Here is a 144,179-nt window from a genome sequence, read left to right as displayed (position 1 = left end):
CGCTCGCGCCCGGCCGCCCCGCAGCGTTGCCCGACCCGCGCGCCCTGCCCTCGGGCCGGCCCGCGAGCCGCGGTCAGTGCGGTCCCGGCCTCCGCTGCCTCCGCTCGCCGCCGCGGGCCGGCCGCCCACCCGCTCGGCGGACCCTCGTTGGTCCCGGGGTGCGGGCGGAGGCGGCGCCCGGACACGGGCCGGCCAAGCCCCGGCGAGGGGCGGCGGTTGGGTGTTCGGTTTCTGCCCCCTCCCCCGAGCGTGGCCTGTTTTCTTGGCCGCGGCGGGACCTCCTCCTCTCTCTCCTCCGCCTCCTCACTCCCCTCCACTCCTCCTCCTGCCCTTCGCCGTTGAACTGGAGCTGCCCGCTCGGGACTCGGCGTCGGAGCCCCCGGCTCCGCAGGAGCGAGCGCGGCCGCCGCCCCGGGACGCATCCCCCCCGAGGCCCGCGGCTCCGCCGCTGCTCCTCCCGCAGCCCTCCCAGCGCAGGGTCGCGCTCGGCAGCGCAGCGGCTCAGTTACCCGATGACCGGCGCCCGCCGAGTGTCCGCCTGTCGGTTGCATGTTCCTTGACCCTGCTTGATCTTCCGCATCACTATTTGAGGTTGCACGTGTGGAAAGAGCAGTTTCCCTGCCCATCACAATTAAAACCCTCATCGTTTTGATCACTCGCGCTGATGGGGTGCTTCTCATGTGCCATATACTATGTGAGGACTTTACGTGCGTTATCTCAAATTGATTCCCACAATAACCCGCTGAAGTAGGCTGTATTACGCATAGGAAACCTGAGGGCCCAGAGAGATTGAGTAATTTACTCAAGACCACACAGACAGTTAAAGGGAATTGGTTTTTCTCTTCAAAAGGTTGCAGATGAATTTTACTTAGGGATTCCTTGTTTTTATTGTATTTCCTAATTATACCTGCTCATTATCTTCTATGTTAATTCCAATTTAGAGTAGATTTAGGAAGAGCTCCCCTCCCCCCTTCCATCATTCGGAAAAGAACCTTTTCTGAATACAAAGTAGTTTTGGGAAAGGGGAGTGGAAGGTGACCCATGGGATCATTGAACAGAGGTAATAATGAGGTGCCCCAAGATCTTGAAATCACTTGTTTGGTAATTGAAATATATATTTCATTGCAGATGTGAAAAGCATTAGGAAGCTTTTGCTTTTAAGTCACAGCCTCTGTAATCCTGAACTGGCAGCATAATTTTCAAAGGCTCCTGCCTGGAACCAGGACCTTACTAATTTCTATGACTAAGGTCTCGTTTGTTTTTCCATCCTGTCTTTTGTTCTTTTTTGTGCATGCTCCATCGCTTGCTCATAGTTCTCTTGGGAATGGTCCCACGTTCCAAATTTAAGGTTAACAGGCTATGAATTACCACTTACTGCTGTCTTTGTCCACTGTCATTCAGCCTTCAGAGCCAACCTGGTGGATCCTGGGGAGAATAACCCCCTAGTAGCCAGTTGAATAGGCTGGGTAGAGTGGACCAAGCAAGGACAACTTTCTTGGCTTGGTTTTAATGCAGTTTAAAATTTATTTAGAATCACTCGAATCAGCATGTTTATTTTTATAAGCTAGTGAGAGAACGATCATTTTGAGGCTGCTTTTTTGATGACGATGTGTTAATTTAGCCACTTGATATTTCAAAACTGTCAAGAAGCCACAACTGTACACATAGTTAGAAGTTAAATCATCGGTTTTTTTGTTGTTTTTTTTTTAATTTAAAATGTTGTTTTGGAGCCGCCTACTGGCGGCCAAAACCAACAGCAAAGTGCTGTTCTCTGAAGTTCGTAGAGCCAGAGTTGAGGCTGGAAGGAGCGTGAGAGATCCTGTGCTGGAGGGGTGGGGGTGGGAGGGCGGAGGGCAGGGGGGAGCAAGGCTCCTGGGACCAGACACACACTCTAATGCCGGCCCCAGCCCTGACCAGCTCTGTCGCTTTTGAGCAAGTTACTTAATTTCTGAGCCTCAGTTTCCTTTTAGTCAAATGGGACAAATAAGTACCTCAAGTCTGTCACATATAATAAGCATTCAGTACATTGTAGCTCTAATTATTATATAAACATTTTGTCGATAAAGACACTCAGACCCAAGGACGCTAAGTGACTTGCTCAGTCATACAACTGGTTTGAAGTGAACTTGTGGTTAATATTTACATGGTGCCTGCTGTGTGCCTGCTTTTAAGTGATACATACTTAATCCTCACAATGGCACTACCCTGAGAAAACTGAGGCACCGAGAAGTTACTATATATCCTAAGTACACACAAGTTCCGGGGAGCAGAATCAAGATTACAAACAAAGCCATGCGGCCTCTAGGTTGGTTGCTTGTCTCAAAAATGAGAAAATAAATCACACGAACAAGCTCTTCCAGACTAGTAACTCCTTTTCTGAGTTCTCAAACTAGAATGCTGTACCCCATAAGTATTAAACTCAGCCATCTTTCTCTGCCCACAGAGCATTTCTACTCATGAAATATGAAAACATTGATGATAAAAAAAAAAGAAAACATTGATGATAAAATGTTAGGTAATAAAGCGGGATACAAAATTGCACATGCATTAGCCTACAACTGTGATAAAAAGAAACTGTAGAAGAAAATGTACAATATGTTAACAATGATGGCAACAAAGCATGGAATAATAACTAGTTTCCTTATTTACTTTCCAAACTTTCTAAATGTGGTTTGGTTCATTTTATAATGAAAAAGACATTTTTTTAAAGGGAGGGAATGGAGGTATTTTGAGCCAAGCAGAAGAGGGACAAAGCTGCCTTCTTGAAATGCTGGGGACCAGACACTTTGTCTCTTTTCTCCACTGGGGTGAGACAGCCAGGCTTGCAGGTGCCCCAGAGAACAGCAGCGCCGCCTAACCTAGCCTTCATTCCTCTCCCTCCTTCCTAAATTGCAGAGCTGTGTTTGTAAATGTGTCCTCTTAGGACACCTGCTTTCTCTGGAATTTTTCACTTTACTTTTATCATTGTCCTAGAGTTGTGAATATGAAGAAGTCAGTGGTATGTGGTGAGGAGGAAGTCTGAAGTTCTGCTTTGCCTTTTAGCTCCACATAGAACCAGCCCCATGGAGAGCCTCCATTCCTGCGTGGGAGCCAAGGTCAAGAGTAGCAGTGCCTTGGTAGGGACAGTCTCTGGGTCATTGTGAGGATAGGCCATCAAGACATTAGAAAGATTTTTCTAAAACAGTATTGTCCAATGAAAATATATATGCATGTTTAAATGTTTAAGTAGCCACATTAAAAAGGGGCAAAGAAATAGGTGAAATTAATTTTGTTTATATATTTTATTTAACCTAATATATCCCAAATTAAATAAGATTAAAAATTTAGTTTCTCAGTCACACTAGTCACATTTCAAATGTTCATTCACCTAATGTTCCTGGCAGCCACCTCACTGGACAATTTTAGTGTATTGGGGTCTCTCCAACAGCTACTGGTGCTTTGTGACAGCTATAGAAAGCAGGGCCAAAGGAACTTTGCAAAGTTAGACCAACCTCACTTCAGGAAACCGAAAGAAGATTGACTTGTGCCGTCCCATGGAAAGCTCCTCCAGAGACACCTTTCCTGTGGCAGAGCTGCGTGTGTTCCAGGCAAAACCTGGCTTCCATGTTATGGTTTTGGAGCTGCAGCCAGAGGGTGCAGTTTGCAGTTAGGAACTTGCAGCTGCCCAACCACAGTGGCCCCAGCATGTTTTCTGCCTTGCAGCTGCTACTTAAGTGGCCTGGGCCCCAGTGACTTACCTCATGTGGCATCACATTTGGGGGATAAGGGCTCATTCAAGACGAGCAAGATTTTCCTGTGGGGTGCTCCCTCCCCACCCAGCAGCTCTCACTGGTGCAGGGGCTGAGTCCAGCCCTGTACTCTGGAGAATTGGCATTATTCTCCTAACCGGGTCAGCAGACACAGAATTGTAGTTGGGGCCAATACCTGCCTCGATAATTTAAGAGAAATGGGGAAAAGATTTTGCAAATATCTTTTTTCCCTCCTAGCATATATGCTCAAAACCTTTATTTACACATCAGCTCATCAGCTCATCAGCTGTTTACACATGGGATAGGTCATCTTTTGGGATATGTCAGGCCAATTACACAGCCCACTTTTCTTCTAAATTCTCTTACATGGAACATAAAGCTGACTTTGTGTTCTCGTACTAGAGCTCCAGACTTCTGGCCATGTTGCTTTCCAGAAGCGTTTCAGGAAGACTGGTTATGCAAGTGATACTTCCTGTTTACCCGCTTTTCATAATGAATGGCTGAGGATGACAGATTGTGACCACAGAAGTATTCCAATGCCGTTTATTTGAGCACACATTTGTAGTACTGCACATGGGCAGTAGCCTGCAGTGTGCACATAAAGAACTGAACCAGGAGCCTCATCAGCTACAGAGTCGAACTACATTTACAGCTAAAGATTGTCTTGAAAGTGAAATGTCAAGAGGCTGAAGTTAGGGATTCAAGACTGACACTCCCTGGATGGTCTCACCCACTCTTATGGTTCCTGTCATCCCCTTTGTGTTGATAACTCCCAAATCTGTGCCCCCAGCAGACACCACGCTCTTGGACTGCAGAGTCCTGTACTCAGCTGCCTTCCAGACATCCCCGGTGTGGGATTTGCAGATTTCCACAATTCCATGTGTCCAGAGTGCACAGCCTGTACCTCCACACGGTTCCTCTTCCACTGAACTATCCCACCATCCCCCCAGTTGGTCAGGCCAAAGACCTGGGGCATCCTTGACTTTTCCCTCCCCTTGACTTCTGGCTTACAAGGTCCTGCAGGATCTGGTCCCCGCTTAGCCTCCGAGCCCGCTCTCACGACCGTCCACCTGGATCTTGAGCCACGCAGAAGGCGCCACATTCTCACTCATCTGCACATGTTCAGTGTTCTTTCTCCTCCTTCCTCTATTCTTGAGCTTCTCAGCCGTTCACAATTGAAGTCATTGATTTCAGGTGTCCTTGCCTGACCTCTGCCCGTGTGGATTTGAGGAGCACCTGGTACTTCTCCTCACGTGGCACTCATCACGCCGGGTTGTTGCACTTGCCATGGGAGGGCCTTGTCCACCGCTGCCTCCGCGGCACTGAGCGCTCGGCCTGACCCGTAATAGGTGCTCAGCAAATATCTGTGACTAATAGTTGACATTGACTGAGAAGTTTGTACCAAGTGCCTTGCTGAGTAGGTTGCCTGCACTATCTCATTTGACAAGAGTAGGATCTGGGAGACTGTCTAGGAGTGGTGATTGTCAGAGTCTGGAGAGACACCAGTTGGCTTCAACCAGGGTGAGAGTGGTGGCGAGAAGTAGGGGGATTCGAGCCAAGTGTGCAGCTAGAGTCAACAGGACTTGCTGGGAGTTTGGATGAGGGGTGGGGTGCGGGGCTTAGGATCAACAGGAGTCGAGGCTGCGGGCTAGGCTTTGGGCCTGACTAACTGCTAGATGCTGCCGCCTCTCCTTCCTGAGTAGAGGGCGAAGGGCAAGTGTGCCTGAGTATGTTTGTAGGAGACAATTAAAAGATCTCTTTGTGGGCTTCCCTGGTGGCGCAGCGGTTGAGAGTCCGCCTGCCGATGCAGGGGACACGGGTTCGTGCCCCGGTCCAGGAAGATCCCACATGCCGCGGAGCGGCTGGGCCCGTGAGCCATGGCCGCTGAGCCTGCGCGTCCGGAGCCTGTGCTCCGCAGCGGGAGAGGCCACCACAGTGAGAGGCCCGCGTACCACAAAAAAAAAAAAAAAAAAAAAAAGATCTCTTTGCTATTTTGCGGGTTTGATATGCCCATCAGGTAGGCAGGCAGAAATGGATATTTAAATCTGGAACTCTGGAATAAGATCAGATGAGGCTGGAGTTCCTCACTGAGAACTCCATGAGGTAGAACCACTGCCTCCTGAAATAGTGTGACTTCCTTACGCTTAGGGCACAAGCCACAGAGCCAGCATTTGAACCCAGGCACAGTGGTCGTTTCCAGTTCTGGTGGCTGTTCACCTGAGTTTTCTACAGTGTGACTTTCTCCATGCCAGCTGTAGGAATTGTTTTGAAGGTCAAAGTACTTGCAGATTTTAAATGTAATTAGGTGTGCTTAACGATCATATACAAGAACAGAACGGAGAAAAGGTGCCAGGGAAAGGTGAGGGCCTGGCGTGGTAGTGGTCACTCACTGGCCTCTATTGCTGGCTTCATTTGGCAGCTTCTGGCCAGTTGACCATGAATACCTAGTCTTTGCTCTACTTACAGAAATGTAGTATTTCAGTTGACATACGTTGTTCAAATTTATCCCTTATTATGAAAGCACAGATGTGAAAAAAACCCAACCCCTTCTATTGCACATTTTGAGATATTTACAGGTTGTATTGGAGTACTCGATTCATAATGTTTGTAAAAAAGAGATATTGCATATCTTGTGTTTGAAAGAAGGGAAGAGCCATAGCTGTAGGCTAAGGCATGTGCTTTTTTCTAAGGGTGGGGATATGTGTGTGTATTTTAAAACCACGTACACATATTACATAAACGTGCTGATTTGAAATAACCTTCTTTTTCTGTTTTATTTTAGGAATGATGACTCTTCTTGCTTCTCGCCTAAGTTGAATAAGCAACTTGTGCACTTTAATCCCCTGTCAGTGCCATCAGGCTGACAGAAGACAGGTTTTTGAAATCTCAGCTATAAAGACATCCAGCCAAAGTCTCAATCTTGCCTTAACAATGTTTCAGAGACTGAATAAAATGTTTGTGGGTGAAGTCAATACTTCTTCCAACCAAGAACCAGAATTTAGTGAGAAAGAAGATGATGAATGGATTCTTGTTGACTTCATAGGTAAGGGTATTCTTAGCCGTTAATCATCACAGCAAAACTGGAAACTCTTGCATCTAGTTTTTGCATAAGTAAACCAGTAACTCTGAAGGTTTTTAAGCCTTAAAAGTAAATAAACAAGAATTTGTCTAAAAAAATTGCAGGAAGCGTTCTGTGCCAGATGATCAGTCGGAGATTGTTTGATGTCAGACTTTGCAGTTTTGCAGCTCTTACACCCCGATCAAATCAGAGGCACTTTAATAGAAAATCCTCATACTAGACAAGCAGTAACCCATTTGGCGCATTATGTGTTTACTCAGCAGAATAGAAACAGTCTTAAAAACTGTTCCTGCAAAACCAACATAATCCATCCCGTACAGTGATACACACACCCCCAACACACACATATGCACACACCTACTAGGTGCTGAGAAATTATAATCATTATGAGTGAATATGAATGGTTTTGTTTCTGACCTAAGTAAAAGGAGGAATGTGAGCATCAGCTAACAGCATCATCTCTTCTTTTTCTGTGCTCTGATGTGATATCAATGTGATACTCCTATCCCATGGGACTTCAACGACGTGTGTGGACTACGATCTAGACACTTGCACTGGTTTCTCAGCAGCAGAAGACGAGGAAGAAGAAGACATCAGTGAAGAGTCACCTACCGAGCACCCTTCAGTCTTTTCCTGTTTACCTGCATCTCTTGAGTGCTTAAGTGATACAAGTGATTCCTGCTTCCTCCAGTTTGAGTCCTGTCCGATGGAGGAGAGCTGGTTTATCACCCCTCCCCCATGTTTTACTGCAGGTGGATTAACCACTATCAAGGTGGAAACCAGTCCTATGGAAAACCTTCTCATCGAACACCCCAGCATGTCTGTCTATGCTGTGCATAACCCCTGCCCCAGCCTCGGTGAGGCCCACTGTGGGACTGAGGAATTTCATAACCCAAGCAGTCCCAGGTACGTTGCTCTCTCCACAGACAGTCTGTTTAGTATGCATTTTATTTATTTCTACTACAGTTCAAAGCTGAGTTTTTAGAAGATGCAAAGTAATCTTATAGAGATTCATGAAAGTGTATGCCTAGTGCACAAGGTGGTTGATGGTATGAAAAAACTTACTCATTTTAGATTTTCAAAACAGTGAGTTATAGCATGGCCCCAGTTACGTAATGGAGAGCTGTCTCGTTTATAAAATCATGCTACTGAATGGAAAGAAAAGACTGGCGTTTCTGCTGAGTATCTTAGAATATAACTCTGGCACTTTATAGACTGGATTATTTGGGGCATCAAATTCGACAAGAATAGTATATCTTAAAATAAATCTCTTATGATCTTCCAAGTAGTCCTAACTAGGTCACATCAAATGGCGCTTAACCTTAAAACCTGAGGAATCTTAAGCATGAAGCAAAATGGCAGATTTACCAAAACATTTTGCTCAGAGAGTTGTTATCTGCCTTACAGAGGAAAGATTTCATACCCAAACAATGTTTTGCTGTTATATGGGTGTCCCAAGTGGTCTGAAAGGCTCTGCTCGAATGGCAGATAGGTTGAGGGCCTGGAAAGGTTTAGGGAGGGTGCCTGGTCAGTGATATGTTCCAAAACAAACTCACAGTCTGTGGCCTTTATTCAGAGACTATACTCAAGATCGCTCCCACCCACTAAAATAAAACTCATGGCCATGTTAATTAGCTCAAAGTCCAGCTAGTTCGTGATGCATGTTAGTGGAAGGTTTCCTATGGTAATAAAGTATTTGCAGGATGCTGGTACTGACTTAGTTCCCTTAGTACCTGTCAAGGGAACAGGTGAATTGTGGTTCGTGCTGTCATCCAAAAGGCCTCTTTTTGGATTGTCCAGGCTCCAACTCTACTAACTAGACCATTGTATATATCTTCTATTTCCTGTTTGCCAAATATAAACAAAGCCCAGACAGCTCATTAATTTGTTAACTTTACCAGAGTTTGCTGCACTCTCAAGTCTCAATATTGTAGATGATCTTGAATGAGGCTAAACATACACTTGTACCAAACTGAAAAACAATTTGCTTATATAGTTACCCAGGCTTTATACTGGGTAAGATCTTTGATGGGACATGTTACGTTAACTGGCACTTTATTCCACACTATAAATTTATCAAGAGGTTAGTGTTTCAGGCATTCCAACAAAAGTTTAAAATATAACTTTTTGGAGGCGGTATTGATTTAATTGCTTTACAGTTGATGCAAATTAATTTCTTCAGTTCTTAGAAATTCTTTCCACCCTGATTTTGATCTCATCTTTGAGGAATTCCACTTGAGAATTTAGCGTGATTAATATCCCCTTTAAATTAGTAACATTTGCATATTTACGTTTCAGTGTTTTTTTTAATTGTGTGTGTATGCATATATGTATTCAGCAGCTTTGTAGACAGCTTATTATTGAAGCAGTACATGTGCACTACAGAAGATTAGAAAATGCAAAAAATTTTTAAATGACGTTCTCACTACCAAGAGATGAATACCGTTAAGACTCTAGGTCATATCCTTCCAGATTGTTCTTTCTGAATGTGCCCATGCACAGGTACATACACCATTTTAACCTAAATGGCATCAAGCTGGATGTACTATTTTATAATCTGCTTCCTTAGGCAATGATCTCTACCTTTTTTTTCCCAGTAAAATTTTACTACATCAACTACACAAACCATTCTCAGATTTGCCCGCTAGAGTCCAGAATATTTCATCTAGTTTGTCCAAACCAGCATCCAGTTCAGGACCTTGCACTGCATCTGGTTATGTTTGCAGTTTTGATGCAGTGAGAATGTTCATTTTTTTATATCTTGTTTGTTACTGTATCTTGTTATATGTTTTGATATAACACATAGGGTAGTTAAATAAAGGATCAAATGAACACAATTTTATATGAATTCTTTTTGAACATAAGAAAGTACTGCAAATGTTTATAGTTTTATAATAATTAAACATTTTTAAACATCTTTATATTTGGATTTGAAATTCTTATAAGAAAGGCCCACTACATCAAGATAGAAATAAGATGTCACCAAAATTAGGAGGATGGCTCTGTAGTAAATATTTGTATTTTCTGAGCAAGAAATAAATCATATGTCTTTCAAAAGTTAGATTGTTTCCATCCTGTCTATCCTTGAAGAGATTACCATAAAGCACATAAAAGTAAGGTGCTTCATAATTAAAGATGGGCTTCAGAGTATGTACTTTATTGCATTTTAGCCTTTATAAATATTGTTTGTGAAGGTTTATGTGCTATCATAATCTTGAATTAAGTAATACATGTGCCTTTAATGACCCATAGTAAACCAGTTATAATAAAGAAAAGTTGACCACATACTAATAGTAAAATTAAATAGCATTTTAAACCTTACTAGTGATTTAATAGTTCACCATTTAACATTTGTAGGGCCAGGAAAAGCTGCTTATAAGACTCACTGGCACAGAGTAAGTATATTCCCTTTGAGACTGTGTGATATGTGTATCAGTCTGAGCAGGGAGGCGACGGACTCAAGGCACCCACCTTTTAAAAACCGCTGTCTTTATTTTAACTGCTCTCTATTAGTTTCTTAATGTGACCTGCTTTAATTCTACCATTTAATAAAAACAATATATTAAAAGATCATTGTGTTTTCCTCTAGTGGTTATAGGCAGAATATATAACTGCCTTTCCTGTGTAAAATAACCCTTAAAAATCTTGAAGTTCTTCATTATGTGTAAATATAGTTTAGATCTATTGATTAGCTTTTAATATAGAAAACATGTAATAATTATATGGTTTGTAGCCATATTTTAAGATTGTGTTCTCCCTAAGGGTTTTTATAACATTGCTATGCAAATGCCATTACAAAATGTGCCCTGTTGTGATATAAGTTTAAAACTTAGAATTGTTTTCTGTAATAAGCAGGTAGCTTCTTACTGAGAATTTTAAATGAGTAGAATTTCCTTATGCATGTTTCTAGTAAATACAGATCTAAAGCTTGTTTCCTAGAACATTTTACTTATAGACAGAAAACACCTGTGAAGGTGCTATTGGCGCGGGGCATCAGTAGCAACCCTGCCTCATAACCATGGTCTTTGGAGTGTGACCTATGTTGGAATATTGGTCGAGTCAGTTAGTAATTGTGACCTTAACCTCTCCGAGCCTGAGTTTTCTGATCAGTAAAATCTGGGAGTTAAAATAGTTTCCTTTTAAGGTTGTAGTGAGAATTAAAACACACGTTAGTTCCCCTCCTAGGAAGCTTATATAAATGTGTTTGGTGTATAACTGAAATTCACTCAAAGTGTAAAGCATTTTTTAAAAAATACAGCCCACTTAATTAACCACCTGTGGATTCTATGGCCTATTTCGATTGGAAGTTGGCTTCTCCTTTCTACCATTATCAGTCAGTGTGGTCACAAAATATAAACTTGTCTGTCAGCCATGAGACACTAGGCTCTCATTCAACCATAACCAAATTAGTATCGCAAATTGAATTGCCAGGTAGCTTTTTCAGTCTCATTAATAACATACTCTGTTACTTAATACACCCCCATTTTTTTCTGTTTCAGAGTGGAAGCTCAGAATGAAATGGGGCAGCACATTCATTGCTATGTTGCAGCTCTTGCTGCTCATACAGCTTTTCTGGAGCAACCCAAGAGCTTTCGCCCTTCCCAGTGGATAAAAGAACACAGTGAAAGACAGTCTCTGAACAGAAATAGCCTTCGTCGCCAAAATCTTACCAGGGATTGCCACTCTCGGCAAATCAAGCACAATGGCTGGGCTGTCCATCAGCCCTGCCCACGTCAGTACAATTACTAAGAATTTCAAGTGTGTTTGGTTGGTTTCTCTTGGTTTGTGCATATGTGTGTGCATGTGTGTGTATGGACGATGAATATGCTGTCTCTTTACAGACAACTGATGACCAATCACACAGTTTTATTGGTATGTTTAGACACTATCTTGAAGACCAGATTTACATGCTGTGTATCACGTAATGCCTTGCTCTTAACATTTACTTTTTTGTAAATTTTTTCAGAATATTTTTGGAAACATATCAATACAATTACAGTGTTTAGTGTTTGGGAATGTCTTTAAGTCTATTACAGTGTACACAAGTTAGCAATTTAAAGAGATTTCTTCCCAAGTATGAGAATAGGCATCTTTCAATTTCATTTTATTTGGTATTAATCAATCTTTTGAGTAAGCAGAAATTTATTCTCAGGGTCAGCCGTACACTTTATTGACCAGTACTTGATAATCTTTTCTGTATATAGCGAATACATTTTTACACACTAACATGAGCATTAACAAGTGATGTGGTTGCCACAGATATAATGGAATTATGGCTGAACTTTCTTCTGGAAGAAAACTTGATATATTTCTGTGTGTATGGGTTTTTTATTTCCCAGATTAGCCATACAGTTCGTTTTGGAGTTCAGGTACATTAAGTGTTAGCGAACAGTACATTCAGTAATTCCGATGTGACTGTGAGACATGGTACAGACATTACAGGCATCGTGGGACAGCAGCACTCGTCTCACATGCAGAGGGATTAAATTAGACCTGTGAACTTACATTTGAAAAAACGTGTGTCCATAACTAAACCACTGGTCTGCTGTTTGTTTGGATTCTTTCCTGCCAGCTCTGCCTACTCGCCACCTCACATCAGCTGCAAATTCAGAAGTACTTGTCCTGGCACTTGAGTGACTTCCTATTTATATGTGCCGAAGGGAAGAGAGAGGCTTTATATTTCTGATGCAGTGATAGATCCTCTGCCACGGAGACTGTCCTGCCGAGTGGCAAGCAAGGGTGAAGGGGATCCCTGGTGACATCTCTTCGTAGCATCTAAATGAAGGGTGACAGGTTGGCTTCCTTGAGTTTTCATATTTTTGTTTTAACTCGGGCTTCGGGCAAAACCTTTAACCACTTTGGCCTCTGTTTCCTCCACCAGTGGGGGAGCAGTGGTGCGTACCGCCCTCACAGTTGCTGGGAGGACTGTATACTGACTTGAAGTGGGGCTGCCGAGAACTGGTCCTTGCGTGAGATTCCAGGGGCCTCCCTGCCGAGTCTGGTGATGGGGGTGGGGCTGTGGCAACTCCGCTGCCACAGCTGCTCCTCAGGCGATGCTGACGAGGCCGGGGCGGGGCTCCGTTCACACAGAGGCCAGTTCACTTGTCGCAGAGGAAATGGATTTCCTTACCTCCAGCCTCTCACTTTATTGTCTAGCGGCTGTAATGGGTTTCGCTGAGCCATCTGCACTGTCACCAGCTTCCTCTGAAATTAAGTTAAACGTATTTACAATCCAAAGCACATTCTACATAGAGCAGTACTATCACCTTCATAGTCAAATAGCTTATTTTTCCATCTCCTCTGCAACCCTAATTAAATAAGTACACGGCTATACAGTGTTGTCAAGGGCAAAAGCAGCATATAGTTATATGAAGTATTAGTATATTCTTCAGTAACCCTGTAGCAGTTGGATGCAGGCAACCATGGGAGACTTTTTTTAAGCCAAGAGCTGTGCTCTTTTCTGACTAGACTGGGGTATGTGGAGTCAGCAGAGGTTCAAATAGCTTAGTTAGGTGGTGGTGGTAGGTTGTTCGTCCACTGGCTGTGCCGAAGGGCCAGGAATGTCTCTTTAGAACAAGAGTCTAGATCCCCCTTCTCTCCTTAGTCCCCTTCCATCTCAGCTACCCCTTTATTTATTTGTCTTCTAATAAGAGGCCAAGTCTGTAAACTTTTGTCAAACTGAGCTAGAAGTTATTTTGTTACTATTTGTGTTTACCAGAGTTGGGAGATACGGTAGAGTTTTCATGAAGGTGTGTATGTTTTCTACCATGACTGTTAAAAGGGCCGTATGTTGCTAACCTGAGCATAGATGTAAGCCTCTGAATACATGGGGGTCTCTTTTTTTCATATATTAAATGCAAGTTGTTAGTACCTCATGAGTTAAAGGAGTTCAGCCATGAGAATTTGTTTGGCAGCGTGAACAGACGTGTATATAAAACTGCAATGGTCTTTTTTTACTATTATTTTTTCAGATTTCCTAATACCTTAAATACATATACATCTCTATCAGTTACTGACTTTTTGTTTGCCTTATTTGGGCCAAGTTTTTTATGCTTCGTACCTGGAAAACAAATGATTTCAGTCTTTGCGATGTTTTTTCAGTGTAAGGGTTACCGCACACCATCCGTGATATCATACTGTCGTTTCTGTATCAGTATCTAAGGTTTCTGTCCAAAATTGGCACATGTAAGTATTAAGGAAAGTGGTTATATAATGCAGTTGAAGTTCTTGGTCATTAGATGTTTGTTAGGGATCTACTATGTGCGAGACGTTAAGACCAATAGTAAGAGAGTGATGTTGACTGTTAAGTATTCTTTGAAACATGGCTGAAATGCAGCTTATTATAAGTTTATGATTTTTGCTATTGTACATATTAGTGGTTTACAATGTGCTTTAGTGCATATTCCTTAAAAATTTAAGCAGTGAGAAATAAGACCCCTTTGAATTTAGTGCGCTCTGTTCTAAACTGATAATATAGAATGTTACTTGGAAAAAGTCTGGAATATGTGGTGCACACAGCAGTGTTTCATGAATGAGTTTCTTAGTTTTTATAATGCACCATGTTTCTCAAAGTTTGTGTTTTTTGTTAATAAAACATTTTATAATGTATATCCTATGTTTATTACTTTTTCTTCTGCACTTAGTTTGATTATGTACTGCACCATAAGTTGAAGATTAACCACCCATTATTTATCTTCTGTGGCAATTTATAATATATGTTTGGGTGGGTGGGGAATTTTTTGCAGCAGGTGCAAAGTGATTGGATTTTTTACTTACTGTTCCAGGGAGCTTTTTTAACATTCATTTCCTGTGCATGTTTTCAGTTCCCATGCAAACTGTTCCTGTTTACATACCTTCCATGTTGTATCAGTACTTTGATTCTAGTGAGATGACAGTTTACTTAAAACTTGAGAGGGCCATTCAGCATTGCCTAATGTTTTTACTTCTCAGATCTGTGTAGTACACTGGTTTGTAATCTCTATGTCTTCCTTGAATCTGGGTGTCTCTGCTATTTCTCTTCCTCCTCAAGGGAATATATTGTCTTATATACTCTTTAAGAAAAGAGAGCAAAGAAGGGTATCTTTCTTATTCTCATTTTCTTTGAGTTGGAAACAAACAACCCAAAAAAATGAAGGACTCCAACCAGAAGATAGACATTTAAATTTAAATAGCTTAGTGGAGAAAGTTCAAGAGTTTCCAAATATTCGTTTTTGTTTTTAGAATCAGTTAAGAGACTGCTCCTTGTACTGGAGATACTAGCATATGTTTGTAATGTTACCTTAAAATTATGTTTTTATTTTATAAGTCCCATACATACTGGTTAAATTCTTTGAAAAGTTGGGCTACTATCATGGATAGGTTCACTGCCGTCGGCCCTGTTGGTTATTATAAATGGCATCCTTACCTACTGAATGCTTAAAGTTTTATATAAAATGCTTTATTTAGAAAACATACAGTGGTGTCAGCCTTGCCATGTACCAATTTCACTTGAAATGTGACACCAATTACAGTGATTTGGGGTGGAGAAAGAGGTCCTGGAAAGCATACAGATAAGGATATCTTTTCCTATTTGCAACAGTATCCTTTATGTGGGAGGAGAAGTTACTGTTCCAAGGAAGGCAGCTTAAGTGGATATTCTTTTGTGCGTCATTGAGAATTTTCCTTAAAACATTTTTTTTAAATTGTGTCATTGTTAAATGCCCAATTTTGCTCAGTATTTGCCTGAAGTTTTAGTACTTGTTTTCTAGGAGGGCTTCTAAAAACCAAACCAGTACTTGGGGAGGTGGGATGTGTGTGTTTCCAGGCTTGCTGTGTATGAGTGGTTTTGCTTGCTTTTTGGTTGTGTTTTCCTCCAGAGGTTTGGAACCTTAATCAGTAATTGTGTGTGTGTTTTTTAAGTGGCTTTGGTTTTTTGTTGTTGTTGTTTGTTTTTTTCTCAAGTAAAATTGTGAACACATTCGCTTTTCAAGGGCAGGGCATCAGTTCTAGAGACTGAAGAGTATTTGTAGGTTGTACTATGTGCCTTCTTGATGTGTTTCTGGACACAATTTTTTTTCGACAACTTGAAAACTCAAAAGGGACATTTGATTAGGTTATATACTGTACATCAATCTATGCACAAATGGCAGCTTGTTTTCTTGAGCCACTGTCTAAATATTTTTTTCTGTTTTTATAGAAGGTTTTTATACTGATTAGATCATAGATGGTCAGTTTTATACACAGACTAAACAATACAGCACTTTGCCAAAAATAAGTGTAGCATTGCTTAAACATTGTGTATTAACACCAGTTCTTTGTAATTGGGTTCAGTGGTGTATTTTGCACTACCTGGAGCTATGGTTTTTAATCTGTCAGTAAATAAAATGTGCTTTAACTTCACATTTGTCAAAGATTCTCTTATTTTTGTCTTTATGGTCATTAGTCTTAAAACTACGTACAACTTACTTAAAATACTTGCTTTTTAGTTTTACTTGTCCAAAAGATATATTTAATATGCACTTTAAATACTTTTTTTAAACTAATTTTTATTGGAGTATATTTGATTTACAATGTTGTGTTAGTTCCTGCTGTACAGCACTTAAAATATTTTTTAACTTGCATAAATTAGCATATTAACATTTTTCATCTAAAATGAATAATCATTTATGTGAACATGAATTTGAGGATGACCCTCAGCCAGAACCTTTTCCCTCCAGCCAATCTGTATTAAAAAACAAATGTAGAATTTAATACACTGGTTCTTAGCCTTTTTAAAGTAAGCTTGGGGCCTCCCTGGTGGCGCAAGTGGTTGAGAGTCCGCCTGCCGATGCAGGGGATACGGGTTCGTGCCCCGGTCTGGGAGGATCCCATATGCCGCGGAGCGGCTGGGCCCGTGAGCCATGGCCGCTGAGCCTGCGCGTCCGGAGCCTGTGCTCCGCAACGGGGGAGGCCACAACAGTGAGAGGCCCGCATACCGCAAAAAAAAAAAATAATAAAGTAAGCTTGGTGAATTCTTAATAGCTCCTCTTCCAGATAAATGCAGACACAATCTTACATAAACATTTCAGGACAATATGGACATCCCTGAGGTCCACTGATACCCCCTATTGTGGCACTGTAGTGTTTTTTGGGTTTTTTGTTTGTTTGATTGTTTTTGCCACACCACTCGGCTTGTGGGATCTTAGTTCCTCAACTAGGGATTGAGCCTGGGCCAGGACAGTGAAAGCGCCGAGTCCTAACCACTGGACAGCCAGGGAATTCCTGTGGCACTGTAGTTTAAATAGGCCAGTAAACATTCAGAATACTTGAATAGGAAGCACAAAGAATAACTCCTATATTAATGGATCCTTGGGGAAGATAAGGATTATAGAACTATAGCTTATTATTTCAAGACATTTTTATCATCTCTTGAGACTCTCAGCTGAGATGAAAAGATTGGGGGCAGGGGTGAAGAAGAGGGGTCACTCCAAAGATGAAAATAAGGTCATGAAAGTTGTCTTGGGATGGAGCAGCTTGAAATGAAAGAGCCTAACCTGGAGTGGCAGGTGAATGGTTGTTGCTGAGAAGAGTGTTTAAAAAGGTCCACTTACAAGGTGGCTGGAATGTCAAAGGAATCTATTAGCAGCTCCATCACATCTCAAGGGCAATGACTGCATGGAATCTAACGTAGGTGAGTCAGAAGTAACGGTGGCTTGTGGGGGATGGGTATGTCGGGGTTTCACAGTTTGACATATGGCCTAAGATTATCTGCTCCTTTGTTTGAATCTGTACTGACCAGAAGAATAGTCACTGTCTGTAAAATATAAAACATTAGGAACCACCAAATGTTTACACACAGGAGAATAGTTGAAAATACTGTGGTTCATTGCACAATGGAGGTCAGTGCACATCAATAATAATAAAAAAGAAGATCTGTGAACTGATTTGGAGTGATTTCTGAGGCTCTTAAGTGTAAAAAAGCAAAGTGCAAATGAGTATCTAGAGTAAAATACCCTCCATGAAAGAAAGAAGATGTAAGAAAACACACATGTATCTGCTCATTTGTACAAAACACAGGAAGAATAAACCAGAAACGAAATCTTCAGAGGGCAGGTAAAAAAACTGAAGAGAGGAATTGGAACAGGTTCATGGGGGTGAGGAAGGAGGAATATTTCTGAGTATCCCTTTTGTATAGCTTTGGCTTTTAGAACCATAGTGATGCTTCCAACACCTCCCAAAATAAAAAATGAAAATCAACCAGCGTGTGTGTGGGTGAAGGAGGAACCCCAAATAGGAACCAATTACAACTGGACCTATTACAAATGATAACCTAACCACACTGAAGGGAATTGGGATGAAAAGAATTAAGTAACTGGAAATTAGTATTTTGACTGGGTACTATAGGGGTAAGATGAAAAGAACTGTGCACAAATAAACTAGTAGTAATCTGTTGCTCACAGAGGTATGAGTTAATAATTGTCATTTTGTATAATGTCATTGTGTATACTAGGACTGAACACACCCCATGAGGCAGACACACCCTAAAGTGACCCCTAGTGAGTCACAGCTTCTGTAATCCCTTTTCCTTCAGTGAAGGCTGAACCAGTGCAGTGGTTGCTTCTAACCAGTAGAATATGGCAAAGGTGAAGGGACTTTGCAGGTGTAATTACAGTCCCTAATCAGCTGATTTTAAGATGAAAATAGTCTCCTGGATGGGACTGACCAATCAGGCAAGCCCTTTGCAAGACAGTCTAGAGGTCATGGACTTGAAGCTCTCTTTCCATTGCTGGGTTTGAAAAAGCAAGCTGCTAGGAATTCTATAGCCACAAAGAAATGAATCTGCCAACAACCCAAGGGACCATGGAGACAGATCCCTCCTCAGTCAAGCCTCCAGATGAGAAGGCAGCAGAGAACCTAATATGCTGTGCCAGACTTCCGACCTACAGAAACTGAAATAATAAATGGGTATTGTTCTTAGCCACTAAATTTGTGGTAACTTATTATGAAGCACAGAAAATGCATTAAACTGTTGCTAAGGAAATGGGGACGGCTAGAATGGGCTTTAATGGTGTTAAAATGGAATGGAAGGTGTCAGGGTGAACCAATTTTTAATAGATGTACAGATAAATATAGAAATAAGCACAGATGTGTATGTGTGCTAATGTACACACACACACGCACACACAAACACTTCCTTGAGAGGGCCCCTGAGAGTAGCTATTATAACACCTAGCACCCAGAACTTGGTTCCTATACTCTTTCTCCAATAAGAGAAATCAGAGCTCCTTGAAGAAGTGATTCATTCCAGGGCTGCACAAGGAATATTAAAGATGATCTTGGGGAGCCAGAAAATAAATCCTTGTAAAAGGATGAGGGTATGTAAAGAAGATGAAGGAGCCAACTGAGGCAGCTCCTAATGGTGAAAAGCTGGCACAATTTGAACAAAAATTTTTAAATATTTAATTATTACTCATAGAATGAAATAAGTATCCATGACTCTATATTGATAAAAAATAAATAAATGGGGGAGAAGAGTGAACTCTTCTATATGAAAGAATTCCAGTTCACAAATAGAGTAAGCAAAATACAAAATCATCTTTAGGCAAACACCGCAGTAATAACTGTCACAGGCAAATTATTGTGGGCAGAGATTTGAAGATTTGAAATGTGGCATCATAGTCTCAAAGTGTCTCCCCCATTATATTTATCAATCATTGTACAAAGGTAAAAATAGTAACTCAATAGCGGAGATACCCAGTAGACAACACTTAGCCAAGTGATCAAGGTTAACATCACCAGTAATAGGACATATTAACATCATTAACACCCCCTTAATGTGATACACTGAGAAGGACACATCACTTCTGTGGCAGTCTTATCAAAAAGACCTAATCTTGATCCATGAGAAAACGTCAGACAAACCCAAATTGAGAGACATTCTACAAAACACCTGAGCAGTACTCATCTCAAGTGTCAAGGACATGAAAAATAAGGAAAGAATGAGGAACTGTCACAGGTTGTCAGAGGATTAAGTAGACCCAACAATTAAATGCAATGTGGGGTCCTCGAATAGAAAAAGGACCTTAAGTGAAATTCAAATAAAGTTGTAATCCTATTTAATACGATATTAGCATTTATGTCCTGATCATGATAATTGTACTGTGATTATATGTTTTTAACATTAGGGGAAGTTAGATGAAACGTATTATTTTTGCAACTTTTCTGTAAGTCTGAAATTACTTCAAAATAAGAAATGCTCCAATGAGTGAAGAGAAAAGCCACAAAGTGGGAGAAGATTTTCACAACACATAATCAACAAAGAAATACATAAAGAATACATAAAGAAATCTGACAAAACATTAAAAAACAAAAAAGTTCAAAAATGTAATAGAAGACTTCCCTGGTGGTCCAGTGGGTAAGGCTCCACGCTCCCAATGCAGGGGGCCCGTGTTCGATCCCTGGTGGGGGAACTAGATCCTGTATGCCGCAACTAAGAGCCCGCATTCCACAGCAAAGATCCCACGTGCTGCAACTAAGACCCGGAGCAGCCTAAATAAATAAAAGTAATTTCTTCTCGGAGTGTACTAGGTATAAAACTTAGTTTAAAAAAAAGTAATAGAAAAATGGTTAAAAGCCTTGAACAGGCACTTCAAAATAGAGGAAACTCAAATGACCAACTAATTATTTGAAAAGATGCTAATTAATTATGATGGGAATGCAAACTAAAAGCATAATGAAATACCATTATATATTCATTTGATTGGCAAAAATTCAACACTGACAATACCAAGTGTAGATGGTCTACTGTTGATATGCATACCCTGTGTCCTGGCAATTCCATCCCAGGTGTAGACCATACAGAAATGTGTGCTTCTGTGCATCGACTCATGTACCAGAACTTTCATTTCAACATTTTTTTTCCAAAGCCAGAAGCTTGAAACAACCCAAATGTCCACCAGTGGTAGACTGGATAAATTGTGGTGCACTCGTGCAATAGACTACTATATAACAGTGAAAGTAAACAACCTGTAGCCGTACACATCAGCATGGATGATGCTTAAAATGTGTGAAAAAAGAAAATCACAGAAGAATGTCTGCAACATGATTTCAACAATATGAAATTCAAGAGTGAGGCTGAGCTAACAATACATCATTTGGGAGAGCATTCATAGCTGCACAAATATGAAGAGCAAGTGAGTGATTACTACCCAGATTAGGATGGTGGTTACCAGGCAGGGCAGAGGAGGTGTGTTTGACAGGGCCCAGTGTAAGATGGGCTCCCAAAACCCTGGCCCTGTCCTATTTCTTAGCCTAGGTATAAGACTGTAGTTATGTGTTATACATCGTTATACACGAATGGATGAATATCTCACAATTCTTTTTTTTTTTTTTTCTTTTTGGCTGTGTTGGGTCTTTGTTGCTGTGCGCGAGCTTTCTCTAGTTGCAGCGAGCGGGGGCTACTCTTCATTGGGGTGCACAGGCTTCTCATTGCGGTGGCTTCTCTTGTGGAGCACGGGCTCTAGGCACACGGGCTTCAGTAGTTGTGGCGCATGGGCCTAGCCACTCCGCAGCATGTGGGATCTTCCCGGACCAGGGCTTGAACCTTAGTCCCCTGCATTGGCAGGCGGATTCTTAACCACTGCGCCACCAGGCAAGTCCCCTCACAATTCTTAAAAGATATATACGCACATACTTATTTAATACCTCCCAAAGGCTAGACGTGAAACTTCCTCTAGAGAGAACTGGGGTCTAGGAGCTAGGGTTGGAGAGAGATATACTTTTCACTGTGTACATCCTTTTCTATTTAACACTACTTAAATAAAACTAAATAAAAATTTTTTCAGTTTCTTGGTTCTATTCCAGACCTACTGAATCAGAATCTTGGAGGATGCCTGGGAATCTGGGTTCTTCCAGCTCCCTGTGTGATTTTTAGGCAGCTGAGGTTGAGAACCCCTGGTGTCAGTAGAGGGAAGTCAGCTGACTGTGCTGTCAGGAATTCCTGACATGGGCTAGAATCCAGTTCTCCTCCTTCCCCGGAAGTCGAGAGCCCTAACCCTCTCCTTGGAAGAGGAAATCCCAGACACGAGTTGGCTGAGTGGAGGAAGCCACGGGGTCCGGCTCTTGAAGGCTGCTTGTTCACGTTGCTGCTCTGGACACAGGGAGGCACCGGCCCACCCACCATAAAGTTCTTTCTTGGTCTCAGGGGGCCAGCCAGAAAAGAGTGTGACTGCTCCCTGTGCTGTTTTCTGTCATATCCTTCTTTTTTTTTTTTTTTTTGCGGTACGCGGGCCTCTCACTGTTGTGGCCTCTCCCGTTGCGGAGCACAGGCTCCAGACGCACAGGCTCAGCGGCCATGGCTCACGGGCCCAGCCGCTCCGTGGCATGTGGGATCTTCCCGGACCGGGGCACGAACCCGTGTCCCCTGCATCGGCAGGCGGACTCTCAACCACTGTGCCGCCAGGGAAGCCCCACATTCTTCTTTCTTGATCTCCTTTCTTCCTTTAGTGGTACTGCCTCAGTCATCTGGCTCATTTAGCTCATGGATTATATGCAATGGAGAAGTAGTATGACTTGAGTCCTGTGTCTTTGGGTTAATTTTAGGTTTAAAACACTACAGTATCGGGGACTTCCCTGGCGGTCCAGTGGTTAAGACTGCCCTTCCACTGCAGGGGGCGTGGATTTGATCCCTGGTTGGGGAAGTAAGATCCTACATGCCACGGGGCCAAAAAAAAAGGTAAAATAAAATACTAACGTATCCTTCTTTAGCATACAAATTCATACTTCAAACAAAAACTTCTGCCTGAATTTACAATTTAGGATCCCATAATACTGCAAATCTAGACCTGGCCTGTCTAGTATGGTAGCCCCTAGCCACATGTGGCTATTTTAATTAAAATCAAATAAAATTTAAAATTCAGTTCCTCAGTCACACTAGTCATATTTCAACTGCTCAACAGCCACATGTGGCCAGGGGATACTGTATTAGACAGCTCAGATATAGAACATTTCCATCATCCATAAAGTTCTATTGGGCAGTGTTCTCTAGACCTATCAACAGTTCCACAGCTCCTACGTAGCAATCTCAGACCACTACTCTGCCATGCAGCTTTCCCCTCCACGTTACCTGCTTCAAGTTATTAGAAATATACAGGCTGTCATCCTCTTTCTTCATGGCCACCCTCCTTCCTATCCAGCCCTGACGCCATTCTGCACCATTTGGGCCATTCTCATGATCACATGCTCAACTCTGAATCTTTTCTCTTTCAGACATGCCTGCTCTGCTAATCTCCAACCTCCTGTCAATCCGAATGCAGGACTTTGTTTCTATGCCTGAGCTGCCTACGAGCTACTGGAGGAAATCACCCAACTGTGGGGATCGGGGCCATGAGACACTCAGGGGTACAAGCTCAAGTGCCACTGTTGGGCCGTCCTGTTGTGTGCCCCTCATCAACTCTATATAATTCCCCTTCTCTACTCTCCTCAAGACCCCTAACCCAGTGCTATCAAACTTTAATGTGCAAGCAAATCACTTGGGAGACCTTATTAAGAATGCAGATTCTGATCCAGTAGGTCTAGGGTGAGGCCAGAGATTCTGCATTTCTAACAAGCTCACCTTAGAGAAGTTTGTAAAGCTGAAAAATGGATTAGTAGTTAAAGAGCTGACCAGGCTTTGTCTATGATAAACGAAGCCTCTAAAGTAACAGCAACAGAGTCTGAAGTGATGTCTTCCCTGGACAGCTTTTTTCTCAACCAGCCTCCCAGGACCCACCCTGTCACTATTATCTCTGAAACCCTGGGAGGCCCCGGCCAAGGTCCCCTGCTTCAAACCAAGCCTGGGCCGCAGGAGACACGAAGAGCCCCTGGCTTTGTCTCCCTGATGAGCCCAGACTGTGTCAGTGGCACTGCTCAGGAAGGGAGTCAAACTGGTTAGTACGTTGCACTTAGAAGTTCCTGAGTTTTGGGCTTCCCTGGTGGCGCAGTGGTTGAGAGTCCGCCTGCCGATGCAGGGGACATGGGTTCGTGCCCCGGTCCGGGAAGATCCCACATGCCGCAGAGCGGCTGGGCCATGAGCCATGGCCGCTGAGCCTGTGCGTCTGGAGCCTGTGCTCCGCAACGGGAGAGGCCACAACAGTGAGGGGCCCGCGTACCGCAAAAAAACAAAACAAAACAAAAAAAGTTCTGGAGTTTTACAAGTAGGCAGTAGTTTTTCTGGGAAAAAAAAAAAAATTACAAATATCCAGAAATCCAGAGCAAGTTAGAAAGCCTTGGAACTAAGGAACAACTTACAAAAAACAGTTTTGCTGACCCAAAAATATGTTGCATTTGGCAACACATGCTGGAGAATGAATTTGCAGCCCCAGAGTTCTGCAGAAGTACCTGAGGGACTACTAACATAACAAAACTTCCGTTAATACACTTGCTCTTAAAAAGCAAACGTGATGAGACCTCCCTGGTGGCGCAGTGGTTAAGAATCCACTTGCCAATCCAGGGGACACAGGTTCGAGCCCTGGTCTGGGAGGATCCCACATGCCACGGAGCAACTAAGCCTGTGCACCACAACTACTGAGCCTGCGCTCTAGAGACTGTGTGCCACAACTACTGAGCTTGCACTCTAGAGCCCGTGAGCCACAACTACAGAGCCTGTGCCTAGAGCCCCTGCTCCACAACAAAGAGAAGCTTCAACAAGGAGAAGCCACCGCAGTGAGAAGCCCACGCACTGCAACGAAGAGTAGACCCCCCTCGCTGCAACTAGAGAAAGCCTGCGCACAGCAACAAAGACCCAACACGGCCAAAAAAATAATAATAATAAATAAATAAAATAAAAAGCAAACGTGGAGAAATTGCCATATTTTATATTCTTAAAGCAACGTGAATAAACTTAAGAATTCTTCCTTGTATACCCTGTCATAAAATTGGATTGGTAAAACATTAATGCATGAGGCCGTAACATTTAGGGGAGGACTTGACAAAGTGAGATTACATTAGTTTTAGGTTCCAACTAAAATTTTTGCCCCCCCCCCCTTTTTTTTAATAGACTCTGTACATTTATTGACATCTTCTAAAAATCTCTGTAGTGTTGTAGTTTTACAACCAGTTTTGGGGGGTGCCATTGCCATACACTTATTGGTAATTCAAATACCTGGTTATTACATAAAAATAACCCATTTCAGACCCAAAGTTTTACTGTCAATTTTGGCAGAACTTATTTTCACTTCTGTTTTTCCAATTGTTATATCGGGAGGAAATATCCTAGTCAGACACTGGGAAACGTGGGTTCTGGTTGTATCGCACAGCAACACCTGTGTTGTAGTTGAAATTCCAGTAAGTATGTGAAACTATCACAAGGATGTAAGGCTAATTTGAAGATGTTAGTAAGTGCCTCCGTAGCTGTCACACGAGGATCCTTGGGAACAGGTAGAAACCAGAGGACTGCAATCCTTAGGTTATTGTAGTTTTTTGTTTGTTTAAAAAAAATTTTTTTTTTGACTGCGCTTCACATCTCACAGGATCTTAGTTCCCCAACCAGGGATGAACCCATGCCCCCTGCAGTGGAAGCACAGAGTCCCAACGACTGGACCACTAGGGAAGTCCTGATTGTAGTATTTTTATTATAAGAACTTGTACACTGATACCACCCTTTTCAGTGGTTTGTCTTCTATCTTTTGTGGCTGTTTGTTTTGTTTTGAATAAGTAAAGTAAGCTAAAATTGGGCCTACTCTGTAGTAATTCCTTTAAATGTAAATATTAAATACACTTAAGTGGCTGACAGGATGACAATGACGGCTGGGATGTAAAAGGAACCGGGTCACTGATGAGGTGTTAAAGGCAGGGCACTGGCCTTTCCCCCTCAGATGGATGGACCAGTGGACAATGGCTCTATTAAGGAAGTTCCTTGCTGTTGCATGGTACTGAACCCCCGGGACAAGGATCTGGCTGGTCTCTGTGTTATTTGCTGTGTTGACTCAGTGTTGAACTGCTATTGAGAAACAACAGAGGGAAAGTATTGCATCAGGCTCTGAGAACTTGCACAAGGCTTTATTTCTTCTCTTTTCTATGCCATCTTGCTACTTCTCCAGCTACTTAATGACCTTCAAACTCACCACACGTTCATGTCTCACTCCCTAAGTTGTATACACCATTTCTGCTTATGTGCCACTGGCTAAAGTTCAGTCAGTGGCCTCTCCTAGCTGCAAGGGAGAATGGGAAGTTTAGCCTTTCTTTCAGCCAAATAAGATCTACTACTGATGAAGAGGGAGGGCACAGATATCAGGGTGGGGGATGTCTAGAAATCTCTCCCACTCATCCACTAAAATCCACTCATTCTACAAAGTCGAGGACAGGCAACACTTAACTCTGTTAGGTCTTCCTATTTCTTCCCTAACCTCCCTAGGCAGACTCCTCGTCACTCACTCCTCTCAAGTCCCACTTCTACTTCTGCTTGCTTTTTCGCCTTGAGTACAAGATCTATGAAACTTCTCAGCGCTCATTCTAAATTGTAAGTCCTGAGCCATGGACACCTACGGCTCAGCTTCATATGGGGGGCTCCATGTTACTCACTTTGTACTTCTAAGAACTGTACGTTTACTTTTGTGTGCAGAACTTGGGACATATGTGGCAGTTAGCAGCCTGAGACCCTTGGACTTCGAATCTATGCTATTTTCAACATATATTTAAACTACAATATATATTAAGCTAATAAATTTTATGCATAGCCTGAATTATTATACAAGTCAAAATATTTGTTGTTTCTATAAATGACATTTCAGTTTGGTTAAGCTGGTTATCCATACTGATCAGAACCTGCGTTTGGCAGTTGTATATATAGAGCTCCAAGGCTAACGGGGTCTCTGGTTAAAAACAAAAAACTGGGAGTCACTGTCCTAGGTGCTCAGGAAACATTTTTTAATGAATGTATGAGGAAACTGTTATTTCTTTCACTACATAAAAAATTTCCAAAAAATTAGGCCCATATTCCTTATTGGCAATTCTGAAGTCTGAAAGCTCTTAAAACCAAAAGTTGTTCCATAAGTTTGGCACAAAACTTATTTTGCAGCAAAACCTGGCTTGAACTGACCTAAGACTCAGTTGTGTCATAACATTCCTCCCAAAATATTTGTTGAGTGCTGGTGTTCTGTTGCTTTTTTTTTTGTTCTTTGTAACCATGAAAACGTCAGAGTCAAAGATACCCGTTGTAACAGTGAGAAGATAAACAGAAGAAGTGTCTCTCATTAACAACAGCACAGACAGTGAAGTTATTACAGAAGTTTGATCCTGGTGTCTGTGAGGCATTTTACTGAAGATTATGGAGTAGAATAATTGTTAAATATGACTTAAAGAAACAGAAGTTGTTTAAGGTATATAGTGATAATTAACAAAAATTAATAAAAAGAAAATGCTGCATAGGACAAAAATGTAAGATCTTGACCATGTTTTGGTTGAGTGGATTCCACAAGAAGGGAACATATATCTAGAATATAGGTAGACTGTGCCATGAAGAATGGAACCTGAAGGTATGTGTGAACATTTATTAGAACTGGCTACAGATATTAAAGAAGCATCATTGTGTAAAATAATCTGAAAATCAAGTGGAAAAAGCTTCTAATGATCAGAAAAATCAGGAAATTATGTGAGTAAATTTGATAAAACCATATCTGGTAAAAACCTTATTCTTGAGCAAACTGACAATGCTGATGAAACAGCTCTTTCCTGGAGATACATTCCTGGAAAGACATCAACAACTCTGAAGGGTGAGATCCACAGGTCTTGGGTGTGCCACAGCTGCTGCCCACGTTAGATAAAACTGGCAGTGACTGGAAAGAGCAGCCTCCAAGATGTCCAAAAGGTGTACATGCCTTACCTGGGCTTCACTATGCAAACAAAACATAGGTAACCAGAGAAATACAGTAAGTACCCTACATGTGAACCTTCAAGTTTTGAACTTTCAAACCGTGTTGTTAGTTCATGTGTCTGGTGTACACTGTCATGTGTGTGCATCCTCTACACGTGGCTGTGCTTTTGTGTACTTTACTGTACAGTACTGTATAGAATACAGTAGTACAGTATCTTTATTTCAAGCCCAGGATGTCTGGAAGCAAGCATAAAAGCAGCGGTGATGTAGCTGGTACTGCTAAGAAGTGCCAAGTGATAACGATGGAAACTAAAGTGAAAATAATTGAGAGAGTGGAGCGAGACGAAAAGATAGTAGACATCGCTTGTTCTAATAACATGAATTGTTCAACCATCGGCACGATTCTAAAGAACACGGACAAGATCATGGAACATGTGAAGTCTGCTGTGCCGATGATGTCGACAATAATATCGAAGCATGGAAAAGTGATGGAGGAGATGGAGAAACTTCTCGGTGTGGATGCAGGATCAGCATCCATGGTCGAGTCCCACTTAGTTTAATGCTGATTCAAGAGAAAGCTAAAAGCCTTAATGAAGACTTGAAGAAGAAACACAGTGAAGAATCAAAAGATGCATCTTTTAATGCCAGCCATGGCTAGTTTCATCTGTTCAAGGCTACAGCCAACCTTCACAATGTAAAAGTGGTGAGGCAGTGAGTGCAGATACGGTAGCTGCCCGGGACTCTCCTGCAACACTTCTAGAAATTCTTGATGAAGGCATGTATTTACCCAAGCAGGTTTTTAATGTGGATGAGACAGGACTGTACTGGAAGAGGATGCCAGACCGAAGTTACATCAGGAAGGAGGAAATGTTGATGTCAGGCTATAACTCAGCAAAGGATAGGCTAACTCTGTTGTTTGGTGGCAATGCTTCCAGCGATATGAAGCTGAAGCCTCTTTTAGTTTATCATTCAGAGAACCCAAGAGCCCTTAAAAACACAGCCAAGGGCTCGTTTCCTGTTGTGTGGAAGAGTAACCCCAAAGCCTGGGTTATACAGGCCATTTTCCAGGACTGGTTTTTCCACCACTTTATCTCAGAGGTAGAGGAATATTGCTTGAAGAAGGACATCCTATTCAAAATTATTTTGCTGCTCGACAGTGCTCTGGGCCACCCCCCATTCATGGATGACTTTCATCCCAAAGTCAAAGTAGTTCATCTACCACCAAATACTATGTCACTCATCCAACCTACGGACCAAGGAGTTATAGAGACTTTCAAGAAATATTATTCACATCACACTTTTCATCAGGCAGTAAAGGCAACTGATGAACCAGGAACAACCTTGTGACAATTTTGGAAGGACTATAACATCTACAAGGCCATAAAAAACATTGACTTTGCCTGGTGTGAGTTTACAGCCGTCACCATGAATGAGGTTTGGAAGAAACTTTGCCTGCAGTTTGTTCACGAGTTTTGTAGATTTGAGAAGGTGGATGAGGAGTCCAAAGAGGTCTTCAGCAACTGAGTGACCCTCAGCGAGAAGCTGGAGCTACATCTGCAAGAGGACAACTTCACTGAACGCCCTGCTGTGCAAAACGAGGAGCTTACTAATGAAGACCTGTTGCAATTGGAGGCCCAGAGAAAGGACGAAGGCAGACAAGACGAAGAAGTAACTGAAGAACCGAAGAGATTCACAGCATAGGAAATGGCAAGGGGATTTTCCTTGAGGAGGTACTGTTAGTTTCTGAGGCACAGGACCCAAACGTAGAATGGTACACAAAGGTTGCAGCAGCCATTCAGTATGCAATCCAGTGCTACTGGGTCATGTGTGACGAGAAAAAAAGAGCTACTACCCAGACAACACTGTATCATTTTTTGAAGAGGGTAGATAGAATTGAAACCAGCAAGGAACCAGAACCTGTGCCATAACGTCAGGCATGAGTGAAATTGCAACTTGCCCTCTGTCTCCCATTGCTGACAATCCTTCAGCTCTACCATCTCCCACCTCCTCTCCCTCCTCCAGTCAGTAACTCTTCTTGCCTGTTCATTTGATGTCAGCCCCTGTATGCCAGCTGCTGTACTGTACTAGTGTACTTTTCAAGGTACCATACTGTAAGATTAAAAAGGTTTTATTTTTTCTGTTTGTTTTTTACGTATTATTTGTGTGAAAAGTATTATAAACCTATTACAGTACTGTACTATATAGCCGATTGTGTTAGTTGGGTACCTAGGCTAACTTTGCTGGACTTACAAATTGGACTTACGAATGGTGCTCTCTGAACGGAGACTTCGTAAGTAGGGGACTTACTGTACTGTGACGGGTCAAGAAGGATTTTACCATGGCAGTGGGCGTTCACTGCAGGCAGGCTGCTCAGGAAGGGCTGTGAGGTTTTACTCTTCCTAGAGAAGTGCTCCACATGCCTACCCTGAACTTCTTGTGATGCCAATGTGAAATTTTACCCTCCGGGAAGAACAAGTAAAATCACTTAAGAAATAAGACAAAAATTGCCCTAGGTGCTTGCTTGCAGCAGTTAACGAGGGCCTCAGAATCAAAGACTTCCTGGAAAAGTTCAGTCTTCAGGATGCCATTAATACAGGTGTTAAGGCTTGCAATTACGGTGATAAGTCAATATTAAAAGTGCTTGTCATTGATATGATGCATAACCACACACTAATTATGAGAAAAATCAGACAAACTCAAATCGAGGGACATTTTACAAAATACCTGACCAGCACACCACAACAGTTTCAAGGTTATAAAAAGGAAAGACTGAGAAACTGCCACAGACTCAAGGAGACCAAGGAGACATGATGATTAAACGCAACGGGGTAACCTGGATTGGATCCTAGAACAGAAAAAAAGGTCATTAATGGGAAAATTGGTGAAATCTGATAAAGTGTGGGCATTAAGGAATAGTATGATACCACTGGTAATTTCTTAGTTTTGGCAAATGTGCCATGGTTACTTAACATTAGTGGAAGATGGGAGCAGAATATATGGGAACTCTGTAATATCTTTGCAACTTTTCTGAAAATCTAAGATTATTTCAAAATTAAAAGTCTGTGCTTGGACTTTGGTTTACAGTGGTGTTTAAAGCTAAATCCACAGATGAATACTTTGAAGGATTTCATATCACTAATGAGAAGACCACCTTTTGCTATAAGTTTATCAGCTAAAAGTATAAATTAAGTTGACATCAGTGAAACATTCCACATTGACAATGATGCTTCCATTATGCATGTCTTGAGTGGGGAAGTTGCTGAAGTGTTTTTTTTTTTTAAGATTTTGTGTGGATGTATTTTTTTTCTTGTGGTAAATACACATCATAAAATTTACCATCTTAACCATTTTTAAGTGTACAGTTCAGTGGTATTAAAATACAGTCACATTGTTGTACAACCATTGCCATCATCCATCCCCAAAACTCTTTTCATCCTGTGAAACTTAAACTCTTTTCCTTATATAAACAACTCCCCAGCCTGCCCTCCCCTCAGCCCCTGGCAACCACCATTGCAATTTCTGTCTTTATGATTTGGGCTATTCTAAGTACCTCAAATAAGTGGAATCATATAGTATTTGTCTTTTTTTGTGACTGGCTTATTTCACTTAGCATAATGTCCTCAAGGTTCATCCATCTTGTAGCATATTGCAGAATTTCTTTTTTTTAAGGTTGTATATACTACATTTTGCTTATCCATTCATCAGTGACAGACACTTGAGTTGCTTCCATGTTTTAGCTAATGTGAATAGTGCTGCCATGAAAACGGGTGTACAAATATCCCTTCGAGACCCAGTTTTAAATTCTCTTGAGTATTTAGCCAGTAGTGGAATTGCTGAATTATATAGTAATTCTATTTTTAACTTTTTGAGGAACTGCCACGTTCTTTTCCACAATGACTGTACCATTTTACATTCCCACCAACAGTGCACAAGTCTTCCAGTTTCTCCATATCCTTTCCAACACTTGTTGTTTGGGCTTCTTCTTTTTTTTTAAATGAGTTTTATACACATCAGTGTATACATGTCAATCCCCATCGCCCAATTCATCACACCACCACCTCCACCACCACCCGCTTTCCCCCCTTGATGTCAATACGTTTGTTCTCTACATCTGTGTCTCAATTTCTGCCCTGCAAACTGGTTCATCTGTACCATTTTTCTAGGTTCCACATATATGCGATAATTTTCGATATTTGTTTTTCTCTTTCTGACATACTTCACTCTGTATGACAGTCTCTAGATCCATCCACGTCTCAACAAATGACCCAATTTCATTCCTTTTTATGGCTGAGTAATATTCCATTGTATATATGTACCACATCTTCTTTATGCATTCGTCAGTCGATGGGCATTTAGGTTGCTTCCATGACCTGGCTATTGTAAACAGTGCTGTAATGAACACTGGGGTGCATGTGTCTTCTTGAATTATGGTATTCTCTGGGTATATGCCCAGTAGTGGGATTGCTGGGTCATATGGTAATTCTATTTTTAGTTCTTTAAGGAACCTCCATACTGCTCTCCATAGTGGCTGTATCAATTTACACTCCCACCAACAGTGCAAGAGTGTTCCTTTTTCTCCACATCCTCTCCAGCATTTGTTGTTTGTAGATTTTCTGATGATGCCCATTCTAACTGGTGTGAGGTGATACCTCATTGTAGTTTTGATTTGCATTTCTCTAATAATTAGTGATGTTCAGCAGCTTTTCATGTGCTTCTTGTCCATCTGTATGTCTTCTTTGGAGAAATGTCTATTTAGGTCTTCTGCCCAGTTTTGGATTGGGTTGTTTGTTTTTTTAATATTGAGCTGCATGAGCTGTTTATATATTTTGGATATTAATCCTTTGTCCACTGATTCATTTGCAAATATTTTCTCCCATTCTGAGGGTTGACTTTTGGTCTTGTTTATGGTTTCCTTTGCTGTGCAAAAGCTTTGACGTTTCATTAGGTCCCATTTGTTTATTTTTGCTTTTATTTCCATTACTCTAGGAGGTGGATCAAAAAAGATCTTGCTGTGATTTATGTCAAAGAGTGTTCTTCCTATGTTTTCCTCTAAGAGTTTTATAGTGTCCAGTCTTAAATTTAGGTCTCTAATCCATTTTGAGTTTATTTTTGTGTATGGTGTTAGGGAGTGTTCTAATTTCATTCTTTTACATGTAGCTGTACAGTTTTCCCAGCACCACTTATTGAAGAGACTGTATTTTCTCCATTGTATATCCTTGCCTCCTTTGTCATAGATTAGTTGACGATAGGTGTGTCGGTTTATCTATGGGCTTTCTATCTTGTTCCATTGACCCATGTTTCTGTTTTTGTGCCAGTACCATATTGCCTTGATTACTGTGGCTTTGTAGTATAGTCTGAAGTCAGGGAGTCTGATTCCTCCAGCTCCCTTTTTTTCCCTCAAGACTGCTTTCGCTATTCGGGGTCTTTTGTGTCTCCATACAAATTTTAAGATCTTTTGTTCTAGTTCTGTAAAAAAACTAGAACAATTGGTAATTTGTTAGGGTAATTTGATAGGGATTGGTAATTTGATAGGGATTGCACTGAATCTGTAGATTGCTTTGGGTAGTAGAGTCATTTTCACAATATTGATTCTTCCAATCCAAGAACATGGTATATCTCTCCATCTGTTGGTATCATCTTTAATTTCTTTCATCAGTGTCTTATAGTTTTCTGCATACAGGTCTTTTGTCTCCCTAGGTAGGTTTATTCCTAGGTATTTTACTCTTTTTGTTTCAATGGTAAATGGGAGTGTTTCCTTAATTTCTCTTTCAGATTTTTCATCATTAGTGTATAGGAATGCAAGAGATTTCTGTGCATTAATTTTGTATCCTGCAACTTTACCAAATTCATTGATTAGCTCTAGTAGTTTTCTGGTGGCATCTTTAGGATCCTCTAGGTATAGTATCATGTCATCTGCAAAACAGTGACAGTTTTACTTCTTTTCCAGTTTGTATTCCTTTTATTTTTCTTCTCTGATTGCCATGGTTAGGACTTCCAAAACTATGTTGAATAATAGTGGTGACAGTGGACATCCTTGTCTTGTTCCTGATCTTAGAGGAAATGCTTTCAGTTTTTCACCATTGAGAATGATGTTTGCTGTGGGTTTGTTGTATATGGCCTTTATTATGTTGAGGTAGGTTCCCTCTATGCCCACTTTCTGGAGAGTTTTTATCATAAATTGGTGTTGAATTTTGTCAAAAGCTTTTTCTGCATCTATTGAGATGATCATATCGTTTTTATTCTTCAATTTGTTAATATGGTGTATCACATTGATTGATTTGCATATATTGAAGAATCCTTGCATCCCTGGGATAAATCCCCCTTGATCATGGTGTATGATCCTTTTAATGTGTTGTTGAATTCTGTTTGCTAGTATTTTGTTGAGGATTTTTGCATCTATATTCATCAGTGATACTGGTCTGTAATTTTCTTTTTTTGTAGTATCTTTGTCTGGTTTTGGTATCAGGGTGATGGTGGCCTCATAGAATGAGTTTGGGAGTGTTCCTTCCTCTGCAATTTTTTGGAGTTTGAGAAGGATGGGTGTTAGCTCTTCTCTAAATGTTTGATAGAATTCACCTGTGAAGCCATCTGGTCCTGGACTTTTGTTTGTTGGAAGATTTTTCATCACAGTTTCAATTTCATTATTTGTGATTGGTCTGTTCATATTTTCTATTTCTTCCTGGTTCAGTCTTGGAAGGTTATACCTTTCTAAGAATTTGTCCATTTCTTCCAGGTTGTCCATTTTATTGACATACAGTTGCTTCTAGTAGTCTCTTAGGATGCTTTGCATTTCTGTGGTGTCTGTTGTAACTTCTCCTTTTTCATTTCTAATTTTATTGATTTGAGTCCTCTCCCTCTTCTTGATGAGTCTGGCTAATGGTGTATCAATTTTGTTTATCTTCTCAAAGAATCAGCTTTTACTTTTATTGATCTTTGCTATTGTTTTCTTTGTTTCTATTTCATTTATTTCTGCTCTGATCTTTATGATTTCGTTCCTTCTGCTAACCTTGGGTTTTGTTTGTTCTTTCTCTAGGTCCTTTAGGTGTAAGGTTAGATTATTTATTTGAGATTTTTCTTGTTTCTTGATGTAGGCTTGTATAGCTATAAACTTCCCTCTTAGAACTGCTTTTGCTGCATCCCATAGGTTTTGGATCATTGTGTTTTCATTGTCATTTGTCTCTAGATATTTTTGATTTCCTGATTTCTTCACCAATCTCTTGGTTATTTAGTAACGTATTGTTTAGCCTCCATGTGTTTGTGTTTACGTTTTTTTCCCTGTAATCCATTTCTAATCCCATAGCGTTGTGGTCAGAAAATATGCTTGATATGATTTCAATTTTCTTAAATTTACTGAGGCTTGATTTGTGACCCAAGATGTGATCTATCCTGGTGAATGTTCCGTGCGCACTTGAGAAGCAAGTGTAATCAGCTGTTTTTGGATGGAATGTCCTGTAAATATCAATTAAATCTATCTGGTCTATTGTGTCATTTAAAGCTTCTGTTTCCTTATTTGTTTTCATTTTGGATGATCTGTCCATTGGTGTAAGTGAGGTGTTAAAGTCCCCCACTATTATCGTGTTACTGTCGATTTCCTGTTTTAAAGCTATTAGCAGTTGCCTTATGTATTGAGGTGCTCCTATGTTGGGTGCATATATATTTATAATTGTTTTATCTTCTTCTTGGATTGATCCCTTGATCATTATGTAGTGTCCTTCCTTGTCTCTTGTAAACTTCTTTAATTTAAAGTCAATTTTATCTGATATGAGTATTGCTACTCCAGCTTTCTTTTGATTTCCATTTGCATGGAATATCTTTTTCCATCCCCTCACTTTCAGTCTGTATGTGTCCCTAGCTCTGAAGTGGGTCTCTTGTAGACAGCATATAGATGGGTCTTGTTTTTGTATCCATTCAGCAAGCCTTTGTCTTTTGGTTGGAGCATTTAATCCATTCACGTGTAAGGTAATTATCAATACGTATGTTCCTATGACCATTTTCTTAATTGCTTTGGGTTTGTCTTTGTAGGTCCTTTTCTTCTCGTGTTTCCCACTTAGAGAAGTTCATTTAGCATTTTTTGTAGAGCTGGTTTGGTGGTGCTGAATTCTCTTGGGTTTTGCTTGTCTGAAAAGCTTCTATTTCTCCATTGAATCTGAATGAGATCCTTGCTGGGTAATTTTGGTTGTAGGTTCTTCCCTTTCATCACTTCAAGTATATCATGCCACTCCCTTCTGGCTTGTAGAGTTTCTGCTGAGAAATCAGCTGTTAACCTTATGGGAGCTCCCTTGTAAGTTATCTGTCATTTTTCCCTTGCTGCTTTCAATAATTTTTCTTTGTCTTTAATTTTTGCCAGTTTGATTACTATGTGTCTCGGCGTGTTTCTCCTTGGGTTTATCCTGTATGGGACTCTGTGCACTTCCTGGACTTGGGTGGCTATTTCCTTTCCCATGTTAGGGAAGTTTTCGATTATAATCTCTTCACATATTTTCTCGGGTCCTTCCTCTCTCTCTTCTCCTTCTGGGACCCCTAAAAGGTGAATGTTGTTGCATTTAATGTTGTCCTAGAGGTCTCTTAGGCTGTCTTCATTTCTTTTCATTCTTTTTTCTTTATTCTGTTCCGCAGCAGTGAATTCCACCATTCTGTCTTCCAGGTCACTTATCCGTTCTTCTGCCTCAGTTATTCTGCTACTGATTCCTTCTAGTGTAGTTTTCATTTCAGTTATTGTATTGTTCATCTCTGTTTGTTCTTGAATTCTTCTAAGTCTTTGTTAAACATTTCTTGCATCTTCTCGATCTTTGCCTCCATTCTTTTTCTGAGGTCCTGGCTCATCTTCACTATCATTATTCTGAATTCTTTTTCTGGAAGGTTGCCTATCTCCACTTCATTTAGTTGTTTTTCTGGGGTTTTATCTTGTTGTTTCATCTGGTACATAGCCCTCTGCCTTTTCATCTTGTCTATCTTTCTGTGAATATTGTTGTTTGGTTTATTTTTTTGATAGCAGTTATCCTAATGGGTGTGTGAAATGGTTTTAAATATAGTTAATTATGAGGATAACAGTGATGATGGAGACGAATTTGTAAACACAGGTGGTAAAAAAATCCCTACATGAGATGGTGAAAATGTGTGATTAGTCAGTGGCTAGCTTTGAACCATGAACATTTATCAATAAACATGAGCTTATGGTGGTTTTCATAATTTAGGAGGGACTGCTTAGATGGAAATCTAAATTAATGAAGCATTTGACCTGGGAAAAAGTGCTTAAAATGGCCCTTAGTCCTGCTCCTGCAATCACAGGTGCCACTCCAGCTGCTGCTGGTGACAGGCACTGAGATTCCTCTAAGATGCTCAAGCAACCAGAGGAGATAGATGTTCATGGTTTGTGTATGCACCAGCACATTTAGCTGAAATTAAACCTGCATAAATTTAAAGATTTATAAAATGTTTTCTTAGAAATAAGATTACTAGAGTATTTATATTCTATATTTATCCCACTATTTCATTTAGTGGTTTGTTATTTAAATAAACTATGCACTATTTGTCCTAATAAATACTTCACTACAGAAATATTAATATGTTTGACTATCGTGTGCTGCCTCAGACCCTGTTAGGGCTACTACATTACATACTACTTCTCAAGAAATCTGAAAAATTCTGAATTCCAAAACTCTCCAGGCCCCAGGGATTCTGGATTATAGATTGTGGACCTTCTTTTAGTCAAAAAGCAAATAACACATTTGTGAGACATCATTCCACTGTTCTAGGTTAAAATCCTTTCTGAACAATTTCTAACATCTGTCACACTTGGCTGTCCAGATTTCTAACTATAGGCACCTACTCTATCTTTCCCTCATAGGATAAAGACCTCTGTTATATTCTGGCACTAATACAAAAACAAAACTTACTTTTTACACAATGAAACTGAAAAGTTTAATCATCTTTGGTGGTAATACTTCTAGACTGTATCATACTCTAATTAGGGGCCTTTAAAGATTATATGAAGCATGAATTAATTCCTCCCTAATAATCCAGCATCATTATTATGAAGATCAGTTATTAATTGTGAAAACAGGGCCTGGCCCCAGACCATCCGGCTTCCTGAGTAATTGTGTTTGCATTTTAGTCTTCCATGCACCCCTGGGCTCAGACCCTCCTGGCTTCTCTCTGGATAACTGCCACAGCATCATCACTGGAAAAGCTTGTTTGGGTTACCTAAAATAAGAATAAATGATCCAGCAGGAGCTTGAACTTCAGGCATATGTTTTGGCTATTCAGAGGCCCTCTTCCCTCCTCCCTACTTTGCAGCTGGATTACTAATAACTGAGGTACCAGGTAAATAACCCCGGAGGGCCAAGGCACCATTGTACATTATTCTTCGTCTCTATAAGGATTAAGGGGGCAAACAGAGTCACTAAATCACCCCTTTGGTAGGCCAATGCCACACTGTGCACATCAGGATAACACATACTGGTAGCACAGCGAACACATTTTGCACGTGTTTTAATATTCTACTCCAAATTGCTTGTGTAGAGGGAAAAAGAAACTAACATTTACAGATGGATTACAATGTGCTACATGCTTTGTATACTTTACTTCCTTTAATCAAACACAGTGATGCAGATATTATTCCCCTGTTACAGATGAGGACTGAGGTTAAGTACTTTACCAAACCTCTCACAACTATTAAGTGACAGAAAATAGATTATAACCCATCTATCCCTCAAACCCACTCTCTCAAAATTTTTTCACTTTATTAAAAAAAAATCACAAAATCAATGCATGCTCGTTATAACAAGACAAACAACACAGATATGTTGATGTCTGTTTCCCAATCCTAATTCTACCCTCGAGGCATATATTTTATTAGCTGTGACCAGGGATCAAACCCGGGCCTCCACAGTGAGAGTGCTGAATCCCTAACCATTAGGCCACTAGGGAACTCCCCAACTCACTATTTTTTGACTTTACTATAGTTCAAAAGTAACACGCAGTCAGTGAAACTGTACTAGAATTTTGAATGTTGATCTCTTCCCAGGTTAGCGATATGTGGTCTGATACTCTCGAAATGCTGGGCAGTGGCAGCAAACCTTAGCTGCCAGTCAGCCACACCATCACAAGGGGAAACAACCAATACGCTGACAACCATTCTGTACCCTGACAACTATTCTGATGCTCACTTTCAATAAAGTATTCAGTAAATGACATGAGATATTCAAAGTTTTATTATAAAATGGGCTTTGTGTTCAAAGACTTTGCCCAACTCTAGGCTAATAGAGTGTTCTGAGCACGTTTAAGGTAGGCAAGGCTAAGCTATGAAGTTCGGAAGGTTAGGTGTATTAAATGCATTTTCAACTTACAATGGGTTTATTGGGATGTAACCCCATCATAAGTCCAGAAAGATCTGTAATCACGTATACACACATATGAAGATTTTCTTGCTTTTTCCAAAAGTAAGATAATTCCATGAATGTTACTCTTTGACTTTATTACTATATGATATACTCTGTATTACAGATAAACCATAATTTATTCAACATTTCTGACAGAAATTCAAGGGGTTTTTAGGTTTTTGCAATTACAAACAGAGCTTTAGTAAACTCTTGAACATATAACCTTACAAACTGGAACCTTGATTTCCACAGGCTAAATGAACAAAAATGACAGTACTAAATGTAATCTGTGTATTTTTTAATAGATAGCTGGCCTCATTCCCAAAAGGTACAGCAATTCATATTTACAGCAGCAACATACGAGCGCTCGTTTTCTCACCCTCTTGCCAGCACAAAATATCAGTCTCTCTACTTTTTGCCTATTTGATGGTCAAAAGGGTATTTCATTGCATTTCTTTGATTACTGGTAAAATTTAGATTTGTGCTCTTCTGTTATCAGATTTGACTCATAAAAAAAGTGTGATGTGCAAAGCCAAACAATGGAATCTATCTTCTCTAAGGCCTGGTAGTTATTCCTATAAGACGGGCAAGATTCTGTTGGATTCTGTGCAAAGCGCACCCTCAGTTAGCCAGCAGGGTCTATACCCAGGGCATCATAGAAAGAAAGGGAAACAAAACTGGACCCTGAGGTGTAGACAGTTCAAAAACAATAAATAAATGAAGAGGTCAGTGGCATTATTTTTATTAACTTTCAAACTTGGAAACCTTTATCAAAACCAGGTCTTACAGGGGAGGGAGTAGGGAACCTTGAAGACCGGATGGCTTTTACAACTCTCGCCCCTCACCTGCTAGGTAAATAAGGAAGAGGAAAAAGAAATGACAGAAAGGGGGAGAGAGAAAAACCCTGTTTCCTTCAGCGAAGGCCAGGCTCCTGTCAGAAAGGGCCGGGTGTCCGGGGCCTCTGATGCAGGAAAGCAGAGGGGTGCTTGGTCTCCCACAAGCTCAGTCCACAATCTCCAACTGAGAGTGAGATCTGAGGACAAGCCAGAAGCAGTCAGTGGAAGAGCCAGCTTCGGTGTAATGACTTCTCAAACCGGAGGTGTGCCTTTAGACACGTCATAGAAATTCTCCAAACCTTCTTTTCCTATTTTGAAAAGTGAGAGAGGGGTTTGGAATTTGTGATGCGTAAGGCCACTTCCACCTCTAAGATTTATAATTCCAATGATACAGTGTTGACAGTGTTCTAATAATTCCACCTCATCTTCAATTGGTATCCATGAAAAAGTTGAAAGATCATACAATTTGGAGTCAAGTCTAGGGTTCAAGTCCCAATCTGCCAACTATGTAACATTAAACAAGCCCTGTAATTCCTCTGAGCCTTTTTCCTCATCTATAAAACTGACAAAATAAATCTCATAGGGTTGTTGTAAGATTCAAGTGAGGGGATATTTGTGAGGGTACTTATAAACTGTAGAGGTTAAAACAAACATAGCAGAACATTCTTACTAAGTCTGATCCCCTTCTGCACTACCCAGACAGGGGTCCATACGGTGTTGTTCTGGATTCCCATTGTAACTTAAAGGGAAACTTTCACAATGTCCGGAGCCCTTGATTTCCTGCAAATGAAGGAGGAGGATGTACTCAAATTTCTTGCAGCAGGAACCCACTTAGGTGGCACCAACCAGACTTCCAAATGGAGCAGTACATCTACAAAAGGAAAAGTGATGGCGTCTACAACATAAATCTGAAGAGAACCTGCGAGAAGCTTCTGCTGGCAGCTCGTGCCGTTGTTGCCATTGAAAACCCAGCTGATGTCAGTGTCGTATCCTCCAGGAACACTGGCCAGCGAGCTGGGCTGAAGTTTGCTGCTGCCGCTGGAGCCACTCCTATTGCTGGCCGCTTCACTCCTGGAACCTTCACGAACCAGATCCAGGCAGCCTTCCGGGAGCCAAGACTTCCGGTGGTTACTGATCCCAGGGCTGACCACCAGCCTCTCACAGAGGCCTCTAACGCTAACCTGCCTACCATTGCTCTGTGTAACACAGACTATCGTCTGTGTTATGTGGACATTGCCATCCCATGCAACAACAAGGGAACTCACTCAGGGGGTCTGATGTAGCTGATGCTCGCCCGGGAAGTTCTGTGCATGCGTGGCACCATCTCCCGCAAACACTCATGGGAGGTCACAGCTGATCTCTGCTTCTACAGAGATCCTGAAGAGATTGAAAAGGAAGAGCAGGCAGCAGCTGAGAAGGCTGTGACCATGGAGGAATTTCAGGGTGAATGGACTGCTCCAGCTCCTGAGTTCACTGCTACGCAACCTGAGGTGGCAGACTGGTCCGAAGGTGTGCAGGTGCCCTCTGTGCCTGTTCAGCAGTTCCCCACTGAAGACTGGTCTGCAGCTCCCACCACTCAGGCCACTGAGTGGGTAGAACAACCACTGAGTGGTCTTAAGCTGTTCGTCTGCAAACTCGTAAAATGGAAGTAGGTTGACAGAAAATAAACAGTTTCCAAAAAACAACCCCAAAAAGTCTGAGCCAATCATTTCCGTTTTTTCGCTCAATTTAAAATTCACTAATCAAATACTTAAATCATTCATTCCATAAGTACTGACAGAATGTCCCCTGTTTTAGGCACTAGAGATACTTTAGTGAATAAGACACTGGAGGTCACTGATATCATGGAACTTGGCGTTGAAGATGTTCTTTTTAACATCTGCATCAGAATAGGAAATCTGGACATATAAATATTTTAGCAAGATACATAAAAGGTAAACAAGCTGTGTCCAGTATTGTAGAGATATGAATTCAACAAATATGTAGGAAGCTCCTACTATGGCCCCAGACATAAGGACTAGGCACTGTTCTAGGTGTTGAGAGGCTCAGCATTGAACAAGACAGACCAAGTCCCTGGCCTTTTGGAGCTTACATTCCACCAGAAGAACTGAATCAATCAGACTATCACTAATTATATATGGAAGACACAGCCAAAAAAGAGTATGAGGCTGATGTGAGAGGTATGAACATAGTTCTGGAGCCAGAGCTTCAGGCTTCTTTTCCTAGCCACCCTCAGTTTCCCCTTATCGAAACGGAAGGCACAATAAACTCTAACTTGCCCTCCTCATGCCTCATTTCTCCTTCCAAATATTCAGCTTGGACAAGTTAACAGCCTTTACCAAGTAATGAGACGTTTGGGCGTAGAAAATAACCACGACTATTTTTCAGCTGTGGTCAGTTGTTATGGCTTAATTAGATTTTCAAACAGCATTCATGCACTCTACAAAAGTGTGATTCAGCTTTATCCTTCTTTCAGGTTCCTTTGAAGCTACCCCATGACTCACTTAACATAAGGACTCCCACAGCCAATAACAGACTACCAGTTTCCATTTAACCTCTAAAGTATTGATCATTGTGCTGTATATTCAGCTGTATATTCAACAACTGTGGATTCTTTTATATGAGGCACTGTACTAGGTCCTTGCTTCTGGCATTTACAATCACATTTGAAAACTTACGTTAGTTATAAGTCATTTGCATTTCTCTTTTAAGACAGTATGAGTAGATACCATTTGATTAAATGAGATATAGGAGCTCCCACGAAGGAGACATCACTTCTGACTCAAGCAACTAGGGACGAGGAGGATGCAACTCTGATGAGAGCCTGCTTTATCCTGGATATTTTATGTAGATTCTTCAACTTGATGTGGAATGCTTCACAAAGAACTTGGAATCTAAGACCTTGAGTGATGGGAAGAATTAGGAAAGGCAGAAATGAAGTTTCAGCTGAATACTAAATGATGGCCCAATGCTGGCCAGGCACAATGCAAGGTACCAGGCACACAAGGGTGAACAGTGTGGACCTTGTGGTAAAGGGCTTTCAGTGGGGGATACAAACAAATAAACAGGCAATTACAATCACTATATGGTGTGATGTGTGTTACAATAGGTAAAAACACCAGGGTGACGGGAGAACACAGTAAGGTGTATTTGTTAGGAGTCTTACAGTTGCATTTAATCTAAACTGTGATCGACTGGCTTATGTCAGCAGTAACCTCAGGGTGGATCCAGGACTTCAACAAGGAAACTCTCTCTCTCTCTCTCTCTCTGTATCACCATATCCTTTAATTTTGCATACGGTGTGTTCTTCCAGATGAATATTCTTTGACACAGTGACACCAGAGGCAACAGGCAGGCTTCCCAGCTCGCTCTAGTGGAAGGAAATCAGGGAGGGACTCTGGTCCTACTTGGACCATTCAGCTTTCCCTGAAACTGTTGCCCAGGGAAGGGGCACCATGATTAATAAGCTGGGTTTATGCATCTAACCCTGTTGATGGGTGGTAGAGAAAGGGAGAAATACATGCTGGGTCACCAAAAACAATGGCTACCATAAAGAAGCCCCTGAAGGGAACACTGCAACTGTGGAAAACAGCTAGAACACAGCGGAAGGAATGTGCATGGTGAGTTCCTGGGATGGTGGGAGATTAGTCTGGCTGCAGCCGTGGTCACACCTAAGAGCAGGGAGAAAAACCAAGGTCAGCCTGTGGAAGGCTTCGAATGCCTGGCTAAGGACTCTAGGTCAGCCTGATGGGTACGTGGTGACAGCTTTGTTCAGAATCTTTCCAATTTTCCTGAAAATCATTCAGAGCAATGAGAACAAAGGTATGAAACGCCTACATGCTTACATCTTCAGTAAAACAAGGAAGTGAGAAATTTCACAAACTTCATATGGTGTGTAGCATCACTGCCCCCCTCCCCGAACCAGCACAGGAAACCATACGTGCGGTTTAGCAGGTGCCCCAGGGAAGACTAGAAATGGCACAAGAGTCCAGAGGGTGGAGGTACAGCAATTCTCAGCAAAAATTCAACTCAGGAGAGTGCTCAGCCTGGGTGGGAATAGATGTGAGCAGGATTAAGAAGGAAGAGGGCATGACTACTGGGAGAGGAAGAAATTAATCCGTAAGTGCCTGGAGGACCCACAGGTGCAGCTTAGGAAAAAGAGAAGAGCAGGCTGGCAGGAAGGAGCAGAATGCCTGGAAACCAGTGGCTGGGGAGGAACCAGCGGAGCTCCAGACTAGTTGTAGGAGCTCAGCTGAGCCAGGTTAGAATCCTAAATTGAGAGGAGGTCCCGTTACAGGTAGGTGCCATAAAGTAAAGTACACACCCCCATACCGACAGAAGGAAGCCTTGAGCTGAGAAATGAGGAAAGCTCCCTTGTTCCTATCATGGGATTCTCTTGCCAATAGTTGTTTTAGAAAAATCCAACTCATTCCAAAATGATAAAGACTTATAACTCAACATCCAATCAAAGGTATTGTAAGAAAAACATCCATACAAAGGTACCGTCAGAAGAAAATCTGAAAAGGAGTAACAAAACTTCCCTGCAGACTAAGAAAACTCATCAGAGAAATGTGGCCACAAAGCAGAAGAAAATTTTAACCCAACATCCTATTATGAATTTTCAAAAATGTAACAAGGCAGCGGTGGCTATGCAGGGAGCTAACAAAGCAGAAATAACTCAAGGAAGGGATAGTCAGGTCAAGGAACGGAAGGTGACAGACAAGAGGAGGACAGGGAACAGAAATGGGTAGATTTACTAAATAAGTGTAAGAAAAATAAATACAAAACATTTCATATACAAAAACCAAATTACAAGAAACACAAGAGAGAGGAGACACCACTCTAAGGGACACCATGGAAGATAAAAAGAATAGAAATAAAAGTGAAGAAGATAAAATGGAAATGAATAAAAATCACTAGAGAGGGAGTGATAGGGAAGAGAGGCAAAGGAAATAACACAGATGTAAAGTCAGAGTTCCTGAGGAAAAAACCCCCAAACAGTGGAAGAGAACAGATATTTTAAAATAAACTCAATTTTAAGTAGGGTTTGGAACTCAGATTGGAGAGAGAGCTAGGTCCAGGTCACAGACCTAAATTTAGGAGCGAGGTGGGGAAGGCAGGTCTGGAAGTCATCTGCAAGGCTGCGGTAACCGGGAGCAGGTCAGGGTGCTGTCTGCCCGGCCATCCTACCTGGGGTCTCTGGGGAGCTTCCCCTGAACCGTGGCAGCCGCGTGAGTGAGACGGAGTGGGAGCAAGCAGCTCTGCTCCCACAGCCGGGCTCAGCCCAGGCTCCACCACCTGCAGAAGTAGAGGGCAGGGGCAGCACCTTAGATAAGGTGAACCAAAAGCTACAGAGATTAATATAAGGAACATGTATCTAGCACCCAACTTTATAAAATCTTAACCTTTTACCATATTTGCTTCATTCATCTCTCCAACCCCCACCTGAGATACCACTATCCTGAAATTGATTATTTTTGCAAAGCTTGCTTTTATGCTATTACTGCATAAGTAAGTATCCATAACTATATATAATACTTCTTTCACAAGCTTTCAAATTTTATATAAAGGTATCATACTGAATGTTTTGACCTAAAATATGCCCCCCCCAAAAAATTATGTTTTTGAAATTTATCCACGTTGATACATGTGGCTTTACTTGATTTTAACCATAGCACAGCATTCCATAATATGAATACACCACAATGTATTCATGCATTCTTTTGTTGATGGGCCTTTGGAAAAGGTCTGACAGTTATCTTATAAAACTAAAGCATATACCTACCTTAATGACCCAGCAATTCCCCTCTTAGGTATTACCCAAAAGAAATGAATATGCTTGTCCACAAAAAAGAAAGAAGCCAGACACAAAAAAGTGTATATGTGAGATTCCATTAATCCATATATATTTATATATATGTATATATATAAATATTCCCTAGTACAGAACTAGTAAAACCAATCTATGGTGGAAAAAATCAGAACAGTGGCTGCCTCTAGGAAGATGGAAATGGGAATTAACAGGGAAAGGAAACTTTCTGGAAGTGACAGTAATGTTCTATAATTTGTCAGGAGTTTGGGTTACACAAGTGTATCTATTAAGAATGTACACTTAATATTTGTACTTTTCATTGAAATTTTACCTCAAAGGAAAAAAAAACTAAACAAATACTGAACAATAGAGAAAAGACAGTCTCTTCAATAAATGGTGCTGGGGGCTTCCCTGGTGGCGCAGTGGTTGAGAGTCCGCCTGCTGATGCCGGGGACATGGGTTCGTGCCCTGGTCCGGGAGGATCCCACATGCCGCGGAGCGGCTGGGCCCGTGGGCCATGGCCGCTGGGCCTGCGCGTCCGGAGCCTGTGCTCCACGATGGGAGAGGCCACAGCAGTGAGAGGCCCGCGTACCGCAAAAAATAATAAATAAATAAATAAATGGTGCTGGGAAAACTGAACAGCCACATGTAAAAGAATGAAATTAGAACATTTTCTCACACTGTATACAAAAATAAACTCAAAATGGACTAAAGACCTACATGTAAGGCCTGAAACCGTAAAATTCCTAGAAGAGAACATAGGCAGAACACTTTGACAATAAACTGCAGCATTTTTTTTTTGATCTCTCTCTTAAGGCAAAAAAAAAAAAAAAAAGAAAAGCAAAAATAAACAAAAGAGACCTAATTAAGCTTAAAAGCTTTTGCACAGCAAAGGAAACCATCAACAAAATGAAAAGACAACCTACTGAATGGGAGAAAATATTTGCAAATGATGTGACCAATAAGGAGTTAATATCCAAAATATATAAATAGCTCTTACAACTCAGTATCAAAAAAAAATTTTTTAAATGGGCAGAAGGCTGAAAAGACACTTTTCCAAAGAAGATAGACAGATGGCCAACAGGCACATGAAAAGATGTTCAACATGGCTAATCATCAGAGAAATGCAAATCAAAATCACAATGAGATATCAACTCACACCTGTCAGAATAGCTGTCATCAAAAAGTCTACAAATAACAAGTGTTGGTGAAGATGTGGAGAAAAGGGAACCCTAGTGTACCCAACAGTGTACTGTTGGTGGGAATGTAAACTGGTACAGCCACTATGGAAAACAGCATGGAGTTTCCTTTAAAAAACTGAAAATAGAACTACCATATGATCTGGCAGTTCCACCGCTGGGTACACACCCAAAGAAAATGAAAACACTAATTCAAAAAGGTACATGCAACCCAATGTTCATAGCAGCGTTATTTACAATAGCCAAGATATGGAAGCAACCTAAGTGCCCATCAACAGATGAATGGATGAAGAAGATGTGTGTGTATGTATAGACACACACACAATGGAATACTATTCAGCCATAAAAATGAATGAAATTGTGCCATTTGCAACAATGTGGATAGACCTAGAGGGTATTATGCTTAGTGAAATAAGTCAGAGAAAGACAAATACTGTATTTTATCACTTATATGTGGAATCTAAAAAATAAAACAAATGAATATAACAAAACAGAAATGGACTCACAGATACAGAGAACAAATTAGTAGTTACCAGTGGGGAGAGGGAAGAGGAGAGGAAACTACTATGTATGAAATAAATAAGTATGGGATATATTGTACAGTACAGGGAATATAACCAAGATTTTATAATAACTTTAAATAAGCTATACAAATATTGAATCACTATGTTGTATACCTGAAACTAATATTAGAAATCAACTCTACTTCAATTAAAAAAAAAAAAAAACAAAACAAATATTGAAGTCTGTTAATGGGTAAGTGTATTGATAACCCCAACTTTTTTTTTTGGAAATGCATCAAAAAATAAAATGGAATGATGGCTGGAAGAGGGATGGACAGACGGAGAGATCAAGCATAGCAAAATGTTGATGAAATTTAGGTAGTGAGTATAAGGGTGCCCATGATAAAATCCTTTCAATTTTGCTGAACATTAAAAATTTTTATAATAAAAATTTCTCCCTACATGTTAACACTTAACTTGTCAAAAACCAACTCTTGACTTCATCCTGCCCTAAAGCCACTTTTCCCTTCATGTTCCCCATTCCAATAAGTGACAAACGTGCATCTAGGTGCTCACCTTTGGGTTGTCTCCATCCCACACATCTAATCCATCAGTACATCCTTTCAGCTCTACCTTCAACATATGTCCTGAATGCAACGCTGCAACCAGGCCCTGTTCCAAGCTACCACAGTCTTTCACCTGGACCGACTGGTTTACTAAGGGGTCTCCGTGCTTCTACTATCCCCGTTAGAACTTGCTCTCCATACAGCAGCCACGCTGATCGTTTTAAAACGCTTCCTGCTGCTGCCTCTGCTCCCACTCTGTCCCTTGCACACTCCATTCCAGCCATCCTGACCTCCTTGTTGTCCATTAACTATGCCAAGCTTCCCCTGCTTGGAATGTTCTTCCTCCTCATCCGCACGGCTTGTTCTCTCACTGCACAGCCTCTCTGCTCAGCTGTCACACCAGAGAGGTCCCTGAACATCTATCTAATATAGTACTTTGCATCACTTCCCTTACGCTGCCTGTATTTTTCCTCTGAGTTCTTATACTATCTGACATGTTTGTTTTCTATGCGCCGCCCCCCCATACTAGAATTAAGCTCCGAAGGGACAGGAATTTTTGTTTACCTTATTACATATTATGTCCTAGTGTTTGTTGAATTAAGGAATGCACTAGGTAAAACAGCACCTCCTCTTTGAGTCCATCCCATATCCCTCCCTACCCCCTACAGCTTAAGCAGTCCCCTCTCTCCTGTTAGAATATTGTACCTTTTCCATAGTGCTCATTGATAGTTATTTGTTACACATCTGTTCTCCGTCCCCGACACCAGTAGAATGTAAGCTCTTGTGGACAGTCCACGCCCTGCAGTTAACGACAACAGCGCCTGTCCCAGAGCAGGCTGAGCCAACCAGCGCCCCCCCTGCCTGTTTCAACCTCCACCCGGAGCTTCTGGATTTCCAACGCTGCCGTTTATCCCTGTTCTTTCTTCGCACGGTGGACTATCATGAATCCTAGGGGGGCTGGACCAATCGTCTTTAGGGTGCCCTCTAGCTCTCACACCCTACGATGCCTTCCTTCTCAAGGGCCTCCCTCTGAGATGGCGGCCAAGGGCAGCTGCCGCAGGGCCGGCGCTCTCGGCCTAGTCTCCTTGGTGCTTCTGCAGTCTCCGAGGCCGGGAACAGTTCCGCCTCTAGAGGGCAGAGCTCAGCCGCGGCCCGCCAAGGTGCCAGCTGCAAAGCTCTTTGAAGGCAGCGGTTACTGGAGTCTAGTTAGGAGGGCCGCCCCCAGTGAGCACACCTCTACTGCCCCCGCCATTCATCCCACAAAGGGCGCTGTGGTCAGCCAGGCCCCAGGCCGGCGTGAGGGTCCCAGCGACGGAGGCGGCCCCTGCCCCCAGGAGCTCCCAGCAGCCTGGGAAGGTCAGTGGTAGCCGCAAGAACGAGGGGAGCGCGGAGGAAAGGGTGTAGAGAAGAGCCCTCCCTCGTGCAGGGCAGGACAGCTTCTACAGAAGGCATATTTGCGTATTAACAGATACCTGGGAGTTAGCTAGGGAAGACAGTGGAGGTGGGGAGGAGAGAGAGGTACAGGTGCAAAGGCCAGAAGTGAGAAGGCAGGGATGTGCAGAACAGCACCCAGGTGGACTTCCTGGGTTCGAGAGGCTCTGTGTGTTAAGTTAGGGGTTTTGGCCTTTAACCCAAAGTGATCCATAACAGGCCGGTGGCTGCGTGGGCAGATCTGTGCTTTAGAAAGAGAGCTTGGGAGATACACTGTAAGGCAGAACTGAAGGGGCAACACACGTCAGGAAACCCAGTTAGGAGAGGACTGCACTAGTTGAGAGAATAGAGTCCTGAACTAAGGCAGAGGAAAAAAAGAGACTTTGGGAATGATGTGATGGTAACTGGGGGCAGCACAGCGAGGGGTGGGTGGGGGGCTGGAGCCAGACTCTACTATGGGACTCGGGCGAATCACGTTTGTGCCTTGGCTTCCTCATCTGTAAAGTGGAAGTGACAGTAACAGTACCTGGCTCACAGTGGTGGAGGATTACAGGAGTCAATACAGTGTAAAAGCTCAGAGTAGAGCTTCACAACATCTTACTCAGGAAGTGCTAACTGTATTATGGAGCTCAGAAAAAAGAAGAAAGGAATGACTGAGATGACTCCCAGCACTCTGGTTTGGAAACTAGGTCTGCAGTTCTCAAAGTGTGTTCCATGGATGTCTGGGGGTCTCAAAGCCCCTTTCAGGGGGATCAAAAGGTCACAACAATTTTCACAATCAAATTAAGACATTTGTGTTTTTCACTGTGTTAATGTTTGCTCTGATGATGAAAGTGCAATGGTATTTAAAACTGTTGGTGCCCTAGCACAAATCAAGGCAGTGGCACCAAACTACACTAGGAGTCATTGTACCACCACTTGCCATGTAAAAAATAAAGCCAGTTTACTGAAAAATGTTCTTGACGAGGCAATAAGGAACAACAGTCTGATGGGCAATCCAGTATTAAATTTTGGAAGGATTTTTCTCCTATAGTTGTGTTTTGGCTAATAGGGATAATAAGCAAGTCTAATCAAATGAGGGAAAAAGTTTTATTCCTCTCCTATTACGTGAGAAATACTGATTATCATTTAGCCACATTCATTTTTAACTTCAAATCAGCCCTATAACAATAAACAGGTATTACCCTGACCAAAGGTAGAACAACTTGAGCAACAAGATAAAGATATAAATAAATAATTGAATGACTTAATAAATGGGGGAGAAGTGACAAATCTCGCACACAGAAGAATTCCAAATAAATTATGTAGATATTTCACCCTAAAGGAGGGGGAACATAACATTCCACTCATTAGGAGTGGGCTGCACACAGTGACTTCCTTCCAAAGAGTAGGTATAGTATGGAAAGAGTAGGGGATGGGGGGAAACTTTACAAGGAGAAACCTGACAAACACTACCAGTTGATCGAGGTCACCATCAGCAGCCATAAACCACGATGATCGCATGTACCTTTGATATGATGTGATGAAAATGACACTTTACCTCTGTGATCTTCTTCCTCCAAACCCATAACCATCTAACCATGAGAAAAACTTCGGATAAATTCCCCTAGAAAGGTATCCTACAAAATATCAATATTTGACCATAATATTAATTTTAACTCCTCAAAACTGTCAATATCATCAAAAACAAGGAGAGTCTGAGAAACTGTCACAGCCAAGAGGAACCTTGAAGAGACATGACTTCTACATGTGATATCTGTATCCTGCTGCAGTAAAAAGACATTAGGGTAAAACTAAGGAAATCTGAATGATATATGGACTTTAATAATTATTATTAGCTTTGCATTATAATAATAATATAATGCATTGACACTGGTTCATATGGTAACAAATGCACCCCACTAATATGAGATGTCAATAATGGGGGAACTATGCGGTGGTGGGGAAGGGTAGAGGAGTACACAGAAGCTCTGTTCTACCTGCTCAATTTTTCTATAAATCTAAAACTTTTCTAAAAAACAGTTTATTAATTTAAAAATCCTAATATTAATTGGGAATAATTTTCATCCATCACTCTAACCTTACAGAATTAAAGTTCTATAATGGTTTATCCTATCCATAATTCAATTCAGTATTTACCAAGGTCCTATTATGTATGCATGCCTCTGAACTGGTGGGTACTGGCTATAAAAAAAATGAACAAAACAAGGTCCAAGGCCTAGTTGGAGATAAAAGACATTTTAATTGGTAATTATTGTCCTGGGAGGTGAGCATGACTGAAGAGCACAGAGAAAGAGGTCTGGGAAGGCTTCACAGAGGAGGTATGGCACAGAAAAGGTGCAGAAACAAGAAATAACTGGGCTGGGCCTGATTTTTTTTAAATACCTGTCCTTCCAAGAATCTTTTTTTTTCTTTTCTTTTTCCTGAAAATGAAAGCACTGTAGAGGCCAATACTTTATTTACCATGGTGTTTTAACTTTGCATCTTCAATGAAGAAAGTATACTTTAGAAAATGCCAAAGTTTCTAAAATTATTACAAGTATAAAGGAATTTTATACATTTCAAAGTAAGTGAATTTTAAAACTGGGATGAGTAGAAAAAGAGGGAGCTAAAAATGAACATATACAAAGACGAAACAAAGACAACATATTGAAAGATGATACCTAAAATAGGTACCCAGAAGGATAGCTACAAGAACAAAACTGGGAAACAGCAATTTCATAATTCGGCTTCCTGTTTTATTCAGGATCCTTAAAACTACTTCTTAATTTCTATGGGTATAAATTAGTAAGGGAGGTGGATAGGAGAGTGAAGATAGCACTTGGCATCTGCTCTATGACAGGTACACATGCAAGAGAGGGTCTCTATACACAGTATAAAATTTAATCTTTGAAACAACCCTTGAAACGAGTGTCTTCTCTCTTCTAGAGGAAACACATGCTCAGAGGGATCCAACAACTTATAGCCAGAGCAAGATGGGAAGTTCCCTCCATCTGAAAGGTAAGCACATGTTCTTTTTAGTCCCACTTGACTAAGTACTTGTAATACGGCAGAATTCACCCTGTCCGTTTCCACACAAAGCAGTCTTAGGATTGTTTTTAATTTCTTCTTTACTAGGATTGCACCCTGTTCATTTCATAGTCAACGGCATGATCCAAAGAACACTTCTAATCACGGTGTCTCAATTACAAGTAATCTACTAGTTGGCCCAGTGATGGGCATCAACACTGTAAGCTTGGTTTTCGGTTTGACTACCAAATTCACTCATGGAGGCCACCAGTTTTGCTTATGTTCAGGTCACCCGCGCTTGCTGGAAAGCCTCTCATTTCTTATTATCACGCTGTTTGCTCTCTAAGCTTTACACCGGAACAGCACGGCGTTTTGAGGTGACTACAAAAAAGGGCCAATTCACCCCTCCGAGAAAGCCATCAAAGCATCATAAATAGTATGACGTTTCTTGGGACTAACAAGATTCTGGGTCTTTTCTGATTCCATGTCGCCTTGAGCAAGACTCTTATTTCCTCATGCGTAAATTTGGGAGAAAAACAATTACTCTGCCGGCGTCTCGAGACTGCGTAGGGAAAATCTTGAAAGAGGACTTTGCCCGAAGAGCACTCGTTATTTCTAGGCTCTGAGCCCCGCACGGGCGGCGCGACACAAAAGGCGCAGGGCGGGGACCCCGGGACGGTCCCCGCCGCCGCCTCCTGGTGCATCTCGGGAAGGGCCCCCGCCTGGGCCGCAACGCCGGGTCGGCGCAGGCCGCCCGGTCTCCCCGGCCTCTCCCAGCGGCTCACTCGAGTCAGGGCAGAGAGACGAACACTGCCTGCCCGCTTCCGGCCCGAGCTGCCGCGGGTTCAAGGAAGCCTTCGCAAGGCTCCTCCGACCCGGGGGTCTTTGTTCCCGCCGGCGTCCCCCAGCCCCACTGCTCCCGCCGCAAACCCACTTTGCGGAGTATCAACGGCATGGAGATGTCCAACCTTGGTGCGCACTGGAGCGGGGCGTTAGTAGAGGCAGCGAGGGAACCCAAATTTTGGATACGGGGGAAGAGGAGGGAAACGCGTCGGACCGCCTCCTCCCATTACAGCTCGGAGGCGGTCGGTTCCCTCCCGCGCTGACGGCTCGCGCGGGCTCTGCAGGGCGCGCTGGCGGCGGCGGGGCGGGATCCAAGCCTGCACGTGGTGGAACCGTTCTCCCCGCCCGGCGTGACCCCCGGAGAGCCACTGTTCTCTTGCGGAAGGGGCAATGCCACCCTCGGCCCCGCTCCGGAGAGGTGTTTACCCTTGGGGGCCCCAGAATTGGAGGTTGAGAGGAGAGAGGGAGCACGCGGCTTGGCGAGAGCGTTTCCTGCGCTGGAACTACTGAGTGGGAAGCCGCCAGGCAGTGGCAGGGCGGCGGGGTGCGGATGACCCACCCACGGGGAGGGTAACCGGCTCGGCGGAGAAGAGAGCGGGAAAACAGGGTTGATACGTACCTCGGTCGGCGGGCTGGAGCAAAGTGCACGACAGGCATCCCTGAGCATGGCTGCCCTGGGGTGCCACAGCCGGCCAACGGTGGTCCCAGGGGACTGGGTGGCGCGCGGGAACACACGTGGCCAGCCGCGCGCCCGGCTGTGTTTACGTTCTGCAGCCGCTCCACGTTGTGCTGCAGTCCTCGCCTCCCATTCGCCAGCCAACGCTGCGCTCCTCCCGCAGGGGCGGGCCCTCTTGGTCCCCGAGTCTCTTCGGAAAACCCGGGTTCTTGGAGGCCTAGGCGGGACATCCAGGATGCGCCAAGGGATGGCCACTTCCTAGCCACGCTATGCTCGCCCGAGCCGCCTCCACCTGGCCGTACGCCGGGGCCGGGCCGCGGCCTGACACACCCGGCGTCCGAGAGTTGAGAGAGGGAGGGGACAGAAACGTACTGGCGGGAGATGAAGCCGAGCGGCGGGGAGCCGGGCTGCGGAGGAGGAGCCTCTGAGAGACTCCCTCCTGCCGCACAGGCAGGTGAAGTTCAGGTGACCGCGGACCGAGGGCTTAGGCGAGCCGGCTCTGCGGCCCCTCGAGGTGGGCGGGCGCGGACTCACTGCAGGGCGCGCCGCGCGGGCCTGCGGACGGGTGCGCGGGGGAGGGGAGCGCACTGTCCGGAGGTGTCAGTCTGAGGCGCATGCGTGCGGGGCGGGCCTGGCCCGGCCTATATATTGGGTTGGCGCCGGCGCCAGCTGAGAGCCGAGCGGTAGCGGGTCTGGCGGTGAGGAGGTGCTTGGGCGTAGGGCGGGATGCGGGAGGAGAGAAAGCCCCCCCCCCCTCAGGGCCGATCCATCCCGCGGGCGGGAGCCTAGGGGAGGAAAAGTGGGAGGGCTGAGAACTAGGCGTCTGGGGGCGATGGGTCCCCGCGTTCCGTCCCTGTCAGGACCCTTGGCAGGGGGCCTGGGAGGCGGCGGTGGATGGAGGGCTGCCCCTAAGTGGGAGGCCAAGGAAAAGCCCCTCATTCTAGGGGCTTCTCTCTGCCATCCCCATTTGGGGAGCTATCCCGCAGGAGAGAGGATGGGAGTCTGGGTCTCCTTCACGGGGAGAAAAGTTCCCCCACAAGCCCAGTTTCCCCCTTTATTAACTGAACTCCCTTTCCTTCACTCCCCATCCCCCATCTGTAGTCGGGGTCCCGGTGCCCCTCCAAGCGATGGGCAGGGTCCGGTGGGGCTGGGAAGGAGGGAAAGGAGACTGAAGGACGTGACACAAGTTCCCTCCGCCCCCTGCTTCCCCGCCACCGCCGCTCTCCAAATTGGCGCGGAACCGGCTTCTCCACAGTGTTTCGCCTCCACAACCCCCTCTCCGCGCGGCTCGGGCAGGATGGGAGGGGGGAAGTAGGGGCGCTGCCCAGGCCCCACTCGGGCTGTCCGGGGGAGAGACTGCAGGACGCAGAAGAGACCCATCTGCCTCCCTGCGCTTTCCGGGCGCTGAGGGTGGTTTGCAAATTTCTGAAGACGCTCTCATCCGGGCTGTACATTTCGCTGAGGAAATGCAGGCATGTGTCCAAAAGCATGAGTCCGAAATCATGCACTAATATACTGCAGAAATCATCGTGGTAAGACGGCTCAGGTCATCTCCTGAGGGACTTAGTTATAACCTCTGAATGGCACTTGGAGAGTATGGATGACAATGTATTTGACTCTGGTTTTTCCTCTCCCCTCCAGAGGTTTCATACACCTGAAAGAAGAGAATGTCAAGACGCAGGTAACGTTATTTGTCTTGGAGATATGTTTCAGAGTTGGCTGCTGCCTTTGAAATGCGTCACTTACTAATTAAACTTCCTTTTAAAAAACTCTATAGTAGCCGTTTACAAGCTAAACAGCAGCCCCAGCCCAGTCAGACGGATTCCCCGCAAGAAACCCAGATAATTCAGGCCAAGAAGAGAAAAACGGCCCAGGTGAGTTAAGTGGGGGAAGAGAGAGAGGAGAAAGAGAAAATTCCTTGCAGGGACCTTAGTTTAACAATGGCCTTTTCTATTTTCCAGGATGTCAAAAAAAGAAAAGAGGAGAAGGTCATCAAGAAACATCAGTATGAGATTAGGGTAATGCAGAACTGGGCTAGGTTTGGGGGAAACAAATGCAGGACAAAAAAGAATAGAATTGTGTTATTGCTTTGTGATAGGAAGGTTCCTCTGACACTATTAATGCCCCTCGAGGTCAGCAGGAAGGCGCTTGTCTTTGGGTGGTTTTTATATGCCTGAATCCTACTACAGCTACAGAGTAAGCCTTGACGCAGCTGGTTCCTCTTTGTAAATCCCTCCCTCTAGGAGCTGCCTGGTGCACCAGGGCCCGCCTAATCTGTCCAATGGACTGCTCTTTGTTCCCTCTCTGACTATAGTGGAGAGTCCTGATGGTTGCTCCTAGGGCATAAATAGGATGTGAGGTCACTGACAGACTGGCACCCAGCCCTTTGCTACCTATTCTTCCTATGTGTTGTACAGAAGACACTTTAGAAACAGTGGTTCTCTTTGAAACCAGCATTGACTGGTGAAAGAGTCCTTTAAGTATTTAAGTAATTGTTTCCACTTTTAAGGTCTTGTCTTCCTGTATTTGAAAGTAGTAGAAGAGGCCTTAACGAGTGGGGGGTGGGGGTAGCTGTCTATGAAACAAGGTGCCCTGGCCACTATTGCTAAATATAGAGGGAAAATTTTATAATCTTGAAAGTGATTAATATTTGACTACACACGTGTTTTGTTGTTGTTTCTCCTCTCCCTCAGTACCTAACGTCTTGTATTTCCAGAATTGTATTTTGTTTAAAACATCCTACCTGTTACTCTTTATGAAGATTGAAATGAGCTATATGGTTTATTTATAAAATATGTATGTCATCTTAAATTAGTCAGCAATGTTAGCTAATGACGGTGTTTGGGGAAAAATGTAGACTGTTTAGAAGTATTAGCTTTCATTTATAAAAGATCCAAGACAAAAGCTGGTTTCCTATTTCACAAAGATATTCTTTTTATTTTTTTTAAATGACAGAATTGTTGGCCACCTGTATTATCTGGGGGGATCAGTCCTTGCATTATCATTGAAACACCCCACAAAGAAATAGGAACAAGCGACTTCTCCAGATTTACAAATTACAGATTTAAAAACCTTTTCATTAATCCTTCACCTTTGCCTGATTTAAGGTAAGAAAAATTTCAGTAATTTAATGTCAAAGATTAAAATTTACTGATGTAATATATGGTGCTATTTTGAGTTATTTTTTGCCTTCATTATAAGATAGGAAAACTTGTAGAAAAACTGCTTTTTTTTTACTAGTCTTTAAGCATATATTATTTTATCTGACAGTAATGCTATTTGCAAATGACATGGGTATTTAAAACATTGATTCTATAACATTATTTTCACTTGCTTGCTGAAGACTAAGCCTTATCAGAAGAACTCAATCACCTTTTTTTTTTTTTTTTTTCTTTTTGTGGTACGCGGGCCTCTCACTGTTGTGGCCTCTCCTGTTGCGGAGCACAGGCTCCGGATGCGCAGGCCCAGCGGCCATGGCTCACGGGCCCAGCCGCTCCGCGGCATATGGGATCCTCCCAGACCGGGCCACGAACCCGTATCCCCTGCATCGGCAGGCGGACTCTCAACCACTGCGCCACCAGGGAGGCCCTCAATCACCTTTTTAATTTATTTACTTATAGATTTATTTATTTTTGGCTGCATTGGGTCTTCATTGCTGCACGCAGGCTTTCTCTAGTTGCGGTGAGCGGGGGCTACTCTTCATTGCTGTGCACGGGCTTCTCATTGCGGTGGCTTCTCTTTGTTGCGGAGCATGGGCTCTAGGGCACACAGGCTCAGTAGTTGTGGCTCACGGGCTCTAGAGCACAGGCTCAGTAATTGTGGCGCACGGGCTTAGTTGCTCCGCGGCATGTGGGATCTTCCCAGACCAGGGATCGAACCTGTGTCCCCTGCATTGGCAGGCGGATTCTTAACCACTGCGCCACCAGGGAAACCCTGAATCACCTTTTTAATGGAGTTTAAATAATTTATCTAAATTGTTAACATGGAAGTATTTTAACATGTACAGCATTTTTATTTGATAGATCAGCTATTTTTATTTCTTACCGAGCCTACTTATTAAGGTCTATACTTTTTCTAGTTAATGAATAAGAGGTACAACTTATATAAAATTTGTAGTGTAATAATTTATATTTGGCTTTAATAAGCAAATTAATTGACTCATACATTTAAACTCACCAGTCTTCCTCTTCTCCATACTGTCCCACCTTAACCCCACTGTAATGTAGTGATGATCTATTTGGAGGTGATTGAGACTGTCTCTGCTGGGATCATATGCTTTAAATATTTACTTTTTTAGTGTTGCTCTTGAGAAAACATGGTTATCATACACAGGTGCCTTTGTATAAATAGATGGGGACTAGAAAGCACTCTTGAAATCTGTCAGTTTAGATTCTCATAGTCCCAAGTTCTTGCTGTATAATTTCATGCTAAAGAAATGGTTTCTAAAAGTAGCAATTTTTCCTGATTTACTTTAAGGGGTTGTCCTTTCAAATTCTAATTCAAAGTTGGATTTCAGTGTTGGAAAGTTGAGTTTACTCTATGTGAAACAGGTAACTCGTATATTATGTAGGTCACACAATTATTTTGCCCCTTTCCATAGCTGGGGATGTTCACAGGATGTTTGGCTAAACATGTTAAAAAAAGAGACCAGATATGTTCATGACAAACATTTTGAAGTTCTGCATTCTGAATTGGAACCACAGATGAGGTCAATACTTCTAGACTGGCTTTTAGAGGTATGTTCCAGCAATACAAATTTCCTTTTTTGTCTGTATGATGGAAAAATATTTAGACATAAATATGCTTTCCCTGTGCCTTCATGGTATATTACCTGTTGCCAGGAGCCATTCTGGGGGGCTACTCACTGTAGTTGAGGATACCAAAATGGAAAATGACTGTCTGCTTGATAAGAGTAAAATCATGAGGACACAGCCACTAGGTCCCATACAACCCAAACCCAATTCAGAAATGGTGGTATCAGTATCACTGTGTACTAGGCACTGAGCCTGGTGCCAAGGATACCCAAGATGAACAGAATTTGACAAGGTTTTGAATTCTGCTATGCAATGTAAAGAACCAGGACTAGGCTTCAGGACCCTCAGAAGTCCTTTTCTTCATCACCAAAATCAAATTATGATTTGGAATCCTAATTTCTATATCCTAAATGATAAGGAGGCTTTGAATATCCAGTAGCCCTAAGCCCTCGAGGCTCCATGTAGCTTGCTTTTGTTATATCCCTCTGTTCCTTTCAGAAATGAGCTGTACCATTCATCTAAAGGAATAATAGTGATCCAGAAGTCCCTAAATATCTGTGCCTTAAATATCTGTGCCCTCTCTTGTTTAGGCCTATTCCCTTTCTCTGGATAATAATTCTGAAAGAATCTCTAAAATTATTGAAATGATTACTTATATTGATAACAAACTAATTTTCCCCCAACCCTTGGATATTTGCTCTGTAGTTTTCCTGTCTTTAATATAGATAGAGACAATGAACTCTAAGGGGGAACTACCACAGGCTTTTTGGTGGAGAAACACGGCAGAATAGATCTCAGAAGCTATCAGAAAAGTTCGTTAAGACTGCAAAATGTTGTCCTTTTGAGTCAGGTCATCTTATTCCTTATTCTGACTAGAAGGGAAGATTATGTTTCAATCATGTGTGTACAAGAATGTAGTTGGATTTTGACTTTTCTGAATGTCTAATGATCATAGATGCAACTTAAGCACAATTATGTTGATGTTATTTTATTTTGCCTTTTTATGTTACATTGATTTTTATTCAGTGGTTGTCTGTCAAATTTTTCCCTATTTTCCCTTAAATATATGATTATATATACAAAATCAAATATAATAAATCAAATCCAGCAGAGCATTAAACTCTACTTTGTCATAGTATTTCTTTCAATCTAGGAATGCAAAAATGGTCCAACATTTGAAAATCTATTAATAGTTTAAGGGAGAAAAATCATAAGGTTATATATCATAGATGTAAAAGATATTTTTTGAAATTCAGTATACATTCCTGATTTTTAAATATGCAATAAACTAGGGATAGATTTCCTTAACACATTAAGTGTTTATTAGAAACTCATGTATGTCTGTCCCTCTGTTTCCTCCCTACTTCATGAAGTTATTTTGAGAATTAAAAGCTTTCCCTATATTAAGTGTGGAAATGACAGATACTACTTATTAATAACAATAGTGAAACATTAGGGGAATCATTATAGTCAGAAACAAGGAATAAGATAAAAATTTTGTCTATTACCATTGTTATTCATTCCGTTTTCTTCTATAATTCTTAAGTGAGGTAAGAACATTGAAAGGAACAGAGTTGTCATATTGTAGTTAAATGTATATCTAGAATGATGAAGAGAATCAGTTGGAACTATTAGAGTATAAACTAAGCATAAAAACTTACTCATTTGGCATCAATAAAAATTAGATGACATATATACACTATTGACAGTATGAATAAGATAGATAACTAATGAGAACCTACTGTATAGCCAAGGGAACTCTACTCAGTGCTCTGTGGTGACCTAAATGGGAAGAAAATCCAAAAAAGAGGGGATATATGTATACGTAAAGCTGATTCACTTTGCTGTACAGTAGAAACTAACACAACATTGTAAAGCAACTATACTCCAATAAAAATTAATTTTAAAAAAATTAGAAACTTAATAGGAAAAAAGTACTCATCCATAGTCAGCAAAAGTGTAAATGTATCTGGGAATAAACACAGTAAGTCAATGTGAAAAAAACCTATAAAACTAAGAGGACTGTAATAGATTTACCCTATTAGCACATGTTAATTTTTCCCCCATTTTAGCTTTGGTATCCTAAAAAGCAAGTTGGGCTTCAGAAAGTGTTCTGAAATCTGGTATGCTAAGAGGTAACTTTCTAATTTGGAGAAATTAATGGAATAATATTTAAATGGATTCTTCTCTAGGTGTGTGAAGTATACACACTTCATAGGGAAACATTCTATCTTGCGCAAGACTTTTTTGATAGATTTATGTTGACACAAAAGGATATAAATAAAAATATGCTTCAACTCATTGGAATTACCTCATTATTCATTGCTTCCAAACTTGAGGTAAGTTCTCAAAGTTTATCCATAGATATATTTACCACAAACTTTTTTTGTCTTAACCAATGCATTAATCCCAGAGAATACTATGTACCACTTTTGATATGTTAATCCTTAGGAAAGATGAGTGAGTTTTTTCCAATACATTTTCTGAACACTATGATTTGGGTGGAAGGATAATTATCATGGTTCCCTTCAAAGTATCTGAGCCTTTTGTAAGTCTCTGGTTTGACTCTGGAACTAGTATCTAGGTGAAATGTTCCATGGCTAACTGTGCCAAACAAAGTGACCAACGCTGTCTCTCCATACCTAGTTGTGGCACTTGGATTCAATAAAATGGTCTCTGAAACCTAATTAATCAATCAAATGCAATAAATGCTATGTTAGGTTAGAATAATGGTCTATATCCAGCCTAGTATTTTTATATCTGATGATGGTTCTAGGATAGAAGGAAACACCTTTCCTGCCTGAGATTTTCCTTCACATGATCTCAATCTACTTTTCTTAAATTCAACACATAAGGATATCATTAGTACCTTCATCTGAAATTTTTGAAGCCTGTATTGTTTTGAGGGTAGAAGAGGGACTGTGAACCATGCATTAATTTCCTTAAGTGTATTTTTCTCCTTTTCCACATTTGTCTTTTGAGCCTTAAGGGCTATCCCCCACTTCTGCCAAATTTGATGAATAAGTTTGTATTCAGTATATCCTTACCTGAAATCATACTTTGTGTTTCAGATACCTTTCTAGACTGAAATCTTGATCTTTAGCCTGTTCTTGCCTGTGGCAACCTCTCTTCTACTCCTCTGATCATTCTAGTTGTTATTCTCTGAACTGTTAAGACAGACATCTCATCAACCAAACTGCACAAATTATTGTTTGAATAACCATTCTTTTGTACTAGGATAAAGTTAATGTTTTCGATTTCTAGACCTTATTTGTTGAGTATCTTGTTTTAGTCTGATATACTAGGCAATCCTAAAACAAGTTTGGCTTTTTGTTTTAACCAGTCACTGCAATGACTGGTTAAAATAGTCTAATTGTTTATTAACTAAGATTCAAAATCAGTTCTATAAAAATGTTTCAATCAATATAGTTGGCTAATTTAGATACCCAGGTATGAAAAATATCTTTAAAGGTAAGGTTGCTTTGGCTATCGTAGAATTATTTTATTAAGATTTATAACCATTTTGTCCTTTAAAAATGAAGCCTAGATTGGTTTGTATATAATTCTTCCGTTTTAATCTCACTCTCAACTGTGCTTGATATTAATTAAATCTATTTTAAAGGAAATCTACGCTCCTAAGCTGCAAGAGTTTGCTTATGTCACTGACGGTGCTTGCAGTGAAGAGGATATCTTAAGGATGGAACTCATTATATTAAAGGTAATAATATATCTTTATTATTTCTAGTTGCAATTTAATAACTGTAATTTACTAAACTCAAAGACTACAATGTTAAGTAGTCAAAACTGAGATTTTAGTATTAGGATCCAGTTCTAAGATGGGAGGGGAATTTGCTTAACCTGTAAACTCTATTTTTCTGTATCTTTCCATTTTCCTATATTGAGAATATTATTTCTTAATTTAAAAGTGTTTAACAACATTTTCAAAACTTATAGGTAGTTAGCATAGCATGTGTATATAAATGAATTCCAACAGTGATTCTCAAGTCTTAGTTCTGATTTTCCACTTCTTCCAGCAGGTGGAGAATGAGAATTATTTCACTGCCTTTTTTCTTTTCTATATGCATGGGAAGGGCTGTTAATAGAAGGGTAGAGGAAAGAAGCATTAAGATGTTTAATTGGGCCTTGAATTAGAGATTAAACGGTGAATGTTAGCTACTAGAAAGTGTGTTACGAAATTTGAGCATCTTGGTTTTATAAATAAGACACAAGAAAACACAATCAATATGACTTTCGTGTACATGATTATAAACTATATACATTATAATATAAATTTGTTATGTTTATAAACATTCAGATTGATAGCTCTGTAAGAATGGGATCTTGTTGGCATGGTGATATTGTTCTTTTTAAAAGAAATTTTTTTATTGAAATATACTTGATTTTCAATGTTGTGTTAGTTTTAGTTGTACAGCAAAGTGATTCAGTTTTATATATATATATATTTTTTCAGATTCTTTTCCATTATAGGGTATTATAAGACATTGAATATAGTTCTATGTTCTAGTATCAAAGTTATCCAGATTCAGACTTGAAGTATAGTATAAGGAGGATATATAATGGGAAGATGGAATTCACTGGGTGGTCCTACAGGCATTAAGACTCTCTGTTCTCTCCTAATTATGTTTGACTTCTTATAAATGGTAAAGTCCCAGGGCTTCATGGAGAGAAAGATATCATAAATTAGGATTTGTCTTTTTTTTAGCTTTTACATGTTGAACAGAAGCCATTATAGATCACAGAAAGAAAAAGTGTAGAATCAGTTCTTCGGAGATCTGAATGGAATTAGCTGTGGAGTTATTGAATAAAATTAAAAGGGCAGTTTCGATAAAGAATACATTTGGAAGACGAGGGGCTGCAAGAAGTGAGAAAAGTAGGAATGAAAAATAGGTCCAAGGAACTTTGTCAATAAAGATAACTAGAGAATAATAAAGGGGTCTGTATCAATAATAGACTAAAACACAAGCAGCTTTAGATTGTGAGGTATCTATAAATAGTTATGAAAATAGGAAGAAATATGCCCAAAGCAAAAAGTTTCTTAAATGACTATTTAAAGAAGTACCTATATAATGTGATATATACCTACATTTATTAACAGGCATTTTAATTTCATTAACAGGCTTTAAAATGGGAACTTTGTCCTGTAACAGTCATCTCCTGGCTAAATCTCTTCCTCCAAGTTGATGCTCTTAAAGATGCTCCTAAAGTTCTTCTACCTCAGTATTCTCAGGAAAAGTTCATTCAAATAGCTCAGGTATTGATATTTTTATTGAATATTTGCTAATGTTTTTAATTACAGGTTTTGTTTAGTGTATTTATAGTGCTAAATAGGCTACACAACAAAATGACAGCACACTGAATTAAATTCATTCCTTAATTGACTAGAACAAAACTTCCGATGCATAAAATTCTGTCCCCAGTATTTACATTGCTTACTGAAAATTCTAGAAAACAAAGTTTTAAAACTTGCATTTAAATATATTATGAGCACTTTTTACTCTTTAGGAGTATGAGGTAGAGAGGTAAATACCTCTTTTTGATGTAACACGGGGAAAGGTATTTTTCACCCAGTTGTTTTAGGTTTTATAATAGTATGAAATTATTCTGTAAAATTATCTTACTCTCTTATATTTGAATACACAGGGAACCTATTTTATGTGTTAAAATCACCTAATTTAGTTATAACATTATTTAAAAATTTAAGTTTAAATTAAACTTTCCTAGGCCAGTGTATAACAAATATTCTAAGAAAGTAATTACAGGAGGAGGGTACCAATCTTTCCTGCCTGCTTCTCATAAGTAGGATCTTAAGGCTGCTGTACCTGCCATATATAAGTGAAGAACACCCAGATTCTTACTCTGTGTAGGATGTGAAAATCTTACACATGGAATTGAAGAAACTGTGGTACTCTGGATGGGTTTTAAGTAACCTACGTTGAAATTCAACTTGTGTTTTAAATCTAGTAAACTCATTACGAACATTAAAACTGGAGAACCAGTAAATTATCAGAATTGGTTCATTTTGTAGAACTTTCTAATGAAGTCATATTAATTTTTTCCCTCAGATTTCCTAGCATCCCAGATTATCCTAGGCAGCTAAACGCTTTTGATAGGGCAAACCTTTGATAAGCTGATAAACAGTGTGGAAAGTTTCTAGAGGTATATAATAGTGATAATTCATTTCCAGCTCCTCTACTTGTGTTTCTGTCTTCTGGACCCATGGGGACAAAAATAAGTTTTTTTGTTTTCTGGGTTTTTTTGTTTTGCGGTATGCGGGCCTCTCACTGTCACGGCCTCTCCTGTTGCGGAGCACAGGCTCAGCGGCCATGGCTCATGGGCCCAGCCGCTCCACGGCATGTGGGATCTTCTCAGACTGGGGCATGAACCCATGTCCCCTGCATCAGCAGGCGGACTCTCAACCACTGCACCACCAGGGAAGCCCCAAAAATAAGTTTTATTTCACTGGACAGGTATCACCTCAGGCCTCTGAAATCTAACCTTTTTACACAATTTCACTGATCGTTGTTCAGATCTCTTATTGCCTGGATTGTACTACCTGTTAACTCATCTATTTAGAAACATGTTCCCTTCTTGTGTTTCTGCTTCACCATAGTCTAAGAGATTGTTCTTAAAATGTAATTTCCCTGATTTAAAATCTTCTAGTAATTTCAATAATCAGTCAGAACTTTGAAGTTCTGACTTCTTAAAGACCCTTTATGATCTAACCTAGGCCATGCCTCTCCAGCAACCCTCTTTTTTTAAAATAATGAAGGAAAGATATCCTTATTTCATATTTTTTACCTTATGTATTCTGAACTACTTGAGTTCCAAAGAAAAGTAATCCTTTCTCATTTATCTTTGTAAATTCTGTTTCCTATATCTAGAACATTCTCTACCTCCCAGTCTTCCTGGCTACCTTGTATTTTAAGACTCATTTAAGTAGAAGTCTTCCCTGTCTTCCCCACTCTGGATCAGGTGCACTTCCTAACAGTACACATCATGCTATATCGTAACAGTCCTTTACTTGTTTATTAACAAGACTGAACTTCCTTCAGGGTGGCAGCTTATTTCTCTTTGGATCCCTGTAGTTTTAGCAATTCTTGGCATGTGGTCCACATCATAAGCAATCTAAACCGTTAGCTGACTCATGTTTAGCGGTGACATGTAGTACTCGTCCTTCTCCTAAATTCTTATACTTTTTCCTCTGTTAGCTTTTAGATCTGTGTATTCTTGCCATCGATTCATTAGAGTTCCAGTACAGAATACTCGCTGCTGCTGCCTTGTGCCATTTTACCTCTCTTGAAGTGGTTAAGAAAGCCTCAGGTAAGACAGTATATTTTGTTCTCTTCTTACCCATTCACAAATTTTAAAGGCACTTTTTGAACTTAGCATCCTGCTAAACAAGAATTTAAAATTTTAATGGAAAAAAGTTAGCAGTTTAGCGATTATCTTCCCTTCTATTAGAAGTACTTTCTAATCCTCAATATATATCCACAAACAAAAAATAAGGTCAAATGGAATTTAAATCCAGTTGAAGTTAGTCAATGTAATTATAGCTCCGCATTAAAGAGTTCTTTGGGTTTTGACAATTTCAATTTCCCGTGTAGCAGGTACTGGCTAAGAAGCTCTAAGTCTTTTTCTCTCTCAAAATAGTCACATTATAAACATATTTGAGAGTGATAGTCTGTTTTGACTTGCTAAACTTTTTTTTAAATTTAAGTATAGTTGATTTAAAACGTTGTGCTAATCTCTGCTGTGCAGCAAAGTGACTCAGTTATACATATAGAGACATGCTTTTTTTATATTCTTTTCCATTATGGTTTATCACAGGATATTGAATACAGTTCTCTGTGCTATACAGTAGGATCTTGTTGTTTATCCATCCTATATACAGTAGTTTACATCTGCTAATCACACATAAACTTGTTGATTTTGGTTTATATTATGTGCTTGTCTTGGTTTCCTTTTTTACATGAATTTTAAATTAACTGTCTTTAAATTCTGAAGCACAAGCAAACAAGTAGGCATATGTTTCTGATGTAACCTTCACATTTTTCTAACTTTTCTTTATCTAGGTTTGGAATGGGACAACATTTCTGAATGTGTAGACTGGATGGTGCCTTTTGTCAGCACAGTAAAAAGTACTAGCCCAGTGAAGCTGAAGGTTTTTAAGAAGATTTCTATGGAAGACAGACACAATATACAGACACATACAAATTATCTGGCTATGATGGTATGTTTCTTTCTTGTAGTTTTTTGGTCTTACTATTTGGTAAGTCACTGAAACTGATAGTAAGGATACTACAGAATAATATTTCAAGCAGTTATATAAGATGGTAAGGGGACAGAAAGTTCCAATGGGCACACTGATTTCAAAATGTAGAAAAGCTAATAAAATAACTTTGAAGTCAAAGCAAGATTTATGAAGTGTCTCGAGATTAATGCCAATAGTCCAGGTAAGAGTTTTTAAAAATACAAGTTGCAGGCAGTTGAACCTCTAAAATATGACTAATCGGCTTCCCTGGTGGCGCAGTGGTTGAGAGTCCGCCTGCTGATGCAGGGGACACGGGTTCGTGCCCCGGTCCGGGAAGATCCCACATGCTGCGGAGCGGCTACGCCTGTGAGCCATGGTCGCTGAGCCTGTGTGTCCAGAGCCTGTGCTCCGCAACGGGAGAGGCCACAACAGTGAGAGCCCCGCGTACCGCAAAAAATAAATAAATAAATAAAAATATGACTCATCACAGTTGCAAACATAAAGAGACGATTATATTAGGCCTAAGTAGTCTCAAATTAGTACACAGAAGTCTTGTTTGACTTTGTTTTACCATATCAATGCTTTATCTTAGCTGTTAACCTCTGCGTGATTTCTTCACATGTACAGGATGAAGTAAATTATATAAACACCTTCAGAAAGGGGGGACAGTTGTCACCAGTTTGCAATGGAGGCATTATGACACCACCGAAGAGCACTGAAAAACCACCAGGAAAACACACTCAAGTTAACTGAGCAAACAGGCTGGAACTGATGAAGCGCTGCGCAGCATTTCACAGAGCTTAACTACTTAAGTTTTACAGGAAAATAGTGCTGTGGCTGTCCTGGCCGATTCAGAAGTTTCACTGGCATTCTCTGACTTAAAAAACCACTTAAAATTGGCACTAAGGAGGACATTTAATTCCTATGTTCGCTGTTTAAAGAAACAGCAGGACTTGTTTACAAAGATGACTTCATTCCCAACACTGACTGGAGAGAAGCCAGCCATGATTCATGACATAAGAATTTTTTTGATACGGTGTTGCTATGTTTATCTTGATAAACTAGGAATTTCATCATTGGAGTTTTTGACTAGATAAGTGCTACCTTAAAGGGTACATTAAGTGATACAGTACTTTGAATCTAGTTTTTAGATTCTCAAAATGTATAAACTCTTAACTAGTGCAATTTGGTTCTTGAAAATAAAATTTAAATTTGTTTACAAAGGTTTAGTTTTGTAATAAGGTGACTAATTTATCTATAGCTGCTGTAGCGAGCTATTATAAAACTTGAATTTTTAAAAATGGTGAACTTTAATCTATTTGACTATGTTTATTTGCCTTGCCATAACATTTTTAACCAGTAAATCTTAGATGAACATGGTGTTTAAACTGTGCTCTGAACAGTGGGAATACCAAAGAAATTATAAACAAGATAAATGCTGTGGCTCCTACATGGGGCTTTGACGTATAAGTTGCTTTATAATAACGTTTTCGTACATCGCAATTTGAGCGAAAAACTTAAGTACCCTTTCAAACTATTTATATGAGAAAGTCACTTTATTACTCTAAAAAAAAAAATCTTTAGGGTTATCTCAATTTAGTGTGACTAAGGCTTTATTTATGTTTGCAAAACTGCTAAGGTCCTTTTTAAATTCCTACATTATGAGTTAAGGACAGTGTCAAAGTGATAAAGCTTAACACTTGACCTAAACTTGTATTTTCTTAAGGCAGAAAAGCAGTAAATGTATACGACTCCTAGGAATCTATTTATTTAAAAAAAAAAAACAAAACCTTGACATAAGAACTTGCTGTATATAGCTACTTCTACATAAATATTTTAGTTTTTTAAAAATGAAATTTCAGCCTCAAAAGTGGATTTGATTAGAAAAATTATACTAGATTACTAGTTTATTCTGTTACTGGACATGTGAATCTCTTCTTCCTTTGAAGAAATTATAAATTTAAGCTATTGTTATGGTGTGAAGTCTTCTGTAGAGTTTTTGTTTTTAAACTAATATGTTTCAGTATTTTGTCTGAAAAGAAAACGCCACTAAATATGTAAATATGTATTATATAAACTTAATCTTTTAATACTGTTTATTTTTAGCCCATTGTTTAAAAAATAAAAGTTAAAAAATTTTAACTAACTGCTTAAAAGTAAAGTTTTGCCATTGCTTGAAGAAACTTTTTTTTCCTTCTCTGCGCTGCCAGCTGTAACACTTCTTCTGGGTTGCTTGCGTTCAATTCTGTCTGGCCGATGGCTTTGATCTTCCAAAACAGAAAAGTGATGTTGTTAGAGGTCTGGTCAAAAACAAAGTTTTGCTACAAAATATAAAACTACCTACTCGCTAACAATGATAAACTGAACCTCTAATTGTAGATGCTAAGAGGTGTAGAAGAAATTAACATAAAGACTGACTGGAGCCACTCAAGGAAAAGATCAATTACTGAACCATAGTTGGTGGAATTATCTTCAGTAACATTAAGTAAATTCATGTAAATTTATTTGACTAAAAATACCAGTAAAGGGACTTCCCTGGTGGTCCAGTGGCTAAGACTCCATGCTCCCAGTGCAGGGGGCCCGGGTTCAATTCCCTGGTCAGGGAACTAGATCCCATATGCTGCAACTAAAGATCCCACATGCTGCACCTAAGACCTGGTGCAGCCAAATAAATAAAATATTTTTTAAAAAACAGTAAATAAACTCTACATGTAATCTGACACATTTTTACAATTAAGACTCCTACAAAATAACTTGAAATATCAAAATTCATGTTTCAGGGCTTCACTTTTTTAATATGTAAAAAATATCTAGTTTGCTCAGCACTATAATATATAGTGACCCTTCTCTTTCATGATTAGAAATACTTGAGCCTGATAAAAATCCGTAATAGTATTCTGCCATGGAGTGTTTTGTGAGAGCATGTTTTAGGACCTTAAAATTACCTTTTGTTTAAAGAAGTTCCAATATATATATATATATTTTTTTTAAACAACAAAGACTATTCTCATAGGTAGCTTGAAGGGAGCTAAGGCTATCCAGAAATGATCATCAGTTAGGTTAGCAGGTAGGAGGAATTGCGGATGATGCCATTTCCATATGAAAGAATACATGTGGAAAAACCTAGTAGTGGGGTATAACTAAAGAGTTATTTCAGACAAAGTACCCTGAGACGACTGGCTATAAAAGTTCAAAGTGTAAGACAGAAATTGAAATAGGAGCCAGATATTTGAGAGAAATAACACATCCTAGGTGGGTAGTGGTCAAAACCATGAGTGGATGAGGTTACCTAGGAAGAATGTAGGGCAATCAGAAAATACCCAAGGACTAACTTATTGGGAAAACCAAGTTTAAGGGGTAGACAGAGGGAAATACCCACAAAGAAGAAAAGGCAGAAGAGTCAGGGAGAAGAAATGAGTAAAAATGCCAGGGAAGCCAAAGGAATAAAGAATTTCAAGAAGGAAGGAGTGTAAACAACAGGATAAAGACTGAAAAGTATTCACTGGCTTTGGCATTTGGTGACCCTTGAGAACAGTTAGAGTGGGGATGGCAGAAGTCAAATTGTATTGGATCAAAGAGCTTTAAAAAGCTAGGCAGAGAAGGGATGAGAGAGAGGTGGAGTACAGTCAAGAGAAGTTTCTATTAAGGATGAAATAGTTTATAGGTATGGGAGTGGTTGACAATATAGGAGAGGAGATAACTGAAAGGGACAATCACTGAAAGGATAGAATCAAAAGCATAAAAACTTGTCTTCATCAAGGAGTAGCATAAGCTTTTACTGACTAAAAGCGTGGACTTAACAATGAATACAGTTGTCAATTATCTTGAAGGTGGAAAACAGGGACCTGAAACAGGAATGTGAAGCTGGCACTCACGGGGCCACAACTCCCAAGACTATAACTTTCACAAGGACGGAGGCTGATCAGTCTTTTTTTCTGGTCTACTCCAAACAGACAAGGAAGTTACTGAAAATGGAAAAGGGAGAGAGGACAGGGGCTTAATAGGGTGAAAGTCTAAAATATTCCCTAAAAAAGAATGCAGACCACTGACCACTGGCAGGTAAACAAAAGAAATGAGCAGCCAGCTAAGGTTGGAGGCCATGGTTTGGTAGTGGCACAAGTTTATACAGTTGTAGGATTTTTTCCAACAGAACTCAGTGGCTCAGGGGAAAAAAGCATAAATTTTTGAACTGATTCAGGGTTGGGACTTTTCCAGATGAAGCAAAAGACAAAAAAGCAAAGATGCTGAAAATATTAATCAGAGTCGTCCTGACAGTCAACCATAGGTAGAAGGGGTTCCCAAATCTGGTTTATAATCAGAACTACCTGGGAAAACTAAAAAACTGGATCCCAGGGTCTCATCTCAGATCAAATGAATCAGTATCTCTGAGAGTACACAGGCCAGTATTTGCTGTACTCAAGGTCAGTAGGGAAGGAACGGAAGTTGGAAAAGGGCTGACAGACTGGGGAAAACTTGGTCATGAACTTGAACATCTCACTGATCATGAGGATCATGGGAGCCCAGAAGTAAGAAAGGGATAGATTACTGGCACAGAGATCTTACGTAAAGCAATTCTGACAAAAAGGCCTGGCCATGGGTGGCTGATGAAGAGTAAAGGTGATAATGGAAGTGCCAGGGGTGTTGGATAAGTTGATCACATGTCATTTGATGCATGCAGAGGAACAGCCAGGTAGTTGTTTAGATGAGCTAGTAAGGAGGTAGGTGTAAGCTTCCAAGGAGAAAGGGCTTAAAAAATGATACAAGTAGAGATAGCCTAGAAATGCCATCAGGGAACTGGGAAATTTTCAGCATTGCCTTCCAGCCCTGGATAAGTTGGAAATGGGAGAATGAGTAGTCTCCAATTAAGTGGAACTGGCACCATATTCTTTTTCCTCTTTTTTTTTTTTGAAAGATGCTGTTGTTATTCTGTTTCCTCTAAATAATGGCCATACAATTTAGTCCAAGTACAAAGCTTTAAAGGACACTTAATAAATGGCATATTCTTTTATTAATGAGTGAAAGAGCAAAGAGAAAACATATATGGTAACAGTGACACAGCAAATGTTAGGCTTGTAAAAATGACCATGAATTTGTAATGTTTTGGTTTACAAGTCCAATTTAAATAAATAATTCATCCATCAAGTAACTACTGAGCATCTATTATTTGCCAGACACCATTCTAGGTATCAACTGTGACACAACCAATTCCTACCCTCATGGGGAAACAGCCAATAAATAAGTAAATATACAGTATGTCAGTCGTAGATAAGTGCTACGGAGAAAAGTTTTAAAAGGGAAATGAGAATAAGAGTGTTGGAGGGAAAGGGGGAGAGATACTGCTATTTTATAAGATGGTCAGGAAAGGACAATTACTTCTTAAGAAGGTGACATGTGAGAAGAGACCTGAGGGAAGTTAAAAGAATGTTCCTGAAAGAGAAAATTTCACAGGCCATTCGGTAGTGAATGTTCTTGGCATGTTCAAAGAACAGTAGGGGTATTGGTGTCGAAGTTAGCAAGGGAGAGTCGAATGAATTGCTAGAGGTCAAGTCACGTGCGGCCTTGCAGGCCATTATAAGGACTCTGATGCTGTATGAAACAGGAAATAGTTTAGTATTAGGGAAATTAAGCACATCATCGAAGAATCAAGGCATAAAATAACTTACCGCAATTTGTCTTTTATCTGTTTCTCCTCTTTTGTGATGAAGATCTAAATGAATTAGTTAAGAATAATAAATTTGATACTATTAGATATCACGATAGATTCTCAACTGTTCTTTGTTTTTTATTTAGAAAATACACAATATTAAATACTTCTTTAATTTACAGAAATGAATTGTTCTAACATCACACACATGTTGATGAAGGATACAAGTCAAGTATTCCAAAATGGTAACATCCCATATGTAGTCATAGTAGGAGTCCATAGCATCATGACTGAAAAACAGAACTCAGTTACTTCCTCTTTCTAAGCAGAAAAATTTCAACTTCATTTTATTTCAAAAACCATTCATACCTGTTTTGTTCCTGCAGTGATTTAAAGGCTGTTTTATAGTCAATCTCTCTGAGGAACTGACATAAAATTGCCACCTACATAAAAAAAGAATTGAAAATGGTTTCATGTAACTAGTATCAACAATGACTACTGGTCTTGGAGCAGTAATTTTTAGTGATTCTCATGTCAAGAGTATATTATTTAATTTAAGAGGCCTCGCAGATCAGGCTGAGCGGATCAGCTGATATGTATGGAATCCATCCAATTTTAATTGTAAAAAACCCTTACACAAGTGTCTGTCTGCCCAACATTTTCTTCCCCTGTGACCTAAATCATAAATTTTTTGAGCTTTATCTGAATGAGAAGCTGGCAAAAAGCCAGTTTAGAAAACTGAAGGGAATGGAAAACTGCCAAACAAAAGTGTCAAACATTCAAGGACATAGAGAAGATCCAATTAAACCTTTCACAGCTGGCAAGTACAGAAGCTTATTTTGGCAAAATGTAGGCCAGCCTGCTTAACACTGAAAACAGATCCATTTCAGTCATGTATGTAGGTCATAATGCTGATCTCTTTTTTAAGTATTTAAAGATTTCTAAATTGATTATTATTCACATACCATAATGTAAACACTTTCAGAGTATAAAATACAGTGGTTTTTAGATTATTCACAAAATTGTACAACCATCACCGCTTATAAGTCTAAAACATTTCATTACTCACCCCCTGCAAAAAAAACAAAAAGCTCCATACCCATTAGTAGTCAGTCTCCATTCCTCCCCTACCTCTCCACCCCGCCGTCTCTGGCAACCACTAATCTACATTCTGACTCTATAGATTTGCCTATTCTGGACATTCCAAATGAATGAAATCATACAATACAAAGCCTTTTGTATCTGGCTTTTTTTTTTTTTTTTGCGGTACGCGGGCCTCTCACTGTTGTGGCCTCTCCCATTGCGGAGCACAGGCTCCGGACGCGCAGGCTCAGTGGCCACGGCTCACGGGCCCAGCCGCTCTGCGGCATGTGAGATCTTCCCGGACCGGGGCACGAACCCGTGTCCCCTGCATCGGCAGGCGGACTCTCAACCACTGCGCCACCAGGGAAGCCCGGTATCTGGCTTTTTTTTACTCAACATAAACTTCCAGGATTCGTCCCTGTTGTAGCATATATCAGTACTTCACTCCTTTTTATGGCTGAATAATATTCCATTGTGTGTGTGTGTATGTGTGTGTATATATACATACACACACACCAAATCTTGTTTATCTATTCATCAGCTGATGAACATTTGGGTTGTTTCCACTTTTTGGCTATTATGAATAATGCTGCTATAAACATCTCACGTACAAATTCTTCTGTGGACATACATTTTCAGTTTTCTTGGTTATATACCCAGGAGTGAAACTGCTGGGTCATATGGTAGGTAATGTTTAACTTCTTGAACAAGCACCAAATTGTTTTCCAAAGAGGTTGCCCCATTTTATATTCCAACCAGCAACACATGAGGGTTCTAATTTCTCCACATCTTCACCAATACTTGTTACTATCTTTCAGTTACAGCCTCCTTGTGAGTGTGAAGTGATATCTCATTGTGGTGCTTACATTTCCCTAATGATTAATGTACATATCTACTTTTAAATATAAGAAAACATACTTGAGAATGCTTTTTCTATTTATAAGGTTCAAAGACCAATGTCTTCTAACCCATACTTTCATTTTAGTTAAAATTCTGTAAACTACTTAAAAAAATTTAAAGAACATGCAAATTCTTAAATACCATAAATTTAAGCAATTATGATATGGAAAATAAAAGCTACTTCCCAGTCCAATGCCTTATATGTATGATAAACTCTAATATTCATGAAAACAGACCAGCATCATAATATTATATACTAACCTGTGTGTGGCAATTCAGCAAAGAACAGCACTTTATCATTCGTTTTATTACCTACAAAAACAAAATTCTGGTTACTTTCAAAAACTAGTTAATGTCAATTGTAACAAATGTACCACTCTGATGTGGGATGTCAATCGTGAGGTAGGTTGTACATGTATGGGGACAGGAGGTACATGAAAACTCTGTATTTTTCACTCAGTTTTGCTATGAATCTAAAACTGCTCCAAAAAATAGAACTTTTAAGTTAAAAAAATCTAGTTATTAAAAAATTTTAAATCTTATTTCAAAAGCCACCATTGTAAATATTTTAAAATGCCATTTATTAAATTATGATATTGGTGGCCTAAACCAGAGGAAAGGGTAATGCATACTGAGAGAAAGTTAACAAAATTTGAGATTTAGGAGGCAGAATCAATATGCCTTGAAGGCTGAATGGATGTTGGTGGGAGGGTTAGTAAAGAAAAGAGGATGACACTCAGGATTTATGCTTGGTCAACTCAAAGGGCTAAACAAAGGTGACTGTTATTTCGGTGGGGTCTTCTGTTTTTGTTTTTGTTTTGGTGTGGGAAGGTCATCAGGAGGAGAGACTGGTAGAGTAAGACGCTGAATCAGAGGACTTCCCTGGTGGTTCAGTGGGTAAGACTCCGTGCTCCCAATGCAGGGGGCCCGGGTTCGATTCCTGGTCAGGGAACTATATCCCACATGCATGCTGCCAACTAAGAAGAAGTTCTCATGCCTCAACTAAGAGTCTTTATGCTGCAGCGAAGAGCCTGCAAGCCGTAACTAAGACCTGGAGCAGCCTAAATAAATAAATAAATAAATACTGAAAAAAAAAAGATGCTGAATCAGTTTTGGACAGGTTGAGTTTGAGGTGTTTTGGGGAAATCAAAGCAGCAATAGCCGTGGGCACTGGAAATATGGAGAGCAATCTGGTCTAAAGCAATCAATTTGGGAGTTACCACCACATACATGGAAATGAATAAGCTCATGCAAAAAGAGGCCCAGGAAGAAGAACATTTAAAGACAGACAAGAAGCAAGCAAGCCCGCAAAAACAACCTACCTGGTCTGTATAAACATCTGGGGGCACAGCCTTATTAAAGAAATCAGAACACACAGCTCCTGCCTGGAGGTAATAGTGAAGAGCTGCCGAATACTGATTTGTTGCTTGAAATAGAAAACAGAGATAAAGAATTACCTGCCATTAAATACACAGCTGGAAAAATAGGGCCTCTTTTGTGAAGAGTCAGGTATTACTTCATGTTTGACAAAAGCAGATTCAAACCACAGACCTAGGGATAACACTTAGCCAGACCAACAATGAGAAAAATTGGCTTTATTTTTTCAACCACTTTAAAGTAGTTGTATAATAGAGTCTTTCCTTCTAAAACTGATTTGCCAAATATTTAGCTCAGATTCCTTGTCAAACTTACTGGTACAGAATTTAGTATTTGGAGGTATTTATTTCCCAAATGACTATACTAGAAACAGACCTTATTTTTCTGAGGCAGTTTAGAATCAGAAAATCTATTCTGAATAAAGATATTAAGAACCTGATAATAAATTCTTTGCAGGGCTGGGGTAAAAATGAGCATTAAAGTTGGCAAGTATTTATTTCAGAAATAATCCAGGAGAGAGCAGGATGATGTAGGTGAGGGTACAGGTGAAATGAGACCGACCGTGAGTTAATTACTGTTAAAGCTGGGTGGCAACAAACTATTATCTATAAAATAAATAAGCTACAAGGACATTGTACAACACAAGGAATAGAGCCAGTATTTTGTAGTGACTATCAATGGAATATAACCTTTAAAAACTGTGAACCACTATGTTGTAAACCTGTAACTTATGTAATTTTGCACATCAACTATACTTCAATTTAAAAAATGAAAAAAATAAAAATGACTTAAGGCTGCTTGCAATAAGTCACTTAAAAAAAAAAAAGCTGGGTGGCAGACACAGGAGATACATGGGGATTCATTACACTATTCTCTCTACTCTTACATTTTGAACTTTCTCTTTAAAAAAATCAACGCCTAAAAAAATGATCCAGAAATGACACCAGTCAGAACTTTAATTTGATCTGTATAGTAATAGAAATATTAGAAATTCCCTATCAAGTTGGAAAATCTATCACATACAACCTGTGGGTGGGGGGGAATTAGGAATCTATTTTCAAGAACACAAATAATTATCAAGAGTGCCTGGACATATTTTAGAACCTTTAAAGAGCAAGTTTATAAACTAAACTTTAACCTCTTTCCTTAAGAATGTCTTACCAATTTTTTAGATGACCATTTACTATTAAAAAAAAAAACAAGACAGAAAAAAAGTAGTCAACATAAAACTGAAAGCATCTGAATCAAAGGTTCAGAAAAATGCATACATATAACAATAATAGTTACTTTCAATTTTATCTAGGAAGAAGAGTTAGAGAATGTCAAAAACAAGACTTAAGTTTAATAAAGTATTGTAATGACAAGTGTAATATATTCATTTTCACTTCTAAAATCGCTATGAAAACAAAACACAAAGCAACCATACATCTCACTTACCAAAATAAATGTCTGCCTGAATAATTAACCAGGAATGGTTGTTTGGGTTTATGCTGAGGGCATACCGAACTAGCTCTTTCACTGTGATAGCCACGGCTTCAAAGTCCACGGACTGGAGGCTATATGAAAGACAATAAACATAATCTCTATTTTAAGAGTCAACTTCAAATTCCATACACACATTTATTAAAAACAAAAAGACTTAGTCTAAATTTAGGTGATCATAAATACAATGCTAAATATTACTAGGAGTAAATATTTTAAAACTATCAAAACAACTAAATCTGAGGAAGTGTGATCAGCTAACTTTTTATAAGGGGCTGAAAACAATCTGATTTTTGTTTCCTTTATTTTCCCAAAATGCCAAAGAAGGCCACTCTAAAAAGTATCTTTAAATATTCGACAATATAAAGCACAAAAAAGGTCATAGGATAAAACCCTGTCTTCACTTTTTATGCACAATTTACAGGCAACAAAATTATAAAGAGACAGACTCATAAAAATTTTCCAAATGAAAATTCTGTTAAGTTCTTAAATTCTTTTAAGTTCTGTTATCTAGAGGAAGCTACAGAAGACAAGGGCTCAAACCCTAACAATACTGCTACATGGCCTTAAATTCACCTTGTGGCTTCTTGTAAGGGTTAACTAACTCCTCTGGATTAGATGTTTCACCGGGTTGGGGCGAGCCGTGGCAAGGGTATCACTGCAGCTCATTTGCAAGCAATGAAGAATCCAAAAAAGAGTACGGAAGGGGGCCAGCTGCTCTGAGCCTAGTTAAGCCTGGAAGTTCTGAGATGCAGAATTAGGAGGTGGAACTGTGAGAATAAAGCCAAGCCAGCACCCAAGAAACACGCTGACAGCCCCTACAGTGAGACCCAGCGGGGGAGAACAAGCTTCGGCTTCAGAAACACACGGAGGTTCAAGTCCTGGCTCTATCATCTAACAAGGTTGGACAAAGTACTCCTGTTGCCCTGAGGGGATAGATTTTACCATAACTCACCACTGTTCCCAGTACAGTGGGAAAGTATTGTGGTGCCATCAGTAAATACCCAACTGTTGATTTACAACTAATTTATTTACAATTACTTAAATGAGTTACACTGGTTTATGTTTCCTAGAAATTATAAAATGTTAAGTCTAAGAATTCTATCTACATATCAAACCATCAATTTTAAAATAGTAACACTTAATCCATGCCATCCTCACACTATTCTTGGAGTCAATAAAGACTCCTCCTCTGCTCAAGAGAAATATCTTTTCTGGTCAAACATTTAGTCACATTTTATTTTCTCTGGGTTAACTTACATTAAAGTAATTTTATCATGAAAGTAAAAGTAATAGTTAAGCCTACTACGTGGCAGCCCTTATTCTAAACACCTAGCTTAGAAAGTTTATTATTTAATCCTCACAAGGTAGGTACTATTCTTATACCCGTTTTACAGATGAGGAAACTGGCACAGAAAGCAACTAACCCAAGGTCATATACCTGAGAAGTGGAGAGGCTGGGACTCAATTTCTCTGAGTCTGGCTCAGAACCTCTATGATAAACCATTCTTTTGCCCCATTTATAAACACACACTGAAAAAAATCAATCATTAGTTTACAGTCTAAACTTAGGCCAAAGAAGTAACACCAAAGAGGTATTACAACCATCAATTAAAAAGGCAAAATGACCTCTACCTGATTCTTGGATTGCTATCTAATATACCAAATTTTATGTAAAAATCTGCAGTTATTTGCTTCAGGAAGCATAGTGCTTCTGTGGGAACTAAGGCTCATAAGCGGAGGGAAGGGTCACTCACCCAACTTTAGACTCTCCGAATCCCTGTCAGAGAGAGAACGGCTTCCAATCTCTAAGACTGAGACGGAAGCAAATTGCTCTCATTCTACTGCCTGCTTACCTACCTACTACAATCTTTTCTTCTTCAAAAATGCCACTAAAAGCAATAAAATAAGGCCTAGATCTGCCCTTCAGGCACAAAGAAGATGATTGGCGGGGAAGGGAGAAAAGGAAAAGTAACTTTTGAGAGGAAACAAATGGACTCTCCTGAATGAGAAGTTGCTATGTGTGGGAAGAGAAAAATATAAATGGTTGCTTCTTCCAGAAAAGGAACCTTTTCTTCTTCCCCCCACAAAATTCCCCTATCCTCTTACTGTGATTCTCAGGTGATGAAAGTTAAGAAAGAAGATTTCTTAAATTACTTAAAGAACTTCTTAAAGCAACTAAAAAGGTTGGGAACCTCTGACAATCACTGTTAGAAAAACCTGATAGAAAGTCATTCTTTCATTAGCCTCAATTTTCTAATTCTACCACTGACAAGGAATCAGGACTACTGAGAGACTGTCTACACTCTACTTAAGGCTAGTATACCTTAGATCTTACTTAGTTATGCCTTATCCATAATTTTTAGGAAGATTATTACTTTTAATAGAGAAACATGAAGTTGGCTATAGAGTCCTAACAAATTGCAGCCTTTTAATCAAATTATTCAAGGTTATCTATATCAGTCAGGATGGTTTCTAAATATATAAACAATTTAATAAAATGTAAGCTATAATACTTCTTACTTGGGGATGGAGGATGGCCAGATAGAAATGTGTTCAGCTGTAATATCATTCACAATGTCCTCCTTATTTAAAAAAAAAAAAAAAAAAAGCATGATTTAAAAGGAAATTTCTTCCAAAGATTTTTTAGATGAAATTATAAAATACTTACCCGAACATTGTGAAGTTTCACAAAGAGTGATAAAATAATAGTCAAAACCAACGGTTCCTATGAGAAAGAAAACATAGAATCCTTAAATATTATATATATTTTAGTATTTCTCCCATCAACCTCAAGGATACCAAGTATTTTCCTTCAAAAGGTTCTTACGGGTTTGAAAATTACCACCTGCTTTAGTTTACAGCACACTAAAGATCAACTTTATTTTTAATCTCATGAGAGAAATGACAACACACAATTTACACAGAAATGACCAAATTTAGGTGTCTGTCCTCACGTCTTTTGAAATTGAGTAAGCAGACCTCTTTCCAACTAGTACTTCCAGCTACCTCTAGAAAAAATTGACTTTTTATTCCTTAAAATAATAAAGGATGGAATTTAAAGAGTGGAATCTATGTCCAATAAATAAATATGACGTTAATCCTATCAAGAAAAATTAAAGTTAGGCTTCACCCATCTAGCCCTATTATGAAGAATTCTTTACAGTTTAAAAAACACCCGTTCTATTCACTAAAACATGGTAAGGTAAATGCAAAACAAACTTCTCCATTCAGACTATCCCATCCTCAAAAAAGTGATCACTGAAGATAAAAAGCACATTAACAGATTACTTAAATAATCAGCATTTAAACACTCAATATTTTTTTGTCATATGCTACAGAAATCAGCAATAGTAATTAGATCAATTTTTATAAAGCTTACCCGTAATTTTTTGATAAAAGAAAGCAGTTCACTCCTACAAAAAACACAAATTATGTATATGCATTTAATATCAGAAATTAAAAATAAAAACAAGAAAGTAAATTATACGTGAAGGTTTATTCCTAACTTTGCAGTCCTGCATGTATAAAAGAGTATAATATTCTACTGTCGTACTAACCTAATAAAACATCTTTCCTGTTTTAATCACATGTGACATCTTCAGTACCATCCAACCAAAACTGCTGACTTTGAACTCAGGTTTGATTATATTAAATGATTAATAAGTAGTCTCTTAAAGTAACATATAAACAAGGTATTTCCTAAGGTGGCCATATCAGACAAGTCCACTGGAGATCAGCACCACAGAATTCTTACACCGCCCATCTTTATGATACACAAGGATTCTGTTCTTACAACAGTACAAATAGTATAAATAAATAACTAAAAAAACAAACTGATAGAAACATACCGATACATTATACCTAATGTAGACTCCCTCTGCTTTATTAAACTAATTCTGCCATCATTTCCTCGTTTGTGTTGACTGGACACACTACAGATCTGAACAACAACTTCCCAAAGGTCTTTAGCAGTCCGTCTACTTTCTTTAGGGCCTGGAAGTTCTTTGCATGTAGCCGCTAAAAGCTGTCCAAGCTATAACATGAAAAACACACAGAAAATACACAAAAGATAATCTGTAATGTCATACATGCTATTTCTATTACTGAGGAACATTTGAAGAAAGATAAATAACTGCCCACACACACGAGGTACAGGTATCTTATGCTGTGCTTTCTATTCAACCACTGAGGAATTGAGAGCTCACTGTCTACTGACAGATCTGAATCCGATCTGGGAAGGGAATCCTCTGGTCCCACCACATTATAAACCTCCTTGTTTCTAAACAATTATAGTCTAATGAGAAGAAAATGAGACAATGCAAAGAGGTATATGATCTATTAAGTGGGAAAAAACAAAACTGCTAAATACACATAGTATGATCCCACCTTAAAAAAAAAAAAAAAAAGCCCGTAATGGAACATATACACTACAACGTTAACTGTAAAAGCCCAGAGATGAGACTAAAATAGGGGCTAAATTTCACTCACACACACAATTTTTTTTAATTTTAATGAAAAAAATGAGGAAAAAATATGGACATTGAAGTTGGCAGAATCAAGGAACAAGGTCTAGAGCAACTTTTCTCTAAGAAAAATGATAGCAACTGGGGATGGAGCTACTGCTGTGTGAGGAGGTAGAATTAAGGAAGGACAGACTACTGATCTTAATAAAGGGAGCCTTCAGGACCAAGGGTGTAGGAAGGACCCAGAAATAAAGAATGGAAGGGCTGAAAGCAAAAGGCACAGAAAAGACAGGCCCAAAATGTAGAGAAAGAAATAGGCTTATATGCCAAATCCAGCACGTCTTTCTCTCTATAATTTAAGCAAGAGAGAGCCCCTCTACCCTTTGTTTTTAGTAATTCTTATACATCATTTCTCCTTAGAGGGTAAAGTAGCCAGGGATAATTCACGTCCATCAGGAATCCCCAGTTTCCTGACTGGACCTAGAAAAGGTTCATAGTGGGGTCCCACTGCTTAAAGAAAGAGGCAGGATTATGACAAAGGTGAAAATAGTGCTTTTCCCCCAAATTTCAAACATAGAAAAGTTGAAAGTACAGTTCAATAAATACCTGAACAGTTGACTTAATTTACAAGAATTCTGGTGCTTCCTAAAGCTAGTGAAAATGGTGTTAAAAACCTAGCTATAGGGGCTTCCCTGGTGGCGCAGTGGTTGAGAGTCCGCCTGCCGATGCAGGGGACACAGGTTCGTGCCCCGGTCCAGGAAGATCCCACATGCCGTGGAGCGGCTAGGCCCATGAGCCATGGCTGCTGAGCCTGCGTGTCCAGAGCCTGTGCTCCGCAACCGGAGAGGCCACAACAGTGAGAGGCCCGCGTACGCGTAACGCAAAAAAAAAAAAAACCCTAGCTATGCTATGTGAATGGAAATCAAGGGTCTCTGATCTAGGAGAACATTTCATCCTGCATGCCTACTGCACATACTCTTCTCCAACAACTAGGATCACAATATACACAAGTTATTTACTGCAGTTCTCAATTTCATTTTCTGTTGTCAGAGATCACATGCTTGGCTGAAGGTTACTACATTAAGCAAGTAAATTCACTTAAAAATAAGAATTTTCAGAGGTATTAGGCCCCAAGTCAATTGAATTCCACAAACATTCTTGAGCATCTCCTATGTGCTGGGTATCAAGCAAAGCACTGAAAATATGAAAATTAACTGTCCTCAAGAAGCTCACTGTTTTACAGGGAAGACAGACAGGTGAACAAATAATTTACCATACGGTGTAAGTGCAACAAAAGAAATATGTCCACAGTACAGCAGTACAGAAGTAACAAGAACAGCAAGTTTGTGAAGAAAAGAATTATGGAAAGCTTCAAAGAAACTACACAAACAGGCAAAAGTGGGAAGAGCATCTCGGCCAAATGAAGACACAGAAGTGCAGAAGTGCGGAAGCCTGAGAAAGCACTGTGTGTACAAGGGCTGTGAGCGCTCCGGTACCACAGACAGAGCTGGCATGACAGGGAAGGGGGAGAGGCTCCCACACCTTCAAAGGCCTTGCAGGCCATGGCAAAAGCCATGGTCTTTGTCTTATACCAGCATGACTGTTAGCGCCAACCTCTCCTCCTCCCACTAGCTAGTCTCTTATAATCCAAGCGCCCATAAATGCTGTACATTTTCCAATATACTACACTACCTCCCATACTGATCCAAGGGAGAGGCTGGACTGTTATTCTTATTTCAGAAGGTCATATTTAGTCACATGCGTAAGATTTTTCCCTTTCCTTTTTCCATTCCTAAGAGAATGGAAAATAAAATTGATTAAAAATCACTTAATATTTCACTACCCAGGGATAATGAGTATTAATATCCTTCCAGACTCTTCCTTATGCATCTGTATATATATATTCCATACCAAATTCAAAGTTTGAAAGCTGCTCTAAATTGTCTAATTTTTAATACCTGATCCCTTAACTCTAGACTTCTTAATCTCATTACTTTCTCCTCTACATTAACAAGGGAACAAGGGGCCAACTAGGGAAGGAGACACACAAAACCCTAATCCAGATGAGATGATGAGATGCCTCAGTGGCCCCTGCAGCAAGGTCACCTCATACCCTTCCTCCTCTGTGGCCAGATCAAGGGGAAGTGCAGGAAGCAGTGAACTAACCTAGTCCAAGGTTAGGCAACCTACAACACAATACCCCGTGCCCTGCCACACTGCAGGCCCTCAAACAGGAGCCCAGCCTTCCTGGTGCACAGCTCCACAGAATTCACAGCTAAGAGAAGCAAAGAGAAAAGCCACTGCACTGTCACAATACTAAGCAACGAGCTACCGTTCTAAGTGGAAATGATAATCTTGAAACGAAACGGTCGTCTCATCTGAGAGTTTACTAAAGACAAGAGACTGCTGGGCATAATCAGACAAATACCCTAGATATTAGGAACTCCTATCTCAGAAAGTTCACTAAAAAAACAGATGTAATCCAATGTCTGAAATTCCAAAGGAAAGGATGACTCAAGCATGACAATAAACTTTTATGAATGACCATAAAGAAAACAAAAAGGAGGAAAAAAACAAAAGAAATCAGTAAGTCTTCAAAGGGTTGAAGTGAAATGAGCTCAGTTTTTTAAAGGCCATACATGAAATAAGGAGGAAGAAACAAATAACCAAAGGCAAATGTAAAAACTGGTACAGTGTTGCAAGGTTGCCAGATAACCATCCATTTAAGGGACTGTGTACTGAAGATGAGATGACGGCAGGTAAGAACAATAGGTAACACAAGCATTAAGAAAAGAGTAAGGAAATCTGAAGGACCAAACATATATAAAAAAAGTGGCAAATCATGAAATGTTTTTTTTTTTTTTTTAACTACAAGCCCAGAAAGGGAGAAAAGTTCACTGCTTATTCAGGGTAAACATAATATTAACACATGAAAGAAAGAATCTTAGAGAAGACCTCCTGTCTCTCTTTATTTTTGATGTTTTCTTCACCCAGAAGCATTTTCAGTCGTGCAGGACAGGTGTAATTAAGAAAGGAGAATAAACAAACAACATACCATCAATTCACTGAATGAACTGTTTCATATGGAAATAATCACTAATAACAAACATGTACCCTAATAAGAATCAGGTATCAACTTAGAGAGTTTAATAGGCTTTGAAGAAGGGTAAGGTGCTCAAATGGAAAATGGGTGCAGCTCATCCCTAACGGCCCCCCCAGTTCAACCCAGCTAGACCCGAGTATTCCAGAGCTGAAACCGGGGTTTGACTATATCAATCAAAGCAAGAAAAGCTGACTAACTTCTCACTAGTTTAGGATTATACCAAAATGTTGTCTATTAACGAAATAATTTTTGCTTGCATTCTCATAACTATAGGGTAGAAGAAAAAAATATTAGAGAGGGCAAACTCAAGTGCCTGAATTATCAAAAACTATATTTTTACCTACAAACCAACAAGCATTTGTCCAAACTTAGACGGAATCTTAAAAACTGGACAAGCTCCCTAAGTAGTACAGATCTAAAGAAACTGCACTGTCACAATACTAAGCAACGAGCTACCCACAATAATCCCACTCTAATAATCCTTTTATTTAGATTAAACATGAATTACCTTTACATATGGATTACTCTGAAGCAGAAATGCAGGAACTTGCAGGGTAAGGTATTCATTTTCCCTCCAGTTTAACATAAAAGCAACACACTCCTCGGCAATAACTTGACGAAGAGGAATATCTGAAAAACAAAGAAGAAAGTAGTTGGAGTTGCCAACATAACATTAAAAGAACAAAGCATGGGACTTCCCTGGCAGTCCAGTGGTTACGATCCTGTGCTATCACTGCAGAGGGTGCAGGTTTGATCCCTGGTAAGGGAACTGAGATCGTGCAAGCCGTGCAGCGTGCTGTGGCAATCAATCAATCAATAAATAACAAAGCAAATAGTTGCTCAGATTCCAGCTGAACAAATTAAAAACAATAGTTACAGATGAAAAAATAGAAAAACACTAATATTTTATACTTTTCTCTAGAAAGTTTAAGGTTCCCCAATAATAGGTTGCCACAGTCCCCACTATTAATCAACAAAATTCTCTACTAAGAACACCTTAAGATGCCTAATACTCTACTGTGGACGTCTAGGAGTTGGTACCCAGCCTCTACAAATTTATAATTTAAATGAGCAGAGAGGGACTTCCCTGGTGGTCCAGTGGTTAAGAATCTGCCTTCCAATACAGGGGACGCGGGTTCGATCCCTGGTCAGGGAACTAAGGTCCCACATGCCACGGGGGCAACTAAGCCCACATGCTGCTACTACTGAGCATGTGGGCCACAACTAGAGAGCCTGCGTGCTGCAACTACAGTGTCCACGAGCTGTGGAGCTCACACGCCGCAACTAGAGAGAAGCCTACGGGCTGCAACTAAGACCCGACGCAGCCAAAAATAAATAAATAAATGAGCAGAGAAGAACCATACAAACAAAACAAACATATAATGGTATGGTATACACTTCTAGCTATTTAGAGCACAGAAATAGGTAAACCACGTTTAAAGCTGTAATAAATCCATGTTCATATGTTTTTCATTTTTAAATAATTTTTCCTGATTAAAACATGATAAATATTCATAAGAGACAAATCATTCACTCATTCAAAAAATACATACTATACCTGTAACAATTTTAAATAAAAAGATATGAGGGAAAAAAATTACTCAGAATTGTTTGACCACTATTTCCTTTGAAATAAATAATTATTAAATATACCTTAATATTCAATACATTGTGAATTTTTGTAGCTCAAAGTATATAATACTCAGGTTTTAATGTATTTCAAGAAAGAGGAAAAGAAACCCAATGAATACTAAATAACAATGCTAAAACTTAAAATGGGGGGGAGCTATTAAACTTCTTTGTCTTTTTTTTTTTTTTCTTTTTGTGGTATGCGGGCCTCTCACTGTTGGGGCCTCTCCCGTTGCGGAGCACAGGCTCCGGATGCGCAGGCCCAGCGGCCATGGCTCACGGGCCCAGCCGCTCCGCGGCATATGGGATCCTCCCAGACCGGGGCACGAACCCGTATCCCCTGCATCGGCAGGCGGACTCTCAACCACTGCGCCACCAGGGAGGCCCTAAACTTCTTTAGTACCTATATTTTTCAGTCTTTCTAAAAAGTCTTTGCCTGTGGCTATTTGTTTGTATCTTACTTTATCCCAAAAAGCGACTGGAGACGACAAAAAAGAGGCACAGGAACACACCAAAATTAAGTAAAAATACATTATTTGCATCATCTTCTTAAAGATGGAGTGAAGATAGAAGTAAATTTAATATCCCAGTATACAACATGTCACTGTGCATTGTGCACCATACACTTTGCCAAAGGAAGCCCAGACAGCGTTTGGCTCCAAGGCATCCTTTATTCACTGGGCATCTCTCATTAGTGAGTCCACAACGGTTCTTAAAGAAGAATCAGCATCTAGAGAGTGGGGTTCAAACGTTTTCTTTCTTGTTCTTCCTAACAGTACATCCTTTCCTTCTCATTTCAAACACTGCTTATAACACAAACTATGGGACAAATAGATGAACATTCAGTAAGTTAGGGGAGAGAAGGAAGAATGGAGGGAGGGAGGGAGGGAGGGAGGGAGGGAGAGAGGGAGGAAAAAGTGAAATGAACTCCAAACTACTCAAATGCCAAAAAGGTAGTACAAAGAGACTATAATTATTTGAAGGCATTTCCAACCATTTCAAAGAGTAAAAGCACAGGCTTAAGTTGGCCTGATGAGTTCAAAACACAGTTCCGTCTCTTACTTCATGACTTCAGCCAAATCCTTTAACCTTAGTTTCTTGATTTACAAAACGAGGATAATTAAATAAGAAGCTACTTCATGAAGCTGCTGCGAGGACTAAATCAGTTATGCACCTAAGCTCTCAGAAAAATGTCTGACATGTAGTTAGCACTCAATAAATGTTAGGGTTTTTTAAATTCTTTTTGCTTTTCATTTTAGAGAACCAATCTTCAACCTTTAAAAAGAAAGCACTGGGATTCCCTGGTGGTGCTGTGGTTGAGAGTCTGCCTGCCGATGCAGGGGACACGGGTTCGTGCCCCGGTCTGGGAAGATCCCACATGTCACGGAGTGGCTGGGCCTGTGAGCTATGGCCGCTGAGCCTGGGCATCCGGAGCCCGTGCTCCGCAATGGGAGAGGCCACAACAGTGAGAGGCCCGCGTACCGCAAAAAAAAAAAAAAAAAAAAAAAAAAAAAGAAAACACTCTGGGGAATTCCCTGGCAGTCCAATGGTTAGGACTCTGCGCTTTTGCTGCTGAGGGCCCAGGTTCGATCCCTGGTAGGGGAACTAAGATCCCACAAGCCACACAGCAAGGCCCGAAAAGAAAAAGGAAAGAAAAAGAGTTTTAGAAAACACTCTGTTGACAATTAGTATATATTAATTAGATCAATTTTTATTGTGATACTGAAGGGCACTGATGCATTAAAACTCAAAGGTATTCTATCTATAGAGTGCTAAAAAGTTGTAATTTCTTCAAGAAATCACAATGTTATAACAATTAAATTAATTCAAAAGACCCGAGAGGGCCAGCAGCCATTTGTTTGGGCACATTATTAGGACCTTGCTTTACACTTCAATTTTACTATTTACAGTATTAAATGTGTACAGTATGACTGAAATGCTCTAAATATTATTAAAACATGTAAAAGTAAGAAACTGCTTTAACTAAGCAAGATTATATGTAACAGATGATAATTCTTATGATAAAAAAAATTCTTATGATAAGCTTCTTTTCATAGTAAGATCTTTACATTTAGACCTGGACAGTCAAAATCTGTTCCTAAAGTGACCACAAGTGACTTCCTGACCCACAGGCAATCATGCTGAGGGCTGTCTATGGCAGCTATGAGGAAATAAGCCTTCAACATGCAGCTTCAAGGACATTTTGAATCTTTTAACATAATATCTTAAAATTGCAATATAGTTTTTATAGTGTGTTGAATGCTGTCCCCTAAAAATTCATGTACACCTGAAACCTCAGAAGGTGATCTCACTTGGAAACAGGGTCTTTGCAGATGTGGTTAGTTAAAATGACGTCATACTGAATTAGGGTAGACCCTAAATCCAAGGACTTGTGCCCTTACAAGAGGAGAGGATATGGACGGACGGGGGCGGGGGGAGGACGGACACACACACACACACGGACACACACACACACACACACACACACACACACACACACACGAAACAGGGAAAGACTGGAGTGATGCAGCTGCAAGCCCAGGAACACCAAAGGCTGCTGGGAGCCACCAGAGGCAAGGGAGAAGCAAGGAAGGATCTTTCTCTAGAGCCTTCAAAGGGAGTGTAGCCCTGCAGACCCCTTGATTTCAGACATCTCATCTCCAAAACCATGAAAAAATTAATTTCTGCAGCAATAAAGATCCAAAGCAGCCAAAAATAAATAAATAAATTTTAAATAAATAAATTTCTGTTACTTATTTATGGCAATCCTAGGAAATTAATAATTTCCTACATTTTCCCCAATGTTTTCAAGTGAACTCCACATCTGAATTCTATTTTAAAAGACAAATACCTTTTTCATAGATGGTAAAAAGTCCCGTAAATATTCTTTTAGAATATTCCCCAGTTACTTGAGTACTAAATTTCTGAAATTTGGCTTTGTGAAAAAGTCTTACCAGGAAGCCTCATTTCCAGATATCCTCGCACCCTACTAATAAGATCAGAAGGCGGTCTCTCTCCAGACTGCCCTGTTCCAGCTTCATGTGTATGAATATCCAAAAGCAGCATCTCATTCAGCATGACCTGACGAAGTTTTGGTGAGAATTCTGTCACCAACTCCAAACAAGCAGCAAATAGCTGTTTAGCATGGGAAAAGTCCTATAAAAAGAAACAGCAGAATAGCCTGGATCACCTTTCCTCTGGAGTCAAAAAATAACGTCTTTATAAGTACAGAACAAAGAGGAGAAGAATTAATTTAAATGGTTAACACTGGTTATCTTTGGGAGTGAGGCTAGACTATCATCTTTTTATCATCTCTGCATTGTTGATTTATTCCAATAAATACTTAATTCTTTCGTAAATTTTTTTTTTTTTTGGCTGCACCACACGGCATGCAGGATCTTAGTTCCTCAACCAGGGATTGAACCCGTGCCCCCTGCAGTGGAAGCACAGAGTCCTGACCACTGAACTGCCAGGGAATTACCTGTAATTTTTAAAAAACAACCAATAATCAATATAATATACATGCTACATTACTAAACAAGTTTTACATAAATTATAAAATAACAAAACTAGGGGACTTCCTTGGCAGTCTAGGGGTTAAGACCCCACGCTTCCACTGCAGGGGGCACAGGTTCGATCCCTGGTCTGAGAACTAAGATCCCACATGCCACACAGAGTGCCCCCAAAAAATAAAATAACAAAACTAGAAGTTTTATATAAATATTACATACATATATCATACAGGTATAAAATTCCACGATTAAATAAGCTTCTCCCCCTAAGATAGTCAGAATTAGACCTTACCCCCTTCAACAAGGTTCCACATTCTAAAATTTTGCACACAACCCTATTAGCCTATATAATTGACTAATAAATAAATCAAGTCAGCTATGATCCAAGCCCTTTCCTACACATCTCTTTCGAATTTTTCCAAAGAGCAGCCTTCGCTTACTCTCTCCACATGATTCTTTCACTCGTACAATGTGGATTCTATCCCCCACATCGTGAAGAAGAAACAGCTCTTACTAAACAAAGATCTTCTAATGGCACAATCTACTCAATACCTTTCAGTTACCTTACTGGACTTAGGAGCTGCAACCCAGTGCTGTCCATCCCCTTTTCTTGACATCCTCTATCCCCTTAGCTATTATGACCCCACAAGTCTGGTCTTCATACCACACTCTTTCTCACGCCACTCTTTTTGGACCCTGTGCTGGATCCCCTAGGTTCTGAATATTCTCCCAGGTTGATCTTTGATGATTCCCAAATCTGTATTTCCATCCCAGACTACTTCGTAAATAGATCCTTATGTAAAATCTACAAAAGTAATTTTAAGGATTTTTGTTTTTGTTTTCTTTAGCTTGGAATACAATCTTTACTAACTGAACCCTAAATACAAATAAGAACTATTCATGTTCTCTAATTTTTTAAAAGACATAGAGTAGCAGCCATATGTCCAAGACCATTTTCGCATAGCTATGAGGGTAAAAGGAAAAAGAATAAACCAAAACGCCTTTTCAAATTATATCCTCCTAGGCCTACGACTATGATTTTAAGATCAGGAAAATACAACTGATTCTGATTCCTGGCTTCATGCTACATTTACAAAGCATATTCTTTTTTTTTTTTTTTTTTTTTTTTTTCTTTTTGCGGTACGCGGGCCTCTCACTGTTGTGGCCTCTCCCGTTGCGGAGCACAGGCTCCGGACGCGCAGGCCCAGCGGCCATGGCTCACGGGCCCAGCCGCTCCGCGGCATATGGGATCCTCCCGGACCGGGGCACGAACCCGTATCCCCTGCATCGGCAGGCGGACTCTCAACCACTGCGCCACCAGGGAGGCCCAAAGCATATTCTTAACCAGATGTCAATGTATGCTTTTACTCACCTTAACAGTACTGCAGTGTAAACCTTTGGCCATCAGAATGTAAACCAAATCTCTTGTTAAATTGTCTTTGATTCCCAGGATAACACCACTATAGACAGAAGGTATTTCCCACTAGAAGAAATAAAAATCCACAAATACACACACATGAAGCCAAATCTAGATAAGAATCTTTCAGTAATAGTCAACCCCATTTAAAAAATCATTCAAAAGTCATTTTTGAAAGAGAAAGGAAAATGACAGCTGTATTGAAATGCTAATCAAAATGAACATAATCACTATAATGAGCTAGTAATAAATAATTAAATGGATTGGAACTTTCTGAAGGATAGCCTATAGAAATAAAGGAAAAAAAATTCTAGGAGTTTAATACGTATTAACTCATATGATCCTCACAACAGTATTACATAGGTACTATTATCTGCATTTCACAGATGAGAAAACGGAGACACACAGAAGTCAAATAACTTGCCGAAGACTATACAGCTAGTTAAATAGAGAGCTGGCATTCAAACTCAGGCAGTTAGTACCAGAACTCCCGCTCTTAACTATTATGCTATATACTTCCTCTCTATATAAATGAACACAAATAACATTGTCAATGCTAAGAAGCCCAACTAAGGTTCAGACCAATTTTTCATTTCACTGCACTTTTACATTCCAGCCCCACAAAATATACAGCAATTTCTTGCTGCTTTTTATTACATATTCAGCAGAGGAGGAGTATGCAGTTAAATTAGAAGCACTACCATAGTACTTTAATTTCACCTGTATCTGTGGACTGCTTCCCTTGTATCTCAAGCTACATTCCACTGAAATGTTTAAAAAGCTATTTTCATTTGCACTTTCCACACAGGAAAACTTAAATAGACAACTTCAGAAACATTAGCTTGGCATTTTAAAAAGAATATCTAAAGCAAAAATGTTCTAAAAGAAGTTTTAATGAAGTGGTTCTAAACTGTAGGCTTTAGACTTCAAGAAGATAAGAAAAACTAAACTAAAACTACTCTGTAAGCACACATCAAGTATTAGCTCCAGACTGCACAAATATTATACCTTACACACATATTAACAGCTATACTGAAAATGCATGTAGGTGTTATGACAACAAATGAAATATAAACTCATTTTTTATTGTTACTGATTTAATAGTATCTTTTTTGGATATTTCATATTTTCTCTGTCAATGGATGTTCAAAGTGCAATTACTCTCATGTGCAGGTCCTTCACATTGTTGATGAATTGTTGACAAATAAAAAGGGTCCTTATTCCCAAAAAGGTCAGGGAACAGCTCTTCTATGAAATTACATCAGAAAACAAGGGTAATTTTCTTATCGTTTTTTTTTTTTTTCCTGGCTGCGTTGGGTCTTCTTGCTGCACGCAGGCTTTCTCTAGTTGTGGTGAGCGGGGGCTACTCTTCGTTGTGGTATGTGGGCTTCTCATTGCGGTGGCTTCTCTTGTTACAGAGCACGGGCTCTAGGCACGCAGGCTTCAGTAGTTGTGGCACGCAGGCTCAGAAGTTGTGGCTCGCGGGCTCTAGAGCACAGGCTCAGTAGTTGTGGCGCACGGGCTTAGCTGCTCTGCGGCATGTGGGATCTTCCCAGACCAGGGATCAAACCCATGTCCCCTGAATTGGCGGGTGGATTCTTAACCACTGCACCACCAGGGAAGTCCCTTCTTATCTGCACTGAAGAGAGGGTTCTCTTACCTTATTAGACACTGTCCAGAATTGGCGCTCTGAAGTCATACCATGTAATTCAATTAAAATCTGTCGAATCCTCCAGGGATCTACTGACAATATCAGCTGATGCTCCAATTGGCCAATGTTGACACTTGCTGAGGCTAAGAAAGGAAGGAGAGGTTTCCACTTAAATAACGATTTGATTCAAAGGTATACATAATCCTATAAATATGAGAATGGTAATTTACTGAGAGAAATTGTGCATGTTTATAAGTATTGTAAGTTAAAAGCATCTCTCATCTTGAAAACTGATTTATTCAACTTAATGCAAATTGTTTTAACTTCACTCTCATATAGAAAGCCTAACACAATTTTTATTATGTCTTCATTTAATAAATGAATGCATTTAATAAAGATAATAAAAATAAAAACATAAATATCAGTAGCTGGTACATGGAAAGAATTATGTGGGATATATGGAAAAATTTAACTTATATAGACAGTCTCCTACTTTGGAACATACTGTGTTATTTAAAAGCACATATAAAATGTTTTCAGCAATAAACATGAAGGGGGGAATGAGGAGGTGGAGGTACTGCCTTCCCCAGAAAACCAAGAATGGATCATTAAAATCCCTCACTACAACTCGGCTTTCAGATATAGTCTTCAGTAATGCATTTCCAGCATTTTATCTGTGTTAATATTATTCTTTCCCTTTACACCTGGACTGTCAAAGCAGTTTAAATCTAATGAGGGTCAAAGCAGCTAAAAGTTCGTTCAGCCAACTGAATTCTCTGTCTCCCCTATATGAAGTGTTGAAGCTTGTATTTCTTATTAATGAGCAGCACTATATTTTCTACTTATATTTATAAAAGAAGAGAAAAAAATGAAGAAGATCATCAAATAAATGAGGCAAAAATGGCAATGGTGCCAAAGCTGAATGTTTAGCCAGAAGACAGTATCACGATGACATACAGGCTGAAACGCATGCAAGCCTGCACCTTTCATTGTTCTCAAGTGCTCTCCCCACCTCCTGTTTTTTACCTCCAAGAACACAGCAGCAGAGTTACGTGGGTCTACTCCCCCAGCTAAAATCTTTTATGTATCTAGGCCTATATCTCCATGAATCAGAGACTCAGCAGAGTCCCAAGACTTAGCTGCTGAGACAGAAATATGACTACAAGAGACAGGTAAATGTCTATTAATTACCAGCATTCGTGTAATCTGAAACAAATTAAGAGGATATCCTCAAATATACTGAGGGGCAGAATGTGCCAACATTTTAGCTAGCAGAGCTAACCTGGGATATCATAAAATGAAGTTACTGGTTTAATGCACAGATTTACTCTAGGGGATCTCTTCCTCATCTGATCAACAAGTAGCTTTCGTTCTTCATCTTTCAACAATGTAATGAAAAGCTCATGTGAAGAAATCATGAAAACATACTGCAGGTCTTCCAACCCCAGACACACATTCCTAGATCAGTAAGAAATATTATAAAACAAAAAAGTGTATAATTTTAGTTTGGGGAAAACAATCATATTAACCAATTTTTATTAATAAACTGTTTTAAAAACCACCATTCAATAACTGCACAACAATCATTTGAAACAGCTTTTAAAACTTCTTTTTGGTCCTTATTTAAAATTTGTGATTTCAATGCTACAATATACAAAGGAGTAACTGACAGAATCCTAAGTTTTATGTGGCTACACAAATCCAAACCATAACTGTTCTTAAATACCAATTCTTGCCTGGCTATAAGATAGGCAGGGCAAATCCAAAACGATAAGGAATAAAAGATATTTTTCTCACAGGACTAAGTTCAAAATTAAGAAAAAGAAAAGAAAGGCACTTACTTTAGAAAAGCAGCCATGTTTCCTTTCAAAGAATCTGAAGCTTTTTCTAAATTTATTGATCTTGAACATACCTAGGAATTTGAGTAATTTTTATTTGAATATGGGTACTTTAAAATAATTACACTACAGTCTGAAAACTTTAGATTTAAAAACAACTGAATTTTCCTTTCAAACATTATCAGTCACAGATCTGGTTAAGAAATTTAAGAGATGAGACCAAAGAATATGCAGTAAAGAATAATCTATATAGCATACGAACAAGACCTGCCGAAATTTACAAAGTACGCTGCCAAATTAAATGGAGTGATAACTTTAAGAATCAGTAGTTCCTGTCAGAAAAGCGAGAAAAGGGTCATCTTAGTTGAAAAGAATGATCGGTAATAGTTAAAGTATATAGAACCAACGGTTAAGAAGATAACCAAGGTTTAAAAACTAAACAATGAAAATAAAGAGTAACAGAAACCAGCTATGAAAATATTAGTTATCTAAAAATAATATCCTTATTCTGAGTTTATTATTATTCTGAGTTTATTCTGAGTTTATTAGATTAGGCTTCCTTCCCACACGTTATTTACAAGAAGTCAAAAAGAATATATTAGTGTAAAAGCTCCCTAACCTTAAGAAATTGTCAAATATTCTCTAATATGTTGACACAAAAATTAAATTATATAATGTTTATAGCAGCATTATTCATAAGAGCTAAAAAGTGTAAACAACCCTAAAGCCCATCAACTGATGAATGAACACTCAAAATACACATTGAAGAGCATATCCAGTCAATGGGATACTATTCAGCTATAAAAAAGAATGAAGTACTGATACACACTCCAACATGGACCAAATTTTTCAGGTTTTCAACATTAAGTGAAAGAAGTCAGTTATTTATATGACATGTCCAGAACAGGCAAATCTATAGAGACAAAAAGTAGATTAACAGTTGCCTAGGGTTGAAGGGATTGAGGGAAAATGGGAGATGACCGCTAATGGATAAGAAGTTTTGTTGCAGATGGGCAGAGAGGAATGATATGTTGTCAAACTGGCTGAGGTGATGGCTGCACAACTCTATGAACATACTAAAAATCACTGATTGTACATTTTAAATGGGTGAATTGTATGGTATGCAAATTACATCCCAATGAAGCTATGAAAAGAAAAAAAGGAATAATAGTATTTTTAATTACCATGCTCAGAAACAGTATCTTAAAGGTACTTTGCTCAGATGAATAGGTTATGCTATCAGTACATAACACATCTGAGCATCTTGGAGTATGTACAATATATTTACATTCTAATAATTTTGCCCCACTGTATAAATAAATTAAGTTTGCTATCATATGTAGGATCTTATGATAAATAATATTTTAGTGTTCTTTCATGAGATTGTTTATTCAAATACAGAGATGCATTGTACATGTGTCCTCATGTGTTTGGGAATATGTGGTAACTCTTGATAAGCAACATAACAGAGATGTTATGTGAATTCACCTCAACTTTTTAAAAATGAAAAATATGAAATAGGTGACATCTCTACAAATGCTATAAACACTGAAAAGATAACTAAAAACATTAATATTAATCAACTTTAGAATTTAGATAAAGTGGACAAATTCTTAGAAAAGAACTTCTCAAAACTAATCAAGAAAAAAGAACAGCAGATGAAATCACTGAAATTGAATCAATGCCAAAGATCTTCCCACAAAAAAAATCTCCAGGCCCAAATACATCATTGGTAAATTTTACCAAACACTGAAAAAAAGCAATGAGTCCATTTTCTTTTCCAGGCAAAAAGAAATGATCCATACCTCCATTTATTTATGAGGCACATGACCTTAGTAACAAAATCAAAGACAGGACAAGAAAGAAAAAAAACAGATGCATCAATCTCACACACGAATGTAAAAAAATCTTAAAGTATTAGCAAGCCAAATCCAGCAATATATATTAAAAACAATCATAACATGACCTAAAACTAATACAATGTTACATGTCAGTTATATCTCAGTTTAAAAAAAAGATCACAACCTAGTTGGGTTTATCCAGACAAGGTACTTCAACACTTAAAAATTAATATACTTCACTACATTAACCAATTAGAAGAGAAAAATTACGTGCTTATCATAATAGACATAGAAAAAGCATTTAATAAAATTAAAAATAATTCATGATTTTTTTAAAATAAGAGCCTTCCGTGAATTAAGGATAAACAGAAACTTCCTTAATCAGATATGGAGTAACTATAAGAAAAACCCATAATAAACATCATTCTAAACAGTGAAAGAGTACAAGCTTTTGAGACTAAGAATGAGACCAGGAAGCCCATCAGAGCCCTTTCTACCAAACATTGTACTGGAGATCATTGTCAGCACAGTAAGAACAAGTACACAGAAATAAAAATGAAAAGGCTAGAAAATGAAAAAACCAAAATGCATTATTTACAGATAAAGATAAATATTTAGAAAAACAAATGAACCTACAGATAAACAGAATTTTTAAGTTTAGCAAAGTAGCTGGAAACAAAATCATTATACGGAGTTCAACCATACCTCTATACCAATGCATAAACTATTTTCAAGTTCATAAAAAAAATATGGAAAAATTATAAAGCTTTAAAGGGCATTAAAGAACGCCTAAATAAATCAAAACCTATACCAGTTCACAGATTAGAATACTCAATATTGTAAAGATACTAATTTTTCACAAATTGGCTTTTAAAGGTAATGTAGTTCCAAACAAAAATCCAACAGGCTTATTTGTGAAACGACAATCTGAGTCAACTGTCTACAAGAAAACGCAAAAAGACAAGCATAACCAACACAACTTTGAAAAACAAGGTAGGTACTTCAGATGATATCAAGACAGGGATACAGATGTATGGGTAAACAAACAGAAAAGTGGTACAGAACACAGCCCAGAGACAGGCGCACACACATATGGATACTTGGCATTCAAGAGAGGTAGCACTGGAGATTGGTAAAAAAAGATGGAACTTTCAATAAATGGTACTGGAACAAGTGAGGAGAAAAAGGACATCAGACCCCCTACTTCATGTTAATACACAAAAATCAATCATAGGTGGGGTAAAGACCTAAATGTGAAAAGAAGGCTAAGCTCTAGAGCTTTTAGAAGGTAAAATATAGGACAATTTTCACGACTACAGGATATGAAAAGCTTTCTTAAACAAGACACAGAAATCCACTAATCTTTTCCTTTATGGAAAAGATGGATAAATTTTATTATATTAAAATTAAGAACTTTCAAAATAATAAAAAGTTAAAAGAGAAGTGAAATGCAGAAAAGATACCTGCAGTATTTAAAACTAGTAAAGGACAGAATATATTAAAAATTCCTGCAAAAGAAAAAAAAAAAGACAATTCAACAGAAAAATGAGGCATACCACTTGGAATGGGTACCTCAAAAGACAAAATCTAGGGCTTCCCTGATGGCGCAGTGGTTGAGAGTCCACCTGCCGATGCAGGGGACACGGGTTCGTGCCCCGGTCCGGGAGGATCCCACATGCCGTGGAGTGGCTGGGCCCGTGAGCCATGGCCGCTGAGCCTGCGCGTCCGGAGCCTGTGCTCCGCAACGGGAGAGGCCACAATGGTGAGAGGCCCGCGTACCGCAAAAAAAAAAAAAAAAAAAAAAAGACAAAATCTATATGTGCAAAAAATAAATGAAAAGCTGCTAAATTCCTCAGTAATAAAGGAAATGGATGTTAAAACCTCAACGAGATACCATTATACCATGACAGGAAATCTGACAATACCAAGTGGTGACAAAGATCCTGACCAACGAGAACTCTCATGCATGCTAGTGGCAAAAACATTTGGAAATTATATAGTAATATTGCAGATAAACCTTCTCCAGGAATGTAACAGATAAATCGTTATGTGGGTGCACCAGGATATATGTACAGTACGTCCTAAGAAGCACAATAGCCACAAATTGTAAATAACACAAATGTCCATCATCTTAAAAATAAATAAATAAATTGTGACATGGTCATATAATGTTGTAACACCTTACAGCAATGGAAAAAAAAAAAAAAACTGTACCTGCATACAACTTGAAAAAACATCTCAAGTATGTTCACTGAGAGACAAAGAATTTATTTTGTATGATTTCATTTATGTAAAGTTCAAAACAGGCAAATTAAAGAATATTCTTTAAGGGTACATACAAAGGTGATACAACTGTAATGAAAAGCAAGGAAATGATTATCACAAAACACAGGACAGTGGTTTCCACAAGGAGAGGCAGAGAGGGTTTGGTAAGGAGCATAAGAAGGACTTCCACAGCATTGGCAGTGTTGTATGTTTAGAACTAAATGGTATTAATTGCACTCTATGTACTCCTCTCAAGGTCTATTACATTAAGACTATTAAAGAAAGAGAAAGATCCAGTAGAAACACAGATTCTGGAGCTCACATGAGAGGCAAGAAGTATGATTCAAGGGTTTTTAGTGAGCAGGTGACTGAGGTTTTGGATGAGAATAAAAAGTGATATGAGAAGTTGAGTGAGCCAAGGACAAAACTTTTGTAAATAAAAACATTAACGGGAGAGCAAAAGAGAAGTCAGTGGAGGACTAAGGAAAACCCAGTGATGGAGGAGAACCAGAAAAGAGCTCCAGCAGAAGACAGGGTTGGAGATCATGGTCTATCAGTAGTAACAACTATCAGCCAGAGAGGCAAGTCAGACGAAGACAGAAAAGAGGGCACTGGATTTGGTAGCCAAGAGATCATTGGTAAACTTAAAGCAAAATTATAAATCAAAAGGGGAAAAAATGTCTTACCTCAAGAAGAAAGTCTATTTTCTCTTTATTAGGTCTAAGAAATAGCTGGTTAAATTGAACACCAATCGCTCTACCTTCCAATATATCACGGACTGTGTTACAGGCACAGACTTTAAAACAGATTTCATCTAGAGCTTCATTTCTGTAGAATACAAAAGCAGATACACTAATTTTTTTTTAATAAAAAGGAATATATTGCAAAACTAAAATCACAATAAGCCATTTATTCTTGAGAGGTAAGATCTTACAATATTCAGGCACGTTAGTAAATACTAAAGTCATGGGAAGGTCTTGAATTTATCAAGGGACAATTTAGCTATACAGATGAGGTAACAGAATCAAATTCTGCTATGTAAATTTTTTTCCCCAAGCACTTTTAAAATGGATTAGATGAACATTAAAGTGGCTCCTCTGGCCACGTTAACTTCCCATATACTAAAAAAAAGTGAAAGTATTGTGTCAGACATACAGGTAGTTTGGAGGGATGTTTTTGATAAATCTGAAATGCACACTTACCCTTTTATTCAAAAATCAAAAAGTAATTCACTTCCTTACCCCTGTTGAGATTTCTGAAAGAGCTCTCTCAGGACTGACTGCCGGAACTGCACAGGTAAACTGAAGGTTAAATTGTCTTCAGCGAAAATCTTTGTTACCTCCTAGAACACAGACACAAAATTGCATCCATTTCAAAAATCATGAAAGAATCTTTCCAAAAAAAAATTTTTTAATAAAATTTAAAGTCTTTCTATAATAGAAATTACATAGTGAAGAAAATCATTCAAACATCTTGCTAGGTAAAAAAAAAAAAATCTTGCTAGGAAAATCTTCTCCTTCTAAAATTTTAAAATTACGTTACAGATACAAATAGCACCCCCTCACCCTTTTTGAAAATTGAAGATCAAAAGTGAGAGGTGAGCGAAGAATCAATGAATAAGAAGTAATTCAGCTATGTTATTAGAGAGAAAGTTTTTAAATTCTTCTCATCCACTTTAAATAGGGGTTCAGGGACTTCCCTGGCGGTCCAGCGGTTAAGACTCTGCACTTCCACTGCAGGGGGACTAGAATCCCACAGGCCGCGCAGTGCAGCCAAAAAAATGGGGAAGGGTTCATACAACAAACTTTTTTTTTTTTTTTAAGATGTTGGGGGTAGGCATTTATTTATTTATTTATTTATTTAGGGCTGTGTTGGATCTTCGTTTCTGTGCGAGGGCTTTCTCTAGCTGTGGCAAGCGGGGGCCACTCCTCATCGCGGTGCGCGGGCCTCTCACTATCGCGGCCTCTCTTGTTGCGGAGCACAGGCTCCAGACGCGCAGGCTCAGTCGTTGTGGCTCACGGGCCCAGTCGCTCCGCGGCATGTAGGATCCTCCCAGACCAGGGCTCAAACCCGTGTCCCCTGCATTAGCAGGCAGATTCTCAACCCCTGCGCCACCAGGGAAGCCCCCCATACAACAAACTTTTTAAAACACTAAAATAATTCATTAAAAATAATCCATCTAAATATAACATGTTAAAAAACTATTCTAATCAATTTAAATGGTTTAAAATATATTATTTAGTGAATTACAGAAACACCCATATTATTAGAGTCTTTTTCTGTTCTTTATTAACTCTTTATCTCTTTATCAATGGAAGAGAGAAAGAAGGGGTGATAGCGTGGGGATTTCTGGAAACAGCTAAAGCTAATCAGCTCTACCACAAAAGCACTGACCATAATGGTTTCAAAACTATAAAGCAACCACTGTTTCACCTCCATAGCAAAACACAGGCTACACAGGGGCAAGTAAGCCACTTCCTAAATGTGAGAAGACATATTTGTTACAACTGTTCAGTAACTACTTCATCAGCACAAAACAAAAATATATAGTTAATACAAACAGAATCTTATTACCAAAAAACAGAAAAAGGTAAACATGATTTCTAAGATACTCCTGCATATATAACTGAAGTGATAAATTTCAGAGTTGCAACAAAATTGCTCTTTTCCCCTTCCTAGCTACCCATTACACTACTTTCTGAGTAACACATTTTGGCACTTTATTGGATTCACAGTAATATGTGCCTATGTATGACTAATATTTCCAAGGTCTCGTTTGCACAGGTCTTACCATTCTAGGGACCTTCTTAAAGATTCTATATCTTATCATAATTGATCCCCACCCTCCATAAGCCTGTACTAGGAATACGTAACTGAAAGATCTCTAGTGTTTAATAACTTCATCTGTAGCTGAAATCTATCTTCAAGAAAGTTTAATTTTCTTCCCTAGGGCAAAGCAGAATTTGCAAAAAAGAGGCCAGAGGGAGGGAGAGGAAGTACTTATCCCCTCTCTTCTATTTTCTTTGAAAAAAAATAAACTCTAGTTGAGAAAACTGAACTAAAAACCTAGGCTAAAAGTCCATTTGGAGACACAAAACTAAAGGTATGCTATAGCTTTGTCATTTCATAATTTCTGTTTTGAATTAAATAACATGAAGGCACTGTTCACTTCCTAGAATGAAGGCTTTCCAAGAAAGATTTTAAAAGTACAAATTCTAATTCCCAGTGATTTTCATTACAAAACTAAAGATATATACACAGAGGGTGCAATAAAAATCTCAACAGACTCATTTAAGCCCTTTTCATGATTAAAACTGAGATGATGACCAGACTCCCTGGCAAAATGGGCTACGTAATAGACTATCCAAACCTACCAAAACCGCTCTGCTCACTTTCTCCTTCACTCTTAATGTTTGCAGTGGCTAATAAGGCAGGGTTACAAGGCCATACTTTCAGATCAGACACAAGACTTTAGGCTCCATAAAACTAAAAGTTCTCTACCTGTAATTTTAAAAGTTCTGCCTACAGAGTTTCTTACAGAATGTACTTAAAATGGGCAAATTCTATACCTTCAAGAAAGGAGAATTATCAATAATGAGTCAACATCTGTCCAGCGGTTTGCCTTAGAGTTTATAAACTATAACTTCTCATTTGATTCTCATAAGAAGCTTAATTTTTTTTTTGCGGTACGCGGGCCTCTCACTGTTGTGGCCTCTCCCATTGCGGAGCACAGGCTCCGGATGCGCAGGCTCAGCAGCCATGGCTAATGGGCCCAGCTGCTCCGCGGCATGTGGGATCTTCCCGGACCGGGACACGAACCCGTGTCCCCTGCATCGGCAGGCGGACTCTCAACCACTGCGCCACCAGGGAAGCCCAGAAGCTTAATTATTATAATTAAACTATTTTATAGGCCAATCTGACAGTCTGGCTTGCCCTAAATGGCACAACTGTAAATGGTGGTGTCAGGATCTGAACTCAGCTGTCTGGCTTCCAGTGCTTTTCGATTACACTATTGTATCCCCATCACACATCTTACCTGATAGTTGCCAGATCTCAAACAAATATGGACTTGACTATATGGAGTCAATTGCTGAGATGCACTATCAGAAGAAGGTACAAGAACACCACACGCTTGACAATAGCCAGCTAACCGCTTCTCATCTATGGTACAATGAAGAGATAATGAACCTATCTGTAAAGTAAGAGGTATATATCATTATTCATCAGTGTAATAGAAATAGTCTAGCACCCATTTAGTGCATTTTAACAGTACAAGAAAATGCTAATGGAAAATTCAGGGCTGGAGGAACCATAAAAAATTAAAAGGTTTAGAGCAGGGGTCAGCAAAATATTGCTCACAGGCCAAATCCAGCCCATGGCTTGTTTTTATAGATTTCTTGACCTAAGAACAATTCTTAGGGTTGTAAAGGCGGGAAAAAAACCATAACAACAAATTAGACTATACCACAGAAACTGTATATGGCCCACAAAGCCTAAAATATCTATTATTTAGTCCTTTACAAAAAAGTTTGCTGACTCCTGGTTTAGAGTTTTCAGGCCAACATAAAGGTAGACATTATTATTACTCTATGTAGGTATGAAAATTAAGATACTAACAAAGAGTGGACACTGTTAAAAACAAGCTTAAAATATTTTAAAATACATGTACTTGCAGAGATTTAAATGGGGACAGCAAAGAAAACTCAATCTTCACTCAACTGGAATAAACAGAAATGCTTCCATCAAAACAGAAAAAAAATTTTAGAAGACACACTTTTTTAAAAAATTGAAGTTTTAAACTACTATACCTGAAATGCCATAAAATTAGAAATCTGATGAGTGCCCCAGACAAAGTAAAATGGGGATTCCCAATAAAGTAAATCTCTAGTACATTTAATCAATGTCTCTGGTGAAGAAAGGAAAGATTGAAGTGGGAATTTTTCTGGGCACCAGGCATACAGAAACCTAGTTATATACTTTAAAATTCAGTTTTCTGAATCACAAAAAGAAAAATGCAAACAACAAACACATGAAAATGTTTACCCTACTAGGAACCAAGGAAATGCAAATCTTTTTTTTTTTTTTTTTTTTTTTTTTTTTTTTTTTGCGGTACGCGGGCCTCTCACTGCTGTGGCCTCTCCCCGTTGCGGAGCACAGGCTCCGGACGCGCAGGCTCAGCGGCCATGGCCCACGGGCCCAGCCGCTCCGCGGCATGTGGGATCTTCCCGGACCGGGGCACGAACCCGTGTCCCCTGCATCGGCAGGCGGACTCTCAACCACTGCGCCACCAGGGAAGCCCGGAAATGCAAATCTTTAAAAGATATTCTAGATCACATCAAATTAGCAATTAAAAAAAAATTCACTGCTGATTGGAGTGCCTTTGGAGAAATGTACCTAGCAAGCAATTTGGCTTTACATATTACATCCTTTAAAAAAATAATGACCATTGACATGGTAATTCTACTTGCAGGAATTTAACTTGAAAGTATCTAAAGTCCAAACAAAAATTTATGCTTGGAGATATAAATTTTGCAACTTTATAATAAATAAAAACAGTAAACAATCTAAATGCCCAAACATTAGGAAAATGAAATCACAGCACAACTATACAACAGAATAGAATACATTTAAAATATCTACTCAAATATTTAAGCAAGATGCAAAATAGTATATTACAGCATGAGCTTAACTGTATAAAAACATAAAGAATAAAAACTGGAAACAAAATAAGCTAAAACCACGAAAGGGGTATTACAGATTTTTTTTGATGTTTTCACTACTTTTTTGAACTACCAAATTTACAACAATGAACACTTACTGGGTTTTTTTATCATCAGAAAAATTAAAGCCAAAAAACATACAGATGGTTTAAAGGACTGAAAATCATATGCCTGTTATGATTGTATTTACCTCTGCAATTAGTTCTTTGGTTCTAAAAAATTTTTCTCTGGCATTTTCATAGACAGCTGGATTTGTAGAGCCTTGCTGGAAGTATGCTGCACCCAAATCGTAACACACCTAAAATGGTAATGAATACCGATTTGCTCAGTAATTTTTCAGGAACTTAAGAGCTGACAAAACCCAAAGGCATCTTCATCTCGGCAAAACACAGGTACACATACAGCGAAAAAGAAAAAACCATTTCAATGAGCAGTGAAACAATCAATGTTCTTAGTCACAAGCAACAGAAGTCAACTCTGACTGAATTAAGCAGAAAACAGATTCACCCTCAGGATGTCAGGTGGCCTTACAGAGTTAGTGGGAAAGCCAAAGAATCAGGCTTGGAAAACAAACAGGGGAAGGGAAGCGAGCAGCCAGAACAAGAGCCAAAACTGATGCAGTGAAACACCGCTGCAGCCGTCTCAACACTAGACTCCACAGATCATGTCACCTGCAGCCACCAGCACTAGACACTGAAAGCAGCAGCTCCACTCCTGCCAGGGCTGCCCCTGGAGGCTAGACTTTACTGTCACTGTTGCTGCTGGTTCACCATCACAACCATTATCTACCCTCCCCACTTCACTGACTTGCTAGCTAGCTCCTAATTCAGTCTGAACTAAATGGATCTGTCTGTCACACCTATGTGACATACTTGCCCTGGAGCAGGATAAGGGCTAGAGGACGCTAGTGTCTGGAGTTTTCAGTTTTATTATAGGAAACAGGCTCTGCCCCCCATCAAGTCTCAGAAGGTAGGGGGTTCTTCTAACATAGAATAGGGGGACAGCCACCGGGGTGTCTCTCCAAAAGGGATAGAAGGGGCAAATGTCTACTATCACAGAACTTGCCAGAATAAAATATTGAGAAATTGGAATGACTATAAAACGATAGTGCATTTCCAGTTGTCTTTTTCTAATAGAACCTGTATATTTTTCCAAGAACGTTCATAAATTGATACCTAGATTTACTGAATGCAGAACTCAAAGACTAAGTTCAACTTGGCCATTTTATGAACAAGAACACTAAGGCCCAGAAAGTGACATCTCTGCTTAAAAGCATATAACCAAATACTGGCAGAGCCCAGACTTGAAGCCAGATCTCTAGGTTCCTAATACTCTATCTCAAATTTACTCTACACAAGGCTGACTGATCTGTCTTCTCAATATGACTTTCTTAAAAAGCCTTCGAATTATTCCCCCAGGTAAGAGAAAGTTCAAACCCCAAGGCCTGATCTTCAAGGATCTCAGAATCTGGACTAATTTCTCTCTCCAAACCTCTCTATTCTCCTCTATTTCAATCACACCAGTTTTCTCAATTCCCCATTCACATCAGATCTACAAATGAACTTCATTCCACACCCCGTATTTCCATTTACACCAAAGCAACCTTAGCCAACAGATACTCATTCCCCCTCTGAACTCCTAAGCTGTAATAGTCTCTGGTACTCATGACTGAACTACTCTTTACTGATATGCATTATAGATACTATTCTGCCCTGTTCAACAAATCAAGATTAATTCTTCTCAGCCTCTAGAATACTGCTTTGCACTATTTAATCCACATTTAATGTTGGGCTGATTATCATTCTAGAGCACTTCCTTCCATCTAGGGTAAAAGAGTGCTAAAGAAATTTTTAAAAATAGTATGTGTGTGTATACATAATAGAGAAAGATTTGAACACACATAAACACACATACATATGCATACGTATTACAGTTACATATAATTCCCCTTTCCAGGCAGAGTGCAAGATACCAAAAAGATACTTTCAAGTATAATTATACTGACTAGCCATTAAAACAAGTCTAAATTCTACAGTTAAGAGGTGGTCAATAGGTTAAAACAAAAACAACAAAAAAAACAAATCTGATAATGAAGCTGCCCTGAAGGACAGTAATACTTTTGGTTTAACTAAGGAAAAATTTAAGATTTTTCTTTTGAGTCAGGTAAATTTTAGTAACATAAAGACTGCAAATGCACTTTAAACATTAACATGCCAGGAAATGAGTATCAGTACTCATTTGCTATTCAAAAAACAGAAATTATGGCTCAGCTATGTAATTAAAAGAATATTTGATAGGGTTAACCTAGCACATTTATGTAAGAGTTCTGTTTTTTCAGGTCATATCATCCACTACATTGTGAAAATCAGACATGTTACCAAGACTTTTAAACAGACTCAGTGAGTATAAGATATGAAAGCACCGGAAACCTCCTACATGGAAGTTTCATTGACCATTTAAAGTGGTTACCAACGTCAATGCCTCTTGACTCCTCCTCCTACTGTACAAGACTCCAGCTTAACAAGTCTTGAAAAGGGATTATTTTCAACTCCAGAACCAGCTAATCTGAAAAGGTACCTCCGAACCCTTTAAAGTCAGAGCTACTTCTGCCCTTTCAGGATTGGGAAATAGGGATTAAAGAAGTTATGCCAACTCACACAATGAACATAGAATGTAAAAAGAACACAGAATGTAAAAGGCTAGTGGCCCTCTCTAGGCAATCATCAAATATTTTTAAATTTTTATTATACTCAAGATTCTGGGCTGGAAAGTGAGAAAGAGGCAAATATATTAAAAAAAGAGACCTCAAAGAGTTTACTATCCAGCAGGGAAAAAGAAGACATCAATACAAAAAATATCTAACAACAAACAACAACTGAAAGCAACAAAGGAACTACAGCACAGAGTTACAGAAAGCAGGCAACCTTAAGATCTTTGAAAAACTAGGTGTTTCTCTAGTAGCCCACATTTTTCAAAGTCTAGTACAATATTAGTTTTGTTTTGTTTTTTTGGTATGATTAGATTTCTAATATGAATGAACTGTAAATTAGTTACATACTCACTGCATTGTCAGTCTCCTAAATACAACTGGGAAACCAGTTCAGAGACAAAAGATCAAACGAAATTTTCCTTCCATTTCTTTTAGAAAAATTTCAAGTGAGGTCTTATAAAATTCACAAATTAAATACAATACAAAGTCTTAATAGCATCTGAAGTCAAAATCAAAGGGACAAGGGCAGAAATAAATTCTAATTAAAAACAAGATTTTCCAAAAATTTGCCATGCATTGATTAACTACTGAAATAAATACCTGGCACTGCATCTCCTCGGTTTTGATTTTCAATCCAACAGTGGAACTCTCAGTCTCTCCATTTACCACGCCTGGCTCCATGGCCAATAAATCTAGCGTTCTCATCGTGTGGACATAAAGATCCTTGTTTAACTTAAGGGCTGCCTCTAGTACCAAGATAGAATCAGAAGCTTGTTCTTTTAGCTACAAAAGTTCAACAAACAAATTATTAAAATACAAAAATGGCAGCACTGGACTATAGTAACCAAAAAATATTTACAGGATACTTACTAGCTTAGTGTATTAATCTATTTTAAAAACGTTTCTAACATAGCAGGAGTGCAATTATATTTGTTAAAATTATCTTAAAAAAAAAAAAAAAGAGGGACTTCCCTGGTGGTCCAGTGGCTAAGACTCCACGCTCCCAGTGCAGGGGGCCTGGGTTCGATCCCTGGTCCGGGAACTACATCCCACATGCCGCAACTAAGAGTTTGCATGCTGCAACTAAAGATCCTACATGCCACAACTAAAAGATCCTGCACACAGGGGCCTTCTCTGGTGGCACAGTGGTTAAGAATCCGCCTGCCAATGCAGGGCACACGGGTTCAAGCCCTGGTCCAGGAAGATCCCACATGCCGCGGAGCAACTAAGCCCATGCGCCACAACTACTGAGCCTGCGAGCCACAACTACTGAGCCCGCATGCCACAACTACTGAAGCCCGCAGGCCTAGAGCCCGGGCTCTGCCACAATAGAAGCCACCGCAATGAGAAGCTTGCGCACCACAACGAAGAGTAGCCCCCGCTCGCCACAACTAGAGGAAGCCCGCGCACAGCAACGAAGACCCAATGCAGCCAAAAATAAATAAATAAAAAATTTTTTTTAAAAAAAGATCCTGCACACGGCAACAAAGATCCCAAGTGCCACAACTAAGACCCAGTGCAGCCAAATAAATAAATAAATAAATTTTTTTAATGAAACAGTAGGTTCCTATTGTGAAATTAGAAAACACATATTGGAAAAGATTGATGTCTTTCTTCTATAAAAAAGTTAATAATGAAAAATGTTTTAAAGATTTGCACAGTTCCACTGATTTATTCAAGAAATGTTTTGTATGCTTCAATGTGCCAGCCACTTTTAGTAGGCATTAGATAATAATATTAAAATGATGTAGGTTTTTTGCTTCTACATTAAAAATACATTATCTGTTGTACATAGATACAGACTGTCTCTTATCTTCCTTCTCCTCTCCCAGCCCCTGAACTTTAGTTGTTATCTTTGGCACACTGTAGGTGTTAAATAAAGAATTACAGAGATCATTTTTAAATTAAGGGAACTACTGTGTTTCTACTTTTATACTGACTAGAACAATTAAAAAATAATTGTATTTTTCTGACTACAGAAGTAGGTCTAGGGAATTCCTTGGCAGTCCAGTGGATAGGACTCAGCGCTTTCACTGTCGGGCCCCGGGTTCAATCCCTGGTTGGGGAACTAAGATCCCGTGAGCTGTGCGGCACAGCCAATAAAAATAAAAATAAATTAAGAAAAAAATTTTTTAATTAAAAAAATAAAATTTTAAAATATAATGCATGTTTACTGTAGATTTTGGGAAGAACATAAAAGAATATAAACATATCACCTATAAGAGTGATTTCTCACATCTGCTAAAGTACTGTGAAATATTTGACAACAGAATTGGTGGTAAAGCACTCTCACTAACATTAAAAACATGTACAGGGACTTCCCTGGTGGTGCAGTGGTTAAGAATCCGCCTGCCAACGCACGGGACACGGGTTCGAGCCCTGGTCTGGGAAGATCCCATATGCTGCGGAGCAACTAAGCCCGTGCACCACAACACTGAGCCTGCACCCTAGAGCCCGCAAGCCACCACTACTGAAGCCCGTGCACCTAGAGCCCGTGCTCTGCAACAAAGAGAAGCCACCACAATAAGAAGCCCACGCACCACAATGAAGAGAAGCCCCCATTTACCGCAACTAGAGAAAGCCCGGGAACAGCAACAAATACCCAGCGCAGCCAAAATTAATTAATTAATTTTTTTTTTTTTTTAATGTACGATTTAGAATATTACCAAACTATGTTCTAACAAGTAAAAATATAAATGCCATTGCATCTAGACCTTGCCAACTCTTATATACCTAAGATTAGAAGAAGCACCTACACATGCTCTAAATATGTCCCAGAAAGGTTAGAGTGTAACTGATGCCAATACTCACCACTTTCAAAATATTTTCTGTTAGCTCTTTCTCCTGTTGCATCTGATTCATACTAAAAGAGAAATGATTGAAGAGTATCAAACATTACTTGAAAGACTGAAAATTCAAACCTTAAAGATCATTCTTGAAAGTGAGGTTGAATTTAAATAAAAATGTTTTTAATGCTATTTCTTTTCATGCTTAAAAAACAAGCAAAAACTCAGTGCTGATGCTCCTTTACCATTATTTTCTCAATTGCTTTGTATTTTAAAAAAACTCAAAATTTTTTTTTACTTCATTTATTCATTTCCTCAGTTTTTTGGTGTTTAAAAAGTAACAAAAGATAAGCATCTGCATGGTGATATAGACATGCAAACAAACAAAAATATAACACAAATGCTAAGCATCAAAACTTTACCCAGGGGCTTCCCTGGTGGCGCAGTGGTTGAGAGTCTGCCTGCCGATGCAGGGGACACGGGATTGTGCCCCAGTCCGGGAAGATCCCACATGCCGCAGAGCGGCTGGGCCCGTGAGCCATGGCCGCTGAGCCTGCGCGTCCGGAGCCTGTGCTCCGCAACGGAGAGGCCACAACAGTGAGAGGCCCGTGTACCCCCCGACTAAAAAAAGAAAAAAACTTTACCCAGAAAATGATTTTCTAATAATGATATATATTTTTTTTAATTTATTTTTATTTTTGGCTGCACTGGGTCTTCGTTGCTGCGTGTGGGCTTTTCATTGCGGTGGCTTCTCTTGTTGCGGAACACAGGCTTCTAGGCCCATGGACTTCAGTAGTTGTGGCTCGCAGGCTCTAGAGCGCAGCCTCAGTAGTTGCTCAGGCTCAGGCTCAGTAGTGGTACACGGGTTTAGCTGCTCCACGACATGTGGGATCTTCCTGGACCAGAGCTCAAACCCGTGTCCCCAGCATTGGCAGGCGGATTCTTAACCACTGCGCCACCAGGGTCCCTCTACTAATGATATTTTTAGGTGATATTTGTAGGTAGCATTAGAAAATAATGTTGCCTAGAAATAATGATTTCTTCCATTTATTCATTTACTTATCAGCTATTTCTTAGGCATTTAAAATGTGCTAGGAATGCTGCTAAACTCTTGAGATGAACTAATGATTAAGACATTAAGGATAAACAAACCCTCAGTTTAAGAATACAATTTACTGATATCAAAAGCTCCTTTGTATCAAGTTAGAAACTATACTCTCTTCCTCCAAATTTGGGTAAGTTGCTATCTGGAATTTAAGAACTAGGTTTAAAACTCTGGATATGATCCAACTATTGTAATTAACTTTTGCACTCTAGATTAAAATAATTTCCAGCATACAAAACAAATATATCTCCTTCAAGTAAATTTAATTAAATGAAAGCAATCTTAATACTCGGAAGCAGGTCAGCTGATGCTAAGATGAAAGGCACAACGTACGAAGTGCTCCCTTCTCTTTCAGAGCTCTCTAGTCTAGACAGCCAAAGCACCATCTGAACCTCCCACCCTTCTAACTCCTCCAAACGCACCTGTACGCAGGCCTTCTGCCCTCCGATGCCTGCTCTACCCCTTCTGTACCAGGAGTTATTAAAAACTCACAAAATTTAAAAAAAATTCTGATGAAAAAAGCGCCAAGGAAGGGTCTTATTGGCCAACTTACACACTTAACTGAGGAGGTCCAGGTTTTGCTTGTTTGACAGGAAAACTACTTTGAACAATTGTCCTAATCGCCCTGTAAAAAAGACCAAAAACCAAAATTTAACACACCCTAAATATCACTTCAAGTATTTTTTCAAGTACTCCTTAGAAGACTTAAAAACTATCTGAAATGCTAATTGATATATAATAAAAACTTTGTAAGTCATCCACATCTTTCTCAGAATTCTTTTCATCTATGCAGTCATAAATTTTCTCCACCAACAGATTCACTGTTCCCAAGATCCTCTGGGAGATCCCTAGAGTAGAAGGAGTAACTTAAAAGCATATCCCTGAAAGTCAGAGCGCAATTAAAGAGAGGCTGCCCAACACATTTCAGGTTTATGAAAACATTTACCATCTGTTGTAGAGAAGTATAGCCATGGCAGTGGTTGGAGGTAAAGTGGCCAGATCCATGTCTACGTGCTTTGTTCCAGGGGGAACTTTACTGATGCACAGCAGTTCATTTAGTAACATATTCAAAACTGGAACAGACAAACTTAAAAAGGAAGAATCAAAAGATATATAAGCTGTGTAAGCACAAAATACACAATGCAGTATTTTCACTAAAAATAATGATACTGTTAAAGGAGTAAATCTACAGGACCATTTTATTAACCTGTCTCAACAACTTATATGAAAATATACCTATCAAATTCAAAAAGATTTTTTAAGCTTTCATTATGAAAACAATTTAAACATATACAAAAGTAGACAGAATAATATAATATAGCCCAATGTGCCCATCATCCAGCTTCAACAATTATCAACTGATGGCCAATCTTGTTTCATCTCCACTCCACCCACTTCCCTCCTTCCCATATTATTGTGAAGCAAATTCCCAATATTAAATCACTTTTTCCACAAGTATTTCAGAATATATCTCTAAAAAATTACCTCCTAACATAATGACAGTATAAATTTCACATCTAAAAGAATTTTAATTGCTTACCATCAAATAGCCAAGCAATGCTCAATTTTCCAAGTGTAACACATACATCATACTTTTTTGTACACATTGCTACCTGTTGATATGCCTCAAATCTATTAATGGATAAGTTTCCCTTTAAATTAAAGGATAAAACTTTTTTTAATTCTAATTTTAATGCTATAGAAGATATAGTGAAAAAACAACGTTTAAATACTACTAGTGTGAGTATAAACTAATACAACTCTCTTGGAATGCAATCTGGTAATATGCATCATGTGCTTTAAAAATGTTTATACCACTTGACCAAGCAATTTAACAATCTATACTAAGGCTGTAACTCAAAATTCAGATAAAGTTTACGGACATAGACATTTAAGGCTCTGTCATTTATAAAAGTGAAAAACTAGAGAGAACTGTCAATGGAGGAACAGTTAATAAATCATCTATACAATGGAATAAACTCCAAAAAACAAAATGGGAAAATGTTCATGATATCCTGCTATGTGAAATAAAACAAATCAAAACAGTATATAAGGTATGTTCACAACTTTGTTTAAAAATAAAGGGAGGGCTTCTCTGGTGGCGCGGTGGTTGGGAGTCTGCCTGCCAATGCAGGGGACGCGGGTTCGTGCCCTGGTCCGGGAGGATCCCACATGCCGCGGAGCGGCTGGGCCCGTGAGCCATGGCCACTGAGCCTGCGCGTCTGGAGCCTGTTGCTCCGTGGCGGGAGAGGCCCGAGTGCAAAAAAATAAATAAAAATAAATAAAGGAAGAAAAACAACAAAAATCATACAAAAATGTTAAAAATATTTCTCTTCCCTCCTCTATTATTTCCTATTTTCTGAATTTTCCCAAATGTTCTATAAGGTATTTCTTTTTAAATTGTGAGAAGGGGATGAAAGCAAATCATTTTATAACTACGCCTTTGAAATTATTTATCTGTAAACAAATAACCACTGATTCTAATAAGACAGCTTAATAGTTTGAGAGAGAGTGATTGATTTATGCCCAGTAAAATTAACTGAATTATTCAATAGGGAATCATCCATACATTATGTACCATCCATCACTAATTTTTATTCATTTTCTTCAGATATGTAAAAGTAAACTGAACATTTAAAACTGTTTAGGCGTGGACTTTCCTACTTACCACATCAAAAAAAAGAACAATAAAAAAATGGCTCATTATTGATAACACCATGTTTATACTTTAAAAGGTTATTTAAATTCATCTAATAGTCAAATATTTTCTTATACCTTTTGAAAACTACTTGCATATTTTACCAAGAATGCAGAGAAAAATAATTTTCATCTTAAGGGCCAATGTTATAAGAACACATATTGAAATAAACCAAGATATCTAATAGTACTAAAAATAAACTGATTTAAATCTTGTATACCTTTTCTCTAATACATCTAAGTCCCACTTCAAATGTGCAGCAACTTTAAGAGCAAGAAGCTTTAAAATACGATTTCTCTTGTTATCAGGTGGAGGTTGAACTTGGTTCTGTTCATTAACTGAAGGTTTAGAAGCCTGTTCCAAAAACTGGACTATAAGTTGAACTGGTGCAGGATCTAGGATTTAAAAGAAAATAATTCTTGAACTTAAGTTCTAATTATGAAGATCCAAAGGATTCACTGTATTAGTTTTTGACCACAAAGGAATCCAAACAGGCCAACAGGCACATGAAAAGATGCTCCGTATCGCTATTAGAGAAATGCAAATCAAAACTACAATGACATATCACCTCACACCAGTCAGAATGGCCATCACCAAAACATCTACAAATAATAAATGCTGGAGAGGGTGTGGAAAGAAGGGAACCCTCCTACATGATTGACGGGAATGTAAATACGGAGGTTCCTTAAAAAATTAAAAATAGAGTTACTATATGATCCAGCAATCCCACTCCTGGGCATATATCTGGAAAAGACGAAAACTCTAATTTGAAAAGATACATGCACCCATAAGTTCATAGCAGCACTATTCACAATAGCCAAGACATGGAAACAACCCAAGTGTCCACTGACAGATGAATGGATAAAGAAGATGTGGTACATATATACATTGGAATATTACTCAGCCATAAAAAAGAATGAAATTATGCCATTGCAGCAACATGGATGGACCTAGAGATTATCATACTAAGAAAAGTCAGACAGAGAAAGACAAATGTCATATGACATCACTTTATGTAGAATCTAAAAAAGTGATACAAATGAACTTATTTACAAAACAGAAATAGACTCACAAAGAAAACAAATTTATGGTTACCAAATGGGAAAGGAGGGAGGGATAAATTAGGAATTTGGGATTGACAGATACATATAAAATAAACAAGGACCTACTGTATAGCACAGGGAACTATATTCAATATCTTACAATAACCTATAATGGAAAAGTATCTGAAAAGGAATATATATATATATATATATCGTAACCACTTTGCTGTACACCTGAAACATTGTACATCAACTATACTTCACTTAAAAAGAAAGTTAAAAAAACATCCAAACAGTTGTGTAGTTAGAATAACTAAGGATTATGATTTATAAGAAGTGTGCCTGGGGATTAAAGGGAAAGATCAGGAAGGGTGTAAGGAAGAAAGGAAAACAGATTCCTACAGAAGAAAGCACTTTACAGAGAAGAACATAATGGTTATAGATTTTCAGTTCAGCAAACAACGAATGTCAATTAGAGGAAAGAGATGTCATCTTTAGAATCACTGTTTTAACGCTTAATTAGTGGGACCTGCATACAGTTACCTCTGCACCTGTTTCTGTCATGCAAAATAGAGGATAATGCCACCTACCTCACAGGATTACTATGAAGACTGATTAAATGAGATAACAGATATGAAGCATTAAGCACAGTGACTGGCACGCAGAAACACTCAACAAACGTTAGTCAAAAGCAATTAATTAAAAGAACATAATGGTGGTAAAACCGCCCTAGTGAAGTACACTAACTTCTCGCACAGCAGTCTCCACCAGGAGACTAAGGCCAGTCTATTAGACTGAACAAGCCACATCTGGATTCGAACTTTATCAGCAAAATATCATCCAAGGAACTTACCTTTTCATGCCAGTACCTCTTTCCAGAAATGCCTGGGGTTTTCCACCTTCCCTGAGAGCACTCATTAACTGGGATATTAATCATGATCATCATTATACAATAACCATCTTGCAATTGTAGTTTTTTTCTGCTTTCAAAGATTTCTTCATTTTGATTTACAGCTTAACTTTGAAATATATAATTAAGAGTGGCTAAAGTCTCCTCGTTGAGGAATAAAACAGTTAAATGGGAACCTAAGATAGTTACCTGATTAGTGTCAGGATCAGCCCCCGAACCGCTGATTTACTGTGCGGGGTTCTGTCAAGAGGAGGGTTCGAGCCAGCCTCCCCAACCCAAATACTCTCACAAGGCCATCTCGCAGGTGTTAAAACCCCGAACAGTAAAAGGGGGTGGATGCGGAAGCGCCTTTGTTTTGCGCCTTTCTTTGGCCTCCCACAGCAGTGCCCCCGCACTGGTGTGTTTAATACTTAGCCGGGGGCCTCGCCAGAGCTCGGCTCCGGTCCCCGCCTCCCGAGCCGCAGGTTCGTGGCCGAGAAGGCGCGGGACGGTGAGAGACGGGAGGGCAGCGCCGGTGGCCGGGTCCCGCTCCGCTCGAGCTGCAGGCGCCGCGCTTACCCGGGCAGGGCTTGCGCAGATGTTTCTCCAACAGCGACTCCTCCAGCAGGAACTCGAACCAGCAGGTCTGCGGCGGGGTGCAGGGCCGGCTGGAGGTGGCCGCCTCCCGGTCCGCCGCCTCCGCGCTCATCCTGCCCTCGCCGCCGCTACCCGCCGGGACGTTTCCCGGCTCCAACCTGACACTCGGACGCGGGCCCTGGGCCTGTAATCTACGGAACCCCCGGGACCTAGGACGCTCTCTGTACGTCCCGGAAACCCACACAGTCCAAAATGGCTGCGCAGCCCAACCAGAGCTGGGGATCCTGGATCCGCCTCCCGAAGCCACCGCCGCGCCTCCAAGCCAATCGTTATTTGAGTTGGAGAAAGAGAGCGGGGCCTATCCTCAGACCACGCCTCCTCCCAGTTGCCTTGGGAGATGGCTTGCGGGTAGGCTGGGTCGCAGGTTGGTTTTCCGGGTAAGCTGGGTCGCAGGTTGGTTTCCGCGGTTCCCTGGGAGTTTCTCAGCGAGCAAATGAAACAACCTCATCAATAGGCCTCATTGTCTTCGTAAAAGGCAGTGAACACTACAGGTTCAAACTGTGATCTAGGCAAAGTTTGTTTTCGGTGCTTTAAATTTTCCCACTTCATTTCTGAGATTTCCTACTACCTAGGTCCTCTCAGGGGATGTGCCCTCGTGTCTTGGGCGCCAGCGTCCTCGCCCCCTTTCCGAGACAGCTGACGGCCCACGTGAGGTCTAGCTTTGCTGCTGCTTCTCAGGACTAGCTCTCAGTGTTTAAGCGCCTAATTAACTCTCTTGATATCCCGGCTAGCGTTATTAAGGCCATTTTACATTTACCTTCATTCTGTAATGTTCTTGTGTTTTTTATTAACGCAATTGAAAAAGTGTATTCATAGATCGTGCACACGATCTATATTGAGTGCAAACTAACCTCTCTGAACCTTAGTTTTCATATTTGTAAATCTGGAATTATAATAGTGCCTCATCTTAGGGTTGATAAGAGAATTAAAGGCAGAACTTGATAATACAGGTAAGCTTCTTAAGCAAGACCTGACATCTAGAAACATGGGCAAATGTTAGCAAATATCATATAGTGCTTTCTTCATATACATGATTCTAGTTTTCTCCTATAAACGACCCTGTTACACATGTTTTAACCAATGAAAACACTGAAGTTCCAGAGTTATCATTTGCCCAAGGTTTCCCAACAATCGAGGGGTGGAGCCAGAGCTTTGGTGATTTTTCCACTGTACTCAGGCTGCTTCCAACATTCAATAGAGAGGATAAGACTGGTGGCTTATGGTCTTTCCCAGAATGAAATGGTAGAGCTTTGAAAAGTTTTAGGAAAAATAAATGGAAGTAGCTCCTCCATACGTGAAAGTAAATCAGCGCTTCAGTGGCAACCATTGCCTTCTTCTCTTCCTGTGCAATCCTCCTTCTGGATTCTGCCCTGCCTCTCTCCCACTCTTTCATTCTGGTGCTTCCTGGGGTCCTGGTCTTAGCCCTCTTCTCACTGTAAAAACCATCCCTGCATCACTCCCCCCACTCCTGAAACTCTATCCTAGGCTCTAAAGAACACATGTTGGAAATCATGTATTAGAGTAATAAAATCATGAGGACCTAAATTAATAAAATATCAATAGGAAGACAGTCTCTTCAGCAAGTGGTGTTGGAAAAGTTGGCCAGCCGCATATAAATCAATGAAGTTTGAACACACCCTCACACCATACACAAAAGTAAACTCAAAATGGCATAAAGACTTAAATATAAGACAAGACGCCATAAAACTCCTAGAAGAGAACATAGGCAAAACATTCTCTGACATATATTGTACCAATATTTTCTTAGGTCAGTCTCCCAAGGCAATAGAAATAAAAGCAAAAATAAACAAATGGGACCTAATCAATCTTATAAGCTTTTGCACAGCAAAGGAAACCATAAACAAAATGAAAAGATAACCTACAGACTGGGAGAAAATATTTGCAAATGATGCGACCACCAAAGGCTTAATTTCCAAAATACACAAACAGCTAATACAATTCAATAACAAAAAAACAAACAACCCAATTGAAAAACAGGCAGAAGACCTAAATAGACATTTCTCCAAAGAAGACATACAGATGGCCAATAGGCCCATGAAAAGATGCTCGTCTTCGCTAATTATTAGAGAAATGCAAATCAAAACTACAATAAGGTAGCACCTCACACCAGTCAGAATGGCCATCATTAAAAAGTCTACAAATAATAAATGCTGGAGGGGCTTCCCTGGTGGTGCAGTGGTTGGGAGTCCGCCTGCCGATGCAGGGGACGCGGGTTTGTGCCCGGTCTGGGAGGATCCCACATGCCGCGGAGCGGCTGGGCCCGTGAGCCATGGCCGCTGAGCCTGCGCGTCCGGAGCCTGTGCTCCGCAGCGGGAGAGGCCCCAACAGTGAGAGGCCCGCGTACCACAAAAAATAAAAATAAATAATGATAATAATAATAATAATAATAATAAATGCTGGAGAGGGTGTAAAGAAAAGGGAACCCTCTTACACTCTTGGTAGGAATGTAAATTGGTGTAGCCACTATGGAAAACAGTATGGAGGTTCCTCAGAAAGCTAACAATAGAGTTGAACTATGATCCAGCAATTCGACTGCTGGGCATATACCCAGATAAAACTATAATTTGAAAACATGCATGCACCCCTGAGTTCATAGCAGCACTGTTTGCGATAGCCAAGACATGGAAACAACCTAAATGTCCATCAACAGAGGAATGGATAAAGAAGATGTGGTAGGGACTTCCCTGGTGGTGCAGTGGTTAAGAATCTGCCTGCCAATGCAGGGCACACGGGTTCAAGGCCTGGTCCAAGAAGATCCCACATGCCGCGGAGCAACTAAGCTCGTGCACCACAACAACTGAGCCTACACTCTAGAGCCTGCGAGCCACAACTACTGAGCCCGTGTGCTGCAACTACTGAAGCCCACACGCCTAGAGCCCACGCTCCACAACAAGAGAAGCCACTGCAATGAGAAGCCCACGCACCACAACGAAAAGTCGTCCCCACTCGCCCCAACTAGAGAAAGCCCGCGTGCAGCAACGAAGACCCAACACAGCCAATAAATAAATAACTTCATATATATATATAAAAATAAAAAACCACCACTTTCTTGAGTTTTGGTATAGTATCAAACAAGAAAATCCACAATTATCTGAAAAGGCTCATAAAATTCTCCTTTTTCAACTGCATAGCTATATGATCATCTCAATCGATGCACAAAAAGCTTTTGACAAAATTCAACACCAATTTATGATAAAAACTCTCCAGAAAGTGGGCATAGAGGGAAGCTTCCTCAATGTAATAAAGGCCATATATGACAAATCCACAGCAAACATCATTCTTAATGGTGAAAAACTGAAAGCATTTCCTCAAGATCAGGAATAAGACAAGGATGTCCACTCTCACCACTATTAACATAGTATTGGAAGTCCTAGCCATGGCTATCAGAGAAGAAAAAGAAATAAAAGAAACACAAATTGGAAAAGAAGTAAAACTGTCACTGTTTGCAGATGACATGATGCTATTCACGGAAAATCCTAAAGATGCCACCGGAAAACTACTAGAACTAATCAATGAATTTGGTAAGGTTGCAGGATACGAAATTAATGCACAGAAATCTCTTGCATTCCTATACACTAACAAAGAAAGATCAGGAAGAGAAATTAAGGAAACAACCCCATTTACCATCACAAAAAAAAAGAATAAAATACCTAGGAATAAACCTACCTAAGGAGGCAAAAGACCTGTACCCAGAAAACTATAAAACACTGATGAAAGAAATCAAGGATGACATAAACAGTTGGAGAGATATACCATGCTCCTGGATTGGAAGAATCAATACTGTGAAATGACTATACTACCCAAAGCAATCTACAGGTTCAACGCAACCCCTATCAAATTACCAATGGCATTTTTCACAGAATTAGAACAAAAAATTATATAATTTGTATGGAAACACAAAAGACCCTGAAAAGCCAAAGCAATCTTGAGAAAGGAAAACTGAGCTGGAGGAATCAGGCTCCCTGACTTCAGACTATACTACAAAGCTACAGTAATCCAGACACTATAGTACTGGCACAAAAACAGAAATATAGATCAATGGTACAGGATAGAAAGCCCAGAGATAAACCCACACACCTATGGTCACCTAATCTATGACAAAGAAGGCAAGAATACAGTGGAGACAAGACAGCCTCTTCAATAAATGGTGCTGGGAAAACTGGAGAGCTACATGTAAAAGAATGAAAGTAGAACACTCCCTAACACCATACACAAAAATAAACTCAAAATGGATTAAAGACCTAAATGTAAGACTGGACACTATAAAACTCTTAGAGGAAAACATAGGAAGAACACTCTGACATAAATCAAAGCAAGATCTTTTATGACCCACCTCCTAGAATAATGAAAATAAAAACAAAAATAAGTGAATGGGGCCTAATTAAACTTAAAAGCTTTTGCACAGCAAAAGAAACCATAAAAAAGATGAGAAGACAACCCTCAGAATGGGAGAAAATATTTGCTAATGAAGCAACAAACAAAGGATTAATCTCCAAAATATACAAGCAGCTCATGCAGCTCAATACCAAAATAAAAAACAACCCCATCCAAAAATGGGCAGAAGACCTAAACAGACATTTCTCCAAAGAAGATTTACAGATTGCCAACAAACACATGACAGGATGCTCAACATCACTAATCATTAGAGAAATGCAAATCAAAATTACAATGAGGTATCACCTCACACCAGTTACAGTGGGCATCATCAGAAAATCTACAAACAATAAATGCTGGAGAGGGTGCAGAGAAAAGGGAACCCTTTTGCACTGTTGGTAGGAATGTAAATTAATACAGCCACTATGGAGAACAGTATGGAGGTTCCTTAAAAAACTAAAAATAGAACTACTATATGACCCAGCAATCCAACTACTGGGCATATACCCTGAGAAAACCATAATTCAAAAAGACACAGTGTTCATTGCAGCACTATTTACAATAGCCAGGACATGGAAACAACCTAAATGTCCATTGACAGATGAATGGATAAAGAAGATTTGGTACATATATATAATGGAATATTATTCAGTCATAAAAAGAAATGAAATTGGGTCATTTGTAGAGATGTGGATGGACCTAGAGTCTGTCATACAGAGTGAAGTTAAGTCAGAAAGAGAAAAACAAATACCGTATCTTAACGCATATATGTGGAATCTAGAAAAATGGTACAGATGAACCTATTTGCAGGGCAGGAATAGAAAGGCAGATGTAGAGAATGGATGTGTGGACACGGGGGGAAAGGGGAGGGTGGGATGAACTGGGAGATTAGGTTCAACATAAATATACTACCATGTGTAAAATAGATAGCTAGTGGGAACCTGCTATATAGCACAGGGTGCTCAGCTTGGTGCTCTGTGATGGCCTAGTTGGGTGGCATGGTGGGGAGGGAGGTCCAAGAGGGAGGGGATATGTGTATTCATATGGCTGATTCACTTTACTGTGTAGCAGAAACTAACACAACATTGTAAAGCAATTATACTCCAATAAAACAAAACAAAACAAAACAAACAAAAAAACTCACCACTTTCTCGAGTTTTGGTATAGTATAAAAGAAAAGAATCCACAACTATCTGAAAATGCTCATAACATTCTCTTTTTTCAACTACATAGCTATATAAGGCTGGTTTTTCACTGAAAAGAAATTTTGATATTTCTACCAGAAGAACATATTGTAACAGTTTGAATGCTGAAGCAGATATGAGAATCCATTGTCTTCTATTAGTCATACATGAAAGAGATTTGCAAAAATATAAAACAATGCTGTTCTTCTCACTACATTTTTTAATGAAAATAAAGGGTTTTTGCATAAAAATTTTATGTTAACACATAATAGGCCTGTTATTTTTATTTTTAAATGAATTACATATTTAAGTTTTTCTCAGTTTTAATTTTTAATATGGTAAATATCAATAGCTATAACTGACATAAACAAAGACTCTTAGGTGTGCTTGATAATTTTTAAGAGTGTAATGGGGTCCTGAGACTAACAAGTTTGAAAAACGACTTTACTGAGGCTTGCACAGCAAAGTCTTTCCACTGTTTGGCTCTAGAGAGAGGGGAAAGGGGCTAGGACAGGAGTAGCGTAGGAAGGAGCAGGTGGGGTGGCGGAAGGGTCACAGGTACTGCAGCTTTATCTGTAATATTTATATATTTAATATTTATATTTTATAATTAACATTTGTCAATTCTGGGTGGATGGTGAAAACATGTGTAGTATATTATTTTTTGTATTTCTGTAAACGTTTTTAAATTCTCAAAATAAAAATTTAAACATATTGTTCTTAAGAAGTATAAAAATGTATTCATGTTTTTACAGTCCCCAGTATCTCCTCAAAACCCTTGAAAACTGTTATGGGCTTATAGAAACAAACTATTATGGAGCATTGCTTATATACCATGACTCATACCAGGTACTCTACCCTCATATTCTCATTCAATCCTTACAACATCCTACAAGGTAGGTATTATGACCCCATCTTACAGCTGAAGAAAGTGAGGATCAGAGAAGTTAAGTAACTTTCCCAAAGTCTCCCAGCAAACAATCCTGGTGAAACCAGAATTTGAGCCCTTATTTGGGCTTCAGTATAATGGACCACCTTCTACCTGATAACTCTAAATGATAATTAGACCATATACTGTATTTAAATTGATTTAAGTGTTCCAACTGAAACTTTGCTTGGAAATACTTCACCATGTTAAAAAACAGAAAGAGAAGCTATCTTCTGCAAGTACAAAAAATGACAGTCTTTCTGTCCTGGCCTGCTGCCTGATGACATTTTCAGTATCTATATGTGCTGAGTTCTTTGTTTCTAAAGATGAGCTGTTTTACATTAGAATCTTATTCCTCACAAATAAAATTACATGCCAGAGGAATCATACTTAAGCATAAGTTCCTTCACTGCAATTCATAAGCACTAATGATAATTTTAAAAAGTGGGCTAAGTAATTGCTCTAGGTTTCTGAAATCATAGTTCATCTTCATGGGCTATTTCTATTTTCTTTCTTAACATCTGTTTAACTAACCTGCTCCTTTAAGCTTTGACAATTCTACCCATGTAGAATCATTTGCTGCTCCTAAATGTGGCAGAAGGAAATATAACCCATTTCTGCATTAAAAATAATAGTTCCTATACACTTGTACACTGTTGGTGAGACTGAAAATTGGGTGCAGCCACTGCGGAAAACAGTATGGAGATCTCTCAAAAAATTAAGAATAGAACTACCAAGGACTTCCCTGGTGGTCCAGTGGTTAAGCCTCTGAGCTCCCAATGCAGGGGGCACGGGTTCTATCCCTGGTTGAGGAACTAAGATCCTGCATGTCATGCAGCATGGACTAAAAAAAAAAGAGAGAGAGAGTAGAACTACTATATGATCCAGCTACTCTACTTCTGGGTATTTATCCAAAGAACATGAAAATACTAACTCATTGCAGCATTATTTACAATAGCCAAGACATGGAAACAACCTGCAAGTGTCCATTGATAAATGAATGGATGAAGAAGATTATATATATAATGGAATACTACTCATCCATAAAAAAGAATGAAATCCTACCATTTGCAACAACACGGATGGACTTGGAGGATATTATGCTAAATGAAATAAGTCAGACAGAGATAGACAAATGCCATATACTCAAATGTGAAATTTAAGACAAAATGAAACAAATGAGAACAGATTAGTGGTTACCAAAGGGGAAGGTGGTTGAGAGGTGGGCAAAATGGGTGAAGGGGGGGACTTCCCTGCTGGCGCAGTGGTTAAGAATCCGCCTGCCAATGCAGGGGACACTGGTTCAATCCCTGGTCGGGGAAGATCCCACATGCCGTGGAGCAACCAAGCCCATGCGCCACAACTACTAAGCCTGCGTTGTAGAGCCCACAAGCCACAACTACTGAGCCTGCGTGCCACAACTACTGAAGCCTGTGCTCTCTAGGGCCTGCGTGCTGCAACTACTGAGCCCGCACGCTGCAGCTACGGAAGCCTGAGCACCTAAAGCCCATGCTCCGCAACAAGAGAAGCCACCGCAATGAGAAGCCACGCACCACAACGAAGAGTAGCCCACACTCGCAGCAACTAGAGAAAGCCCGCGTGCAACAACGAAGACCCAACGCAGCCCAAAAAAAAAAAAAATGAGTGAAGGGGTCAACTGTATGGTGATGGATGGTAGCTAGACTTGTGGTGGTGGTCACTCTGTAGTATATACAGATGATGAATAATAATTCTGTACACCTGAAACATATAATAAAAAATAATAGCTAATATAGTATTTATCAATTATGAACAAGGCACTGTGCCAAGTATTTTACATATGCCATCTCATTTAAGCCTCATAACAGGCCTACAGTAGGTAGGTACTATTAAGTGTGCCCATTTTATAGATGAGGAAATTGAGTCTCAAAGGAATTAAGTGACTTACCCGGTATCACACACCTAGTTAGTAGTAAAATAGGAATTTGAGTCTCCATTTTATTGGATCCCAGAAGCCAAACTTACCATTCTACTTCATCAGGAAGATGCCTTGCGGCACTTCCCTGGCGGTCCAGTGGTTAAGGCTCGGCACTTTCACTGCTGTGGGCTCAGAGTTCACTCCCTGGTCAGGGAACTAAGATCCCACAGCCACACAGCACGCCCAAAGAGAAGATACTTTGCTGTTTGTTTATTTGTTTGTTTTTTAAATAGTTGTAAACCTGCAGAAAAGTTGCAAGAACTCTCACAACCCTTTCACCCAGACGTCTCAATTGTTAATATTTTACTACACTTCCTCCATCATCCTCCTCCACAACATCTTCTCGGACCACCCTGCTTCCTTGGACACCAATAGGGTGACCAGCTCATCCTGGTTTGGCCAGGACTGTCCCAGCTTTAAAAGTGAAAGTCCTACAACCCAATGACCCTGGCTGCCTTCAGGACAAGCCCTAACGCTAGGCAAGTCGCCGTGCAACAACAACTCCTCACTTTGCCCCCAACTGCTTGGATGTTGGGTGCTGACATCTCCCCTTGGAGGAGGAATACGGGAAGGAAAAGGAAGATGGGAAGGGAAGCTTGTAGTAATTATTAATTAATCAAATGGCCTGAAGGCTGACACAGGACCTGAAAGGCACTGGAGTGTGTAACTTTAGGTCAAGGAAAAATTCACAAAAGAGATGGTACCAGACTTAGTAATATCATAAGAATAAGTGGAATCCTAGCAAACACTTTTACAATGTTGGTTATGTGTCACAGAGTATCTTGCATGGTCCATATTCTGTATATGCTCAACAATTATTCAAGTAGGAGTTTCTGTTTTATGCTGATAATAAACAGCAGTAGCTGGTCATAGTCTCCTCATGAAGCCTTCATGTTTTTTTTTTTTTTTTTTTTTTTTTTTGCTGTACGCGGGCTTCTCACTGCTGTGGCCTCTCCCGTGGTGGAGCACAGGCTCCGGACACACAGGCTCCGCGGCCATGGCTCGCGGGCCCAGCCGCTCCGCGGCATGTGGGATCCTCCAGGATCGGGGCACGAACCCGTGTCCCCTGCATCGGCAGGCGGACTCTCAACCACTGCGCCACCAGGGAAGCCCAAGCCTTCATGTTATAAGAAGACTTCATGAGAGTTTAAAATATTTTCTCTTATATCCTCCCAGCATTCTTGTTCTTCCAGTAAGTCATAAACTCTTGTCTTCTGAAATCTGGCCTCCCCCACTGACTACTATAGGAAAATAGAGTTATAATGAAAAAAAAAATGAATAGAGATATTATTACTATTGTGTACCCTAAAGATTCTTTTCATAAAGGGTGTCTGAGGGCTTCCCTTCCCTGGTGGCACAGTGGTTGAGAGTCCACCTGTTGATGCAGGGGACACGGGTTCGTGCCCCGGTCCAGGAAGATCCCACATGCCGCGGAGCGGTTAGGCCTGTGAGCCATGGCCGCTGAGCCTGCGCGTCCGGAGCCTGTGCTCCACAACGGGAGAGGCCACAACAGTGAGAGGCCCGTGTACCGCAAAAAATAAATAAATAAATAAATAAATAAAGGGCCTCTGGAATCAAATAAATATAAATAAATTTAAATGCAGTTCATTTATTTGAAATTTTTTTAAAAAGCCAATGGAATACAATTCAATTATGAATGTGTAATTTAAACTATTCAAGTATTTTGCTAATAGTTACACTGCCATCTTGTGGCCTTTTGGGAGTGGTATTATACCTAGATCACCTCTGATACTTCGCAGCGTGGAAGAAGGAATATAACATGAGGCCGGTGATTGGAGGTAATATAGTCTTTTTTTTTTAAATAAATTTATTTATTTTTGGCTGCGTTGGGTCTTCGCTGCCGCACGCAGGCTTTCTCTAGTTGTGGAGAGTGGGGGCTACTCTTCATTGCAGCTTACGGGCTTCACACTGCAGTGGCTTTTCTTGTAGTGGAGCACGGGCTCTAGGTGCGCGGGCTTCAGTAGTTGTGGCGCGCGGGCTTAGCTGCTCTGCGGCATGTGGGATCTTCCTGGACCAGGGCTCAAACCCGTGCCCCCTGCATTGACAGGCGGATTCTTAACCACTGTGCCACCAGGGACGTCCCAGAGGTAATCTAGCTATCCTGCTGCACCTAACTGAATCACATCTTCATAGAGACTTCCAAAGATAGATCTTTGGAGAGATATAATAAGTGAGTCCTATAGCTATCAAACATAAATTCCTTACTCTTACATTAACTTTCTCTGCAGCCTTCTCTGAGTCCTGTTCCGTGCTGCCATAGCACTGCACATCCACATCCTGGCATTCATCTCACCTCCGTGTAATTACTTAACAGTCCAATGTCCCTGCTAGACTCTAAGCTCTCAAGGGTAAAGTGGGAAGGAGCAGGTTAGTGGTTGCATTGTTTACCTAGTACAGTCCCTGGTACATAACAGGCACCCAATAAATATTTGCCAACTAAATAAGACATTTTATTGAACATGTAGCACCTACATTTCACATACAAGCAAATGCATCCCTATAAACCAGAGCTGCAAACCTTTATCTCCTTTCTCTGACCTATAGCATTAATAAACTGCTCCTAAAACTTGTGATTCACTGCTATGTTCTAGGTTTTACAACCAAGCAACGTATTTAAAGCTCTTACAAGGCAGCATTCACATTGCAAACATCTGTCTTTGTATTACCCATAAATAATTCCCAGCTGAACGGGTAACTGAACGTAGATCTTCTTTACCTAATACAAGGAACAGGCACATGCTGATTGCCACGATGGAGTCAAAGCTGCGTCCTCAAGATCTTTCTGCTCTGATCTGGCAGCCTCACCCCACCTTCCTGTATAACCCTGTCTACAGTGGCAGACAACCTTAGTCAGGGTCTGGGCCAGACAGGTGTCTCCATTTCTGCATTTCCAGGTTTCACAGAAAAAGGCACATCCCTTCTGACTAGCTGGTAGTCTGTCACGTCCGGTCTATCAGCAGGGCATCTGGAGACAAGAAGTCATGGGAGCTTTCATTTTAGTCTCTCTTTTTGTTTTACTTCCAAGTACTATATACCTCTACACTAAAGGCTTGAAAACATAAAAATTTCTCTGCATACAGATAGACAGGACAAAAATTCAAGGTGTGCTTTCAGAATTGGACCCCAGAACTTTACTGACATTCTCAGTAGCTAGAAGAATTTTGTTACATTAACATATCAACCTGGGCACCATAGGCCATATTTACTCTCAATTTCCTCATGCTGTGGAAGAATCGTAAGCGACCAAGGCAGATACTCAGCTCTTAGCAAGCACTTGACTTCATTCAATCTCATGACATAAGATAAGTTTCCAAAGTGTTATCCAGACAAGCTCAGAATTAGCACAGATGAGAATATGGTGGCCAACGATGTGACTGCTTCAAATCACCTCATTTCAGACCCCATACACACAAAGTCAGAGAACAGCAACGTTTAAAGTGTGGTCCACAGACTGGTGTCAGCCCGCAAACTGCTTGTTACTGGTCTGCGTCGAGCTAAGTACTGGGATTGAAAGTATGAGTTTGGAAATGTTCACAGTAAGTGGACATCATCCTGGCCTTCGAGCGCATTCAGCGCTGGGGAGGGGAGGCTGGGGACCTGCGTGGCAGCTCAACATGCAGTGTGAACTGGAAAACCACACGTCAGTCTGTAACAGATTGAAACTAAAACACAAAACAAAACTCGTTCTCCACCATGGGTGGTTCGAGAAGCACTGTTCTAGAACATACATGAAAGGACTTCTCAGCCACGTTTCATAAGCCTGAAGTTCACTGTACACAGCAAACAACAAAACCCCGGAAAGACTTTTATGAATGAAAAATAATTCAGTTTGTCATTTAAGCCAACTCAGAACTGACCCAATTCCTTAATGTACCTCTCTGGAAGCCACACCCCCTTGGTCCGGGGGCAAGGTCAGCAGCGAGACAGGAAAGGAGGATGCTCTGCACACATGCACTCACGCTTTCCCCACAAGTTCACGCAGCGAGCAGGATGGCCAGGGCTCGGTGTGGCAGCCTAAGGAGCAGCACCCGGCACAAGGCCTGATCCGCCCATGGCCACCGCACACCCCACACTTGTACTGTCCAGAGGTAAAGGTCTTCCGTTCAGCTGCATGTCATGTGTCCAAACTACATTGTGAGAGGACAACACAGGACTTGAGATGAAGAGCCGCAAGACTGTCACGGGCAACGAGAAACCTAGATGCTGGAATGACTCTGACCCAGCAGCACTGACTGTCACCAAGAGCCACATTCCTTTTGCAAACGTGTGGGGAACTCAGCTCTCGGCTCTAACTAGCTGCAAAGCACTTGCGCTTTTGGTGACTTCAGCTGTGCTGATAATAGACGCAGGTCACTTCTGACACCCTGCCCTACTCTACTCTGACAGCTCAGGTAGTGCCGCCTCCCATGAGCCCCTGGGAGAGCCAGGGACAGTCCCTTACCCAAAGGCAGGCAGCCCCGTGGCTGGTCAGCAGTCTGTGACTTCTGCCACATGCCTTCAACGGATGAACTAAGGGGCCCAGAGACTAACGCTGCCTGTGGCAGGCACTGGACCTGGACAATCACGAGGCCTAGGAGCTGGAAGCAGTCCTTGATAAGAAGAGCAAGCGGGTCTACAAAGAGATGAGAATGGAGCAGACATACAAGGAGAAGCAGAGATATGAAACCAGGTTTAGCTCCAAGGAGAGAGGGACTAACTAAACGCCTAAAGAGCTTTTTAGTATCCATTTCAGGCCACTTGCTGCAGATAGAATTAAAGAGACTTTAAGCAGGATTGGGTTTTCCCTGAGTTTCCTGTCCTCAGATTCCTTGAGATTTGTTTCTTTCCATGACTATGATGGTGTCTGTTCTTTGTAATCCCTAAAATCTCAGTATACCTCGTCGTTGCCAGTTCCCAGTTTGGGACACTGCATCACGTGAATGATTTGTCCCTGCAATATCTTAATGATCCATTGCCACGAGGCAACCGTTGTACGATGCTGCATTTCACAGCGCACCCCTGGACAAGGTGTCTCGACCAATAGAATGGCATTGCCTCTAAGCGCTTGCTTTTAAGAGTCTGCTTTCTTACTGAAGGTAAGACTCATTGCCACAACATGATTTCAGCTTCTAAATGCTGATACAATGAACGCAACGAGCTGGTGTTAGCAACTCCAACAATGAAATTCCCATAGAAATGTCCCAGAACAAAGAGCTAGAGTGCTTAACTGGACCAAGAAAAATTCACAGTAGAATTTGTAATTCTACCATAGATAAAGAAAGATGTCTTTCCTTGTTGGTCAGTGAAGGTGTCCATGGCCAAGGCTGATGTGTGTCTCATAATCTGTCTCTCAAAAGAAATTACGATGGCTTCCCTGGTGGCGCAGTGGTTGGGAGTCCGCCTGCCGATGCAGGGGACGCGGGTTCTTGCCCCAGTCCGGGAGGATCCCACGTGCTGCGGAGCGGCTGGGCCCGTGAGCCGTGGCCGCCGAGCCTGCGCGTCCAGAGCCTGTGCTCCACCACGGGAGAGGCCACAACAGTGAGAGGCCCGCGTACCACAAAAAAAAAAAAAGATCCATAGCATGGACAGTAGCTACTAAGGTATTAGGACCAGCATCTTCTGAGAGAAATATTTTAAACCAAAGTACAGAAGAATGTTCGAATACATCATGAGTTTTGTTATGAGTACAGGAATCATTCAATCTTAACAATGAAACAAGCTAACTTACTATTTGTTAAGGATAGATTCCTTTGGGCCTTTGTGATTTTTGGAAAAATTATTCTGGCTGGAATTTTACAATTTTATGAAAACGTAATCATGTTGTTTGATTACAGATGCATACACTTTCCAATATCCTTTCATTCTTTCCTCCACTTTGTTCTTAAAAGGATTGCAGGTGGCCTTATTCTCCAACGTATGTCACATAAGGGCTGCTCATTAAGTATCCTCTCATTCATGGGTTACTCAGAGTACTAATCCTTTCCATGTATTTGTGGATAAGATTCTATACCATCCAAGGATTTCTTGTGCTTGGAGAGGAGCATTCACTACTATTTGGACTTTGTTTATTGCTCACATAGTTAAATCCAATAAACACATTTTTGAGAACCAATGTTTCTTAAATATTTAAATATTAATTATAATTTAATCTCTCAAACAATGGAACTACAATGAACAAATTTAGCATGGCTGATTCTGATTCAAATACTTTAAAAAGCAGTCAAAACCTAAAACAATTACAAAATGTATTACTCTTTTTTTTTTTTTTTTTTTTTTTTCGGTATGCGGGCCTCTCACTGTTGTGGCCTCCCCCGCTGCGGAGCACAGGCTCCGGACGCGCAGGCTCAGCGGCCACGGCTCACGGGCCCAGCCGCTCCGCGGCATATGGGATCCTCCCAGACCGGGGCACGAACCCGTATCCCCTGCATCGGCAGGCGGACTCTCAACCACTTGCGCCACCAGGGAGGCCCCAAAATGTATTACTCTTTATACCTAAATCTATTCTAAAATATTAATACTGTTGGTCTAATTAAATTATGGTGAATCCAATAATTACTGCTGCTGCTGTTAGACCACTTTAGGTAGTAACTAAACTACATAATCAGTTCTCATTGATTTTCCAATTAAAATATTAGGTTGCTGATTCTACTTTTCTTAGAGAATGAGATTTAATCAATCATGAAATGTTTTCATTATTACTGATAATATTGAACCACAAGAGATCTGTGTTAGTTCCTCAGAGCTTCCCCCAACCCCCGCCAAAAAGACTTAATGGACACTTTCAAATAGTTATATCTGCACAAAACTGTATCGTTTTTATTCTTCTAAAATTTTAATAATTTTTTGCCACTTTTTAAATTACAAGATCAATAAATGTTTATAAATTAAAACTAGGAAATACAGATAAGCAAAAGGAAGAAATTAAAAATTGCCAATAATCCTATCACCTTACCATTATCAACATTTTGATATATAGGCAGTCCTTGCTTTGCACTGTAGGGCTGAACCATAAAAATGACCATGCAAGCTGAAATGATGCAAAAATGATCTCGATAATCAATGGAAAACATTATTATTGTTTCATAACCTTTAAAAATTTTTGTCAGAACATTAAAAGCTCTCTGATGGTTATAAATGAACAGGGAACTGAAAAAATAGAAAAACTAATATTTATGTAGTACATTGTAATTTAAACATTAGAAATATTGGAAATTAAAATATTTTATTGCCTCATAAAAAATTTATTAGAAGTAGTGTCAACAGAGCTTGCCTTCTTCTCATAATATAACTCATGAGATGGAGCAATCATCTTTTCCACACCTTGGCAAATTCCCATACTTTTTTCTAAATTTGGATCAGCTTCCAAAATTTTATCTTTTGTGCTTTCAATGTCATGAAATATCTCTGAGAGGTCCTTTAATGTTAAGTTTTTTTTTTTTGCTGATGTGACTTCCTCTGGGACATCTTCGTCTTTCTTCATTTATAGCAATACATTCACGAAATTCCTCTGGTCGCATAGCTAGTCTCTGAACAGTGACAACATTGATATACCCATGGTCAGGTATTTATTCCACAACTCCATTTACATTTGGTTCCAATTTCATTCAAACATTATCACTTGTTCTTTCTTTCTTTCCTGTAGTTTTATTTTGGTTGGTCAACTCCCTCTTTCAATGATCCATTTCTGTAAAATGTCACTTGGGGTTCTCTCTGGGAGTCAAGGAATCAACATGCTTTGTTGTCTGTGTGTGAACTAACAGATGTGCAGTTACTAATCACAGACTTTGAAAGTACAACAGTACTTACATTGTAAGTAAGCCTACAATGTAAATGTATTAAAGCCCTTTATCTGGTTTATGCCTCAACACCTTTACAAAAAACGTCATTCCTTCTTGAGAGCTTCAAGGCTGGTGACCAAGTGGAGATTCAGGGAGAGCTGCGAGCTCAGAGAGAACACGGAAGCTCTGCGCTGTTTCATTGCGCCTTGACCTGTGCATCTCTTCCATCTGGCTGTTCCTCAGTTATATCTTTTCATAATAAACTGATCATCTCAAGGAGTATTGGGGCTCAGGGCAGGCTGCCCCCAAATATGCCTAAGTGGCATATTAATTATTTTGCATTAAAGTTACTTAAGAAATAGCTGATACAAGAGGGACACTGACCCTCCTCCCTGTGCTCCTGAGAGCAGGAACTGAGTCTCCCATGTGAAAGGTTTCCTCCCTGCCTCTGGAGGTAAAAGGACACCCTTATCACCAGAGACACCCACTGCCTGGGCCGCAGGGAGAGAGCGGCCCAGGCTGAGGCCCCAGGCCCTCCCCGGAGCAGGGGCGCCCGCCATCCACACTCGACTGCTGCACTTTGCTTTGACTAGGTTTGCTCCTTCTTCCCATCAAGGTGCCTTGAACTCTTCACCAGGTCGTTCCCAGCTCCCACGGAGGCGCCAAATCTTTCCCATGACCACATTTCGAAAACTTCAGGAACAATAACGGAATCAAAGCCTCATCACTTCCCGACCACCCCGCCCCCAACCTGCAGTTTTAAGTAGCTGTAGTGGAATTAGTCTCAGAGAAGGTCAGCTCTACCAGAAGCGTCCGGGAGAGGGTAGCAATAAGTGAGCGCACCCAGGAGCCAGAATCCCCCACCGCTCCGGCGGCGCTTCACTCCATTTGTGTTTGCAGCTGTGCCCCAAACTGCTGGCTACCTGCATCCGCCCCATAAAATCAAAAACAACGCTTGCGAACATTAGTGCCTCTGGGAGGACCCAAGAAAGGGAGCGAGCATCACCCACAGGACTCCAGAACTCTCGGGCCCCCGACTGGCCGCGGACCCCGAGGTCCCAGGCTCTCCGTCTCCGTTTCCCCGGTGCCCCGACGTCGCGCGGCAGTCGGCCACCTCCACTCCCCCGGCGGCGGCGATGCAGGCGCAGCCTGGGGAATGGACCCGGGGGCCGCGGAGCTGGGACGGCGCCTCGCCGCCCGGCGCCCGCCGGTATCCACGCGGGGAGCGGCGCACCCGCTGCTCCGCCCGCCGGCGGGATTACAGTGTCTACTGGGCAGCTGCACCTCGACGCGCATCTGGGCACGCCCCCGCCGAGCCCCGCGCGAGTCGCAGTCGGGCAGCCGCTGGCCGCCTCCGAGCAGTTCAAACCGGCCGCGCCCCGGAAAAGCACGGACCTGGGGCACCGCGAACAGCTAGGTTGCTAGGCTGTGCTCCCGAGGCCACCCGCACGAGGTGTGACGCCCTCCGGGGGTCCCGCGGAGGCGACAAGGCGGGGCGGGACCCGCGACCCTGTGAAGCCGTCTGGGAGGGGCGGGGCTCTCTGAAGCCCAGGAGGAAAGGAAGGAGCAACGCCAGCCCCGGAAACCAGATACCCAGACGCTCGGGGCTGCCGGCAGGAGAGCGGCGAACTGCGACGGGGATGCCGGAGCTCCCAGACACTAGGACGTGACTCCGCTCCCCGATCCTCAGCGGCCAATCCGCTCCCCTCGATTGGCGGCGGGCCCCGCCCCCTCTCCATTCGCTTCCTGGGCAATTGGCCACCGAGCCTTTGCAGTTGTTTGCTGCGGCAGGGTTAGGCTTCCCTTCACTTTGTCAACTCGGTTTCTATTAATCAGTGCCAAGCAGTAGTCTCTAAATACTCGTCGATTTCAGGATGCCTCGCAGCGTTAACCAACTCGAGAGACTTGGTCTCAACACAGACCACCCACCAGGGGCGCTTCCCGGGGTGCCCATCCTTGCTGCAGTTGCCTAGATTCCAGGCAGACGGCCCTTTGTGCACTGTGCAGCTGCACTCAGACGGCTCTAGAACTGCTACACTGAGACCTCACGTTAGCCTCTATCACATGGTCTCTTGGCTTCTGTTTCCTTGAATAAAGCTTACGCACCTGAGAATAATCTGGGACTGATATTGAACAGGGTTCTTGGCCTTCCCCAGTCAATAGAAATTGATCAGAGACCAGTCAAGAAATTCAGACAAGGCTTTATTGGGGCCCCTGCTGCAGCAAGGAGGAGCAATAACAAGTAAGGTTCCCTTGCTCACTCCCGGAGGGCGGCGAGCTGCTTCCTTATATGGGGTGATGGTAGGGGTGTGTCCAGGGGTCGGGCCAGAGCGATGACTCAAGTGTTTTGCTCACCCCTTTGGTGGTGGTGTGTGCAGGGGGCATGTGCAGTAGTACCCTGCTTTTGCTCCGGGTCTTCATAAGTGGCAGTTAGTTTTTGGGTTTTGTTTTTTTGTGTGTATTTTTGTATTTTTTGTCCATAATTCGTCCCAACTGTGCATGCACATAGTTATTTTTAGTCCCTTATAGTTTCTTTGTATCAATACTTTGTAGCTGGAGGAGACGTTTGCCCAGGTACAGGCATTGAAGCAGTGCAGCAAGGGTCCCAGGTTCCAGCCTGTCTCAACCTCTTTGGCGGAGGTTGCTGCTCAGTTCTTTCTGCCAAAGAAGTCCCCATCTCCTAGATCTCCCATTTCCATAAATCTGAGATAAATGCCAGAAGCCAGCCAAGACAGCAAATCTAGTTTTAAATCCCAGTTACAACATTTACTTGCTGTATGAACATTATCTGTAAAATGGACATAATACTAATTATTCTATAGAGTTGTTAAAGAATTAAATGAAAGAATTATGTCAAAGCATATAGTATAGTGACTAGTACAAAGTAAATGCTCAATAAGTGTTTATTGTTACTAAATATGGCCAGTGGCCTAGTCCAAAAATTCAAGCTGGGCCAGATTCCCTCTCTCAGAAACTTGAAATGAGTATAATAGATCAAGGCAATTAAAAAATTGGAGTTGAAGCCGAAATGATGCCATGACCCAGATTTAGGAATGGGCCAAGCCAAAGGAATAAAACAGCAGGAAATGAGTAAGCAAAGGTAACTAACTGTTAAGAGAACAGAGGAGATGCAGTGAGATGCAGATGTCTGGTGAGGGACCATGCAGCAAATGAGACACTGGTTACTTAAGAGTATTTATTTCCACAATGAAACTGCTCCCTCCTTAATGTTTGTTTGTTTGTTTGTTTGTTTGTTTTTCGGTACGCGGGCCTCTCACTGTTGTGGCCTCCCCCGTTGCGGAGCACAGGCTCCGGACGCGCAGGCCCAGCGGCCATGGCTCACGGGCCCAGCCGCTCCGCGGCATATGGGATCCTCCCAGACCGGGGCACGAACCCGTATCCCCTGCATCGGCAGGCGGACTCTCAACCACTGAGCCACCAGGGAGGCCCTGTTTGTTTTTTTTTGTTTGCATTACGCGGGCCTCTCACTGCTGTGGCCTCTCCTGTTGCGGAGCACAGGCTTCAGACGCGCAGGCTCAGCAGTCATGGCTCACGGGCCCAGCCGCTCCGCGGCATGCAGGATCTTCCTGGACCGGGGCACGAACCCGTGTCCCCTGCATCGGCAGGCGGACTCTCAACCACTGCACCACCAGGGAAGCCCCCTCCTTAACTTTTAAGGTACGTTAACTTCTGCTCTTTGCAAGTGGAAGCGTTTAACTAGAGGATTCCCCAGTTGTGAATGGAACAAAATGACATGACATCACTTTGTTTCTCTGCTTCCATCTGGATTGTTAGCAACTATAAAACAGGAGTTTCCAGCTGGTTCTCTGCTCCAGGAAAGCAGGTAGTGATGAAAAGAAACCAGACCCTAACTCTGGTCATATATACATGTTTCATGTGACTAAAGCAGGATTAATTTCAGAGCTGGTCCTATAAATACAGTATGACCATGAAAATTCTTTGCATTTCACCATTAAAGATGACTCAAAATTCAAATCCAACCATATAAGGTAATAATAGAATGGCTGAGATTTGTTTATATTAATGCTCACTGAGTAGGGAGTAAAAAAGGATCTCACATTTTTTTAAAAATTATATATGTCTGTATCACTTTTTTTGCTTATAAAAATTATAAGTCCTTAGAATCATGTAAATATATATTGCTAGTTACTTGGTCCAATATACTTATATTTTATTTAATAAGCTCATCCTTAGGGCTGTTTTTTTCTCCCTCTTAGGGCTAAATCTTGAAGAATTAATTTCTAATGCAACACTTAATGCTTTTTAAAAGACAATACTGTATAGGAGCTGCTTACATTGCTATGTATTAGGAACTGGACAAAAATTTAATGTGAGAAAATAATAGGTTACATTTACAAAACACTAGCTATGTAGCAAGAACTTAAAATGCTTTAATTAAAATCTGATTTTTTTTTTTTTTTTTTTTTTTTTTTGCTGTACGCGGGCCTCTCACTGCTGTGGCCTCTCCCACCACGGAGCACAGGCTCCGGACGCGCAGGCTCAACGGCCATGGCTCACGGGCCCAGCTGCTCTGTGGCATGTGGGATCCTCCCGGACCGGGGCACAAACCTGTGTCCCCTGCATCGGCAGGCGGACTCCCAACCACTGCGCCACCAGGGAGGCCCCTTAAAATCTGATTTTTATTTCTCACCACTTACCCTGCAGGGTAAATATTATCCTCATTTCACTGTACTTTGTCACTGTGGTTATGAAATCCACTAAATAGTATTATAACTGAATATTTGCATCAGTTACTTGAGCTTATTTTTTCATTTCTATGGGACATTTATCAGACTGACAAATAGCCATTCCCTCATTCAATAGCTCTATCCCCAAGTTTTCAGCTAAGCAATAGTTCTATTAATTCTATTTCTTTAACAATGATACTATCAAGAGAGAAAGTTGATCAGTAGCTACTGTAAATGACCTGCTAAATTTTTCTCCAGCCCTTAATAGCCTTAAAGTTTACATATACACTCCCACAGTTGGAATGGCAGCATGAGGAGCCCCCATGAAAAAACCTAACTGGGGCTTCCCTGGTGGCACAGTGGTTGAGAGTCTGCCTGCCGAGGCAGGGGACACGGGTTCGTGCCCCGGTCCGGGAGGATCCCACATGCCGCGGAGTGTCTGGGCCCATGAGCCATGGCCGCTGAGCCTGCGCGTCCGGAGCCTTTGCTCCGCAACAGGAGAGGCCACAACAGTGAGAGGCCCACGTACCGCAAAAAACAAACAAACAAACAAAAAAACCTAACTGGTGACAATGATTTCTTAAAAAAACCACTTAAAAATCTCTGGAAATTGACCTAAGGACATATAGCAAATGAAGAAATATTTATTCCATAAAATCTGCTAAAACTCTGTAAGAACAGCCAGTGCCTATAGCATTTGACCCCATGTGGTATTGCAATCCTCCCTTTTCCCTCCAGCTCAACATGATGGAAACTCCACTCCAGGTGTGTACAGCCCCTCAGTACCCAGCCAAGGGCTACAGTATCTTCCTGAGAGGAGTAGGCCACCAGAATTTCTCATCGCCCCCAGCCATGTGTTGTAGAGGCTAAATTCCAAGCAAGTGAAGCCAAGAAATGAGGGGCTACCTTCCTTCACTTAGTCCCCACTTTTCGAATAGAGGCTCTACCTCAGGCATGGCACACTGAGAATAGTGGGTCCCTGATCCCCCTCCCCCCAGCTAATTTGTAAGACAGAGTTTCCAAATTGGGAGAGGCATGTCAAGAAGACCAGACCATCCCCACCCGGAAGCCTACTCCTAAAGTAAGAGTGTCACTCAGACACATAACTGTCTCCACTCCCAGCTCCACAGCTGTGGCTCAGTGATTTTGCCTAGGGACAGAACCAGGAGGTAAAACAGAGCTCCAAAGCTATCCCCAAAGGAAGTGACTTTATTTGAAATAGAGGGTAGGAAAGATCAAGTCTAAGCTACTCCAAACAATGGATACTTTCATGGAAAGCAACTAAGAGGAAGCTGGTAGCTTTTTAAGAGATACCAGCTAAACCATAGGCCACCTAGCTTAGCAGACAGAACCAGGGAAACAGACAGCTAAGAGCCCTCCTAGCTTTAGAACAAACCACAAACATTGTTCCCTAACACTACACTTCAAAGGAGCCAGGATTTAATTGGATCAGATTGTGGAGCAATTTATGCCCCAGGGGATTGTTGAAAACTAAACAGAGCAATCAGCTGATGACTAGTGGAGCTTAACAGCTGGATAGGGTCAAGGAAAGAGATGGTAAGGAGCCCTAACTAAAATCACTGTCATGCTAGAGTGTATGTGTACATGATCAAGGCAGTGACATCTGAAGACCAATAACAGAAGCTCCACAATGTGGAGGAAATAGACATCACTAAAACAGTCCATCCAACACTAAGGAGATAAGCCATCTATAATTAACAAGCTCCAGGGGACAGGGGGATGTCAATATCCAGAGTTGCTATAAACAAAGAATATCAAAGAGAAAGAAGTTATTTTTTAAAAGAACCAAATGGAAATTCCGAAGTTGAAAAACACAATAACTGAAATGAAAAACACAGCAGAGGGGCTCAACAGTAGATTTTGACAGAAGAATTAGAAAACTTGATAGAGATTATGCAATCCCAAGAACAGAGAGAAAAAAGATTGAAGAAAATTGAACAGAGCCTCAGAGAAATGTGGGTCACTATTAAGCACACCAACATATGTGTAATGGGAACATAAGAATTTCCAACTTTTGATTTTTAAAAAACTTTTTTTAACACGTTTAAAAATTTTTATTTAATTTATTTAGTTTTGGCTGCGTTGGGTCTTTGTTGCTACGCATGGGCTTTCTCTAGTTGAGGCGAGCTGGGGCTACTCTTCATTGCAGTGCACAAGCTTCTCATTGCAGTGGCTTCTCCTGTTGTGGAGCACAGGCTCTAGGCACACAGGCTTCAGTAGTTGTGGCACGTGGGCTCAACAGCTGTGGCTCGTGGGCTCTAGAGCACAGGCTCAGTAGTTGTGGCGCACAGGCTTAGTTGCTCCATGGCATGTGGTATTTTCCCAGACCAGGGCTTGAACCCGTGTCCCCTGCGTTGGCAGGTGGATTCTTAACCACTGCGCCACCAGGGAAGCACTGATTTTTAAAAACCTCTTAATGTATATAACCAAGAAGCTGAACAAACTCCAAGTAGGATGCATACAAGGAGATCTACTTCAAACACATCAAAGTAAATACGCTGTTATCAGTAACACCTAATGTGAATAACAATGCAATCAAAATGAAAAGCATTTGTGCTTCAAAGGGCACTACCCAGGAAGTGAAGTGAATCCACTGACTGGAAGGAAATACAATTGTCCCTCCATATCCACAGGTTCCTCATCCCAGGATTCAACCATGCCATGATTTAGATTGATTGGTTTAATATGAAGAAGCCAGACCCCCAGATACAGAAAACTGACTGTTTTATGCCATTTCATACAAGGGAGTTGGGTATCTGCAGGGTTCCTGGAACCAATTCCCCAGAGTATACCAAGGGACAACTGTACAGTTGACCCTTGAAAACATGGATTTGAACTATACAGGTCCACTTATGTGCAGATTTTTTCCAATAAATATAATACTATGTTTTTATGTTCTGCAGTTGGTTGAATCCACAGATCCCGAATCTGAAGATAAGGAGACCCTCTATGGGCCTTGAGTATCCACAGATTCTGGTATACATGGGGCATGGCAGGGCAGAATCCAGGCACCAAACCCTCATGGATACCAAGGGACAACTCTATTTCCAAATTACATATCCGGTAAGGGATTTATAATCTAGAATTATAAAGACCTTTAAAATTCAATAATAAAAAGACAACCCAGTTTAGAAATGGGCAATTTATAAATGAACATTACTCCAAAGAAGATATACAAATGGCCAGTTAACATACAAAAAGATGTTCAAAATCATTAGACATGATGGAAATGTCGATTAAAACTACAATGATATACCACTTCACACCTTACTAGAATGCCAATAATGAAGAAAAAGATAATAGCAAGTGTTGGTGAGGATGTGGAGAAATTGGAAACTTCATACATTGTTGGAAGGATTGAAAACCAGTCCGGCAGTTCCTCAGTTACTACAGTTATCACATGACCCAGAAATTCTACTCTTAGACATAAATCCAAGAAAAATGAACACATATGTCTACCCAAAAACCTGTACACAGGGACTTCCCTGGTGGCGCAGTGGTTGAGAATAGGCCTGCCAATGCAGGGGACATGGGTTCGATCCCTGGTCCGGGAAGATCCCACGCGCCACAGAGCAACTAAGCCCCTGCACCACAACTAATGAGCCTATGCTCTAGGGCCCGCATGCCACAACTACTGAGCCTGCTGCTGCAACTACTGAAGCCCACGCGCCTAGAGCCCGTGCTCCGCAACGAGAGAAGCCACTGCAATGAGAAGCCCGCCACTGCAACAAAGAGTAGCTCCTGCTTGCAGCAACTAGAGAAAACCCCGTGCACAGCAATGAAGACCCAATGCAGCCAAAAATAAATAAATAAATAAATATTTTTTAAAACCACAAAAACTTGTACACGAACATTCATAGCAGCATAATTCATAACAGCCAAAAAAGTGGAGAGAACCCGAATGTCCATCAACTGATGAATGGATAAACAAAATGTGGTATATCCATACAATGGAATATTATTTGGCAATAAAAAGGGATACATGCAACAACATGAATGAACTTTGAAAACATTATACTAAATGAAAGAAGCTAGTCACAAAAGGCCACATATTATATGATTCTATTTACGTGAAATATTCAAAGTAGAACTTTCTGTCCAGAGACAGAAAGCATATTAGTAGAATTTGCTTGAGGACAGAGTGGTTGTGGGTGACAGCCAAAAGGTGTAGGGTTTCTCTTTTAGGGTGATGAAAATATTCTAAAATTGATTGTGATGATAGTTGCACACTCTGTGATTATACTAAAAAGTGTTCAATGGCACACTTTAAATAGGTGAACTGTATGGTCTATAAATTATATCTCAATAAAGCTTCAACCAAAAAAGGTTCATATATAAATAAAAGACAACTTAAAATTCTAAGAATTCTATTATAGAAACAAAACAAGGAGTGTAATTAAGCATGAAATAATTTCATTCTTGATAGAAGTACATTTAATGTTACAAAGTAAACTAGTTCATAATCCAACTCTTAAAGGATTTATGTTTACTGAAATTAACTTTTATTCTTTTGCAAAGATGTAGCCTTAGTTACAGGAAGAACACAATCTAAATATACATTGCTGTACATGTGATTCAAAAGTCAACATACATAAAATCAGTTGTATCCATCTTTGTTAAATAGCTGTACAAAGCTATTAATTTAAAATATGAAAGGGTTGTTTATGAGATATTTTATACTATAAGTATGGAATGCATATTTCTTTTCGATACTATTATTCCACTAAATACAGTGGTCAGATGTTCAGTGTATCTCTTATAAAACTGTACATAAGGGGCTTCCCTGGTGGCGCAGTGGTTAAGAGTTCGCCTGCTAAAGCAGGGGACAAGGGTTTGATCCCTGGTCCAGGAAGATCCCACATGCCGCAGAGCAACTAAGCCTGTGCGCCACAACTACTGAGCCTGCGCTCTAGAGCCCGTGAGTCACAACTACTGAGCCCACGTGCCACAACTACTGAAGCCCATGCAACTAGAGCCCGTGCTCTGCAGCAGAAACCACTTCAATGAGAAGCCCGCGCAACGAAGAGTAGCCCCCACTCGCTGCAACTAGAGAAAAGCCCGCGCGCAGCCACAAAGACCCAGTGCAGCCAAAAAAAAAAAACCTGCACATAAGATTATACATACCAAAATCAGAATGTTGCAAATTCTAAGAGACTTCTAAACAGAAATGATTCAGAGATGCTTTTATGTTAAATTCAGCAAATATGGTTCTAAAATGCTCCCCCTTTTTTTTGTTATGGAAAACAAATATAATGCTTAGAAACCTTAATGGATGGAAAATGGCTGAACCAAATACATTCCTTTGCAATTTTCACAACTAACTTTATTTAAAGTATTAATTTTACACATTCAAAAACTAAATAATGAGCTATTATTTCAATAAGAAATTGTTCAATTTTACTTGCAACTTTTCAGAGGTGTAATTTTAATACATATTGGGATCTAAAACTATTAGCAAATAGCAACAAATAGAGAATGTATATTTTAAAAACTGGACAAATGAGATAATATATTGAGATGTAAATCAGGAAGTAGTTATTTGCTTTACAATAGGTTCTTGAATACACAGAATAGTTCATAATATATGCCCTTTAAATACTCATGCATTTAAAATAAATTTACCAAGAAATTTATTTACATACAACTTTTAGAAACCCCAACAATTTTATAAAGAGAAACACTACTTTTACCCACAAAAGGCAACAAAATGTTTTAACAGTTCAAAAATAGAAAGGGCCAAGGGCCTCCCTGGTGGCGCAGTGGTTGAGAGTCCGCCTGCCGATGCAGGGGACGCGGGTTCGTGCCCCGGTCCCGGAGGATCCCACATGCCGCGGAGCGGCTGGGCCCGCGAGCCATGGCCACGGGGCCTGTGTGTCCGGAGCCTGTGCTCCGCAACGGGAGAGGCCATAGCAGTGAGAGGCCCGCGTACAGCAAAAAAAAAAAAAAAAAAAAAAAAAAAATAGAAAGGGCCAAAAAACAATTGTTTCCCCAAAACAACAAAGTTTAATAAGATGGCTATTCACTGTTCCTTTCAAGAAATTAACAGCCTATTTTTTTAAAGCATATTTTTCAGCTCCAACTTGTAACACATTTTGACCTCCATTTCTACTTTTCCTTGAATCAATCTAGACTGTACGGAAGAGTGTCATAACATTAGGCTTTTAGCAATTTGGGTTAATATCCTGAAAAAACATGCTGTGTATATACTCAGAAAGTAATGAAGAAAAAAATTTAGAAGGGCAATGCATACTCCATAGGCTGTAAAACCCTACCAGTCTAACAAAAAGCACCGAGACACAGATGCCAAAGTTAGAGAAAATGTAAACCAGCAGAGTCAATACCATACACCTTACCAAGTAAGTTTTACTTTTTCAATTGTTTGGCATTTGAGAAGCTAAATAAATTAATTTAGCAGGCTAGAAATCCCATCACTACCCTTAACAAAGATTTGCTTACCAATGAATTAAAGTTAATA

General features: G+C 40.3%; 3 protein-coding genes and 1 pseudogene across 13 annotated transcripts in view; 3 read left to right on the top strand and 1 right to left on the bottom strand.

Annotated features, from left to right (window-relative positions):
- The window catches only part of TP53INP1 (tumor protein p53 inducible nuclear protein 1), a 16,477-nt gene extending 271 nt beyond the window's left edge, over positions 1-16,206 (top strand). The window contains exons 2-5 of one of the 4 annotated variants that reach the window (XM_060115696.1): positions 2,444-2,515; positions 6,532-6,792; positions 7,374-7,734; positions 11,328-16,206. In XM_060115696.1, coding sequence (XP_059971679.1) covers positions 6,681-6,792; positions 7,374-7,734; positions 11,328-11,577 — 723 coding nt within the window. In that variant the 5' untranslated portion in view covers positions 2,444-2,515; positions 6,532-6,680 and the 3' untranslated portion in view covers positions 11,578-16,206. Of the gene's footprint in view, positions 1-2,443; positions 2,516-2,969; positions 3,117-6,531; positions 6,793-7,373; positions 7,735-10,185; positions 10,224-11,327 lie in introns of those variants that run through there. The other 3 variants (XM_060115698.1, XM_060115697.1, XM_060115695.1) reach the window with 3 other exon arrangements.
- A 24,404-nt stretch (positions 16,207-40,610) lies between these two features.
- LOC132500721 (small ribosomal subunit protein uS2-like) lies at positions 40,611-41,469 on the top strand (annotated as a pseudogene).
- Positions 41,470-53,322: 11,853 nt separating this feature from the next.
- CCNE2 (cyclin E2) lies at positions 53,323-68,132 on the top strand. 8 transcript variants are annotated; one of them, XM_060115912.1, is made up of 12 exons: positions 53,323-53,343; positions 55,532-55,571; positions 55,668-55,764; positions 55,852-55,908; positions 56,846-56,997; positions 58,491-58,626; positions 60,837-60,983; positions 62,267-62,362; positions 63,782-63,916; positions 65,874-65,985; positions 66,738-66,895; positions 67,544-68,132. In XM_060115912.1, the coding sequence occupies exons 2-12, from the start codon at positions 55,558-55,560 to the stop codon at positions 67,667-67,669; spliced, it is 1,230 nt and encodes a 409-aa protein (XP_059971895.1). In that variant the 5' UTR covers positions 53,323-53,343; positions 55,532-55,557; the 3' UTR covers positions 67,670-68,132. The 8 variants fall into 8 exon arrangements, with proteins under 8 accessions (XP_059971895.1, XP_059971894.1, XP_059971892.1 ...); XM_060115911.1 differs by lacking the exon at positions 53,323-53,343 and adding an exon at positions 54,246-54,344; XM_060115909.1 differs by lacking the exon at positions 53,323-53,343 and adding an exon at positions 54,246-54,355.
- An 850-nt stretch (positions 68,133-68,982) lies between these two features.
- Positions 68,983-116,920, bottom strand: INTS8 (integrator complex subunit 8). Its single transcript, XM_060116253.1, has 27 exons — positions 116,655-116,920; positions 114,364-114,538; positions 112,392-112,532; positions 111,999-112,070; positions 110,366-110,417; positions 108,155-108,337; positions 105,035-105,142; positions 103,161-103,316; positions 100,366-100,466; positions 99,811-99,952; positions 95,022-95,092; positions 94,463-94,638; positions 93,190-93,323; positions 91,485-91,595; positions 89,555-89,756; positions 85,480-85,601; positions 81,254-81,438; positions 80,785-80,818; positions 80,074-80,130; positions 79,926-79,987; positions 77,358-77,476; positions 75,866-75,969; positions 74,805-74,855; positions 72,930-73,003; positions 72,786-72,850; positions 72,580-72,623; positions 68,983-69,183 (listed from the first exon to the last, which is right to left on the bottom strand). Exons 1-27 carry the CDS (start codon positions 116,782-116,784, stop codon positions 69,067-69,069), a joined length of 2,988 nt encoding a protein of 995 aa, XP_059972236.1. The 5' UTR covers positions 116,785-116,920; the 3' UTR covers positions 68,983-69,066.
- Between the last annotated feature and the right edge of the window lie 27,259 nt (positions 116,921-144,179).

The sequence above is a fragment of the Mesoplodon densirostris genome, chromosome 13 (assembly GCF_025265405.1).
Source record: "Mesoplodon densirostris isolate mMesDen1 chromosome 13, mMesDen1 primary haplotype, whole genome shotgun sequence".
Classification (NCBI taxonomy): Eukaryota; Metazoa; Chordata; class Mammalia; order Artiodactyla; family Ziphiidae; genus Mesoplodon; species Mesoplodon densirostris.
Note: the sequence above shows the minus strand (reverse complement) of the source record. Positions and strands in the feature narration are given on the sequence as shown.

Bases quoted from the DNA above. Each gene is read 5' to 3' on its own strand.
- CCNE2 (XM_060115912.1), top strand. The intron at 55,765-55,851 runs GTGAGTTAAGTG...TCTATTTTCCAG, and splicing joins AGAAGAGAAAAACGGCCCAG to GATGTCAAAAAAAGAAAAGA. The intron at 63,917-65,873 runs GTATTGATATTT...TTCCTCTGTTAG, and splicing joins AGTTCATTCAAATAGCTCAG to CTTTTAGATCTGTGTATTCT.
- INTS8 (XM_060116253.1), bottom strand. From the start codon at position 116,784: ATGAGCGCGGAGGCGGCGGACCGGGAGGCGGCCACCTCCAGCCGGCCC. The intron at 110,418-111,998 runs GTAAGTTGGCCA...TTTCTCTTTTAG, and splicing joins GGACCTCCTCAGTTAAGTGT to TATGAATCAGATGCAACAGG. The intron at 81,439-85,479 runs GTAATTCATGTT...TTCATGTTATAG, and splicing joins AGAGTAATCCATATGTAAAG to CTTGGACAGCTTTTAGCGGC.